Source organism: Pyxicephalus adspersus, chromosome 7, assembly GCF_032062135.1.
Source record: "Pyxicephalus adspersus chromosome 7, UCB_Pads_2.0, whole genome shotgun sequence".
NCBI lineage: Eukaryota > Metazoa > Chordata > Amphibia > Anura > Pyxicephalidae > Pyxicephalus > Pyxicephalus adspersus.
This window is the reverse complement of record NC_092864.1, coordinates 44,652,880-44,797,058: the sequence shown is the minus strand read 5'-3', so window position 1 is coordinate 44,797,058 and position 144,179 is coordinate 44,652,880. Positions and strand designations below refer to the sequence as shown.

General features: G+C 36.6%; 2 protein-coding genes and 1 long non-coding RNA gene across 6 annotated transcripts in view; 1 reads left to right on the top strand and 2 right to left on the bottom strand.

The window, feature by feature from the left end:
* The window catches only part of LOC140335556 (sodium channel protein type 2 subunit alpha-like), a 92,702-nt gene extending 88,414 nt beyond the window's left edge, over positions 1-4,288 (bottom strand). The window contains exon 1 of the mRNA XM_072418273.1: positions 4,069-4,288. The gene's annotated coding sequence lies outside the window, so the exon portion shown is untranslated. The remainder of the gene's footprint in view (positions 1-4,068) is intronic.
* Positions 4,289-34,819: 30,531 nt separating this feature from the next.
* Positions 34,820-125,976, top strand: LOC140335554 (sodium channel protein type 2 subunit alpha-like). 4 transcript variants are annotated; one of them, XM_072418269.1, is made up of 27 exons: positions 34,820-35,026; positions 52,414-52,710; positions 60,034-60,152; positions 65,655-65,744; positions 65,833-65,961; positions 69,367-69,458; positions 70,500-70,763; positions 71,484-71,547; positions 72,696-72,837; positions 74,002-74,208; positions 75,140-75,427; positions 76,204-76,548; positions 84,169-84,301; positions 86,786-87,024; positions 93,419-93,592; positions 94,415-94,774; positions 95,884-96,372; positions 101,613-101,736; positions 103,521-103,675; positions 104,233-104,406; positions 110,448-110,570; positions 116,380-116,661; positions 117,998-118,051; positions 119,113-119,250; positions 119,740-119,844; positions 120,297-120,567; positions 121,859-125,976. In XM_072418269.1, the coding sequence occupies exons 2-27, from the start codon at positions 52,444-52,446 to the stop codon at positions 123,052-123,054; spliced, it is 6,024 nt and encodes a 2,007-aa protein (XP_072274370.1). In that variant the 5' UTR covers positions 34,820-35,026; positions 52,414-52,443; the 3' UTR covers positions 123,055-125,976. The 4 variants fall into 4 exon arrangements, with proteins under 4 accessions (XP_072274370.1, XP_072274369.1, XP_072274371.1 ...); XM_072418268.1 differs by having other exon boundaries at positions 76,204-76,581; XM_072418270.1 differs by lacking the exon at positions 69,367-69,458 and adding an exon at positions 69,178-69,269.
* Positions 71,350-77,511, bottom strand: LOC140335555 (uncharacterized). Its single transcript, XR_011921724.1, has 4 exons — positions 77,454-77,511; positions 75,613-75,771; positions 73,548-73,609; positions 71,350-72,279 (listed from the first exon to the last, which is right to left on the bottom strand). It is a non-coding gene; the product is annotated as an uncharacterized lncRNA (long non-coding RNA).
* Positions 125,977-144,179: the final 18,203 nt, after the last annotated feature.

Below are 144,179 nucleotides of genomic sequence, written 5' to 3'. Positions count from 1 at the left end.
TGGTAATACTAGGTTTTATTCAGCATCTTCACATTCTAAAACAATACCCTGCTTTTTGGTTATAGCAGTAATTTAGGGTTAATAAACACTGCACTAGAAGGTCTTGGTCTTAAATTATTTGATTAGCTACAACACATCAGAACCAGCACATCCAAATGCAACTTCAAGCAAAGGCTCTTCCTCACACCTACAGACAGTAATCACTGATAAACCTTATCAGCGCATAGGTGAAAACTGCACATAACGAAATACTGCAAATCTCATATGATGAAAAGACTAACCCTGTACACACACTAGATGTCTTTTGCTGAAAATGATCTTTTGGGCACCAGTCCAGTGACAGGAAAATGAATGAGCCCTCTACACACATTGCTGTTCTGCTCTATGGAAAGGATGAGCAAGTGGCACCCTGCTATGCCGTTTTCCATAGGAATGTACAGCAGTCATCTATGCTTGGTCCTTCATTGATCCACTAGCACAAAATTATGAAAAACATCAGGGGGTCAATGTACACAAGCTTGATTTCACCTGGGGTGATCACGACTGTTTGTTTCAGGTGACAATAATTTAGAGCAGTGTTTCTTGAACTTTTTAACACATGGGGACCCTTTTAAATACCTTTCAGGACTTCAGGGAACCCCTACTATAATTACTATATCCACAGCTTACAGTACATTAGTGTGGTGGTCAGTGGGAAGAATGCCTCTTACATTGCTTGGCAATGAGAATGTAAACCCTTACAGATAGCCGAAAAGATCATTGGCGTCAGTTAAACTGACCTGGGGTCACCAACTGCTCATTGCTCAAGGAAACCCTCAGCTACCTCTGGAGGGACCCTCGGATTCTCACATTTTAACTTATGAACCCGCTTTTTAGAAGAATGGGTGAGCTTAGCCAATGACACTCCCTGGGCTTGGGTTCAGGTTGGCCTTGGCCCACAGGAAGTGGGTTGGATAACTCTGGGTGTGAGAAATGTAAAATGAAAAGACTAATAAAAATGACCAGAATACATCTAAGTGGTTAGCACCCTAACCTTGCTCTTGCTGTCATGCAAAGTTCCAGACTTCTGGAGTTATAGTTTAAAGCTCAACACCAGCCAAAACTTTTTTTATTTTAGTTTGGATAGAACAGAAAAAGGTTAAAACCTGTAAGGTTTCCACTTGCTGTCTGTGTCCCCAAACATTTCCGCTCACTTCATGTTCTATCTGGTGCTCATCACTAGCAGAGGGGATGTCTAACAAACAGCAATAAAAACCTATAAGGGTTTGGACCATTCCTTCCAAAAATATTTTTTATTGTTCTCTGTATCCCCACTGCAGAACCTCTCCTTTCACCTTTTGCTCAATGTTACGATGTTTGTCAAATGGAGATTACCTTCGGACCCATCTAAAAGGATAATTTGCAAAAGAACACTTAAGATTACCACTTTTAGAAGATCACAGCTTTTACTTATAAAAGATGGCAGTCAATATATTTATTAAGTAGAGATGGGCTTGATCGCCTCTTTATAGTTTCCCTGATAGCATTTGTCAGTGCAGAATTCCTTAAGCCACAATGGAGGTGAGTTTATGGCTGCCGATCATTACTTTTGAAAGAGGTGATCACAGCCTAGTGCTCAGTCACTGCTTTCAAGTTAATAGAATTTCTATTCACCAATTTAGGGTGAAAGTCATAAGCCAAAAAAGCCATATTAGCAGTCAAAGCTCTAATTGCCAACATGTATAATCTGCTTACCATTGAAAGAAAATATCAACATTATAAACAAGGTTATTATACACAAAATGAAAATTTGCCATGATCTGTTATCTGATCACCATTTCCTTATAAATAGGCTCCAACAGTAAAAAAAAAGTTCTAAACACTTTCTAATTCTGCACAAACTTACAATTATTATTTTTGCTGGAGTTGGGCTTTAACTGCTGTATACATTGGCCCCAGCATGCATTACCAGCCTGGAAGATAGTCATGGACATCTGCTTCTCTATCTTGCCAAATAAAAACCGAACGGATAGTCACAACGAGACGACTATCCAAAGGTTTGACGGTACAAGATGAACAGAAATTACATATTAGTCAAAGCAAAATAAGCTGTAAAACATTTGTGGTTGAACAAATAAATGTTTTGGTAAATGATCAGCTCAGACAACATTACAAAAAACGTTGATACACGGGACAGCAATATTTTCAGATTTGTCTTGCAGACATTCTATGTTAGAAAACAACCGATTGTCATTCTGGTGCCAACCACATTTGCCAACCATGCTAGCTAACACAGAGCGATGCGCTGTACAACAAAGTAACAATAAAATGAATTTTGTATTGATCTCACAATATTACAGTATCTATAATCACAATATTAAATTATGAATGTTGTTAGCAACTCTTTTCTGTGGGTTACATTTTCCAATTGGGGTTGTTGTTTCATTTAAGTGTTTGTATACACAAAACATTTATCTTTCAGTTTTGTAAAAGATGGGGAACGAGTAGACCTCTTTCTCAGGTTATCATCGGTATTGGTGTCCCCTCTGGGGGGATTTACCTTCTCTGCTTGTCCCGGTGACCAATTTCAGCAGGAAGGTATGAGGCTGATTTACAAAGTGGGCAACTCAAACCACAGTTCAGTTATCCAGTCTTGTAGAAAGCAAATTCCTGTTTGTATCATTTGCACAAAATTGGGGTTTTAGAGAGAACAAAGCTACATTTTATCACATAAAGACTCTCAACTTCTTTAGTAAATTTGCTTCAAAGTGAAGGAAATCCAAAACTATACAATTCCCACTAGAACTGGAGGGGAGGGAAAATCTTGTAACAGGGATACCTGTTGCTGGTGACAAAAGTCTTGGGGAATTCTGTTCAAGCTAGAAAGATTTCCTCCAGGGAAGGGAAACACCCTGAACGATACTAAGACAGAAAAAAGAGGAATTTTAACCCTTTCTTACTTTTTCCAATTTTTTTTAACTTGTTTGACTACAGTACAGAGAAATCTAATTGCACTTTGCACATTACCAGTGCTCTTTGCATTACTGTAATGGACCAGCCTGATTTTTCATCTATTCACCTATGTTGTACATATAACAGATATGAAAACTAGCAATGCATATCAAAGGCTGGCAATTTCAAATTAAGCGCAAACCTTGCCATGCCACACCCTCCGTTATGAAGACATTAAAAATATAGTACAGAGACTTCCCTTCTTGATTAGGTTACTTGTAATCACCCAACCTTTACCTTAGTTAAAGGATACCTCCCAATCTGCATACATTACCATCGCTTTGCATGATTTCACAGCAATTAACCTTTTCTGCTGAGATCCCTCAACAAAGAAATGTGCTGAACACAATTAGAACATTAACAGATGGCAACGCCCAACCAAACTGGGCTATATACAACCTCAATTTTACTATAGTCACAACTTTTGCATTCATTGTTCTAAAATAAAATTGAAACAGCACCGATAAACTGTAAATGTAAAAGAAAAATAAGGAAATAATGCTGTATATACAAACAATTTTCTTTAGATTAAATATTCACAGCTGATTGTTACAACTTAACTTGGATGATGAAGTGATAGTGTAAATTTCAGATTTTACTGTAGAAAACATATAACGGGTTGTGTGAAAGGCCTTTTCTATGTAAAGAAGAAAAAATATCCCTGAGGCCTATAGGATGTGTCTTTTTTCCTAGCAAAATAGCAACAGATCTAATAAACAGAAGCTTCCAATAAGAGGTCTGATCTGGATGTGTGATAAGCCTGTTGTATCTGGGAAGCAGGCAGAAAGAAAGCTTGATTATTCTCTTATAGGGTGCAGATTATAAAGTGTTAAATAATGATGTGCTGATTGTTAAAAGCACAAAAACAAAAGAGAACTAAAATGAGAAAAAAAAAAAACAACAAACAATGCATTTGGCTGACTTGCAACAGATAGCTTTTCAATACACAGAGGAGTATTGGCGAGGAAGCTGTGCAAATCAGCTAATTTAAAATGACAATTGCAATGATTTTCAGTAAGGAGCTCCAGACCATGTGTTGGAGGTGGCAGCAATAGCAGAAAGACACAGTGATCTTACCTGATGAGGGGAACTGAGATAATATAGCACAAGGTAAAGACAGCCAGGCACCCAGCTCCTGCTGCTCTTCTTATACCAGGCTGTCTGCTCACAAGCACCAGGCTTGTTATATTCTTCCCATGCTGCTTGACAAGCAGAACACACAAGTCTCCTTAATGTTCTCCATCCCTGGTACTGGTCCTTTCTCTCTGTGAGCCGAAATGCATGAAACTGCAGAATAAATATATAAAAAACACATGCAACACCTTAATATGGCAGCTCCATCTGCTGGTAAAAGTATAATAAGGACACAAGGAGCAGACTGTGCTGAGCAATGAGTGTAGAAGACTGGGCTTAAAGGAAGACTTTGCTTCAAGAAAACCCAAACCAAGAAGGATATGGAAGTCTGGTACGTGTTGCTCTTGTTCTGTTCCGGAATACACATTTTGGTAAATTTGGTTCAACAAATGGCATGACGTTATGAACACTTAAAAGCTTTCCATGGAACCTTGCCAGGTACGCTGGTGGAGAAGAATATAACCTAATCATGAGAATTCCCTAAAATCCTAGTTTCCTAATCCTAATTTCCAGTCCTCATTCTAATAGTCAATAAAGATAATAGGAACACAATCACATAGGGAGTGATAAAAACATAAAATTGTTCTTTAAAAAACTTTTTAGGCTGCTGGTGGTTTTCACATTTCTGGCTGAACACTAGAGGGCAGCAGAGGGGCTGCATTATCAGCTTGCTGCCTTTCAAAAAAAAAACGTTTCGCAATTCCTTGCATTGTGTATTATGGGGTATGTACACTTCTCAGGAGGCCACAGCACAATAGGGTGGCTACAAATGAAGACATTATGAATGGAGCATGAATTGTAGCCATAGACATCAGTTTTCTGCAAAGAAAAGAAGGTATGTAGAGGTATTGATAAAATAGCAATAGAACTGCAGAATGAAAGATTGTATCATTTATTTTAATATTTTCTTTAACTTTAGTGGCACATCAAAGGTTCATCCAGGTCAAAACACCCCACCTGTTCATTGCTTAAATCATTTCAGCTCTTGTACCTGTGTACCTATTACTGGAATCATTTTACATTTCTGCTATGGCCTTGTTTATTTGGAAATAGCCTTTTCAACATTTTGGATAAAGTAATACATTCTTTTTTAGGGGGATGAACTAGGCTTGTTTTTTTGGCAATGTTGTTTTGTAGTGAAATAAAAATATTTTTAATTTCTATGTAAACTATAAACAAAAATAATGAAAAATGTTTATTTTTATTTTCTTTGTAAACTTTAAACACAAATAATTAAAAAGGTTTCTTTTTATATTCTATGTAAACTATAAACAAAAAAAAAACTAAAAATGTTTTTGTTTTTTCATGTTTTTCATGTTTTGATCCATGTTAGTTCAGACCAGTGGTAAAAATATGCAGCTTTTACTGTTCCCAAGCACCTACTGACAATTGTAACTGGGAGCAGTAACCAGAGATATCCGCTAGACTTTTTCAGTTATCTGCAAACGCTTGTGCTGGCTTTTGCAAACATTTGCAAAGTGGTGATTTTTTTTCCCTTTTTCTTTTTAGTTTTTTTTTTTTTTTTTTTTTAATGAAACACAAAAAACATTAAAAAGTGGTTTTAATTCAAGTCTAAAGTCCAAGTTTATAGAACCACTCTTGCTGCTGGTGCTAAAAAACAATGTACATAAAGCTACAACAAGCAAAAAAAATAAAAATAAAAATAAAAATTATATATATATATATATATATATATATAATATAACCAATATTTACCTTTTTTCAAGCAGTACCAATACATTTTATAATTTGTCCCATTAAAATGATTTTCTTGTAGAAAGCATGGCAATGTCAGGTAATGTGATCTGTGCTGTGCCCATTCCATCCATTGTTTCATAGTCACCACACTGAGGACCTCCCCTCATCTGGCATTCTGGTGACAAACACAAAATGTTGGTTTTCCCATCACTTTCTAACTTTTTGACAATAAAGGAGCTAAAATGTTAGCTGGAATTCACTATAATATGGAAGTATAGTTCTGCTTTGAAAATTTGCAGGCAGGAGTTCTAGGACAGGAGATATCCCTTCTTCAATAGAACATATTTACCTGTCTGGTCTGGTTGCTGTATCCTGGCACAGCCTGGAGTTGGCAGGACTGAATGAAGACCTGCACCCAAGTACGGAAGTTACATTATCTGGGCACGATCAGGATAGCTGAGGATCAGGAACTCAGAAGAGGAGCAGAAGATGGCGGTGTCCACGATGGAACAGGTAAGTTAATTTTAAAAAATTGCAATCAGGCAGGTAAATTAATATTATTGTAGAAGAGACATCACCTGTCCCTTCTGCAATAAAGGACCTGCCTTGCTGAAATGTTCAGGATTTAGTTCCACTTAAATACATAAGAGAATGAATTCCTATGTAATTCACCTATGTATTTCATTACAGGCATTATGGTGGTATGGTTGGACTAACATTTCAGAGAATGCAGAGGCACCAAGATCCCATGAACATATCAGATGAATGCTGAGTGAATGGCATTCTCATTATGTATGGATGACAGCAGCATTTTGGTTCCTATCATAGTGCCACTGTTATCGCTTGCAGGTGCCCCAGGGACAATGAAGAGAGCAACTTGGAGGCATTGTCTGTGTTGAAGTCTTCATCCATAAACATGACGGGGACTGGCTTAATGTATTATACATTATGGCTGGTCTGGTAATTTATAAGTTGTTTTGTTCTCCAGAGATCCTGAAGTCTCTAAATAAACTTAGTCAGTTTCTCTGTAACTATTGCTGTTTATGTCTTGTAACATATGAATTACATTATATTTTGCTTCATATGGTTCTAAATTTATACTCAAGGAAGATAAACAAAACATAAAATAATGCAGCTCTGTATTCACATCAAATGTTGAAAGCTCATTCCATTATTAATAGATAGGATTACAGAAAAACAAGGCAAGGGGTTAATAAGGAACAGCAACTTATTAGATACAAATGTGAAAACTACGTCCAAAGCCAATTGGGTGAAACGCGTTGGGTGTTGAGATGATTACCTATAACTTATATTTCTTTGGACTTATAACCCTTCTCCCCCATGACTTAATGGGCAGTTTATGTTTAACTTAGAATGGAGGTTGTTTTTACTTTCTTGTCTAATATCTAATAAATTGTTGTTCTTTAATGACCCCCTTGTCTTCTTTTTCTAAAAGCTCATTAAGTGATAATCGAATGAGCTTTCTACCTGTTTTATGTTTAATCTTAGGGATTGGCAACATTAATCTCCTCTTGGATAGAAGACTATTATCCCCCCCCCCCCTTATCTAATAAGATCATCATTAAAGGGAGACTAAATCTGAAAAAGATAGATATTGATGGTGGATTTTTTCTTTTAGCATTTTTGATAGCAATGCATGTGCACTAAAAGAGGGGGGTTCTGACATGAATGAATACCTGTGCAAATGTGTGTGAGTTATTAGTTCAACTAATCAAGGAGGTGGAATGTAGGAGGAAAGGGAGGAAATCCAAGCACCTAAAAAGGGTGATTAAGGAGTTTGCTAACTTCACAGCACTAAAGTGGGAATTTTTTTTGGCACAACTTTCAAATTTCAGTTCCTCTTTAAGAGACCCACAATGTTTCTAAAAGGCAAGAGTGCCATAGTGTGCTGGATGTCAGAATGAATAAATACCTGTATACATGTGTGTAACATATTCTGACCCAACCAATTAAGGAGACTGAATACTCCTGGAAGAAGACAAGGAAGAAATGGAAGCACCTGAAGGATAGCTACCTTTGCAGCATTGGTGTAGGGCACTTTACATGGCAAGTATGCCATAATGTGCAAGTATACGCTGCATTGTGACAAAAGCTTCCAGAGGACTCAAAAAGTTTATTTGTATTTTAAATGTATTTTTTAACGGCATCCCATGTTGGCATTACCTTAATTTGGCCCTGTACAACATAAGTGTGGAGGAAGGAAGCAATACAAGGTAATAACTGATAAGAAGAGAAAGCAAAGAGAGAGAGAGAGAGAGATCAGAGAGATGAGCTTATCACTATACTGCTTCTCTTTTAATGTCCAATGCCAGGTTTGGGTGGGTCCATGACTGCCTAGATTCACAAGACATAGGTTCAATACATTTGACCATGAGACTGAGGACATCTAGTGATAGAAAAGAATTACTGCAGGAGACTGCTTTGATTGATGGGAAGCAGGATCTACAAGCAATAGTCCGAAAATCAGCTAAAGCTAACCGCTACATTTTATTTTGAACTACAGGCAAACAGGTGGTACAAGGATGTTTCTTACTTGCAAAAGATTTGTAGTTCTGATCCATCAAGTCCCATGATATACACTGTATAGTAGAAAATAAGTTTTTTTTTTTTTTGCTGCAGAAGATGTATAGATCTTGTCCCACCCTGTGAATGGACAGTGAATAATATAGCAGCTGAATGACAGACTCATATCTGTGTCACTGTGCTTCCTCTTCTTACCAACATGCTGCTTGTTAGCACATGAACACAGGTTCCCTGGCTTCCTATCTTAATCTGAGCTCTGATCTCTGTTGTACAAATACAGGTACTGCAAAATGCATTTACTAATTAATGAATGAATTCAGAGCTTAATTACTATTATATTTCTCTCTCTCTCTCTCTCTCTCTGTATATATATATATATATATATATATATATATATATATATATATATATATATTTTACTTTCCTATAAAAGTCAAGCTTTACCAAGTCTTCTTCCACCTTTCTGACATATACCATTCCCAAAATAAATAGAATAAAACTTTATTGTGGTATTTTTGCCAGAATGCTTTAATTAGGAAAAGATAAATTCCATTGCTGGAGGCTAGAGAACACTCCAAAATTAATGAGCATTCTTTGACATTTTCATCTGCAGAACAATTCTTATCTTATTTCTGGTTTTCCTGCAGGGCTTGATTAAATGCAGAATGCCACGAGGACACTTATTGTGTATTATTTATAGAGTTCTAAAATGACATTAGCCTATATTAATACAGCATCCGCGTGTTTTGTGCACCAAGGTAGACAGGTATTAATGAAAGCAGGGCACAGGGCAAAACCAAAGCGAAAAGTGTTGTAATCCATAGAAACCAGCCAGCATGTCATCATTTATGATGGGGTCAGTATATTCACTTGTCGTGCAACACTGCAGTTTTCCCGTTGCTCCTTGCACTGTTTATTTTTAAATATTTATTTATTTTTTATGGAAGTCCAATAATGTCAGGCATGTAATGTCTTCATAGACTCCGCAGTTACTTTCACACCAGCAGTTCCTTCATTGCCCTCGGAATGTTTAGACCACTATGTCTGGCTAATTACCCAAAATGTTATTATTTATTTATTTAAATAATATGGCAAAACTGCAGACATTTCTAATTTTTATAATTTCAGCAGGAGGAGTTAGAACCTCTCTTAGGTTTCCATTGCCACCTGTTTTCATGTTAGAAATGTTCTCAATTCTTGTTGTAGTCATTGGGAGCAAAGGTGCCATGGAACCATGAAATCATACAGTCCAATACGGAATAATGAAACTTAAACTTCTGTAAACCATCACCACCACAAATAATGGTGTATCTCAGTGCAGGTCTGTCATCCACCAAAGGAAGGGAATTGGGAGTAAAGCTACGTACACACTTCCAATTATTATCGTTGGAAAACGAACGACGAACGATCCTGCACAATATATATGAATGATCGTATAGCACCGATCCTGCACATAGAGATAACGACACGATCGTTCGTAGATATTGTACACACAATAGCTACGATCGTTTGAGCGATAGAGGAACTATGTGCACGACCGGAAAGTGAACGAACGTTCGTTCATTACGCATGCTCAGACCATGGACGATCAACGAACGACCGTACACACGAACGATGTTCAACGATCGTCGTCCAATCCGATCCGCCGGTCCGGTCGTTCGTTTCCAACGACTTTCCTCGTTCGTCGGCGTCGTTGGTTACTTTTTTAGGAACGATTTTTTGCCCAATTGATCGTTCGTCGTTCGATTGGAACGATAAAAATTGGAAGTGTGTACGCACCTTAAAGCAAGGCCAGACCCTATCAAGCACTTCCCCGCCCTATCTATGTCTAAGTAAAGCAAGGCCAGACCCTTAGATAGGATGGAGACACTTGAACTGTTGTTGAGTTAAAAGTAAAAGTTAAAAGTAACACACAAAGGGTAGGCGAATGATATAACTGTGCTCATGTCAATGGATCTGGTTGTAAAACCAACCCCATAAACCCCAACTAAAGATCCAATTTTTCATTCCAGGACTATATGAAGCAGAAGGTGGCTTTGCACATTTTAAAATCTAACTCCAATTTGCTACCTTTGAAGCCCTGCACCATTCTTTATGCTGGTGATGGTTTACAGTTTGGGTTTCATAATTTTGTATTACACTTCATGATTAAATAGATTAAATACGTTGCATGGTTAAATAAATGATAATTAAAAATGATAATTATTTTTAATTAAGGTCTCTTACATATAACATAAGAGCACAGAGACATATGCCTATGAATTCAGATTATCAACCTTTAAATGGGAACAAAATTGCATATTGTTACCCAGAGCTCTGTTAAAACAATGACAGACGGAACAATGAAAGCTAGAGCCAGGATTTTCCCATGTATATTTATTTCATGCTGTTACACTACGGCTTGTATTTTAATACTGAAAGGCTGAACATACTTAAACCTTCTATCCACAGATATATGTCCCAAACAGTAACAAAGACATGACTATTCCCAAGAATAATTAGGAAATGTTATGGAGATAGCATACACCTAGGGACTCAAAGCCTACGGAGGTGTGGAACCCCAATTTATTCACTTACTACTGTACATCAAGTTGTGAACTCTTCTAGCTCTCGCTTCTAGTGTTGTCCTAACTATTCTGCTGCATGCATAGGAATAAAAAAACTCAAATCCACTGTGGTCCTTAAAACCTGTTTGAATTTTAAAGCAGAACTATACTCAGTCGTGGGTGGTAAGCCACAGCCATAATCAACAAATATGTATTAAGTATACCTGCGGATTATGGCACAGACTTCCTTATGTACAGTCAGGGCCAGTCATTGCTGCACCAGAGGAAGCCACCATCTTTGCCTGAAACACCATGGTGGACTTCTGAGACTATGATTATACTTTGTAGTCATTGGATGGCCACTGATGTTTCACAGCCACACAAGAGCAGAGCCACCAACAGAGCCAAGCTCTAAACTACATGGCGCATATTTCAGCTGTTGCATATTAAACCTAATATTTAGATGTTAAGACATTGTGGTAAAAGCAATGTTCTAAACCAAAAAACATTTTTTTTAATTGCAGCTCACCTTCCCAGGCACAAGCACAAAAGACCAAGAGGCAGAGACATGTCAGGAGAGCTGTCATCCAATGATCTTTGTGGGATATCAGACATTGCAGGATGGAATATCTTCATGGCACATCAAACTTCCCCATGAATGGATCATTGTGGAATCTTTAGCCATTGCAGGATCCTGCAAGGATAAATATTAGCTTAAAGATATTATTAGTATTAAACAGGATTTATATAGCGCCAACATATTACGCAGCGTGTACAATAGATAGGGATTGCAAATGACAGACTAATACAGACAGTGATACAGGAGGAGAGGACCCTGCCCCGAAGAGCTTACAATCTAGTAGGTGAGGGAATTTCACACACAATAGGATGGGAAATATGTAGTGTGGGAAGTAGTGATGGTTTCATTTGACAGAAGAAAACGGGTAGGCAAGTTTGAAAAAATGGGTTTTGAGCGCTCTTTTAAATGAGCAGAAAGTAGGAGCAAGCCGAATAGGACGAGGAAGACCATTCCAGAGAGTTGGAGCAGCTCTAGAAAAGTCTTGTAACCGTGCGTGTGATGAGGTTATGAGTGAGGAAGTCATTAGTAGGTCATTGGAGGAGCAGAGAGAGCGGCAGGGGGAGTATTTTTTAACCATGTCAGAAATGTAAGTGGGACAATAACTCTGTAGGGATTTGAAGGCAAAGCACAGGAGCTTAAATTTGATTCTAAGGTGAAAAGGAAGCCAATGGAGAGATCTGCTAAGAGATGTGGCGGAAGAGGAGCGGAGGGAAGGATGGATGAGTCTGGCTGCAGCATTCATGATAGATTGTAGAGGAGAGAGTCGGGTTAGTGGAATACCAGCGAGAAGAATGTTACAGTAGTCCAGACGGGAGATGATAAGAGCATGTACAAGGAGTTTGGTGGTCTCAGGGGACAGGTAGGGGCGGATTTTGGAGATGTTGCGTAGGTGAAAGTGACAGGACCTGGAAATGTTCTGAATATGGGGGGTAAATGAGAGGGCTGAGTCAAAGGTGACACCAAGACAACGTGCCTGAGGGGGGGGCCGAATAACAGTGTTGTTAACAGTTAGATATATGTCAGGGGGAGATTTGGAATTTGATGGGGGGATGATGATGAGTTCAGTTTTATCCAGGTTGAGTTTCAGGAATCGGTCAGACATCCATGATGAGATGGCTGACAGACAGCATGAGACCTTATCCAGGACTGAGGGAGACAGGTCAGGGGTGGACAGATAGATTTGAGTGTCATCAGCATACAGATGGTAGTGCAAGCCAAAGGAGGATATGAGACTACGGAGAGAGGAGGTGTACAGAGAAAAGAGAACCGGTCCAAGGACTGACCCTTGGGGAACACCAACAGGGAAGAGAATGGGTGAGGAGGAGTTACCATTGAAAGAAACTTGAAAGGAGCGGCCAGACAGATAGGAAGCAAACCAAGAGAGAGCAGTGTCACAGATACCAAGATATTAAAGATATTAAAAGATTTTTTCTATGGTCTGGTCCTGTTTATTTTTAGGGATTTTTTTAACCTATTCAGGGAATGGGTAAGGGGTACTATGCACCCCTGTATGGATTACTCAGTGTGAGGGTGCAGATATCTGGGGTCACCTTATTAATGGGGGTTTCCATATTCTAAATAAACCCACAGACTCCACAAAATGGAGGTCATCTTGTGGGGATAAAGTCATCTCTTCCAACAATGTCACCATTGGGGACAGGCTGGAAACTGTTTTTTTGCCAAAAGGGGACAGGCTACCTTTTGTCCCCTTCCTTTTTAGGAAAAACAGATTCCTGAGGACTTTTTATGGATAGGAGATGGGGGCACACATGTTTGCTTCTCACTTTCTTATCCAAGATGGTCCCCAGCCTATTGAATGGTCTAGTTTTAATGTTGTGGGGGGATGGAGACACCCAGTTTTATTTAATTTAATCTTTAAAATTTAGCAAATCTGGCTATGCTGGGTGAATTTTCCTTTGTCATTGAGTTCAATGGGATTCAGTTTTGAATCAGCCTAAGCTCTGGGGTCAATTTGGGCACACTGTCAGTGAAACCAAACAGAGGAAACTTTGAGAAACAATAGTCTTTAGCTACCTGTATTAGTTACACTTTTTTGACAGATAATGTCTGGCAAGATGAACTGGTGGTTTCTGTACATGCGGAAAATGTTCTTAGCCTGAAACATAAACTGATGCAGCCACCACATCTAAGGACCGATAAGATACATAAATCTTTTTAGCTGTTTCTCTGGAATTGCCCTTTATTTTCTGCTGCTTTCTGAGTCTAAGTTACTGTTAAAGATGTGTAAAGAGTAAAGACACACAGATCCTTAAATGGTTGTTTTTCAGCAGTTCCTACCACCCACATTGCAGAGTGTGGGAAGTGATAAACTGATATGCATTACCAAATATACATTGAGCATGCCACAACTTTCTAAACTGCAGCCAGTATTTCTATTCTATGTTATTATTTTGGCAATCTTTAATAATAAAACAGATTTATTAGCATGTGTTTAATAAGATTTTAAAAGTGGGAAAAGATGAAAAACATGTAAAGCTGAACCTACAGACAAACATCAATATTTAAAGCAGAACTTCACTTACCTTTACAAAAAAGTCTTGAGCATGTACAAACCATGCCCAACGAATCCTGTCCTGGCTTACCTCTTTATTTCGGGACTCCACCGAGTCATTTTCTTTCTTCCAGGTTCTTCCTGACATCTTCCACTTTCACTGCACATGCATGAGATTGAGTGCTTAGTTTTTTACATTTGAGGAAAGCCCTTGATGCATGCCCAATCTCCGTCATGCATAGAAGGAGCAGCCTGCAGCATCCTGGAATTTGTAACAGAGGTATCGCAGGAGGCTGTGGGTTTCCCCTTCCATATTTAGCGTTGTGGCAGTAAAGATGGAAGGGGAGAGGATGTACACAAGGATATGCAGTTCTGTGCACTGAAATAAAATGACATTTTCAGCTGTTAGGAGAAGCATATTGCCCAGTAAGCCACCACAGACCAGCATGCCATGTTCACTCCCTCGGAGGGCATCACTTGCAGGAGACTGGATTCAAGCAATTAACTGTCAATCTTGCTCTGTCATTGGCTGCTGGTCCTTTAAAGCTTCTCAGCTGCAAGGCAACAGTTGCCTGGTGAAACTTTAACATAGTTACATAGTTAATCAGGTTGAAAAACATATATCAGGTAAAAAAAAAAACCTTATGGACATAGTCCATAGTTTAGCTAGTCTGATCTTATGGTGGTGTGGTCGATGCTGTTTGATTACCTGTTGCTGACTGGTTTTCTGGACCAACTATCTGGAGATAGTTGGAGCCTGGACTGGCCTTTGCTTATGACCCCAACTCTGCTTATCTTAACCCCTGGGTACATTATTTTGTGGACTGATACCTGTTAATGTTTTGCTTTTGCTGGAGTCTTCTGTACTGCACATCTGTGGAACACCGGGACTGTCTGACTTTCATTGTGTCCCCTGTCCTTCTTGATGGGTATCCTGGTCCTGTGCCACTCCCTTTGCACATTAAAGTCCTGGGGGCAACCATGTACTGGGATGGTGCAACTAGCCTCCCAAGGATAAGTGGGGGTTACTATAGGTAAAGAGTGTGGAATTAGATTAGGTTAAACAATACATCTTGGTTCCCTCCCTGCCATCATTCAAAAACAATGACAAAGCATACCATATAGAAATGTCAATATCACAATAAAGCTGCATACACACATGGAATTATTGTCATTGGAAAGGATCTTTTACGATCCTTTCCAACGACTAAGGACTGCACCATGCATGAAAGAGCGCTGTACATAAAGCACCACTCTGCTTTATAGAGAGGGGAGGGGGAGAGAGACAGAGCGGCACCCTGCTGCACACTCTCCACCTTCCCTTGAATTAGGATTGTTCGTTGTCTATCGTACATGGATCTGCCAGGACAGTGGTTCAGACAATGGATGATGGACGCTGTACACACACCAGATTCTTGTCCAATATCGGCCTTGAGCTTCTTATCGGGCGAGAACCATTGGACGTGTGTACATAGCTTAAGATTCATTGAAACTCCAAATAGGAAGTTAGTTCATAAATGATTAGCAGAAGGTGAGTAGCCCAATTAATGGAGAATCTAGTAAAGTTCTACTACTTCTTCTTCTTCTACTAAGGTGCCCATGATTAGGTAGGTAATTAATGCAGAAATGGACAGACAATGTTCCTTCTGCAATAATCTGTCTTACCTGCTTGATTACTCTGGGTTTCTGGGGGCAAGGCTGATCTGGGCATGTGCAGTGTACAAATCGCACCCAACTATCTTGGCTTCGATCTTCTTTCCAGGGCTCAAGGTTCTGTCCAACACTGTCAGCTTCTTTTTTCTAGGTTCTTCCGGACATCCTGGGAGCTTTGGAAAGGATTTATTTAAACCTGTCCAGCCCTGACCCTGGGCACCTGCTCTTTCTGCCATCAGGCCGGTGCAGCACTATCTTCACAGGAGGTCCTTGAAAATGTCCTTTTTTGAGGGGGAAGCTACGACTTACACACAAGATTTTAAATTATGAATATTTGATAAATATGCATATAATTCAGATCACACAAAATATCACTGGGTGTTCACTAGGCTGTAACTTGCATTGGAGGTGTTAATGACTGCAGAAATTTGAACCATTTGGGTAGAGAAAAAATGTTTCATAAGAAAACACAACACACAAAGACAATATCAAAATAATAGTTTAAATACAATATGCAAAAAGTATGTAGGTTATATTTAGGTTTGGATATGTGAACTGAATGTTTTGGCAAAGACATTTTTAATGTAAAATAAAAAACACAATTTAATGCTATGAGTGTGTTTTATAATATGCAGGTTGCCATTGTTCAGCAATGTGCAGAATGAATAACAAGTTTATTTACTGCCCTCATGTGGTCATATCTAGTAATAGCATGCTAATTAAAAATACCTTTTCTGGTCTATTGAACTTATATATATATATAACACACACACACACACACATATATATATATATATATTTATTTATTTAATTGGCTTTTAAAGCAGAAAAGTATTAAGCACTATGCCTATAGGTTAGAAATTTCTGAGTTTCTGAGATGTTCAGCTCAATGTACAGACTCAGTAGGATTCTGTTTTGGGAACAAGTAACACAAGTAAACATGCATGGGACTTACACCATCCTTACTCAATGAAGGTGGCCAAAGGTAGCAAACCTTGAAAAGAACCACGCAAAGTTGTTGCAGCAGTGCTAAATTTGGTTACCTTATCCCTTTGCCATTATGTGCAAATATGCTGAGTTTAATTTAATGTTTTATTTTATTTCAATACATTTCCCCTTCTATAGATATACCATTAAATATTTATTAAATGACTAAGGGTTTTTAGAATGAAAAACCATTGGGGTTTCTAATGCAAGAGTACAGAAAAACTGACTTGTGTGTTTGACTGAAAACCCGGAAAGGGCTGGTAGCAGAGCATTAGTTGACTTCACTTACTCAGTTAAGGGTGAAAATTTCACTTTGACCTACTGAGTGCTATAAACACCAGGAGATAAGGAGAAATTTAAAAAACTGAAAACAAGCATGAAGCCCCCTCCCTACCTGCTGACTAAATATGACAATACACCATATCAATATGTAATGTTTCTTATAATGCTAATGAAAATATTTATTCTATTTAGCAAGAATTTTAGTCCTAACTATAATAAAAAATATTTACAAAATTTGGGATTAGGTAAAGTCACTACTAAATTTACCACTCAGACTAGGTGGGGTGTGGTGGGGTTGTGGTGCATTGCCACTTATGCCAGGATTCACTGCCTTTCAGCAGACACTGGGCCTGGTTTTTTTAAGCTCTGCAAGGCTCTACACGATACACTTTCATCAGTGAAGCTGGGTGATCCAGAACACCTGGAATGGATCTGGTCCAGGATTGAAAACCTTTGCAAATTGCTGAAAACTTTTAGGAAATCCATTTCAGATTTGCTGGATCACCCAGCTTCACTGGTGAAAGTTTATCATCTCCAGCCTTGGGGAGTTTTAATAAATCAGGCCCTATATGGTAGTATCCCCCTATGGCAGCCCCATAGGGATTGAATAGAGACAGTACTGAGGGGTACTACTCAGCAATCCGATTCCAATAAATCCTGTAATTCTAATCTTGGTGCTTCAGGGGTGAGAAGGTGAGAGGACTGGGAAGGACCTGAGTTCAAAGTTGCCCTTTATGACTCCTTGTTTGAGATGTTGAAAACTGCAGGCTGCTGTGTGCTCAATGATGCAGAAAACACTGTGTTAACAGGAGACACATCATATGATTCTGACAGGTCATTGAAAAGGGATCACTCATTCCTGACTCATTTTTTCCTCGTTCATTATTTGGAATTAAGCTGTATGTGCTTTGGAACTCTCATGTACATTGTAAAGCAGATTGCAGTGCAATAAAGTTTGGGACAAAACACATTTTTCTTTGATAAACCCCTCTGCTTTTAGGCATAAAGTTATAAATTCCATGTTAACATTTCAGTTCACCATGGAGAAATTGCAACACACATGGAGAAATTTTTATACATAGCCACTCCTTATTCAGGGCATCATAATGTTTGGGGCAAAATAATAGTTGGATTAATATAGCAGTCATGTTGGGTACTTTGTTGCAAACCCCCTGCATGCAATGACTGCTTGAAGTTTGCATAGTCATCTGAAGTCTTCATAGACATAACCAGGTGCTGAGTATCTTATCTGGAGATGTTCTGCCAAGCCTCCACGGCAGCCACCATCAGCCCCTGCTTGTTCCAGGAGTTTGCTCTTTAGGTTTTATCTTTAGCAAATGGAAGGTATGCTCAGTTGGATTTATATCAGGTTACTAGCTTGGCCATTCAAGAATTTTCCATTTTTTAGCTTCCCATGTTGCCTTAGCACTATATTTGGGATTATTATCTTGTTGCTGGATGAAGCGCAGTCCAATGAGTTTGGAGGCATGTACTGGAACTTGAGCAGATACCTTTATTCTATACACCTTAGAATGGAGATAAGTGTGCCAGTACCCAGGGTAGCCATACATACCCAAACCATAACACCCCCACCACCATGTTTAACAGATGTGCTGCTAGGCTTTGGATCTTGGGCATTTCCAACTACAGAAAATACATTCACTGACACCCCACACTATCCTTTTGCCACCACTACAGGTTAACCAATCAATACAGGTTAATCTGGTCTCCGCCGTCCATAACACCTTTCTCCAGATTTCAGCAGGATTGGCAAGTACTTTTTTGCCAGCTGTAATATGGCTATTTTGTTTTGTGGCTAACTAGTTGTTTTCATCCTGCAGGGAAGCCTCTGTATTTCTGTTCATCAAATCTTCGGCATATATTAGTTTCTGACAAAGACACACCTGCCTCTTCAAGACTGTTTCCAATCTGCTGGAGAGGACTTTGAGTTTTTTTTTTTTTACCATACTGAGGATTCTTGTGTCATAAGCAGTGAAGATCTTCCTTGCCCTACCAGCCCCTTTGCGAATATAGAACTCACCAGTGCATTCTTTCTTCTTAATAATATTCCATACAGTTAATTTTGGAATTCCTAAAGTTTGACTGATGTCTCCAATGGTTTTATTCTTGTTTTTCAGCTTCATAATAGTTCCTTAACTTTCATTGGCACAGGTTTTCTCCTCTAGTTGATTACACCGGGGAACAATTTTGAAGAAATTTTTAGTTGACTTCAATCTTTAAGCTTTTTTTACATTAAATTGGGTATGCTGATTCTGAAAGTGCAGTTAGTTTTCTTCTATCACATTAGGTTTTTCTCTACTGATTATATTAATGCAATTACTGTAGCGTGGATTTGTATAGGCTATTAATATACACGCAAGACAATGTGGTCAGAGGTTGTGCGCTGCTCTACTTAGTGAATAAGCAAAACTTTTATTTCATTTTGCTACTTACACACGTATTTCCTTTCTTTCAGATCATGTCTGGCTCTGCTGTTTCTCATCGTAAGTGCCCAAACCACCCTGATTCATTTTGGTATGTCTGTGGCAGTTTCACCATTCCCAGTCAAAGGGCGAATATCAGCACATTTGTAGAGCAAGCCTATTTGGCATATTTCAAAGTTAAACTTGGTGATCAAGATAAGTCTTGGGCCCCTCATAAGGTGTGCAAACAGTGTGCTGAGGGTTTACGGATGTGGACAAAGGGAACACGTTATAGGATGCCATTTGGTACACCTATGGTTTGGGGAGAGCCAGGAGATTATTTCAGTGACTGTTACTTTTGTATAGTGAAAACTTCAGGATATAACAAGAAAAATAAATGTAACATAGAGTATCCTAGTCTACCATCGGCTATATGCCCAATGGCTCATTGAGATGAAATCCTAGTGCCGGTTTTTGTTACACTATCCTCTCTTGAAGGACATGATTATGGCGATAAACTAGGTGACAACAATGATGAAGAATTTGAAATTGAAGTGAGTTGAGTGATTTGGCACGTGATTTGGGACTACCAAAGAAGGCTTCAGAACTCCTAGTATCAAGACTGCGTGAGAAAAACCTACTTGGAAAAGGAACAAAAGGTATCGTACTTTCGAACCAGAGAAATTGCATTTCTGCAGTACTTTAGAACTGACAGTGGCTTTGTGTATTGCCATAACATACCTAGTTTAATGGAGGAATTCGGAATTCCAATCTAAAACTCAACTGAATGGCAACTATTCATCAATAGTCCAAAGCGGAACTTGAAGTGTGTCCTCCTTCACAATGGCAATATATTTGGGTCAGTCCCAATTGGCCATTCAGTTTCTCTTTGTGAAGAATATGCAGACATAAAGAAATTTATTGAGTTGTTCCAATATCACCAGCACAATTGGGTCATCTGCGTTGACCTTAAAATGGTATGCTTCCTCCTTGGTCAGCAACGTGGATACACCAAGAATCCCTGTTATCTGTGCATGTGGGCCAGCAGAGCTCGTGAGAGGCATTGGGTGGAAAGGAATTGGTCTCCAAGATCTGCCCTGAAACCAGGTGATCAAAACATTCTACATGAGCCACTTGTTGATAGAAAGAATATTATATTCCCGCCTCTGCACATGAAACTGGGTCTGATAAGGCAGTTCGTTAAAGCTTTGCCAACTGAAGGAGACAGTTTCAAGTACCACATTTTGGCATTTCCTAGCCTGTCATTTGAAAAAATAAATGCCGGTGTGTTTGATGGTCCACAGATTCGGCAGCTCATTAAACATGAACATTCCATCAGGACAATGTCAGAAGTTGAAAAAAATGCTTGGTTATCATTCAAAGTCATTGTCAAGGACTTTCTTGGAAACACACGAGCAAATAATTACACAGAAATTGTCAAGAAACTCTTGGAGAGCTACAAAATGCTTGGTTGCAATATGAGCATGAAAGTGCATTTTCTGCATAGCCATCCTTCTAACTTCCCGGAAAACTTTGGTGCAGTCAGTGATAAGCAAGGTGAATGATTCCACCAAGATTTTAAGGTCATGGAAGGGCGGTATCAGAGTAGATGGAATGTACATATAATGGCTAACTATTGTTGGAGCATCCAGCGGGATTATCCTAACACTGAACACTCCTGGAAAAGCTATAAGCCTAAATTTTTACCTTAACCGCTTACCCGATTCATTTTCAAATGTTTTACTGTAAAAAAAAATGTCATAGAGTAACAATAAATCCTTTGTATGAACAAAAGAAATTTAAATAAACAGAACATTCAAGTTGTTATTTCATTATTTTTTCATTGTATGTAAAATTTGTATGTTTTTTTACATAAATGGAGGGTACCCTGTATTGTATGAACTGGATGTGATAGCAAAAAACTGGGGTCATTTCTGGATTAACCACCCAAAAATTAGTGAAAAACAAGTGTAAGATCTAACTCAACAAAAAATGCGTTCCCCGGTGTTAATGACAAACACAGACTCCAAATGGTAGAAGCAAGATATCTTATCCCTGCACTAATACCATGAAACACACCTGGATGATCACAAAACATGAAAAAAAGTGATCATAAACACTTGTGAAGCCAACTGTCCTAAACATTATGGTGCCATGGAGTGTTGTAACTTCTAAATGGTATGCTTATATTTAATATTTATATTGAAGAGATGGTGGAGACCACATGGTCAATAGTCGCTTTTTAAAAAACAGTTACATATTAAGGTTGAAAAAAGACAAGTCAACCAAGTTCAACCACTAGGGAAATAAACATATTCCAGTTAAAAGATCATAAAAGACATAGATCCAGAGGAAGGCAAAAAAACCTTATAAAGCATTGTTTAATTTTCTCCAACAAGGAGAACAAATTCCTTTCTGATCCTTTGGTGCAGTTGTTTCCTGGATGTTCCCTGGATCCGCAGTCTCTGTTGTTTTACTTTAAAATTTTACACCGTTATAATCTGTGCTTCTAAAAAATGATCTAGCTTTTTCCTAATCTACAGAACTTGCTGAAACCACTTCCTGAGGGAGCCTATTCAACATTTTCTGTGAAGAATCCCTACCGTATGCAGGGATTAAACTTCTTTACCTCCAGATGCTAAGCGTGCCCTCTTGTTCTTTTTAATGACCTTAAAGTGAATAATTGGGAAGTGAGTTCTCTATATGGACCATTATTATTTCCTCTATTATTTAAACATAATGGAGGATGATCGACATTTGCATTCCCTGCTTTCAAATAACCAAGATTATTGCCTGCACTCAATTTTACTGCTCTACTTGCTTAGCTGAAAAGAGTTAATTCTTAGAATTCCAATTTATGAGATGCTAGCATCTAAATTAACAGCATAGCATTATTCTAATCCTACACATTGTAGAAATCCTTTCTGTTATACTCAAGGCAATTTTTTGCTAAAGTATGTTTATTTGAGGCATCCAATTATACCAGCGAGGTTCTGTTATCTCTAAGGTTAGGTACACACGTGCAATAGTTCTCGTCTGATAATCAGCTCAGGGCCGATATCATACAACATCTTGCGGATCCATGGTTGATGGACGATTGTAATGCAAGTGAAGGAGAGTAGCGCACAGCGGAGTGCCACTCCGTCGTTCTTCCCTCTCCATAGAACAGAACGATGCTGTATGTACAGCACTCGTTCATGCATGGTGCAGTCTTAGTCATAGGAAAGGATTGTGGAAGATCCCTTCCAATGACAATTATTGCATGTGTGTACATAGCCTTAAGTTCCCTGAGCATACATTAGTAAAAGAAGGTCCTTGGTTTTTGTGGGGTTCTGATATCCAAAGGGACATAGCAACACCAAAACATAGTTGTCACATTAAGAGTAAACGTTTTACTTGGGGACATTTTATGGGAGATATTAGTACCAAAAGCCCAAACTTAGAATGATCAGAGCCAAAATTTACTGAACCATAGAAAAGATTTCCTACAGCAAACATGTTATCAAGAAAACTAGTCAAGCTGGTGTAGACCTGTTATGGGGGGGGGGGGTCATGTAAACCAGACTATGGCGCTAACCTGTAGATAACAGAGAGGATCCTGAGCCTTCGCTATGTGGAAGAGTGAGGATACTAATAAAGTTGGCAGTGCCTCCACCCAGGACAGGGTCTCTGTTAGCAGAGGGGGCTCCCTTCCTGGGACATTAACCAGAAATAATAACAGAAATATAAAACAGCATCCGAGGAACCACTGCACCCAGCATGCAACATTAACCTTTGCCCGTAAATGAACACACAGGTTGGAGTATTTGTAAGCTTTATATCTCAAAATAGTAATAACAATATATACAATCAATAAACATCAATGAATACATATATCAAGCACATAGCAGAGTCCTGAGGAGAATTGTGCACAGATATACCCGGGTCTTATACAGTCTATAACCACAAATACCTCCAGTACTGATCAGTGTCAGGATGAGTTGCAGAGGCCTCTGGAGCTGATTGTAGCAAAGATGTCCTGATGAGATGATCCTGAAAATAGCAGCAAGGAAATCCTCCAACCGGCAATTGGGCTGTGTGTGCTGTGATCCTGTATTGCAGGGATGCAGGCAAAGTCTCTGGAGTTCAGGAACAATCTATCTGCGCTACCACTTAGACCCTAGCAATCACACTAATCTGCCAATGCAACCGGACCTCTGCTACCTATGGGCCATCGGATGCATACGAATATCGAACCTATGCTAGATGTAACTAGACAGAGGGTGCAGATCAGCAAAGATAACTGAAAGTGCAGAGACAATATATATTTGTGTATGTAGCTGATACAGTGACAGTAGGGATTTCCCAAAGTGATCTCTGATAACAGAATTGCATATACCCCATTAATACAGAGGGTAATAATATCATACTGCACTACACACAGACACCACATGTTCTCATGTCTGCCCCTTCACTTCCTGCATTTCCTAAGTGATCTCTGATGGGGTTTCTAAGGCCACTATCAGGGGCAGGTAACACTTCAACAACTTTATTTGCAATTTACAAAGTTACAACTCAGCTAGCAGATAGAAAATGGCAGTCCCCTGCACTGGCTTTAATGCTTGGTGTGGATCCAGCAAATCAAACCCTGTTAGTATATGGTCTGTAGTCATGCTTACACACATATAGTCTGGCAGATTAAAGGATTAACCTCCCACCTTCTTGGCTCCATGCAGGACAGAGTGCAGATGGAAATCTTTGCAGGACAGCTGGGATTTGTGGTACTTCCATTGCTGAGAGCTGCTGGATTTGTAGTCTTCTCTCTTTTGCTGGATGTTGCTAAAGTGCCAATGGACTTGTGTCAGTGAACTCATCTGAGGTCCAGGATTGACTGACCGCTGGTTTTGCTGGAACTGTTAGTTATCTTAGTCGTATTACTGGGAGGCACCCAGAATCCTGTTGTGTGCATTTCTGAACCTGTAGCCCTTTTTGTATGTCTTCAGCTCACACTATTCCATTCTATTTATTTCATGTGTGTATATCTAAAAAACTTTATTAAGCCCCTGGCCTGTTCCTCCTTGTGATTGGTCTCTGTGTGCTCTTCTTATTTCCCTTAGTAACCTTATTTACTCCAATCATTACAAAACTAATAAATGCTATATTTTTCATAATTTGGACCGCCATGTTTTTATTCAGGTGGACTAAATGAGGTATTTTAAAAACTCAATCATGTATTAAAGCTGAATTCCAGCCTACTGACATATTTTACATCAGGCTTTCCATATATGGGAGAGATGGAGGAACTGACAGTTGATGTGTTTGAGAAGACTTCTGCTTTACAAAAAGTTTAGTAAAGGGGTTCCAAATCACTGCCTTGAGGGTGAAGGGGAACACACTACAGCAATGCATGTGTGAACATATGAAGCCTTCAACAGGTATGCTGTGTTGTCTGTATAGTAAAAATGTTATGCAAGAATGACTCTAACCTTATCAGCACTCTATAGCAGTGATTTTCAACCACTGTGCCGCGGCACACTAGTGTGCCATGAGGGATCTTTAGGTGTACCGTGGGAAATTATCCAATTACCATTGTCGAGTGTCTGTGCTGTAGTGACTGGCAGAGTAATGTAAAGCTACGTACACACGGCAGATTTTTATCGCCCGATAATCGGCATCGGCCAATTATCGGGCGAAAATCTTCCGTGTGTACAGTCGGTGTCGTCCATCGTCCGGACGACCGACCTGCCGGATCCACGGACGATGGACGACAGCCGATCGTAATGAAAGGGAAGGGGAGAGCGCGCAGCAGGGTGCCGCTCCGTCGCTCTCCCCCCTCCCCTCTCCATAGAGCATGAACGGTGCTGTATGTACAGCATCGTTCATGCATCTTGCAGCCCCTTGTCAAAAATTGCAAGTGTGTACGCAGCTTAATACTCTTCCATGTCAGTGGGTGGCAGTAGGTAACATAGTTTTCTTGTTTATTCTTAGAGACAAAAGAATTAGCTACAGAGTGTCATTTTGTAACATTTTTGATTTGTGGTGTGCCGCAGGATTTTTTCAATGTAAAAAAATGTGCCGTGGCTCAAAAAAAGTTGAAAAACACTGCTCTATAGGGTCTATACGATTGGAGAAGCAACTGCTCTGAGTGCTCCAGCAGGGTTTAAAATCTAATCCTAATATATAGCAAGTGGTAGACTGTCCTCTTACAGCATAGAAAAAGCCTAATGGCCATGAGCAATGTTTAATATTTGTAAAATCTTTTGCTCTTATTGAGCTTTATGACGATTTGTGGAAGATCTTCTAAACATGAAAGGCTTTCCAGCTGGCATAACAGGTATGATGGGTAACAGGTAACATAACAGGTATTTCCTTTCCTGCCTTGCTGCCGCTTCTGCTTTGCCAGCATGCCATCAGCCAGACCCCAGGAATAGGTGGGATTGGTTGGATTTAATGCATCTAGGATTTAATAATTCAAACTGATAGCAAGAAAGTCAACACAGAGAACAATGTATGCTAAGAAGTGGACAAAATGATTGTTGTTGCTGTTTCTCTGAGGGTGACACTTTGGTATTTTTATCTTGTTTCCCAAAGGACCTTGTACTAGGTGATGTGCATTTGCACCCAAAGTCCCAGGTGATGGATACAAACACTGTCTGGTGGAAGTATTGGTAGCTAGAGCTCAAAGAAACTATTGTTCCTGGTGTACAGGAATACAGGGATTCATACTTGATGGGCAATGTGTGCGTGTTACCTGATTGGAAATTAGTTCTCAGGTGTGGTAACCAGGTTTGGAGTACAGGCTTTAGGACGATGGTGGAATGCACCTATCCAGTGGAAGCGACAAACAAAAAATTATGGGACTGCTATCCTATGTGACTTTTGTCAGTTTGAGACTTTGTTTGTTTGATGTCTGGAGACTTGTGTTTTGTTACTATTCTGCTGAAGAAAGGCATAGTTTTCTGTTTCCATGTTGAAGAAAGCTAATTTTAGTTTAATAAAAGGCATGATTTTGATTATATGACTGTGTAATGTATGCTTTACTGAATCCTGGTACCCCAAATATCACAATGGATGTTTTATTATGGAGCCAGATCACACCTGCCATTTTACTGCTGGAAACCTCTGCACCTACTAATAAATGCACATGCAGCACCACCAACATCTGACCTACTCTCCCCATTGTCCACACCCAACACACCGCTCATCTCTTATTTAGATATGATAAACGATTTGGTGACAGTAATAACAACCTGGTGAAGTTTGGGTACCACTAAAATATGGTTTCTCTAAATAAGCAATAAAATAATAAATAAAAAACAGTGTGTAATTACTTACTGTAAAAATGTTAAACATCATGAAATGATCTATAGGCTGAATGATCCTAGAGAATGGTGGCCAAGATATGCAGGCACACTTAGGAGGAAATTAGAAGAGTAAAATGCTTGTCCTGGGACTGGACTGTTTTAACAAGCAAGGATAATGTGTGCATTATACATCATTAGCAAGACAAGTGCTTTTAATCACCTGGGAGAGCCCAGCCCAAGTGCCATAGCTAAAGTAGGAACATTACTTATCATCTGATGTATTGTCTGCTTTTCCATCTTCTTCTCACTATAGGCATTCCTCATTGTCCAGTCCATAAAGCAGTATTCCCTAGATCTAATATTACCTCAATAGTAAGTTATCTAGTGATGACATTTAAATGATATTTTACAATGTCTTTAATACTATTAGTATAGGAATCCTTTAAAAGATAAATGCACATATGTTTAAGTTCTTCAAGCATGTTAGGGAACCCAAATCTCAAGCAACTCCTTCTAGCAGGTCCAGACAATAATGGGAGACCTAGATAGGCATATAGAATGGTAGAGAGATTGGCCAACTTTGAAACTCTTGGGTGGTGAAATTAGGAATTTCTGGGCCCCATACTAGGTAAATTTCTTGAGCCCTGCTTCCCCATGTCTAAAAGTTTTGCTGGTTCAAAAGTACCCCTTGTACCCTCTTGGCTGCAACATGGCAGCCCTGGGTGAGGAAAGTATACATTTATGCATATCCTGGGTGGCATATTTAGAGCTAAGCTAAATTCTCATGACTCTCCCATCCTTTTTCCACTGCAGGGTGCTGCCATCTTTCTTTTCCTATTCCTGCTGCAGCTGATCTTTGGCCATCTTGATTGGCCGTGTCAGGGTGGCCTAACACCCATGCATTAGTTCCACTTTCAAATGAGCTGCATTTGCTATGGTCCTGGGGGTAATTAACAGGGCGATATTACACCGCGGGCATATCAGCTAAAATTTGTACATTAGTGGATGAGTCAAAGTATACTCGCCTCATATTTTTTTCCCAAGGTTTAATTCAGACAAAGATAGTTAAAAAGCAAACCTTTTTCTGCATCACACTTAACCCACAGAACTCTGGGAATTCTTTGTCATGTATTAAATGTTTATTTTTTTTAAAAGAAAGATTGTATATATATATTTAAAGTGTATTAAACATCCACCTAAAAACTTTTAAATGGTAAATTAAATACAATCATTAAAATTGGTCTTCAAAAAATCTGCTTCTATTTTATGAATAAATCCCAAAATAACTTTTAAAGTTGTTAAATACCATTTAGGTGCGTGATTATTTACCATACAACAACCTAGCTGCTGCTTATTGTTTCTTTGCATTAAGGGCCGGACACTAAGGAGATGGAAATGTAGACAATACATCTGATAAGTAATGCACCACTGTACTTTAGCTATGGCACTTGGGCTGAGCTCTCCCAGGTGACTGAAAGCACTCGTCTTACTAATGATGTATAATGCACACATTATCCTTGCTTGTTAAAACAGTCCGATCTCAGGACAAGCTTTTTATTTTTTATTTGCATATCATATCTTCTCAGGGTTCAAGGCCCCTGGGACTGTGGAATAGAAATGTAAAGGTCGGGGTACTGCTTGGTATTTTAGTTCTGCGTCCAGGTAATGAATTTATATATAAAACTGACAAGTGTGTTTAAATATCAGAGTGTAACACGTAGTATCATTGGCATCAGTTACATTTTACTTTTTCATGTTTTATTGTAAACTGAAACCTAAATATGTTACAATGGTCATAAAGGAGATGCTTTTGTAACATTAAGTCTACTTTCAGATCTGCCTCAGGATCAAGCCATCCCGCACGACTCCCAGTGGCTAGCACCTGGCCAGTGGATCAATTACTTGCACCACAGCGCTAGTTTCTAAAGAACTTGTACGTATAGATTTGGCAGCGGGCACAGTAAGTGGTACTATACCCCTCATTATTATTATATAGAGCTGCTGTGGGCAGAGGCTCTTTGTAGCATCTCACCCTGGGGTAGCGGTTCACTGGCATAAGGAAGCGGTAACCACACTACAACCTCAATGCCAGTCTGAAAATAACCGGACCAGTACAGTATTTTTAAAACACAACCCAACCCCCTTTCATGGCCTGCTAAAAGGAGTATATTCAAGCAACTCCTCCAAGCCCAAATTGATGGGACAATAATGCACAGACATAGGTAGCCCAGCATTGGAGTTGTAGTGCTAGGGCAGTAAGCAATACCATTGGAGAGGGTAAACATCTTGATCCGATTGCCTCACATAATCAGGAAGGTTTTTTTCCCCTGTTGGAGCAAATTGTACCAGTGTTTTTTTTGCCTTCCTCTGGATAAACTATGTCTATAGAGTATTTTATCTGGGATCAGTTTATTTATCTAGTGTTTGCACTTGATTGACCTATGTCTTTTTTCAACCTAACTAACTATGTAACTATCTGTATGTGTGTAGGGAACGGGGGCAATAAGCATATTTAGGGGGTAATAAGTTGGGTGCTGTTTTTTTAATACTGAATATGTTAACACACACCTAAGAAATTCAAGTTTTTAGGGTGGAAGGACTGCATACAACCAACTGAAATACATGACATCTACCAAAATGTTTCAGTAGACTTGAAAATGTCTACATACACAGTCATTCCATATTGGTACCTCAAAAAGTGAATTTGTACAGTAAATATTGTGAACCAGTAAAACAATGCATTTAAGTGAATGCAGATCTGGAATTTAAAAATTGCCTACTTTTTGCAGATCATAAAGGTTTAAATGCAAAGGTTTTAAACAAAGAAAAAAGTGATGAATGATTTGAACATTCCTAATTACGAGTGTGCAGTGTTCCATAAAGTGTCTTGATAATAAGAGCTTAACAAGTGGAAATAACAGTTCACGCCAAAAACATCGAAATTTTCTTCTTTTGTTCTCATATTGCTCCAGATTCCATGTGAAGATTACTTTTTTTTGCAGTATTATTATTGGCATTCCCACAAATGTGATACAAAAATGTTTTACTACTTGATGAATGTATATAACAAAATTCTGAATTTTAGTACTGTAAAGTACTGTTAGCATCCTAATTAATTAATTAATTTAATTAATTTGAAATTTAATTAATTATTTGCACAGTTAAATATTTGCACACCTGTGGAACAACATTCAACAATCTGACCACTCTGTACAAGACATAAATGTTTTAGTAAAACAAGATAAAATATCCAGGGCAGTAAAACCTTGAACTAGAAACAATGACAATTATGTTTGACACAGGAGGCATTAAGGTATTTGCACAATGCCTCCCATGAGTCAGCCCACTGCTTGTATCAATGCTGGGGCCATTTGAGAGTACTGAGGATGGGTGCTGGGATGATTTCAGGAAGCTGTGTACAGCAGCTTGCTGCACCCTCCCTCCAACTGTGATCTTCCTGCAGAGTTCGCAGACAAGCACAGTAATCCAGTGATGACTTTTAAAAAATGTTTAAAATAAGGTATGTAATAAAAAAATAGAAATGTTTTAATAAAATGTTCTGATTAGAATGGAAGACGAAAAAATCATTTTAAACTTCAACAGTATTCCCACTTATTTTGCTGTCAACATTAACTCTGGTTAAACTTTGCAGGTGCAATTGACCCCTTTCCTTAGATGACCACTTAGATGACCAAAATGTTACACAGCCTCATTTTCCAAGGTGCAGCAACGAAAAGACATCTTAGGCACCCATGTAGTGGCCTCATAGAATGTAAGTGGCAGTGCTAGTGTGATAGCGGCACATTTATCCAGTAGTGAAGATTGTGAAGCTGGGAGTCACAGCAAGAAAGATGTTTGAACAGGCTTCATAGTATGAAGGTAACATGACTTGAGGACAAACAGAAAACTGCAGTCAGTTTCCCACCAACAAAATTACACCACACCAGATTTTGCTAAATGGCCCGTAGGCCTTTTATTACATTAATAAATTAACCAATTAAAAAAAAAATTACAAAAAAAAATAACAAAATAACAAATAATAAAACAATACCAAATCAAATAAACATATTAAATCAATAACCTACCCAAAATTAAAAAACATTTTAATAACATTTTCCCACACATTAACATCTGGTTACTGGTCCTCGAAGTTCCCCCTTTTTATTACATCCTTTTGGGATCTCCGCCACAGAAAAGGTAATGATGCACAGAGATGATAGGCAATTCATGGAAACAATGCTGTGCTATAGAATCTGTCATATTCTTTCCATACGAAGCTGACATTTCCTTTTTGTCTTCAGTATATAATTATTAGGTTAAAAAGTACATTTGCTTTATCCATGGTTCCGGGTTCGCTCAAAACCATCAAAAGTGGGGTCCTACGTCATTTTCTTACGGCAGCAAGGGCCACTATTCCGAGATTGTGGAAGCAATCTGCTGCTCCTTCTATAGCCAAATGGGTCTCCGAACTTGAACCTTCTCCCCTGGGCTGATTTGTTATATGCGTCTGTCTTTGTTTTTATTTTATCTGTTGTTTAAGAATATTGGTTTACACCCTATGCCATACGCTTCCGCTAGCAGATATGTAGCTGTTTTTGTACAGGTTTATTATGTGCTATATGATCCCTTTAGAACTGTTATGTTTTTTTGCCATATTTTTTGGGTATATGCAGCTCCCTGGTATTATATGTCTGTTAATTCGAAGCCTACAATGTTATGTTTGTTATGATGTATGTGTTGTATACCTGATTCTTTTTATTATGTTTACCGGTATTTTTTTTTTCTCTGAAAACTTAATAAAACTGATTGAAACAAAAAGTACATTTGCCATAATTTGTCATTAAAGGAAAAAATTTTACTTTTATGATAAGTTAAAATATTTGGTCTAAAAAATTAGGTTTAAGAAGTTTTTCCAACAAAGTTTATTTGCCCCATATTGAGACATTTTTCAGATTGGATTCAACTAGATGGAAGTTGTGTGAATCAAGTGTAAAATATATTCTTAAAGTGCATCTCTAAGTAAGTTTTTGGGAGATACAGCAGGGAAATATCAAAATTCCTACAAGCTTATTTATATATTTTGCATTATGAAGTTAAAGGAAATCAACCAATGTGAGATTATTTATTCACTAAAACTGATGTCCTTGGAACAGGTGTCCCCATTTGAATATTACCCCCTATACATTTCCCCTGACTTACTTGCAGACAATATTTACCAGTACAAATTAAAAGGTAAAACTCCACAATAGGAATACAGGCAACAAAAAATAAATTGACAAGGGCTCTAACCTCTCCCCCACACTGTCTAAAGCAAAAAAAGAAAGGTTTCCCCTAGGGATGAATAGATTTTTTTTTATTTCCTCATTAAAAGTGTCCATAATTATAAAATGTAACATCTGAAAAAATGTAATTGCATTATTACCAAATTTACCTCCTTAGCTTTTAACATTAACTTCCTTGTGTTTAAATCAGCTCCCGTGCATCCACCCATGCATTTGGCAAGCACTACTGAAAAAGCTGGAACCCTGCAGTGCGCACCACCATTATTTTACCTTATGATCTGGTATGAGGATGTATTTTACATCATTTTTACAGAGAGCCAGCCCTTGTTCGAAAAAACAAAAATAAAGCTCCAACATGAAGACAACAAGGGACATCTGAAAAGGGATTTTATCCAACTTGATTATAGTTTAGTTTGTCCCCCTTTTCAAAAAAAAGGAAAAAACTGGAGTAGTTTTGATTCAACCAAACATGGAATGAAAGTTGATCTGAACAAACATTTTTGGCCAGCATTATGTGACAGTAAGTGTCTAGGTGACATATGTGACAGTTAATTAAGGGGTTTAAGTGACGTAGGTGACAGTTGATATAGGGAAAAGGTAGCTGTATATTGATAAGGCAATACTTAAATATCTGTCTCTGCCTTTAAGACATTTAGAAGTGAAGTACTGCAATGTCTTATAGCTGATATTTATTTTTCAGGATCACATTCTTGCACTTTCCTGATATCAAAGCAACTCATTCATTATAAAAATTCAGAATCATAAATTTGCTTCTTTCTTACACAATGAGCCTCATTTATTAAAGCTATCTATTAAAGCTATCTAAGGATAGAGATGACACACTTTCATCAGTGAAGCTGGGTGATCCAGAAAACCTGGCAAAGATTATTAAAATAATTTACTATTTGTTAACAAATGTTTTCAATCCTGGACTCTTTATTTTCCTATGTCCATGTCTTTAACTGTTCTTTACACCTCCTTTTGAAACTCTCTTCTACATCATAGTGTCATGCTTATAGCCTTAAAAACTTTCCCTTGTACCCAGAAAATGCACCTCATTATACAATCATATAATTTGTTATAATCCCGCTCCAGACACATATTCACATCTGCTCTCCTTTACAAATCTACATCCATTGCTCCAGCTATGCCACCTTACTTAGAATTAACACCTTTCTTACCTCAACCTTTTAGTCCTCAACCTCAGGAAGCCTTGAATTAATTTTCAGGTCTCAGGGAACCCATTTTATTGGGGATTAGTTGGGAAGCAAGTGGAAAGGTTGCCCTCTCTTCCAGTGGTGGCTAAAATTCCACCTTTCTAATTAACTAAAAGCATCATTAGAGTCAAGCAGCTGTCTCTACCAAGTGGCGTTGGCCCCAAAACTAAGCAGGTGTCATGATATTGGAGGTCAATCAGCCACAGTTTGAGGAACCCCAAGCAACGTCTAAATTAGTGTTTCCCAACCAGGGTTCCATGAAACCCCAGAGTTCATCTAGAGGTTGCTAGGGGTTCCTTGATCAATGAGCAATTTGTGGTTCTCAGTCTTTTTGGCTCTATATAGGGATGACATGTTTTACACTAGCCAGAAATGTAAGATGAACTCTTCCCACTGGTCACCACTCTAATATGTTGTGAGCTATAGATATAGTAATTGTAGCAGGGATTCCCTGAAGAACTAAAAGTTTTTTTTTTAAAGTTTCCCATGTTAAAGCTACGTACACACTTCCAATGGATCTCGCCCGATAATCAGCTAAGGGCCGATATCAGACGAGAATCTGGTGTGTGTACATCGCCCGTCATCCATTGTCCAAACGACTGTTCTGGCAGTTCCACGGACAATGAACAATCCTCATGCAAGGGAAGGGGGCGAGCGCGCAGCAGGGTACCGTTACATTGTTCTCCCCCTCCCCTCTCCATAGAGCAGAACAATGCTGTATGTACAGAACTCGTTCATGCATCGTGCAGTGCTTAGTCGTTGGAAAGGATTGTGAAAGATCCTTTCCAATGACAATAATTGCACGTGTGTATGCGGCTTAAGAAGGTGGGCAAGGCTGTTCTAGAGGAATCATCACCATTGAACTCTGGTTTGGAGTGATTGGTCCACATAGTACCATTCTACTGAAAATGATGGTGCCTTATAAATAATCAAATGTTAATTATGATTATACCATTTTTAATTGAGTTAGTTGCTGCTATTCTTTTGATTTTTTTTAGGAAAGACAAAATGTAAAGATAAGGTAAGATAAAGAATAAAATTGGGGACATTTTCTAGTTCTTGTCATCTAAACCTTGCATGGTGGTTTCTTATGTATTTCTGCAGCCTCCAAGTAGTTGCCTAATGCTAACAAATGCCTTCCTACCCTGATCCAAATTGTCTGTACCTACTCCCAGCAGAGTACATCCCTGACATCATCCATTCAAACACCAAATGCCCACACCCTCTCCTGTGCCATCCACACTAGTCATCCTGGCACAAGTGTTTGTTTATAAACAGTATAGCAGTGTGTCAGTTACAGTTTAATACTTACTCCCTGCAATGATTTATCATGCATCAGCAATGCATGTATGCAGAATTAGTAGCAGTCCCTTTAAATCTGTACATAGGGGCAGATCTCCAAATAGCATCCTTCTGTTCTCTGTGCAACCCCCTATTTCCAACATCAAATGTTCTGTTACAAATGATTGCATATACCGTCCCTTTCTTTAAAGTATTTAGCATCACGATCTTGTCAGTCATGCGGCAAAGCCTTTGCAGGAAAAAAATGACAATGTAGCTGTATTGTGCTAACTGCATGGTGCACTTAGACGATCGTCCAGCAGATGGAGCTAGTGTCCACGTTTGCTTGTGTCTGCCTCTGTAAGCCTTTTCCTGGGATATATTAGCCACTGTAGAGTGATGCTCAGAGCAGGAAGCAAGGGGAAGAAATGAAGAGGGGTTGTGAAGGAGCTTCACGGTCTTTTTCAGTCATAATGGATTAAGGACAAATGCTTTGTCAGCTTTTGTGGCTTAGGGATCTCAGCATCTTGTAGCAGGAGCTCCATTTCATTCTGAATATTCTTGGTGCAGGTTCCCTCTGCTGACATGGTTTGCATACTTTCTCCTATATCAGGTAAGCCTGCAGCATTCTCTAGCCTCCCTAGTAAGCCTGGCTGATTTATTAATAAGCATTGCACATTGCAGCATTCTCCGCATTGGGTGCAGCACATAGCACTTGCTGTAGATGTGACAAGGCAGAATATGCAACATTGCATGAATAGCTATTTCTTTTCTCTGTCTGATCACTAGCTGACACTAAAAAAAAATATTGCCTGGCATTGCTGAATTTTCACTCTATCCTGACTTACTGGCCTAAGGTGGCATATTTCATTGGAGGTTGCTGTGAAGGCATCTGAATGAAGAATGAAAGGGAAACTGATTCACTTTAATCTGGAGCCTTTTAGGAAGTTTTTGCATATGTGGAGGTCATATGTTTTTTGCGCACATAGTAAATGCAATGTTTGCAGGAGAAGCCCCAGGATAGGGCTGGGGATACAATGCAGAGATCAACACATCTGTATGTGCTATGGTCAGTGGAGCTCACCTTGTAGGAATTTCAAGATTCCTAATACTTCATCTGGTTCTGCTGGAATTTAGCAAAGACATCCAGCACCTTGCAATGCCAAAGGCAGGTAGACTCCAAAGAGGCAACCGCTCCGCCGTAATAGCTCTTATCATATCAATATGGATTTTTAATTTAAGTGGACATTTTGCTGTATTAAGCATCAAGAACTTGATGAAGTTGTCATCTCTTTTAAATGTGTGATAATATCCAAAGCAAAAGGGGTTAATTATAAGTCAGTAAGGCCTTTGATAAAAATAGCAATCATATACAGCTTATGATTGTTTTTTTTATTTTAGTGGTTTGTCTTTACCTTATTTATGTTATTATAAATGAATAAAAATAAATTTGGGGCAAAGTTTACAAATTAAGGAAAGACAATAAACAAAAAAGCAGGTTGCTGTAAAATGCAGGTTGATTCACAGCTTGTGACTTTATATACAATATTTTTATGTATGTATATACATATAATATATTAACATATATATATATATATATATATATATATATATATATATATATATATATATGTGCATATATGAATACATTTATATATATAAATATTATTGTTATCAAACGATACATAAAAAGCAATAATATTAGATTTATTCAAGAACTGTGAAATGGATTTGGCGATGATGTGTGTAGGGATTGCAGGTAAAGTGATAAGCCTCTGTGCCCAGTTGGAACACCTTAGCCCTGGAAAATTGATGGGGGCTGATCAGGATGCGGTCCATTCCCATTCCTTGTCAATGCTTGGCGTGTCATCATGTTTTCATACCATTAGATGGCACTGTGTGGTCTCACAAACTCGCAGAATGCTGCATATTGGAGCTAATGTGACACCATTGATCTCCTTTGCGCATTTTCCAAAATGTATGGGCTAGCGTACAGTCTAAATACAGACATCACATCCCACCAGGTTTACGTTCCTTGCATAAATGTGCAGCGGAGCTTTATACAACCTCCGAGTGGGCCTACAATGGAAAGATCCATCAATATAATAAAATATGTCTACTGGAGAATATAGGCAGTTACTTTTTTCTTTGATTTTACAAAGCTTTTTGTACCATTAAAATTATCTTTGGCTTTTATTCCAGCATGCATTGTACTATGTTTATTTTAGGATTAGGCGATCAGAGCGTTCCTTCCTCAAATCACTGATGTGCTGCTCCATATATTGGGTCTAGCTGTAGACTAAGGGCCTGCTGTTTTGTTTTGCAACATCAAAGGACACATTAGTTTGCGTGTGCCTTTATATGGGATCTTTTCATTATCTTGAAGAACAAAGGGAAGATTTGTGTTGGCAGTGGTAAAGGATTTTTTTTTCTTTTTGCTGCAGTTGTCTACATTATCCAATTCACCTTACTCATCATAACATGGTCACTTCCTTTGAAATGGTCATTAATTATACAGTAGTTCCTGTCAGCATCCTTTAGCATGATATGAAGTCTCAACTAGAGCTGTGTTGTGTGGCTTTTATGGAGCGGGCATATGGAAGACCATTTGTATAATGACCTTGTCGTACTGACGTTGGTTATAAACTGCTGACTTTCACTAATATTTGGTGCAATTACTTTAGAAATCCAGAAAAGAGTTTAATTGGTTTTTTAGAGATTTTACCAGAATTGTTGAATTTTGAATGGTATTACATGATCTAGCATATTTGGTTTATAATCTTGTTACATAATCTTGTATTTGGTTTAAAGACAAGAGGTGGAAAGCAGAAACCATCTTGAAAAAAAAGAAACGTCTGTGTTGTTGAGAAAAGAACAGCTTATGAACAAAGTGTTAAAGATATCTAATTACTGTAAAATTTGCAGTTATTTGTAGTACTTTGTAGTTACTTGATAATATATATGGTAATATTCATTGGTAATACCAAGAATGGAAGTTTTGCAGCCATAAGGTTGTAGGCCAGTTAGAGCAATACATAATCGTTAACGTTTCACAAAGGCAAAGATCAATACCATCTATAATATGTAGGTATGAGTAAGGTGTCATACTCATTAGGATTATTATTATTTGTTATTAGACTGTATTTATAAAGGGACAACCTATTTTGTACTGCTGTACATTAAATAGGAGTTGCAAATTACAGACAAATACAAAACAATGACACAGTAGGAGGAGAGGACCCTGTCCAAAAGAGCTTAAAGTCTAAGAGACCATACAATAATAAGTAGATGTTTAGGTTTGATAAAGGCTTAATGCATCTTAGAGGAATGATTACATTACTTTTTTTATGGATTTTATATGCACTGTCCTGCCCTGCATCATTTACCAACCCCCTACTCCATGATCAGCTTACCTCGAGATCAATGTAGTGAAATAGCACACTTGACCAAAAAAGAAAAAAAGTATTGTCTGGATGGCCATTAATGTTTACTAGTATATTAAATCAGAAGAGGCTAAAAACTAAAATATATATATATAGAGTATTAATCATGTTAATGCCATGCTAATGAAAAGCCACCCTCTGCATATACAAATCACATTAGTATTCACAACTGCTCTCAATGAGGAAACATAATAGTGTATTTGCCATTCCCATAGGACTCTACGCTAGATTTCCCTGCTTTATTTAGATATGCCAGATTAAAGCTGAGCAGCCACCCAAAAGTTGTCTTTGGTCTATAGATGTTTTCAGATATAAGACACCTTGGGATCTGCTAGTGTAATTATTCTGGTGGTGATTGGAGGGACTCATTTCAGCTTTCTTTATGTTTCCAAATTGCTGATTACTGCCTGGATCTGCTTGGATGCACATTTTTACTCTACCTAATCAGTACTATAGAAGTTGGCAGCTGCTGTAATATAAAAAGGCTTGCATATATGAGATATGAGATTTGCCATTTGTCCACTTACTCATTTTTTTTTTTGCATTCAAAGAATGTTTGAGATATTGGTAAATATAATTGTCAGAAGATAATTCAAGGGACAGCTCTGCCTTTGTTTTAACTTTACCTAAATTCCTTTGTCTACCTTTCTTTAAGCTGCACTGCATTAGTTACCCCTCCCTAGCTGCTTTCCTATTAGCATTCCAGTGCTTTGTTTGCGTCTCTTCCAACAAAATCTTTTCAGATTGCAAATCGTGTCCCCATAGGTTTGAATGGACCATGTACAAGACTGGCCTATCTAGGAGCAAGGTTATCAGAGATACCCTTACTAGGCCATGATCCTGAGAGTCTTTGGCACAGAAACTGACTTTGTTGTGTTGTTCTTTCTTTGCATATATGGAAATATAATTTATTATTTACAGAAACTTTTTTAAGCTTGGTGGGAAGAAGCTGTGGGTGGGTGGGTGGTGGCCCCTGTATTGTAACTCAACTTTTAGGTAACCAGCCAAAAACAACCGGGTGGATACTGAAAAGATCCAGGTGGTGTGTCTGCCTAAAAGGGAGAACACTGATCTACCATCTGCTGATTGTTTAGAAGAAACTTTGTTTTCTGGTCATGAGTGCTTTAGATTCCAAAGATGTTTCTTTGTATGATATGTAACATAAGTATATAATAATATAAGGAGATGTGATAGAGTTCACATTTTATCCTAGTGCTTAGTGGAAAAAAATCCATGCCCAAGAATGCAGCTTGTACTTCAAAAAAAAGGAAATGTGTAATGTTATCAGACCAAGCCAGTAACACAGCTGCCGCACAGCAGGCACCAATACTGTCTCTCCAATATGCTATTGGACCCGCCAAAAAATCCAAATTTTGGCTATGGGTGCACATGTAGAATATTCCTCTGCCTCTCACAGTATAGTTGGCAGTTTGTGCAATTACCTGGGCTGAGCATTGTCAGCTAAGGTCTAGGGCAAATCGAAACTCTCAAAAAACAATCAGAAACCCTTCAGGGGTATATTGGGAATGTGGGGAGACTTTGATGGTAGTACACACCATAGGTGACCTGCTGTTACCAGTTGTGTTACATGGTCTGAGTAGGTTACAGGCATTTTTAGTTAATCACATCATTACCTAGGTAAACAAGAAATATCATGTCAAGAATGTATTTCTGTTTAGCCCAAAATAAATCCAGTGACCTAAAATGCCCCAATATTAGGAAGATTTGTTTGCAATTTTGAACATTACTTTTATTGATATGTGTGAATGTCACACTGCAGCAGGGAATAGAAATGTGTTATGGTATTTTGATGACTAGCTGGAGGTTTGGGAGATATCCTCCCATTTTAAGCAATTACCTAAAATACAATAAACACAACACAGAAGAATATAACTTAATGAAGTTAAAACTATAACCTACAGCCAAAAGTTTGTGATCACCCTTCCAAATGATTGATATCTCAGTTCAAGTTCACAAAGCCAGGGGGGCACAAAACCCTAAACTCAACCCTACTAAACACCACTGGTATTAATACTGGCATGCCTAACCTTAAGAACATTTGGTTGTTGATAAGGTACAATTTCCTTGGAGGTTATTTTATCTAAAAGAGCACCAACTTGATGTTAATGCTCATGGTTTTGGAAAGGGATGTCACGGTAAGGTGTACATGCACATATTGGCCACACATTGTATTTTACATACATGGAAGAAATGTGTAGAAGTCCTATAATGCAAGTTTGATTTCCCATCCCACCTATTACACTAATACAAAGCGATATTTGCAGATTTGTCCTTACTAGATCTATCCAACATAACCGCAAACTTTATTACTAACCCTAATTCCAATCTTAACCTTGAACTAACCTTAACCTGCACTTAACTCCGCTCCTGCACAGAGTTCACAATGGCAAAACAAACAACAGCCTATAGCTGGGCCAATCCATAATGTGGACTGTGTCTTTGTGGTCCTGGGGAATATCTTTGTGCAAAATGGAATGTATCAGATACTTCTAGGGGTCAATTTACTAACAGAGTAGAGACTGTTAATGGACTGTTGGCAATGTGAATGTTCACTTGGATTAGTGAATTGTGTGCGTAAATTTTTTTTTTTCAAGACTGCTGGAGAAGATAGATTATCATGGAAGGTCCATCTCGTCCAGGATTGAAAACATTTGCCAAGTAATAGCAAATGATTTTTAGGAATACCATTCAAGATTTGCTGGATCACCAAGATTCTCCGACGATATTCTCTATTCTACAGTCTTGGAGAGCTTTAATAAATCAGCCCTATTGCGTACATGACTACATATTCTGTTTGCATAAACATCCGATCGTCTTAATGACTAGGCTAAGTGAACATTCACTATGTAAAGCAAGCATACACTTAATGATCAATCTCTAATGCTTTAGGGAATCAATTCCTTATTATGTGATTTAATTCGAGATTTCTAAACAAATGTAGTCTTTAGAGAGCAACAATATAGAGAAAAAAGTAGATATTTCTTGAACGCGTGTTCTCTTATAATAAAGAAAGGTCATTCTTAAATTGATACCCACATTAGATTTTTAAATAAGACAATTAGCCTAAAATAGCGACATAAATAATTGTTGCAGCTTACTCTCGGAATGTCATTTCCATTTGTGAGATGAAAGTGGTTTTATTTTCATAACGGTGGTAACAATGAGACAAGCTGTCTCCAAAGCAGCATTGAGTCACAGCAAGTTGCGTCATGGGATAGACGAGATTCGAGTGAATGTCAGCGGAAAAAAGAGAAGCCAAATTCACATGATTCTCTCTAGACCCATTGTGAACTCTACACTGCTGAGAGGACAAGGGCAAACCAGATGGATATCAGTTTACAAAGAAGACATGGTGATGTCAAGGTCCACTTACTGTCATTCCTTGTGTACAGAAAATGTGTTTAATGGTAAAGATAAGAAGTGATGGTATGATGGCTACATGAAGATGATACATTTCAACAAATAAACAGAAACATCTATAATAGCTCAGAGCTTGAGTACAGAATACCCAATGAATGCATCAAGAAGTATAAGCAGACAGATTTGCAAGACCCATGCATTCTTCATTACTTAAATCTAAACCTAAATTTAATTTGGTATCAGCTTTTTACTATCCTTATACAGCAAAACTCAAAGTAGGGTAAGAGCAAGTAGCACAGCGAGCCAAGAAAAGAGCAGATAAATTAATTATTCACCCATTTTTAGAAATCATCTTTTTCTCCTTTACTGTTCATTTATAGCCTGTGGGAAGGAAAAGACCTGTAAATGTTACTTAAAGGCAATAGAGAAAAAACAGGTCTTCATCTACTGTCAGACAGAGCTGACAAAACAGCAGAGTAAATCCGCCCCCAAATGACTGCTTGAACCTAAGGATTGATAACTTAGGTGCTAAGCATTGATTAAAGGGAGTTAGAAGAGAGGGTCTCATGCCACCCCATATCTAAACACGCTGGGTGTTTTGTACAATATAGCAGAATGCTTTCATTTAGTGTTGACAGATCTGGTATACCTATCACCAATCTGCTCACACTTGCAATCTTCTCCATCACGTTTTAGGTTTTGGCTGTTCTTGACCATTGGATGGTCACTGATGAAATAACTGAGAATATGGAGTGGATTTGTATTGTCTAGGGCCCGGAATCAATTCTTAGCATCTTACAAATGCTGGAAATGAGTGCACATGTACCACAGGCAATACAGGTAGTGTTTCCTGGGTAAAAGAAATACATTTCAGGTCTTCAGGGAACCCCCTACTGTAATTACTATATCCACAGCTCACAGTATATTAGTGTAATGGTCAGTAATATAAATGCCTCTTACATTGCTGGCCTTTGGGAAGAATGTCACCTTTATAAATAGCCAAAGCAATCATTGTTTTCTGTTAAACTGGCCTAAGAGTCACAAACTACTTATTTCTGAAGGAACCCCTAGCAAACTCTGGTGAAACCCTGGTTGAGAAACACTGGACTAATGAATTATGTTGGTAAAGAGGTGCAAAGTCTATCCCACTTCTTTTCATTTTTAAAGAGTTTAGTTCTGAGATAAATATCTGAAAAGCACAACAGTACCAAGAGTTTGACTGTTCACAGTTTCTGCCGTATTTGTTCTATAATGACACAGAAAAAGACATAAAGTCACAACCTCAGTCAGGAGGATATGATCATTTATATCTGAGTGCTTACCTATGAAGTTATATTTTGCCTATACTGGATCCTGAATCTGCACTATTGGTTTTCTGCAGCCGATGCTTTACATTTTGTGTTTTCATTCTTAGTTAGTATTTAATGTACATCACAGTATATGTTGGCACTATGTAAATACTGTTTATTAATATTAGTAGTAATAATATCTCTTTATTATTGAATGTATGTCAACTAGCTTGGCAGTCCAGACATAAAACATATGGCTTGTATTGGAAGAATACTTAATTTACCTTTGAAACATATCTGTGGAGGAGTGTGGTTATTGAGGCAGTAAAAAGTCAAATTAGAAAAATGTGATACATTTTTTGATTACTTTTCATTTGCACTGCTCATAGTTTTTTCTACTGCTCTTGGAAACATTCTATATAATTGTACGTCTCTTTTTTGTACAGCACAATGGCCACTAATTGCACTCAGTAATCAATAAAAATAAATATACAAAGCTGACCTGCTGAGTGTTAGTAATTTTATCCTGACATTTATTTTCTGTAGCTGACTGTCCCATTAACAAAAAAGGTAAAAGCTCAACCTTACAATATGCAGGCCACTTTGCTTCTTTACTCCAGTAATGCCCTGACTCTAGACCCATTGCATTTTGCCTCTGACATATTTGAACAGCAGAATGCAGTGAATAAAATCCAAGGAGGATGCAATGTAATTTAAGAAGCTTTGTGAAAAGGATTTAAAATTTAACACATTAAAGAAAACTCACATAAAAGTGTATCTTTTGACTTGCATCTGTGCCATGATTATGCACAATAAATTAATAAAAATTAAGTACTCTGAACAATCAGTATAAACATGTTAAGTCCAAATTACCCTTGTAGCCTTGTAGGTGTATCAAAAAAAATTCATCTTCAAAATTTGACACAATGGCCTTCTTCTCCACCTCTCTATTTAGTTTTCATGAAAGCAGAAGCTTGGCAGCTTTCTAATGTAAACAAACAGCAGGTGCTGTAGACTGTTGGAAACCTCCACAAATTATACCTCAAAATCTTTTGATTTTTAAGGATTCATTTTTTACTACATTTTTATTGAGAATACAGAATAGGATTGCACAATTTGGAGTAAACCATATTTTTGAAATATTATTATTATAATTATGAATAATAATATTAATAATAATAAACTGTATTTATATAATGCCAACATATTATGAAGCTCCGTAATGTAAAAAAGGGTTACAAATGACAGACAGATACAAAAAATGTGACAGGAGGAGGAGAGGACCCTGCCCAAAATAGCTTACAATCTAGGAGGTGGGGAAGTAACACACAATAGGAGAGGGGGTTTGAATGGGTTTAAGGGGTCTTTCAAATGAGCAGAAAATAGGAACAAGCCAAATAGGATGTAGAAGAGCATTGCAGAGAGTTGAGGTGGCCCTAGAAACATCTTGAAGTCATGCATGTGATGAGGTTATGAGTGAGGAGGACATTAGTTACTTATATAACAATAGTAACAAAAAACAAGAAAAAAAGTGGTGGACATAATTTATCTAGAAAATAAAAATGCAAAATATAACAGATCACACACTGCAAAGTAGTCCTGCTCTTTGGGGGGGAATGGTCCCTGAATTTTTTAACAAAGAAAAATTAAAACAGTCACTTGTGTGGTAGAAAACAAAAATAAACCTAAATCAGATCATAAGAATGTGAGAAGCGAAATGGGGGAGGGGAGTGTAAAGGGAGTAAAAAGTCCTTGGAGTGTATATACCACACAGTAAAAAGTGAGGGGAGAGAAGGAATGGACACAGTAGCGTAATATTGGAGGCTCTATCCTGCAGAATTTTTCCTCCAAAGTCCCAAGGTCTTGAGGAACTATTTTGTGCACAATACAAGCAGCTAGAGAGGCCAGTAAGGGTTGTTGTAAAAGTTGTTTATGTTAAAAAAATGTAAATACTCTAAAGTTATAGACCACATGTGACCACATTTAAAAGAGCATTGAATTGCCTATACTTATCCCTTTATTTATTTCAACTCTCCACTGTGTGCTAGGACATAAAGTTTGACAAAATCCCCAAAAAGTGTGGAAAAAACACCTTTAAGACAGCTATCAATAAAATGATTGGCAAAATAAAGATTTCCTTTAATTGCTGATAAAAACTAATATTTGGGATTTTCAAATTTGTTAGCATTGGTAACACACTACAAATACAAAGACTCTCCTTAATGGGGTCCTGGACAGAAATAAAAATATGACAAAAGCTCTAACCATTCTCAAATTTTTCTAAAAGCAAAAACCAATTGCCTGCATTTGTTGTTTAATAAATGACACTACAACTTTCTACACTGCTTTTTAACATATACAGTAACAACAGAGCAGAACGCTATGTTATACAACAGCAGATGGCATCAAAGAATACCACAGAATAAAATAATAGCAGGTTTGCTTCTATCACAGCAGACAGTCCAAATGTAGTGCTAAACTGTAGTAATATTGAAATGCAATTGTTCTACAACCTGCTAAATAATTAAGTAACTCAAGTCATTATTTAGCAAGGATGCCAAGTGCCATTCTTTAATTAATGTGTGTTAATTCTTATTCATTATTGAAATAAAACCAAATACAGGTTCAACATTAGAAAAATGTAGCCAAAATGCCCAAAAATTGTCCCAACATGGAAAAATGGCTGACATAGGTAAATCGTAAACATCTGATAAAGAATCACTCTGGTTCCCAAAATGTGGTTGGTGGCGTCTATCAGGATGCAGTCTTGCAGCCTTGAAACTAATTTTTCACACCCCACACCAGCATGGATCTGCCTAAGATTGGAAGGGTTCACTACTCTTGATGAAAGACCTCTGTTGGGTGGAATAAAATATAACTTTTGAAAAAAAATGCCAGGCAAATATTGCATATTTAGCCACCCTTGTATGGCTAACTTGTGATAACCCTATCTCCTTATGATACAAGCATTTATATATATTAATCCTTTATCCTCAGTGTAGGATGTAGAATGTGGCTATAAAATAGCAGCAGTGTCTGTGGGTCTTTGACTAATAAAACCTCACTGAGTAGAACCCAGTCAAGGTTGCACAACTCACCATTTTAACCCTCCATTGTTTTGCTGTACCTAAAGTTCATTAAATGGATACCAAAGTCCGGCTGTAATGTAATTAGGATGGTTTATAGTATGTGTACATTAAAACTTTGAGTAGATACAGGTTAAAACTTTTCTTAATGACTTTTTTTCTGTCTGTGTTACGTTAGTTTCACCCCAATTTACTGTTCTGGAGATACAATAGATGGGAGAAAGAAAAAATCTTTGTAAAGTGGGAATGTTTTCCCTCCTTGGTAGTTACCAAATAACCTCAATCCAAAAATAAAGTTTTTGGTCACCAGAATGAATCCCACAAGTGAAGATACAAAAAGCAAATAAAACCTAATCGGTTTTCAAATCCTTCCCTACTTTACCCAAAACTAAGAATACAGCTTTGGCAGTGGACACACTTTTAATACATAATTTGTAACCTTATACACTCTGATTCGTGACTGTTATCTTTTGCTGTAATAAAAAAACAAATATACAATTTTTTAAGTTAAAATGCCTTAAGTATTCAAAACAAAATTACATTACATTAACAAAACCTCAGCTTATGCTACAACTCCTCCACAACTCCACTGCACCATACACATACCATATGTAGTGTTTCTGCCAAATACAAGTAATTTTGGATTTAAATATTTTTATCGCATCTGAAACAATGATAGGAACAGACAGAACAGTCTGAATCTGGCTTATCTGAGCTGTCGGAGGGGCTGGGTCGCTATATGTAACCATTACTATTCTCTATTATCATGCATAACACAATTTAAAATCATTTCTCATTATTGGAGCTCAAGTAATAAAACTATATTGGGCTATATTATGTTTCATAACTGGCAGCAAATGAAAAATGCTTTTGATATGTCAAGGTCATTTTTCCATTGTAACAAAACATTAGTAGTGAAAGATAACGTTCCAAGGCTTTTTTTCACATAATGTTGTCGTAAGTTCAGGTCTGTCATCAGTTTTCAAAGGTCTGTGCAGAAAGATGCCGACCCATGCATGTTAGCCTGATCTCTTTTAATTTTTAAACATTATCCTGAAACCCAAACTTGAATCCAACTTTTTAGTACACAGAACTTGGTTTATGAGAACCTGTATTATTTATATCAACAGGATATATGTGTTTATGTTTGTGTGTGTGCATCTCTGGTTGATGATTTGTATTCATGCTATGGATGTCAACCCGATCCCTTTCAGTTTTTTAATAAATTTTCTGTTTCTGTAACCCAAACTATGAACCAATTTTTCGGTGCAGGAAACTTGCTATATGGAAATCTGTAACAATATTATTCATATATAAAAAAATTTGGTTTGGTGTTAGTTTTTTTTTCAGTTGTTTTTGCAGATTGTCATGAACTTCGTACTTTGTCATGCATTTACACATTGGGCACAATTTATTGAAGTTCTCCAAGACTGGACAAGATAGACCTGGGTGATCCAGCAAACTTGGAATTGATCTGGTCCAACATTTGCCAAAAATGGCAAATGATTTTATTAAATCCATTTCAGGTTTGTTTCATCACTTGGGTTTTCCCAATGAAGTCTTATTTTATCCAGTCTTGGAGAGCTTTAATTAATCAGGCCCATTGGCATGGATTGTCATACATTTACAGTTTGAATGTGTCTGACTTCAAGAAATGTAGAGCCCAGTTAATCTTTATGGAAAACATTTAGCTAGCTTGATTGGTTAGTTATATATGAAAAAAGTTTAAAACTATTACAAAATAATTTTGCTATATCTGCTAAAGATAAATGTACAGAATGTCTGTTAGATGCACCTACCCCATCTAAGCCAATGCTCTGACTGCAAAATGATTATTTCTCAATTGTTAAAAGGTCAGTCTACTGATTATTGTAAAAAAAAGGCCTATTGGCTTATACTTGGATATAGCTCTGTCTCCATCCTCAACCAGTGGGCAGTCCATTAACCATGATACTACTAAATAAAATATTGATCTACAGCTGGCATAGTCCCTGTTCCTGATTCAACCTTGTTGTTGGTCTTTTCACTGGTAGTAATATACTGTAGCTTTAGAACCCCAATGGTTTCCTCCTGACTATTGTTCATGTTACTGCCAACTATCAGCCAGTACAAAGACACAGAAAGGTCATCTTGTCATTGCTGCAACAAAAGGACATTTAAAGGACAAAGCTATTTTACTAAAATACAAAGGATAGTGCTCAAAATCTGGACTATATTGGGAATTAATTAACCATGTGAACAGGTATTTGTGTTATTTTGTAAACCAAACTTACTGCAGAAATACATTTTTTTGCAATTTGGTCACCATGGCTTTTCTTGTTTTCTGGAACTGTTGCCCTAAAATACAGAATGATAAGAGTGTCCATTCGCTACAACATTTTACTAAGCAATTCTATTGCTTTGAAAGACTAATACTAGGTACAACTACCATCTTGTTTCCAGTCATCTGGCACACCCTGCTTTTAAATATTCTGTTTGGACAAGCTTTGCTGCCATCACCATATACTTCATTTCTAGTAAATACCCTTAGTGGTAGCTGTACTTATACCTCTGAACTTTCTAGTATGCAAAATTGGGGTACTGTCAGTATATGACCTGTAAATTTTGGAGCCCTATATCAAATTGTCAATAGTCCTATCTCACTAACTCAGAGAATAGTATTTAGAGTAATGAGTGGGCTGTGCGATTTAAGGAGAACTGTCCTGGGAGTTCTACACGTGGGAAGACTGCCACGCAGAAGCTACAATGGATTGCTTTAGAAAGTGATATAGAAAGAAAGACTGTAAAATGAAAAACTATCCTCAAGAGACTGACTTTGAATGAGAACCCAGCTGTCCTGTTAATGATTCCTAGATGGGTATCTGCCCCAGAGAGAGAGAGGAAGGCAATGCCATAAAACATACACAGTGATTAGGAGACTTCTGAAATTTTTTCAGGGGATTAAATTACTGCAGTCAATCACAACTTTAGGGTAAAGATTGCTTAATTCTTCAGTTCTGCCGGTCAGTAATTTCCACTATTCCACTTTTTAAAAGTACCACCAGCCATTTTCCCCACACGTAGCCCAACCCCTGGATTTACAGTGGCTTCTGTTCAGGGACATTGCCTTGCTTTTGTGTAGAAGCATAAACAGGCAGTAAATGCACGGTTAGCAGCATAAACTCCTTGTCTTGATTCCGTTTTTTTTTGTTTGTAGCCATGAGCTGAACTGAAGCTAGCCTTCATAGAGATGCTTTGATATAAGCAGCTAGCAAAGATTTTATTTCCCCAGTTACATTCATTAAACTGTTACAAAGATGCACTGCATGCTGTACCTGTGCCCTCTGTTCTATAACAAGATATAAAGTCTCCTGCTGCTATTCAGTTAAAGAAGAAAGCAGCCACCATTCTATGTGCGCTCGTTTTAGAATCTTCAGATCATTCTTCAGAATATGTTCTAGAATATATTGTATCTTCTGTGCCCATTGTGCCATTAGGAAGTTGAATTTTCAGATAAAAGTTGGAGAATTATAAACTCATTGAGTGTCTTAAGGCATTCGGTTTCTAAGGAAATGTAAAATCACTTTTCTGAGTTCAAACCATTTACCAGCAATATTTCTGTTAAACATTTACTCCACAGGTTTAAAAAAGGACTCTGGTGGAAACATTTCTAAAGCATTCCTAATGTTGCACTCTTACTACCATGTGGTGTGACCATTTTTTTTTTACTTATTAGATTTTTATATGTTCAGTGTACATCATGTACACTTTAGCATGTAGGTGTGGTAGGAGCGGTAAGGTAAAATTATTAATTATGATATATTTGCCAGCTCAGATTCCCAAATGGGTTCTGGGAGAAAAGGGGTCAAAGGCTGCTACTATCTCATATATGCTATTGTCTGGGCACTTTTAGCTTGGCTGCTTGTGCCATCAGCTAGCACCTTTCTATCTTACTATTGTTGGTGGAATTTTTAATGTAAGTGGCTTAGTCTGTTTTTATCTTACCAGGAAGGACTTCCTATACTATTCTGCACTACATTGCATCATTTACTGCTTTGAAGTATGCAGCTTGACTCAGATTCCTATTGACTTTAACAAGACTTCAGGTTCTGACTTTTAGAGGCTGGTGAAGGGTCACAATTTTTTAACTGAATTTTAATTGAACTTTTTAAGAGTTCACTCATCTCTACTGAGCACATGGATAAGATATGAATTAACAGAAATTAAGATTCCCCAAAAGCTATGTCAAAGCTAGATGTTCCTAAAACATTCTAGCTTGGCTTAACCGGATCCCTTCTTGCCTCCAAGACCCCTTGTTGGTCTGAGAAAAAATTGATGGATTTCAGATCAACTTCAACTGCAGAAAAAGTAAGCATTTGCATACAGATTTAGTTTTAGCAAGCTACAGGGCCACCTTTTTTTCATCATACACTCAGAAACAAGAGTTTCCTAAAGCTGTAGGTACACTATATAGTCAAAAGTTTGGACATTGATCAAGATGGCCATCAAAATGGAGTTGGACACTTTACCAGCTAGAACAACCACCATTCATCTGGAAAGGATATTTTACAAAATTGTTCAGTGTCTGTGGAAGTATTTGCCTATTTTTCCAAACGAGTAGCAGTCCTAGTGCCCAGGAGCGCAGCACTTTCTGCAACATCATATAACAGACAGAATAAAACAGGAAGCACAAAGAATTCAGTTAAGTACTAACTGGGGATTTAAGCATTTTACTAATGCCTACTTGTTTTTGCTGTTCTGTCCATCAGAAAAACGATGTTTCACTCCAGTTTTCAAGCTGAAATAGACTGTGATTCATAGGTTCAACTATTCATTGCAGAGAGCGGAAGGCAATCCAAAAGTGAACTCCCCCATGCTGTTCCAAGCTGATTTAAACAGCTGCAGGGCATTATTACCATTCAGTACTGGGACTACATTTTAAAAAAGAAAAATAAACAGAGACAGGTCATTTTCTGTATCGGAGCTTCTGACTTTGTCCGAACTTTTTAAGAATAACACAATTTACAGAAGAAATACATAAATGAGAAATGTTTTACCTACCAAAATAATTTGTAATTTTGTTCATCCAGTCTCAAGATTAGCCACACATTGTGTTCTTACCTGGTCTTTTGACAAAAATAAACAAAAGGAACCTATTTCTGTAGGGTTCAGGCTTTTATTGCAGCATTCACACTAAATAACTATTCGCATTTCTTGGCTTCATAGTGGGTAGGTAGCTTGAACATTATGAATGTCAGGAAATATAGTCATTCCTTATTTCCCAATGAATGGTAGCAATTGTAAGTTGCAAAACAAACTGCATTAAGTGATATGATATCTTATACTATCCCTAAGTAATCAATATTTTTACGCTGGAGTGATCTCTAAAGACTTAGAGGCTCAAATCTTCTTAGACAGAAGAAAAATCACCAAAGGCAAATAAATCAGCCTAATACAAGCTTCAGAGAAATTAAAAAATAAATTTTAATAGTAAAAAACCAATTGAAATGTTTTGCTACAATAGTGCAAATGACTAAAAAGAAGCTTAATTTTCTGTATCTTTGTTGTAGTAACAAACACAGACTCGTAGATCAGCCACTGGACGTAAACCCCATTACCCATATGGTTGGTTCTTTACTTAATGTTTATTTACACCACTAAATGTTTACTTACTCCTGGATAGTGTTAGTCAGGTTTCAACTGTTATCTGGGACTTCATTAACAACAATTACCCTCACTTCCTGTCCAGGGACAACTTTTTGTTAGAGAGGAAGTTAAGGGAACTCAGCAAGGGGATTTTTTTACCGTGGAAGGCTACAACCTCTCCCAGGTGCTGTCCTTGTTCCATTATTGGATTTTTTTTTCTTGCTGTCAGTGTGGTGAATCCATTGTCAGCAGGACAAGTGAGGTTCTTTCCCACTGAGGGTTGGGTGAGAGTTGCAGACACCTCTGAGTTACATCTGGGGTTGAGATGCCACATGTAGTGTCTCACCCATGGTCATCTATAAAGTGACAAACTTAGTACTGCCTGCTACTGCCCACTGTAAAATGTTGAAACTCTCTTCTTTTATTAGGAAATAACGTAGATTGGTCACTGAAAGCACTCATGGAGCCCTATTGTATTTTCCTTAGACAAACAGACCTGCGTGTTAAAGCAAAATTTATCCTAAGAACAAAAATAAAATTGCAGATCACCAGCTCTAAGATACACTACCTGTCTTATGGTGGCTACACTCCCTGCACTGTATCTGTGGAATAGGCATGTAGCCACCTTTGGACAGCGGAACATGTGGAAAGGGGAGTGATTTAAAAAATAGTTGATTTAGATGGACCTTCACTTATGTGAATAACAAATTCATACCTAACTCTAGATAGCACTTTTAGGCAGGTATAGCAACTATTTTTGTTTCTCCTTTTAGGATAAAGGTTTTATTAAAAACCTGAAAAGCTGAAAACTATAAGCACCCCTGTCAGTGTTAACTGGTTTGTCTCAACCTTCGAACTGTTACTTTAGTGAACAGTTTGGCTTGGTAAAGATGTTAAGAGAAAATGTTACTGGCAAAATTTCCAGGTAATACAACTATGTTACAGGACACGTCAAATTTAGTTGTGCTGTGGTAATGGTACTTGCAGACTGCATCATATACATTATGGTAATTTAGTTTTTTTTGCCTACAGTTAAATTCAAATAAAACCTTTATATATCACTAATTTACTTATTTGCATTGAAACAAAATGTTAATTATAAAAATATTATTATTAATAATAAGGCTTTAAATATTGATATTTCTCTTTTTTTTGTAATTCCTTCATGTGTGAAAGGCTGATTGGGATATAGTGCAGGATGAGAAGATGGAACAGCCACTTTTACCCCCACCAGGACCTGACAGCCTTCGCCTCTTCACCAGAGAATCACTTGTTGCTATCGAGAAGCGTATCGCAGAAGAAAAAGCCAAGAAACCAGCAAAGGACCGCAGAGATGATGATGACGAAAATGGACCCAAGCCGAACTCGGACTTGGAAGCAGGCAAAGGCTTGCCTTTTATATATGGAGACATACCACCCGAAATGGTCTCGGAACCGATGGAGGACCTCGACCCCTATTACAGAAACAAAAAGGTATGTGATTTGGTGGTCATTACAGCTTCCATGTTAACATCAAATGTCACTGTAAAAGGTTTTCAACCTCCCTTAAGAATGTTGATATAATCTTCCCAGGGTGGAACCCTTTTTTATAGTAAATTATTTTTTGTACTTTATTACTTTTTTAGATTGAAGTACTACAGATCTTAAGAGCTGTTTTCTAAGTTGTTATTTGATTTAGTGTGCTTGGTGTAAAAAAGAAGAGGTGCAGGATTTATGTAAAGATAGACTTTCCAATGCAGCTTTGGTAACTGTTTTACCTGCCAAAAGACTGAAAATTGTCATTGTAGCTTCCTGTGTCAAATTGTATTTCAAACTACTGAGAAGACAACCTCCCTGCTCCTCCAGTTTGGTGGGACCTTTTGCCCTCTTTCTCCTCAACTGTCCCTTTTTATAGGTGGATATATATACACCTATGTCATTGTATTATTTAGCCATTAAAAGTGTTACTTTTCAATAAGCCTTTCATCCAGCATCTGAATGATTCAATATGTTATTTTGTAAAGCTAATATAAAGGTATATTTTGTGGAAAAAAAGCACTTTAACCAGATTTGTGTATGCATTTTTTATGGCCCACAATATGGGGATATGGCAGGGTGTGTCATTTGCCTATATACTGCCTAACTATCTTTTTCCCCAAAATAGTTGGGATGTATGTGAATCAGAATTGTCACATTTACTATTGATATACCATCTACTAACCATGTCATTTTCCTGGTTATGCAGAGGTATGTGACTCAATGAACTAAGCAAAATTACAAATTACATGTAACAGTTCACATCATGTCAACAGCATATTTAGCTGATTGCCCAAAGTTCCTAATTGAAGCAAATATGAGTTCAGAAAACAAAGAATAAAAAGAGGAATGTACAGCTGAACTGCTCAGTCTAGACCAGGCATAGGCAAACTACGGCCTGCGGGCGGTATATGGCTCAATAGAGTTGTTTCTTTGGCCCTATGGGTGGTCCATGGCTCTGGAACACGTCCCCCATTTGTATCCTGGCTCGTGGAGGTGGGCAGGCTGTGTCACTGCATATAACCCGCCCACTCTCCTATTGCAGGCTCAGATCTGAAATCGAAGAGTGGGCGTGGTTATTTCATCATGACGTCACGTTCAGTGCCGTCATGAGGGCATAACCCCCCCCCCCACTCTCCCATCGGCCTGGCCACTCTGTCAAACTTTATATCAGATTGTGGCCCCTGATTGAAAAGTTTGCCCACCGCTGGTCTAGACACACTCGAAGCACAACCACTGGCAGTGGCAGGTCTGAAGAGCAGGGTATATGTAGTCCCATTTCAGCAGGGTACAGTTCTGCATCATGAAATGCAACTGCAAGCTTGATCAGGAAGTTTTATACCAATTACGAAAGGAAACTGCAGGCCACAAAGGTTGAAAAAAGAAATGGATATTTCCTTTATTCTAATAGAATGTGCATGTTTTTCTTTTGTTCTAAAGGTTTGGTTTGGTTATGCTTGTAGTCTATTTCCTAATTAAAATATATATGCCATATATAAATGGTATTGCTGTAATGGATTTTACATCCCATCTAATGCACAGATGGGGACTGATGTACTGTGGAGATGCCATGGCTGTGTATTCCCCATCGATAGAGGGTTAGGAATGTGTCAGTTTTTTTTGACAGCCATCCATCTTCAGGCCATGCAACTAGGGCACAAGACGAGCTTAAATTCCAACCTCTCTCAAGCTCCAACCCATTGTTTGCATGAGAGTATAAGGGCTCTTGAGGCAGGACACTATGATGTTTTACATAGAGCAGCACAGAGCCTAACATAAAGGTTTGTAATGAAAAAGGAAAGGCTTTATTTAAAACTGTTGTTACCATACTGATGAGGAAGAAAGAAGGAACCAAGAGAAGCCAAAATAAAAGCAAAGATACCTTCAATTATATTGCTGTCTCCGTTATAATTGGGGACGTTCAATCTCTGTACTTGTTCAGGTGACCATTGTTTCTGAGACAGAAAGTGTAAGCAAATCGAAAAATTTACTGGTTTCGCTAACACCAGAGGAGAAGGAAAAACAGGATGATTGGAGATTGGACACTGGGGAAGCTGGCCACACATATCTTTCATAAAATTCTTCAATACCCTTTAAAATCCAGCTATTGGATAGGCTCCTCGAAAGAAAAATTATAGAGCTTGCATGGCAGGCTTACTGTGCTTTAAACAAAAAAGAGAGATGCATTTAGATTGCATCCACATTGATATCACCTTCTTAGTGGGTTGGCTATACCCCCTACTTTACCCTTTTTTTCTTTCTTTGCACTGACTTTCTTATATTAGATAGTCTGACAGCAAACAGTGTCTGGTGTTCTCTCCCTTTAGGAAAAACTCATAAGGCCAATGTCATGGGAACATCCTAGATGATGTGAAAGTATAGGCTAAAAAACAACTTGATGCTAAACCATTGATATTTCACTTATTATAACTATAACTGTTTGTATTATATCATTTATTATACCCTAAATTTAAAAATTAGTACGGTGATGTGTAGAAAGTAGATCTAGCAGAGAGTAAGCAGATATATATCTGTAGTTATATAATATTGCACTTTGTCACAGTGAGAAGCACAGTTTACATAGTAATTTAGCTGTAGAGAAATTATTATTTGTAAGATGTTCTACTGTAAAATAATAATGGTAGTTTTCAGTATAGCACAATTACAGGTATTAGAAAATACATAATCATTTTCAGAGTTCGGTATTGAAGTTTTCACGTGTTAAGTTTGATTTTCTATTCTGTGTGTTTCAGGGTTCTTTAGGTGTATGTACAGGCAACTTTATATATAGGTTTGAAAAAAGTTGGTAAGAGTTAGAATTGGTAGAGTTTTTTTTTGCTGTGTCCTGGTGGGGGATTCATCCCTGTCAATGGTATAATAAAGTGGGAACAAATTCAAGTATTTTAAGTTATCACTAGAGAAATTGATGATTCTAAAGGATCTCCTGAGAGATTTTCTGCTGCGTCTTCTGGACAGTAAGTGAAGGGAAATCTCCCCAGCAGGATACAGGTAACAAACAATCACCTGATAGGTGTTTAACTCTTCTTTGCTTTCTTATTTAAAACTAAAAAAAAACTTTTTGGCTTTACATACACAATAAAGTAAACCTGTCTCCTGCACAAAAAAAAATTCCACTTCTCCTGTTCCACAATGCAGTGTTTGGTCAACTGGAGGACAGAACATTGGACTTTCTTTCAAGATATTCTAAGATACTGGGCAAAATCCCTACTTATGCTATGTTGGGTGGGTTATAGTTGGATAAAAGCTTGCTGTAAAATGTAAATTAAATTTTAGGACAGATTCAGACAGTTGTGTGCAACAATTCCTGTGTTAAAGGGCTAGTGGTGGCCCAGATAGTGGTGTGGAGGATATTTTCTTGGCACGCTGCACTTTGGGCTTCTTAGTACCAATTAAGCATAATTTAAATGCCACAATCTATCTTAGTATTGTTGCTGACCATATCCATCCCTTTATGATTGAAATGTACCAATCTTCTAATTCCATTCCCATTTCTAGCAGAGTAATGGTTCCTAAAGCCCTACTGCAGTTTTGCCCAACATGGTGCACTTGCTTTATGTGTTTAGATGGTTCCACAACTCATTGCAACTTTTTAAGACAAAAATTTGGACTAAAAATGTATATGTAAAAATGTAAAATTCACCCAAAATTAATTTCAGTTCAAATACTTTTAAACATGTGATTGGTTTCACAAGAGCCAAATATCCTAACCTCAATAAGTAAATGCAGGAAATTAACTGGGGGTGGGTTGGAGTTTTCATCCTTTAATGAAAAAGGTCAATGGGGCCTATAGGTCACATAACATGCCATTTTCCCACTAATTACAGCATATAAACAAAAATGATTTGCCTGTGGAAGTTTATGAAAAGAAATGAAACTAAGGGACCCTCAATTGGTTGTATATGTATTATTCTAAGTAATAAAGTCAATGATTTATTTAGATTTGTTACTTCAGGTGCTCCAGTTTCTTAACACAATAAAACATAGGATTGAAGACCCTAAGACTAGGATTAATAAAAGTAAAAGCCATCATTACTGATCCTAATTCGGGAGCCTGTCTGGGTCTGTATGATTGTGGTAGGAAAGTTACACTATAAGCTTCATAGCCTGAATGTTGTGAGTGCCTCTGAGTTTCTTGTAAAACACTGCAGACAATGTGAGTGCTATATATGGTAGTCAAGGAATTAATCACTCGATCTTCAAAGATCTCTGTATTCCATGAGAAATAAATTAGCACTTAATTATTCTTAAACAATACACTTGATCAACCGCAGCACAGAAAGCAATTAACCAACTCAGAACAAATATTAGCATCTGCCATTGTAATAAAGTGAATGGGAAGCAAAGGTTTTTAAAGTGGTTACTGGCAATGCATTGCAACCCAAAATTGACAAACTCCATCACCGACCTCCTCTTTGCTACAGCCTAGCACTGCCTTTTCTTCCAACATTAGACATAAGTTAGAGGTGTTATACATTTGCTGACTTTAAAGTTTGGCAATATGAAGCAGGAATACTGGCAACCCCCATGGAGAGTATACAGCAAATTAAACCTAGACCCCATGTTTCACCTCTGCTGGCATCAATAACCTCCAAACACCCTTTTATCATATGTCGGAAGAGGAAAAACTTCTGCCATGTCCTCAGTTATGCAGTCCATCAAGAATATACAAATGAATGGTTGAACCCACAAGTGTTTATATTTCATCAATAGTTTAGCTTATTCAGAGATTAGATAAAAGACATAATTAGTGGATTCAGGAGCATGTCGAAAGAGATTCTTTTTTGCAGGATATTTTGCAGTGTTTTTCTCCTTGTCACGTGGAAAAGGGATAAAGGACCTGGATAAGGCCGAAGGTAATTCTACAACAGATTTGTGGCTCTTTATTTGGTATTAAAATCTGGTGTACCCTAAAAAGTTTGGGTGGGGCAAACACTCAATGCCTCGACCAGGACAGCTTATGGAATAGACCCTGGAGCACCTGGTTTATCAAAATAAAAGGATAGATTGGAAGTGAAGCTTTGTGAAGCCAGCATGAGTTTTGCTAAGAGCAATAGCTAAGCAGAGTGAAGAAAACTCTTACTGTTATGCTTGGAATTTAATACTGATGGATAAATATTCTGAAATGCAACACAGTCCTACCTCAATCCCATCCCATTTTGAGCTAACTTTCCCATAGTGCCTATTTAATAGTAGAGTGGATGTGAGTTTGACCTCACAGTTTTTACTACACATACTTACTTACATACTTTTTATGGGTGATTCATAAAATTCTGGGTATTGTTACCGTTTTTTCATGATGTTGCAGAAGGTTTTGTGCGTATGTAGGTATCATAGGCCTTGGAGTTTGGCATAAACTCCCTTTCTAGCAAGATTTCCAGGTACCTTATGGCAATAATAAAAGGTTTAACTAATAAATAAGGGGATATATTACAAATATAAATGTAATGGTTTGAATTTTGAAGGATAGAGAAAGGAGAGAGAAATATGATTTCATATGAATAGACAGGCCTTTCAATGATGAAAAGAGGAATATGGTTCCATAAAAATAGAAAGGCCTTCAAAAGAGGAACAGAGGATTATGGTTTTGTAAAGATAGTTGGGCCTTTTGCAAGGAGGGACCAAAAAATAGGATTCCAGAAAGAGAGAAAGTCTTTCCAAGAGGGCCTGAGGATTATGATTCCAAAAGTCCTTCCAAGAACGGGCAGAGGAATATGGTTCCATAAGAATAGACAGTCTTTCCAAGGATGGATAAAAGAGTATGGCTCCATACAAATAGACAGGCCTTCAAAGAAGGGACAGAGGGGTATGGTTCTATAAAGATAGATGGGCATTTTCCAAGGAGGGAAATAGGATTCCATAAAGAGAGAAAGTCTTTCCAAGAAGGGGCCTAAGAATATGGCTCTATAAAGATAAATGGGCCTTCAAAGGAGGGACAGATTAATATGGTTCCATAAAGGGAAACAAGTCTTCCAAGGACAGACAAAGGAATATAGTTTCATAAAGAGTGATAGGCCTTCCAAGGAGGGACAAAAGAGTATAGTTCTGTCAAGAGAAACAGTACTTCCAAGAAGGGACAAAGAAATATGGTTCCATGAACAGAGAAAGCCCTTCATAGAAGGGTCAGATAGAAGCTATGTAAACATGTCAAACAAATTATTTCACCTAGTCATTACCATCTCTGTACTATGTAATCCTTGTTATTTGTTACATACTCCATATGGTTACTGCAGAGAAAAGGTTCCTCAGATCAGATCTAAATAAAATACTGCATCTTTGGCACAGCATGAAATGTTTTTAAAAAGCAAGGTTTCATTTGGCAATTGCTTCCAGAAAATTGCTTTGTCATCTTCTATTTATGGAGACATTACCGCAAATGTCTCTTGTAGCTACAGTGCGTATGACAGAGGACGCACTCCAAAACTCTAAATGTATACTTGGTTTGTGTTTAAGTGCTAAAATAGCTTCTGAAAATCACTATACCCTTCTGTTACTGAACAAGAGTTCATAAGAACACAATGGCGATAAAAGTGTCATCCAGCCAACAGTCTGCTGTATGCCAAAAAAGTTTTAGCTCAATGTAATTGATGTAGATCTTTTATTTATCGTTATTCTGAAAAAAAAAAAACATTTTTGTAAAAGTTCCAAAAGGATTTTAAAAATACATGCTATGTATTCAATAATTTATTATGAAATATGTGCAGCACAATGCAAGCAGTGTAAGTACGTGATCAAATATCATTCTCCCACCATCCTTGTTCAGCAGAACTCAATCTAGAAAAAGGAAAAATAAAACCAATCAGTTGTGTTGCAGTGCAAGGAACAACTTTAGCTCATCAATTTGCTGCCTCTGCCTTTACTTTCCAATTGCAGAATGAGGTTGAGGAACCTGTAGTTAAAAGTAACCCTTCAACATAGAAAGATAAGGCCCTATCCTCTGCTATGTAGGCCTTTGAGGATTGGTTGGAAAGGAATAAAAATACTTTGGCAGGAAAAACAGCTCCTATAAATATTTGTAATCCTTGTCTTTAGTTGTTTAATTGGAGTTTAGCTTTAAATCTGTTATTTCATGTAATGAGTAAAATTTAAAAAAATGATTACTGATCATTTACTAAATGTGACTGCATTGTATGTGTTCTTTTTTTCTTTTTTATAAGTATTTTATTATTAGTATTTTATAATGTTTTTTTTTTTTTTTTTGTAGAATTGTGATGCTTCGCATTTTGCACTGTTACTAATCAATCCTGTCTTTTCTCCTTCCAGACCTTTATAGTATTGAATAGAGGGAAGGCAATCTTCCGCTTCAGTGCCACGTCTGCCTTGTATATTTTAACTCCCTTCAACCCCATTAGAAAAATATCAATAAAGATTTTGGTACATTCATATCCTTTTCTGGTAAAAATCCAACAATGGAATATATGGTTTTGGGGCAGAAATGTTGTCTCCAGAGGCCATGAAATGTATAAGGGTCCAGTGAATTATGTATACGTGTATTTGCAATTTTAGCTATTGGTTTATTGCCCCTTTTAATATTTTATTTGTCAGTAGGGAATCTCCAACCCAGTGTAATGGAGCTGTGTGGCTAACACATAAGATTCCCTCCAGTGTGAATAAGAATTGACATTATGTTCAGAGATTTGTAGAATAGCTAAGCCCATTTTATTACATCCTTCTAGACTTGGAAATGGTGTTAGTTTACTAAAGGAACGGAAGATGTTCACTTGTCAAAGTGTATGTATGTTCACTATGCCAAATGAATGTTAGGCTATGTGCACAACAAGGATTTTTGTCACTGGAAACAATTTTTCATGATTGTTTCCATTGACAAATGATGACAGATGACAAGTAATAAATTTGTGCATGCAGCCTTAGTAAATATGGTTCATTCTGCATACTTATTAATGTAAACATTTATAGCAGATAATTGGTTCCTAAAAAGTGAACACATCCGCAAGCTGAATGGCTTTTACTTCTCACTGTACTAGGTAAATGTTCACCATGCAAAACAAAAAAGGGAACCTATGTTGACTTTAGCTACCTATATATTTTTAAGAAAAGTTTTTCAAAATTTCCTTTAACATATTTAAAGCATAGTGTACAAACATTTTCCAAAATTAATGTTAATTTGGCTAAGTGAACAATAGTCTATACTCCTTTAGTACATTAACCCCAATGCTACCATAAAAATCATTTTAGAGAGATTGGATGGGAAAAAATGTATTTATTTAATTCCCATGGTTATGTTTGACTGATTAAAACAAAAATTTATGGGCATCAGGATGCCAAGGAATAGAGTGCAATGTCATCACAATGAATTGTTTGCCATTGCTTTACATTGCAATTTAAAAAAGAAAAATGTTAATTCAGATATGTATTACATCTGTTGATCCATGATGATGTCTATATGGTATCTGTGACTGCAATAAATTGCCAATGTTGAACAGCATTGGGTACCCCCATTGTGTTGTTTAATAAATGAAGTGGAATGAAACCACCAGAGAAAATGACAAAGATAAAAGTCAGGAGGCTTTTGCTATAATGTACAAGTATATTTAGCAAATTTGCACATTATTGTAAGTTATATGGCAAAGCACTCTTCCTCCAGTGCTGCCAAGTCAGTGTTCCCCAGTTTTACCATTGCTTATTTATTTTCCTGGTCTTTTTCTGGATTTGAAGTCTTTAGCCACTTGACTAGCCAGGCCTGTATTATGTCCCACTTCCATACTTGCACACACATAGCTAATGATGAGCAAGACATCATCTTTGACAGAAGAGACAAAAGGAGTCTCTTTTGTATTTAAAAAAAAAAACTTGCTATCAGCATTTTTTATATTTCAGTTTAATTTTAGATCTGTGGACAGAAAGAGAACATCACCATTATTCAACCTGTATAGGTCAATGAGTGTTCGGACTTCTTTACACACTCTACATAAACCCACATTGTGAAGATTCTGTGTTACACTGATGCCAGTAATAGAACCTATGAATACATAGGAGTGCTGAGTGCACTTTCTACCATAAATTAGATCCACCATATAGATATGATTAGATTTTACATGGCGCCTGTATGACAAAAGAATGCACTATATGGAATTATTTTATCTCCATCTATTTCAGGAGGGTCTTTTAGGAAGTAGTGCAAGTGTAATGTTATTTATTTATGGTTTATGCATTACAGAGGGGAAAACAAATTATTGCAACAGCATAATGTGATATTAATTTAAAAGGCATTTTCCTTTCATTTAAATCATGTAAAATGATCTATTTATCGTTTTTCTATTTATCAATCTTTTCAGTAATTCATCCATCTCTGCATCTGTCTGTCATCTGTCTTTCTTTCTTTTCTCTGTCCCTCTACCTATTCATCCATCGCTCTTTCATACATAGAACTGGTTGATCCATTGCACCTGCCTCCACTTCAAACATGCCAGGCTTTTGATTCTGTATTAGTTTGTAATTCTGCCGTCCAGATGGCCATAATGAAGGTGTAATTCGTAAATTTGAGTCACTCCATTCATCCATCAGCTTTAAGGTGCCTGAAGCCATTAATTTTACTTTATTTTATTTTTTGTTTAAGTAGAGTGGTGAAAAGTAAGATTAACTTCCTAGGTTTCTCTTGCCGTTTTTCTTTCTATATGGAAAATTCTCCCGCTATGTCTTGGTGGCTTTCTTATTGATGACTTTCCTTTAATTTTGGGAGAAAACCTCCCCAATGCGACACATTCTTTAAAAAAATATTTAGAGTTTTTGACTATTCCATAACATCTATCCATACCCACAAAAAAAGTTTTTTTTTTTCCGACTTTTTTGGTAAAATGATTATCATTTTGTCCAATATTCTCTTAAAAAGCAAAATCAGTGGGGATTTATAAATGAATTTCAAAGATTTAGTACATTATCTAAAGATAGCTGATAATAAATATTTTGGGTGATGATTCTTACTTAAAAACTTCATCATAATGACCCCTTAAGACTTCATATAATGTGGATGCTTCATTTAAAATAAAGGTGATATTATGTGTGTGATAATTGTGATTAAAGATTTATGCATTATAAATTATTAATACATTTTAATCGTTGCTGTAACCAATAATAAAGGTCAGTATTGCAGAGAAAGACATTATATTTTTCTCACTTTTGAGAGAACCATTTTTGTAATTAGTTTGGCAACTAACAAGCAAAATTCATATAAAAAGCCATGACTTTACATGCTTTTTATATGAAATTAAGTCTACAAGTTTAATTGTGCTATTTTTACTATAACATATTATGTTACAATTTGATATCACCTGGAACTACACAGCATAATAAGTGAAATTTACATTGAATTACAGCAGACTTGGGTAAAACCTGGCAATTGTGATATGGATGGTTGTGGCCAACATTGATAAATCTGCCTCTAAAATTCCAATAGTGAAGTCCTATTTAGAAGGGTGATCCTGATGCCAGGGGTATGTTGGCAGTGCTAGGATCACTAAGCAACTTTCTGATAGTCTCTGTGTGTTTAGTTCTTCACTAGCGAGGCCAGCATCATCTTTTACCTGTCCCTAGCGAGTGTGATTCTTGAGTTTTCTGGGCCAGCTATGAGGCAGTTCCATCCACATCCATGAAACTCTCACACACAGGTAACCCATAAGACATGGTCCCAACAATTTAATGAATTTTTCCTTTAATGTTCTTTCTGTTGGCAATGGTATAGAACTAACCTGCCCTGCAATCTTGTAACTCCCTAGTCTGCACTCTGTAAATAAGTGTTTATATTTGCATAAAATATTTTTCCCAAGGTCAACACATAATTCAGCATGCAAATGTATCTCCTTCCTGTGTTTGGTACATAGTATATTTATACAAAAATGATCCAATGCAGCCATCAAAATGTAAATCATGTGCAAGTCAAGCGACTAACATCCTTTGTTTTATTATGTTTCCAGAAAAACAACACTTTTTTATTTTGTGTTAGTTTTTTTATGTTAAAGTAACAAAGCAATGTCAGATCTGAAAAGGAAGAAAGCCTATCAAGGTCAATCTGTTTTCATGTTTACTGGCCTAATCTTGCTGATACAGCACAAGGCAAGGCAGAACTTTAGTATGACAGCTACTAATTCATTCCTTACATGGGAATGAAATTCTTGCTTAACCCCAGCAATGACAGTCATATTAGCTTTCTGACATTCCCGGCAGATTTACCATAAATCATTATCTTGCTGAAAAACTTTAGCCAGACAGTAAGTAAGGAGCATACAAGGTTGTCGTCCTGTGTGTCCCCACATACCCCAGTTTTCTGCAGAAAGCCTAGAGTGGCAGGACCTACTGACACTACTTTTACAAAATAATGAGTGGGATTGCAAAGGCATTCAGTGCACACAGAGTGAATTTGTAACATTTGTAGCCATTTTTGGAATGTTTGAAAATAAAACATTTTGTGTATAGAGTTCATCTTTACAAGTTCCATCACGTTTTTATTATTTAGTAACCTAAGTAAACATTTATTGTATTGAGTGAAAAATTGCTAGTGCTTTAGTAAATGAAGCAGATGGAAGAATTTTGATTTCTGATTATACTGATATCGTTGGAGGAGGTACACTACATCTTTAGCCTTGATTATTTCATTTTGACATATGTTTCTTGTCAATGGCACCTTGTAAATATATGTAGGGTTTTATAGCATGATATTTTCTTTGTAATCATATTTTTGCTTTCAACATCAATGTCATGGCATAGATTTCACTTGATGAGATTAGTGTTCGGTTCTAATTAGCTGTTTAGTTTAGGGGGTTACATACAGGTTAGATGGGGGAATCATTGAAGAAATAGCTGTTAGGGATATATTAGTGTTGTCTGTGTCCCTAATGGGGTGGATTTTCATCTAAAAGGTAATTTCTTTACCTTTAGTGGTCTAGTGGTCGTCTGAGATCAACAACAACAACAGTTTAGTTGGGAAACCGTTCCCTCATTTCTGATGAATTTCTTTTCCAACAAGCTAGCTGTAGGCTTCCATATTTAGTAAAAAGATAGAGGAACAGGGAATGTCAGGAGGAAAATAGTTGGTTTAGAAGCTGCTCATGGAAGCTGCCTTTTTCTCACTCATGGGTATTAGATCAGGGGGAAAGAGTTTGCTTGCAGTAAAGCTAAATATGTCCTCAATTGCTCCAAATAGTCAGAGATTGAGCTGCTTTTATTCACTTCAATATTGTTTATTTTTTGTGAATGATTCTGTGTTTGTAGACATGGATTTTCAATTAGTTAGAAATTCTAACCAAGCAGTAAATGAAGTTTGCAATGAGCTACCATCAGTCTCTGTAACTGCAGAGACTTTGGAGCAATTCATCCTCAAAGTTCACAACAGAACAATTGAAGTTATTCAGGTCATTCTTTCAGTGGCTCATCATCCTGTCCACTCTCAAAACTTCTGATTTGTGTCTACTTCAGAGCTCCAAAAGCTTAAAGGCTTCTGTGGAAAGGGGATGCCGAGCTGCTGAGATGAAGGTTTTTATCTCATTTATTGCTAATAGATAACAGTGGAATTGTCACAGCCTGGCTATTATACAGATTCCCTTTAGTGTATACACACAAAGAAGGTCCTAGCAATCTTGTTTTGGGGGATTTACTAAAATCAACATATAAATGTCAGAATTGGGTGTTCTGTGCAATCCTATTGATATTTTTTGATTGATTAACTCTTTATACCAGTATACAATTGTGTGGACCCTTCTTACTTGCACTTTGTTTCTACAGCTGGGCAAAGGTTCTGTCCTGAAGTACACACAGGAGCGATTGTTAGCAAAATTCCCTTGGCAGGAGCAGTTTGTCTTTTGCATATATCTGTACGTTTTTTGTTGTTTTTTTTTTACCTCTGAACTGTATGTTCCTTAACACCATTTTACGTTATTCAGCATGCTCATTATGTGCACTATTTTGACCAACTGTGTGTTCATGACCATGAGTAATCCCCCAGAATGGACCAAGAATGTAGAGTAAGTAATACATCGACCTACACCAAATCCTTACCACAACTGTACCATTATAACCCAGTGTGAAACATTCTTCATATTGTGACTTCAGATACACTTTCACTGGGATTTATACCTTTGAATCTCTAATAAAAATTCTGGCAAGAGGATTTTGCTTAGAAGATTTTACTTTTCTGCGGGATCCATGGAACTGGCTCGACTTCAGTGTCATTGTCATGGCGTAAGTATTCATTTTTTTATACTTATTTCAAGTTTATTCTCTTCAGAAATAATTTTAAAGGAAAAGAGTTCAGTTTGTTAGATCAGATAGGTAGTTTAGGTGAATGTATAATGCTGTTGTTGAGGAAAGTGAGAATGAAAGATGCCACACTTAGGAATTTACTAATAGCAGTGGATATCACTATCTGCTCTCTGTTACATTGCCCTGCACTGTAGGAGAGTGTAACAAGAACAGGGGAGAGAGCTCTGTGATTGGAGAAGAACCCGCTCATGTGGGTTTGATGGGTCACACAACTCGTCTCTCCTCCAGTTTTTTTTTTTTTAATTTTTATTAACTTAGGCCATTAATTTTCAATGTGCTGTGCCAATCAGTCCTGAAGTCCTCTACATTTTTCACTACTGGTAATTAACACTTAGTGATTTTGCTTTTAGTGCATTTTGTCACAGTTACTTTTTTATGTATCTGACATTACATGGCAGTTCGATAACGTTAGTTTACAGAACAGTTAAGTTTTGGAGGCACCCAAGCCCAGTTCCCCCTATTTGACATCTGTCACTTTGATCACTTGTCATTTGGACAAAGTGGGGAGAGAAATCTCTACATTTGGACCCCAGACAGTGTTATAAATCTGAGGAGTCCTTACCATTCCCACACATACACCTGTATACTCATCAGGGACAGCTGCTTGCTAATATGAATCTAACAGTATCCATAATACAATATATTGATGTTGGAAACTCAGCTAAAGTTAAATCTTTGGTCAAACTATGGACTTTCTATATAGTTAAACAAGCCCACCCTGACCTCTGTAGCTGCATTTACTGTCATTAAAAGACTTGTGCGACCAGACAACATAGATAAGATGAACTGGGATGTTGGTGTCTCTTTCAGCTATCTTAGGAATGAATTGCTCCATAGTGCCTTCAGCTACAGAAGTCAGTGAAAGCTTTATTAAAGCTTACCATCCATCTTTGTAGCATTGTATAACTGCAAATTGAGTAGTGCACTTTAGAAGATAACAAGAGCTAAAACCAAAAGATGGCTTAATTTCAACAAACTTATTTTTTTTAAACATCCACGTGATAGGGCTTGAGATTTTGTATATTACATTGTATGTCTGCTGTGTATATACCAGCTTATTGTGTTATAAGCCAGTATAGTCCTCCAGTATGATCTCTGAAGTATAGGTTAGCTGTATGCAGCAAAATAAGTTTCCATACAGCCACACACATTTTACAAATAATTTCATTCCTGAGTCTCCTGACTAGGATCTCAAGCTTTGTCAGATATTAATCTCAATATTATTCATGTTTTTCACACATCAGCTTACTCCTTTGACTGGTACTGGCATTTTACTTGGACTGTCGCTTTGATTTATAAATAAAATTTAACAACAACAAGGGAACAAAGACTTAATAAATAGTTCAAAGTGACATAAAAGACATACATAAATAGGTCTCTAGTTTTCTATGCATTCAACTAAGGAGATGTGTAAGGTACCATGAGAAGTGTGTGCTAATATTCATTCAATATTACTGAACATTGATATGCAAACTTGTTTCCATGACAAGTGTTTTACTGGAGTGGTTACTAGGAATAAAAAAAATTTGGACATTTCAGCAAGCTGAAAAATCTGACTTTTGGGAAGCAAAAGTTTTCTTTATCCCTAATTGTCAACGAGCCCTAAAGAGAGACCGATGTTGTTCTTTGCTTTAAAATGGCTATATGAAATGATAACTCATAGCAAAGATCATTTAATAAATTTGCACACCTAGTTATAATTAAATTAGGTGCATAATGACCTAAAGTTGGACCCCAAGCATAAGTAACATTATTCCCCTCATCTCTAACATGTATTCATTTAAATTTCTTCTTGGAAGGGGTTAGGTGTGAGTGAGGGTTGGAGATTATCAATACAGGAGATGAAGCCAAAGGCATGTCCTTTACAGGGGCAGGAATTAATGTTAGGGGGTTGTTGTGGGTTGTGGTTTGAAGTTTTGGGGTACTTGAGGGTGCTTAGGGCCCAGATTGTTAATCTACATCACTGTTCAGAGAATGAGTACACACACAACACTTTTCATCACCTTCTATTCATATGTTGCCCTACTACTTACCTAACCTTATCAAAGCAGAATTATTGTAATTCATTACATTCATTTTTTCTTATACTGTAGCAATTCCAAAGAATGCAGTACATTTTCCTAAGCTGAAACAACTTAATTTTAAATAATATTCTGCTATCTTTTATCTTGTATGTTACTTCAACTACAATAGATAACTCCATGGTAACATACAACTGCAAAACAGACTCTACAGAGATATATAGTGTTCATACCAAACAATTAGGTATTTACAAAAACAAAATTTCAGCAAATCATTTTGTATTTTAGTTAATTTATTTTTAGATTATATTTTAGAGTATAGTGACATTTATGCATGAATTATGTATTATGTTTGTTCTATATATGAAGAACAGGATTCTTTATTAATGTATATTTTTAATGTTTGAAAACAATATGTACATATGACATGTTAAAGTGCATAGTAAGCTCTTAACTCAAAGGTACAAATAGAAAGAGGAATTAGATATATACCTAATAATTAATAATCACTGAAAACCTTTAGAAAAACCTTTTAGGAATCAATTATTCAAACTCAATACCAAATAAGTTACCATACTAGGCATTTGATGGTCTACATTGTAGTCAAAGAGTTGCCCCATTTAAATACTCCTGCTTAAACCTGGACTAGTTGTCAGTTCTGGTGTTTGCCAGATGGCCAGATACATACAAATGTGGATGCGATCTAGTGGTTTGCATCCTGTGGACTGCTTATTCTGAGCCAGTTTCACTTGTAGTCAGTTGGCAGAAATCCTTTAGGCTCATATGTGTTATGCAAGTGGTCTGACATCCTATATGAAGTTGGGCACCTTGGAAATACAGAAAGTTTATTGCCCCCTGAACCTAATGGCTAATGACTTAACACTTGTGGCCATTGTAGTTTATATGCTAGGGTTTTTGTCACATCAGAATTATTACCCAATCAGTCTTTAAAAACTGTAGCTTGACTTTGGCCAAGTCCCTACAGTTTAAATATTCTCTCTCCATAAACTTATTATTCAATAATGATTCATGGTTTTTAATTAAGCACCAAAGAAAAGGTCTTAAATGGAAGACCTTTGTAGATATCCTGAATAACTCTGATTTAATTCTACAGGTATGTAACAGAATTTGTAAACCTAGGCAATGTTTCAGCTCTTCGAACTTTCAGAGTATTAAGAGCTTTGAAAACTATTTCTGTAATTCCAGGTAAGAAGTAATTGGTGTGAGGTGTTAGGCCCCTTTGTACATCCAACTGTTTCTTTGTGTCTGTCATTGTGTTTGTGTGTGAACTCCCCTATTACAGATATGTCACAGAGTTTGTGGACCTGGGCAATGTCTCAGCATTGAGAACATTCAGAGTTCTCCGAGCATTGAAAACAATATCAGTCATTCCAGGTGAGAGACAGGTTAAACACGTAGGCTGATTTCACTTTTTTTCCGCTCATCTTTGATCTCACTTTGAGCCCAAAGCCTCGTTGCTTGCCATTGCAATGCAAGAAAGCACAACTGACAAGTTCAAAAGCACAAATCACTTGGCAAAAGCCTGATTTCCAAAGGATTTTGTGCTTTTAACCATACTGAAGCTTTTCATTTTTTTTTATTTTTTTTATTTTTTTTTTTTAAATCAGCCTTGGAGTTTAACGAAATTTTTGCATGGGACATCGCAATAAATACCCAGCCTGCGTGATGTTTGTTTTGTGTTTTTTTCTGTTTCCCATCCAACTAACCCTTTATGTGAATGTCTTTATGATTGTCTAATTCATGAAATGTACTCTACATTCCAGACAATGCTATGTGTTATGATTACATGCTCAATAAGTAAAAAAAAAAACATCATTGCTGTTTCTTTCTCATTTGGGAAAAAAGAAAAACAAACAAAAAATAAAACAAGAAATACAAATAAAAAGAAATAAAGAAAAGTTAAAAATAATGAAGTAGAATTTTGCAAAAAAGTACATTCTTGAAAACATGGGCATTGCATGGGAAATATTATTTTAGAAAAACAGCGATAACTATTGGCTTCTAAAACTTGAGCACAGTTTTATAATATACGATAATAACAATCTTTATCAATTATATGTTTGCAAAACTGTGAAGTATGTTATAAAATTGTCAGAAGATGTACCATCTAGGCTGCAGAAATGAATGCATATGTTAGATATCACCCGTAGCATGAAGGTATCTTGTTTTCTTACAAAACAAGCATTATTCTTTATTTCTTATGACAATCTTCAGCATCCATCATCACCCACTTTTCTTCAAGTAACTGTCATTATTACATTCATCTTCACCCTTGCTAAGTACTTGTCATAGCTCACAATTCCACGAACATCAAACTTTGTTTAGGCTGATGCATGGAATCTCAATACTTTTCTAGGGCACATGTTTCCTTCTGTGGTTTATTGGCCTGCAATAACCATTTGCCTGTTTTTCTAGGCCTGAAGACCATTGTGGGTGCCCTGATTCAGTCAGTAAAGAAGCTTTCGGATGTGATGATTCTCACAGTGTTTTGTCTAAGTGTGTTTGCACTAATAGGACTGCAGCTTTTCATGGGACACCTACGGAATAAATGTGTACGGTGGCCCCCAGAATATGAACCAAATATCACCTCCTACTTTAATGCCTCCTATGGCATGAATGGCTCCTATATCAACATCACTTTAAACCCATTTGACAAAGATGAATACATCCTAAATGATAGTAAGTATGCATGTTACAGTAATAGAAAACATTCTGTATTTACATATAGCTTTTGTTGGTTTTATTATATAAATATTGATAATATTATTATTATCAAGGCATAAAGATATTGGCTAAAATATGCAGTACGATGTTCTCTTACCCCCGCAAGTATGGGTATTACTGTTGACTAATCCAATTTGTTGGCATCCAAGACCCCCAAGACTGCTTTTGGGTGCTGCTACCTTGGATGTTTTAATAGCAAACCTGGAAGACTCAGAGTTTTCCCTCAAGTGACACTGTATAGCAGTATTTCTCAAGATTCAAAAATTTCTATTTCTTGTTGTTACTATTGTCTTTGGGACTGAATGAACTGGAAAATCCAAAATACTAAGTGGTGTACCTGGAACAAGAATAAAGGATTAATCTTTGTGTGTACAAAAAGTGGATTTACTTTACAAAAAGTAAATAGTAGAATTATTCCTAGTGGGACATAGGGAGCAGGAATGGATATTGGTATCTATGATATTCAAATACTTATATTAAGGTTTATATAAGACTGAGTAGGGTTTTAATAGAGCAGAGATAAGTAAAATTCTAAGCTCTGATGACTTTAATTAACTGGGACAAGAAGCTGCTAAACAACATTCCAGCATTGGTCTGTAAAGCTATATACTTAGGGGATATGTGACATTTATAATATTACATTTTTGATTAAAACTTTACTTTTCTATCTAACAGGAAACTTCTATTTTCTGCCTGGACAGAGGGATGCCCTTCTTTGTGGCAACAGCTCAGATGCAGGGTAAGAAGATAATGTACACACTTTGGTGGCATTTTTTAGCAGAACTGTCCTAAAATGTATCTCATCATCAATGAAACTACTGCTTCAATGAATGGCTGTAGTCTGACTATCCTATGCAATGACCTCAGCAGAATGCTTTGAACCAATGGTACTACTGTCAGATTAGGTATCTAGAGCCATTTATATTGCAAGATAGTAACATTTACATTTTTGCCAGTTTTAGAGAATTAAAAAAAAAAAAAACTTTAAAAACGTTCACTGCTTCATAAGCTCCTTATGTTGTTCTGCTGTTGTAGACATCCTAGGTGCCAGAGACATGGAGCCCGCTTGTTCTTAACACTGAGAGGAAAGGTCATGATGTCAACATTAACAATTTATTTATTCCATAGACAAAGTTTTCAAGGCAGTGTGCTCAAACATTACATATGGACCAAATAATTTGACATATTACACCCAACATGACCTTATCATAAAGCTTTACTATTAATCCCTGGGTTTAAAGTTATGTTTGGGAAACAGAAAAAAGTCAACAATACTTACCTTATGCCCTAGATTCCTGTAAGTTTACCTAGGTAAAGACACAAGTCCTTTTCTTTAGATACTGGGACAGCTGATTGTCCCATATCTCATGAGAAGTCATTCTATAAGTGATGTCTTATAAGATTTGAGCTCCTTGGTTTTCTCAGGATACCCGAAAAATGGTCCAGTGGCATCTCCTCTGCCTACAAAAAGCTTCAGAAAGTGAAAGAATGAGGAATATTTAACAATTTTAATCATACAGAACTTGGCAATTTAAATGTGTTTCCTATTGCACCAGTCTGCGTTTGTGTTTTCTCACCCATATCATGTTCCCCATAGATAACTTTAGCATCTGTTGTGACTGTTAACTTCCAATGAACTAATACAAATTAGGCATGCAGCATTTTAGTGCTATTAGCACTACTTTATTGTGGCAGTGTGGACTACCCCAGATATATAATAATATTAATAATAATAATGTATAATAAGCACTTGGTATTACTTTGACTGAATCCAGTGTATACATAGCCAGACTGGGACATCAGGTATATCATCCTGGGGACTTGTCTGTGCATAACCTAAAGTATGATTTGATGCATTATTCATATATCTATGAATTCATTTTTTAGCCAATGTCCCAAAGGATTTGTTTGTTTGAAAACTGGAAGGAATCCTAACTATGGCTACACAAGCTTTGATACCTTCAGCTGGGCCTTCCTGTCCCTGTTTCGACTGATGACTCAGGATTACTGGGAAAACCTTTATCAGTTGGTAAGCAACAAAGAACTTTAGCAACTTTTTTTGGCCAGTGGGCCATGTCAGTTGGGCCTGTCTGTGCATGGGGTGGGATTATTTTGGTCATTGGTGGTACATAAAGAAAACATGGTATGAGAAGAAAAAAGGTGAGGCCATTGTTGATCATCCTATAAAAATGCTAGTTACCTGTCCATCCATATATTCAATACTATGTATATCACATTCCTGAAACAGGGATGAAGAAGATGAAGTCAAAGAACTTTATGTCATAAGATATTAAGACAGCTAGCATTTGTAGAAAGATATCGCCAATTAAGAGTGGGAAATTTTCTCCTCAGAGGTTTCTATTACTTATTACCTGTTTAGTACATATACTGTCCTCTATATTAAGCTATAGGATGGGGACCAGAATGTCTGTGAAGATTCTCAATCATCTAGTATGTTTCCAGTAGTAGTCACATTTAACTAAACTTGTTCTTTATTGTGTGAAGACATTTCACAACCCTTCCGGACTGCTTCTTTAGTTCCGAAGTTTGCAGCTTGGATAGGCTATGAAATGTCTTCAACATACCAAATATAAGTCCAGCTGGACTACTACTAGATATACTAGATTGTTAGTATTAGTATTATGTAGTCCACAATTTCTCAAAGAGCAAACATATAAAACAGGAATGTGGTCAGTAAATCCTCATTGTTATTAGTTATCATTAAAGTCTGTTACCAACCTTTGGCACCAAGATACCAAACATCTCTGGTTGTGTAAGGTGGGAAGCGAACTAAAATGTATCTGTAAAGAGAGTAATAATCAAACAAGCTGTATTTCTAACATAGTGAAGTATTAAAAAGTCAGTTCAGGGCAAAGCAGCAGGTATGCTTTAAATCCCCAGGATATGCCTATCATTCCTTTGCCACTCTATTCAGCATCTACAATAGATGGAAATACTCAGTACTTTTGAGTATGGAGTATGTGATCTATTCAAAGTGTAATTACACTGGACTTACTTTTCGGTACAAATGACTGGACAGAGTAAGAAAAGAAGGGCATAAGGGAGGTAAGTATATGCATCTTCAGAAGTCTGCATTTAAAGTAAACCTGTGCTTTTGGGGTCATGGGAAAAACATTGATCAACTAAAACTCCATTGAGTTTGTTCTGGACTTAAGATTTTTTCCTTCTCTAGACCCTGCGAGCTGCTGGCAAGACCTACATGATATTCTTTGTGCTGGTGATCTTCTTGGGCTCTTTCTATCTCATTAATCTGATCCTGGCTGTTGTGGCCATGGCTTATGAGGAACAGAACCAGGCAACATTAGAAGAAGCTGTGCAGAAAGAAGCTGAATTCCAGCAAATGATGGAGCAGTTAAGAAAGCATCAAGAGGACATTCAGGTAAAATTCTACAACATTATTTTAAAACAGAACTCTCACATAAGAAAATATTGTCAAAATTCAAGTGATATGTTAATTCTTACTTGAATCTTGGTGTGCTTTATTTATTTGGTTCTTACAGTTCTGTAGAGTTATCTAGTGGGGCTTCTTTATTAATGACCAGCCTGTTGTGCCTTGTTTTGTGTAGGGTACCTGGTCTTCCATTCCCCTGTAGTTTTCAACCTGTAGTGGGTTGACATACAGAATCTTACCCACAGCTCAGTTGAGGCTATGCCACCTACTTTATTTCCCCACTACATTTAGGACATTTTTTGTGTTCATAGATAAGGTTTATTGTCTATAGTCTAGACACCGGTGCACATTAAAGGCTACCTACCGTTAAACCTGCACTCAACTGAACCACCCCCTGGATGGCAACTTAAGCGGCAAGCTTTTTCACTAGCAGACTTTGCCCTTTCCAGCAACATGTTAGTTTGGTATCATTCTCTCATAGCTGGACAGGAGAAAATTTTTGTGACACCTGGGACTGTTGGAGAGAACTGAAAGTTTGCCTAGAACTGCAAAACTGAAATAATATTAATTGCCTTTAAGCAATTTTGAGTAGAGCACTTTTTGACTTTGCAAGCTTTGCTTGGTTGAATGAGGAAAGTGTGGATCCTGTGTTGGGTTTTATTGGTGTTTTCCTGTTTCCCTTACTATTATGTCACTGGGGCAGCATATTCTGATTGGATTTGTATTGAATGTTGATTGGCATTTAGAAATTAGTTCTTAAAAATTAAAACTTTTAATATTAAATAAGGCCTAATATCTGCTATTCAGTAACACTTTTTCATTATGACATGACATTTTATTTAAGGATATTTATGCAATTATTATATTGAGTAATGTCTTTTTCAATGACTGTTCTGAAATAATCTCAATCTTTCCACAGGCAGCAGCAGCGGCAGCACAGGAGGCAGCAATTGGGTCCAGAGAGTTTAGTGGCGGGACAGGTTATGGAGGCCTGTCAGAAAGTTCATCTTTAACATCCATGCTAAGCTCCAAAAGTGCCAAGGAAAGAAGAAACAGGAGAAAGAAACGGAAACAAAAAGAGCAGGGTGAAGAGAAGTGTGATGATGAGAAATTCCGCAAGTCAACATCAGAGAACAGTTTAAAAAAGTTCCGTTTTCCCTTAGATGGGATGCGGTTGCCCTATGACAAGAAATCCTCTCCCCATCAGGTACTTCTTATCAACAAATATTTCTAATATCCTAAAGGTACAAAATAAATTCAGCCAGTAAATATGAAAAAATATGACACTTTTTTGCATTGCATTTCTTGCAGAAAAAAACAAGTCATATGCTGTCTTTTTTTGTATATCAGTTTAAAACAGAACTATCCGTAAAAAAAAAAAAATACACTTACCTTTAAGGTGGAAAGCCGTCAATACCTCAGCGAACCTAATCCAGTCAGAATTCCTGTGCGGACTGTACACTGGGCGCTGCCATCTTCTTTCTCATCTTGTGGATTCTTCTGTCACTCGTTTTCGCACTGCACAGGAGCAGGATTGGATGACACACCTTCCTGAAAATGTAAAAAAAAACATGCCAATCTCACTGCGCGTGTGTGAAATCAGTACTTTTTTTACATTAGAAGAAAGCCCCTTCTGTGCATGCCCAAGTTCGGGCATGTGCAGAAGCAGCAGTCTGCTGCTTTCAGGGATATGTGACGTTAAATTAAAAAAAAATGTATTTAAAAATACACATATTTTCATTATATCAAAGGGTTAGCCTCCATTCTTTACAAAGTAATAAATGTGGTAATAGGTTCACTTTAAACTCATGGGTTTCGGTGCACTTTGTTTACATGAAAGAACAGCATTTGTCAACACTTCTGTCTATGTGAGCCCTAACAGTTGTTCCTATATTTCTCTGCTGACAAATAAACCTTCTTCCTCTCATCACCTTGCCTAATTATAACCTACACTTAAATTATTATTTGCTTTTCATTTAACAGTCCCTGCTTGATGTCCAGGAGGTCCTATTTTCACCAAGGCGGAATAGTAAAACCAGCCTATTCAGTTTTCGAGGCCGTGGGAAGGATGTGGGATCAGAGAATGACTTTGCGGATGATGAACACAGCACTTTTGAGGACAATGAGAGCAGGAGGGGCTCCTTATTTGTACCTCGCAGACATGGAGAGAGGCGCAACAGCAATATCAGCCAGGCCAGCAAGGTCTCGAGAACCCTGCCAGTGTTGCCAGTGAATGGAAAGATGCACAGCACCGTAGATTGCAACGGAGTGGTCTCTCTGCTGGGTGGGCCGTCACCAACATCGCCTGCTGGATTACTTCTGCCAGAGGTGATAATAGATAAACCAGCTTCTGATGACAATGTAAGGAAGTTTCAAATAGTTAAGGCATGGTAGCCTCTATTGAGTGATTCCCTCAGGAACACTCTCTATTTGGTTGGTCAAGCTTTGAATGTTACTGCTTTTTTTGCAATATACTAACAGCACAGTAACTATAACTTAGCCTATAAACTCCACTAATCCTGTTTTCAACTAACAAGGTATGGTATTGCAGAGTTTATAGCTCAATATATTTTCTATGTAACATAGTTAGGGATGAATTCAATTTTGTGATTCATTTTCATTAGCTTTCAGTAAAAATTGTTTGATTTTAGAAAAATGTTCTATTTTGGTAAAATGCATTGTGTTAATGGTAAAGGTAACATTAAGGAGATTTATTATGGTTTTTAAGCGTGCAGAAGGCTTTAAGTTGCTCTTGAGGAATACAAAAACATGTTTTCTATCCTAGACTTGTTCTTGTGCCAAAAATCGAAAAAAATGTGGAAAAAGCAAAAATAACATCAATGACAATCAATCATATCAAAGTAACAACATCAATTTTGATAAATACACTCACAAAAACACATCTAAAAAACTCATTAAGACCCTGTTAACTCATTAAGACCCCGTTTTACCAGAATGAGTTACTGTGCATTTAGGTGCACTGTAATAATGTAGCCCATTTGGTCTTAATAGAATGATTGTGTTGAGCTATCAACACAATCATACATTTAAAAAAAAAAAACATTTTTATGCATACCATATATACCCAAATATAAGCCACTCTCAAAATGTGCTGAAAAAGTCACCCTCGGCTTATACTCCAGTCAGGTGCATAGGTCCCTCCAGAAAAGCAACCCTCTGCCAGCCGATTCCCGCTCCTGCCCCCACAAACCCCCGTTGACAAGGTCTCCTACCTTGTCCCTGCACGTCCGCGGTGTCCTTCAACTGATCCGGCAGCCGCGTCAAGCAGTTTCCGTCCCCTTATGACAATGTCATCAGGCTGCAGCGGAAATACGCTGGCCGCCAAAGCCAGAAAGATTGCGAGGTACGCCGGAGTTAAGGTGGCTACACGCTGGCGTAACTCCCGGGCCAAATTCAAAAGTGTTAATGGTAGTAAATACCGTTACAGTGCAATCTGATTGTCATACAACATTGTATGACATTAGATTACTACTGTTTGCCCCTACAGCTATCCCTACAGCCCTGTCTGCCCTGCCTGCACTACACTGACACTACTACAGTGGCTGAATGCAGTACTGCTTTGTACCGCTTTCAGACACTTTTTCTGGACAGAATCAAATCACCAGGGAGGTTAAAGAGAATTTAGTAGTTAGGTACGGTAAGTAGTGTACCTACCTAACCACTAAATTCTGACTATGGTATTTGTTTACCCTATTATGGCTGTTGTTGAGCTGGAACTGTAAAGTTCTCTGCTAGTAGCTGCAGCATTTACCAACATGGGCTTATACTCAAGTCAGTCAAATTTCCCTGTTTTCCAAGGGTAAAAATAGGTACCTCGGCTTATACTCGGATCGACCTATACTCGCGTATATACGGTATGTGCTGTGGTGTGCTGCAGTGCAAGTTCATTGCTGCTACTGTAATAGTGCACTACGCAAATAGCAGCACATCACTGCTGCAATGGAACATTTAGAATGGTCCCTGAAGGAAACATACAAACTGACTTTAATACACACCTGAACCCTCTAAATAAAGAAAAAAAATAGTATTCTCTGGTGAGAATCAGTTATTGCTATTGAAACACATGGACCGGGATGTGCAAAAATGAGGGGTTAAGCAAAGTCTTGATGTCTGTGAAATTGGTGACTTTGTGGTGAAATCAGTTTAGCTGAACTCACTCCACTTTCCCTTATAGACTTACTCAATATTGTGAATTCTGTAATGTTTTCATTTTTACAACAACTCAAGTTGACAAGTATGTGCCATAAGTTCAGAAAAGTGCTGCTAGCGGCAGGTGCCCCAGTCAACATCCTAAGTAAAATGACAGGACATACTTAGCAGGCCATTTATTGCAGACACTCATTATGTGCCCATGGGGCTTTCCATTCTGAACCATACACTGATAGCCTACAGATGTAGAGTCAACATATGGAATTAATTTTTATTGCCAAATCATACTTCGAGCAATTTGCTGGGGCCTATCTTGCTTTTTCTAAGGTGATAAATGCTGGACAATTTTAGCTGTTTCGAAAAATTGTATAGGACACTAGAATTTGATTTTTGATATTTACTGAGAACAGAACCGCTAAATCTATTTATAACTTTCTTTTTTTAAGTAAATCCATTTAAAAAGCAAAAAAAAAAAAAAAAGAAAACGATTTTGCTTTGTTGGTTGCATCAGTTTATTGCCTGTTCACATCTGTGGTATAGCTTGGATGGATTGGCTATGGATTGGGGAAGGATGGATGGACAGTTAAAACCGTCCATGGGTCCATGGAAACTTTAATGCATGATCATGACAGTGAAGCCAAGCAACGTTCGGTAGAAACATACAGCATAACTGCTGACAGTTGATCTTACTACCTATCTACGGAGGGTAGGGGTGGGTAATTTAGTTTAGAGAAAAGGGGTATATAGTATAAGTGCACTTTGTTTTAATGTGCACATATTCTTTTTTATTTACCTGTTTTGCTGCCCAAGCTGCTAAACACCTCTGGGTTAAAAGATGAAGCTTATTTTAAGATCCTGGAGACACTTGGAGCATTAGCAGTGGATGGCATCCTCTGCTCCACCAACACCTACAGGACACAAGGGGCAGGAAATAGAACGCAGGCACCTTATAAAGCCAAAAATGTGCGGGTGGCTATTTTTTTACAGAATAGACTGGTTTGCAAGTTTTACAAATGGAAATACTTGTAATATCCTACATATTCCACATGATTTGGTATTTAACATGAATTCTAGCTTCTAGTTTATTAGTAAATGAACCTTATTGTTTTTAAAAAAGAATACAACAATCGGATGTAAACAGCTATTATTATTCTGTATGTGGGAATGTAATACATTTATAAAAAAGGGAAAAATAATTGTGGTATATTAATAATATAATAACAAGTGGTGAGTTTGGTTATACATTTTTATTTCAGTTGATAGTTTCAGACGTACGTCCTACATACAGTATATTTAACATTTGTACCAAAACTGATAGATCAAGGCTAATTTGTAAACTGTGGAAGGAAAATAACAGCTTTTTTTGCTAGTATCAGCCAATTTGATTATAGTTGCAGGTTGAGCAATGTAAAACATTTACTTTATGTTGTGTACAACCTAAGCCCTTGCCTTTCTTTCTGTCTTTTCCTGGATGAGCTTAACTCAAGTTTATTTAGTTAAAAGTATCTATAGGCTTTAACCCTTCCCAACAAATTAGATTTCAATTTACTGTAATAAAATAAGTAAACATGACATCTAATTGATTGATACAGTTTGAAATGTTGTGAAATTACTTTGACTTTTATATGAATGATTTCCAAAAATGGAGTTAGATCATAACCTAAGTCACATCAAAATAATAAAGATATATAAACCTAAGCACTAAACAAATGTGTGCAAAATGCTGATATTATATTATTTAATATAACTGTATAGTTATATTAGTTACTTAAAGTAATAAGTCAATGGCCCTAATTTATTAAAGCTCACCAAGGCTGGAAAGGATACACTTTCATCAGTGAAGCTGGCTGATCCAATAATTCTGATCCAGGATTCAAAACATTTGCTAGCAAAAAGCTAATGACTTAGAAGAGATCTATTCCAGGTTTTCTGGATCACTCAGCTTCACTGATGAAAGTTTATTCTCTCCAGCTTTAACAAATCAGACCAAATGTTGTTGGGATTTTCTTGGGGGTGGTTTGGGGCACCCCATTTATCAGGGCATATTATTAGCTCAACCAGTTTGTGGGGTCAGGAATTGTCTAGATTTCTGCTAACCATTGGGCAAGTCTTATGACTTATGAATCCATAAGGGCTTTACAGGTATAAAAGGTGGTTTATAAAGCCATTAAAACTTACAAAGCTTAAAGTTTACAGATTTTGTTTGCTTTTAAAGAAGAAGATTTCCCCAGGATTTATGGGACCTTCCTACAAGAGATCATTCAAGGGCATTCATAAACTTCTTTACTGTAACTGTATGTGTTACTGTGTTTTGCATAGAATCATCTTCATTTATTACTTATGTTCATTTATGATATATAACTGAGAAAATAGAAAAAAATCCTGAAGCCTGACATTACAGGTTTTTAGAAGATTTATGAATTCAAAAGATGTCAAACTTTTACAGCGCAAACAATAGTATATACTATTGTTTTATGCATCTCACTGATGCAAACTGATAATCATTTCAACCAGCACCTCTCGTTTCTGTTGTTTTTGGAGATTGTTTTCATAGCTTCCTCCTTTAATTCATTGGCTCTCTTGAACAATCAGCCATGTACATTCAGCAAAGGTAGCTTGCTTCCATGTGCATCAGTTGAAATGCTTCTGAGATCATTAAGAATTCATTGACAGGTTCATGTGGCCGGCAGTTGACCTCTTTCTGACTTCCATTTGTGACCTTCTTATAAAGTATTTCAACTTGTGCTGAGCTGCCTTAGCATCCCCATTACCTTGTTTGGGGGGAGAAAAGCAGTTTCCCAGCAACAAAACTCAATTTACAGCTCTTAGACGGTTACGGGTCACCTCTGGCAAGTGACACCACTTCACATGATACGTGGACACTGAGTGGTTCCTGATCTTCACCAGAGCACCAGAGCAGTGATGGGTCAGGGATCCTAGTGTCAGGGATCCTAGGGTCAGTGATCCTAGTGGCCACCAGACTACTTTGATGCACGGAGGTCACCAGGACACGATCCCTCAGCTCTCCCCACAAAGAGTGACAAGGATCAGATGGTTTCAGTCAATGGCTAATCAGACAGGAACACAGCAAGGCAAGGTGGACTAGTTAAAATGAGTTCAAGGCAGGCGGCAACCAAGGCAAAATGTATACAAGGTTGAGGTCAGGGCAGGCAGGCAAAGTTAAGATTGAGGTGAAACCAAGGTCAAAATCCAGAAAAATAGAACTAGGAGCTTACTGATGAACTAGAGAGGCTTAAATAGGACTAGCATCCAAAAGTAAGACAGGATCGTTTCCTGGAAGCAATCTGCTTATAGGCTGCAGGACATACTCACTAAAAACGTCCATCTGCACACAGGGTGCTTTGGGATGCAGAGATTGTCAGAATGAGTATAGATAAAGGGATGCTGGGGATGCTGCAAGGCTGCTAATTAGAGAAACTGCTGTAACATAGATATGGCTAGACATATATTTTAGGAAACCATAGGGCTCTGTTATAAAACAGGAAGGAAATCAGACATTCCCTCAAACATTCCCTTGTGGGAATCAATTACTGACAACATATGGACCTGGAAGATTGCCACAAGAAAAATATCTGATTTCCCATTTTACAAATAGAGGCCATACTATTGTGATAAATAATTTGAAATATATCAATTTTTGTGGGTTTTTTAGTGATATGACCAGCTAGAGAAATGCTTTAATGGGACGAAGAGTAATATAAAAATTATATAGAAATTATAAAAGTAATCCATCTTACCCAAATAGATCCCTTTTATAGATGTGGTTTGTTGCAGCCTTTTCACTATATGTGTTCTTTGTAATAAATGTTTTATTATTTTTCAAATAATAAGAAAACACCTGTACCAAGCTTTAAAGAAACCTATTAGCGTAAATGTATGAAATTGTTCACTGGTGACCTAGGTGCATGCTCGAGGCTGATATCCTTACAGTTGTTTCATTATTTAGGGCCATATTGATCTACTAGCAAAATACTGACTTACGGATGATTTCTTGGTTTTATTTTACCACCATATGCCAGAGTTCCACCTATAAGTCTACAGTGAACATTCATATGTTTGTATCCTGTTTTCTTTTCAACACATATCAGAAATGCTTTGAGACTCAACTGCATATGAGGTTTATAATCATCATGCTCATGACTTAATTGATTGAACTGAAATTGGAATTCCAGTCAACAAGGAACTAAATGTCATTGTAGTTGAGCTGGTAATACCTTGCATTTCTATTAATTTTTCCTCTATCTGTAAAAACCTGTTAAAAAAATACAAAAACTGCTTTATTTTATTTTTTTACACAGGTTTTTACATTTATAACATCATATTATACTTTATCTTAAAAATATTTTGCTTGAAATAAACATATGACCAGGCTATGGAATCAATTAATTTATATATATATATATATATATATATATATATATATATATATATATATATATACATATTCTTAACAAGAAGTAAATGGGCTACAAAACAACAGGCACTATGGAGGAACTTTATCAAAAATTTAACATTGAAACAGCTCAGCTCAACCTGCTCCTCTCTGCACCTCAATCAGTACTTTTGCTGTGAATTTTGAAGGTAAATTTTTCCATAGTGTCTTCATCTACATAGGCCATTGGGTGCCTATTCTAAAGCTCATTTATTGCTTGTTAAGCATATGTAAAAAATACTTGAATGTCCATACCCTGGCCACAGGTTCATTTCAAAGTTCAATTTCACCTATCATATTACCTCGATATGGTAGGTGAAAAAAATCAGCTTTACAACTCAAACCCGCTTTTATGAATTTACAGGCTCTTAAAGTACTAATTGTGCTCATTTGGGAATGTTCTCATGTTGTTGGATGCATTGTAGACACAGCTGTGAAAAGAAGTTTGGGAAGATCATTTTACTGTTGTATTGATTGATGCAGCTGTGTCTATATAATCCCTACAATGACTATAAAAGAAATAAATAATTTCAATCATGGGTCAAAATTATTACTTTAAAAACCTGTAACACATACAACAACAAAATAGGAAAAAAAAACATTATATTGCTGCATTGCCTTGTAATAGGTAAATTATAAATTTTAAGTCAGACCTTAGATTTAGAGCACTGGAATACAAAAATTGAATTTGTACAATTTTGGGACATGCACCCCCTGCTGTTTCAAAATGGGGACCCCTACTCTTCTTGCAATCATTTTCATAAATCAAAATAATAAATTGGGGAAGTAAAAAACCCCTAACCCACCGTAAAGTAATAAAGCACATCAGTGGCTGTTCTGGCTTGCTTACACCTACCCAGAACCAATGTGTTTCTACTGAGTGGACCAGTATTATATGAATGCCTGGTTAATGTAAGCTTTCAGTGCTATGATTGATTAAAGTGCACAAGCGATCTACACAGAGGAAGCCATTTTGTGGATTGAATCAATACTTAGACTGTAGTCAGTCATTTCCTGCATTTCAATGTGTAGTTCAATCCATTAAATGACGTAATAAGCAAGTACAGCCTGCAAATTTCTTGCACATGGCAGTGGCATGCCATCTTTTATTTTGTTACTGGCTGCCCTTTGCTGCGTTATAGGGAGAAAGGAACTGCTATTGCATGTAGTAGGCCAAGCAGTTGCTGAATATAAACACCAAACATAAATACATTTTTATCCAAAACTGACAATAGCTACATGCATGTTGCATGATCCTGCCAGAAATATTTTAGGAATTGTCTGATTCTTCATGCATTCTATTAACTTGTATTTTTTGCTTCTAGGGTACCAACACAGAAAATGAGTTGCGGAAGAGAAGATTAAGTTCTTATCATGTTTCAATGGATTTTTTGGAAGATCCTATTCTAAGACAAAGGGCTTTGAGTATAGCCAGCAATCTTACCAACACAATGGAGGGTAGGTTTACAGTGTATTTACATGGGGGCAATTGCATCAATGTGCTAGTTTCATTCACTGTCCTTTCATAGGCTGGTCTTAGACCAGGCTGTATACCGCAGTGTAATTGGCAGAATAGTTCTGGACTGGATGTGATGTCTCTTAGGGGTGGCCATGCAGATCTATGAATTTTTTCACAGACAACACATTTCATATACAGTATGTATTACAAAACTAGAAATGTGATCCTGGAAGAATGTGTGTTGTATGTGTTCTTCACAGGGTAAGGGCAAGCAATATTTGTGTTGGGTGGGGGGATGTGTCCAGTATGGGTAACCTACAATATTTCCCACATATGCCTCTGCTTTCATTACATCTGCAGTGTCAGATGGGAGAATATATTGAGGTTTGGTAAAATTTGTCATGGAATTTCCCATACCAGGACTCATTCTTATTAGTAAGGTTTTGGCTGTGACTGCAATGTGCAGAATATTCTAAGCTTTATTAGTTGTCCAGAGTTTTTTAAAAAATATAAATAAAAACTGACTTTCATAATAATTCCCAAGAAAATGTAAAAGTGGCTTTAAAATCTAAGCCCTTTCTAAACCAACATATTATTTTTTTATGACCACAGAACAGCTGGACCATCCAGCACCTCTCTCTATATGTCAGGGATTTCAGCTATGGGATCTCTTATGGATGTGTCTAGATTTCCTGTTGGCATTTAAAATAAAGTAAGAATAGTCTATTTCATTGCTGTATTGTCTATAAAAATAAAATAATTTAAAAATTAGAAAGTAACAACTATGAACCCCTTCCTAAAGGAAAATATTGGAGCCACAACTGGAGGTACAAGGATATTGCCACGGGGGTCATAGAGAGAGCAATTAGCTGATAGATACTACCCAAAGCTATGCAGACAGAATAAGGCAAAACGGTAACTTTTGTACCCCTGTCCACCTTTCCTAGTTGATATAGTCACCCTTTGCGTTCTCTTTAGTGGGATTGCCTATCCCATCTGACACCAACTGCCTACAAGTGAATCCTCCTTTGTGAAGAGATGGACAGGTGGAAGACTTTGACCAACTGCACATTCAGCCTGGTTTACTAGAAGAGCATAAAACTGATATATATGCCCCTTGCTCCAACCTTGGTTGCCTTGTGGTTAATCCGGCTCTGCAAAACATTAAGATTAGGTCTTGGTAACCTGTAATTTTCATTAAATCTAAACCAAATCTACTGTGAAACTTTTGAGATCTTGCACACTTGCTCTCCAGTGTGTTCTCTTCGAGTAACACAAGATCTCATTGTTTTGTCCACACCCTCTGACACCTTATTGTGTGTTCTTATTCTACCATTAGGCAGCCATTGAATTTAAAAACTCCTGCATATGTTCACTGGAGTTAAACATTTGATATCAGACGGCTAAAACAGTTGTTTGGAAGAAAAGACGTTAAGTCTATCCTGGAAAAAAAACTGCCTGCTATCGTCTTTTTAAAAAAAAATGCAACTCTTCATCCTAATTCTGCATGTCGGGAATAACTGCTGATTGAGGCAGTCTGTCATGTACATGGATTTACACCTTCCAGACACAGAGGAGCTAGATTCTGAGTCCGGTAGGCATGTCAGAGCTGGACCCACATAACGCTGTCCTATAGAAGGTGTCAATACATCATTTATGTATTTTGATGTTAATAGTATCTAGTGACTCTTAAATCTTTCCTGTCTCCCCATTAAAATGTAATTATTTCGGCAGGTTTTACCATTGAATTGATCACAGAAAGTGTCAATCACTGTCCAGTTTTAAAATGATGTATGCAATCATTTGATGCAGAGATTTTGCATGCGCTATCAGGATGTTTGGGGACTGCTATAGCTATGAATATGTGCCATTGTCACAATGTTGCAGTCAACTAAAAAACAAGCACTGGGTTCTTAAAAAAAGGAAAAAGCATACAAACAAAATATGGGGCATGTATTCCTGGCCACTTTGCCCTGCCTATAAGGACAAAAAAAGTGTAATATTTGAGATACCAGTGTTAAAATGTATTTTATATAAAGTTTACTGACCTTAGAAACGACGTTTTTAAAGTTGTTTTAGCCACAACAATATAGTTAACAATAAGCATTCAGACCACGAGATAATCTCAACACTTTGCTGCATCTTTGTTTGTTCTCCAGTCACTGGTTGTTATGTATGGCAGTTAAGGGTACTTCTGGTATGAGATATCAATCTAGGGACAGTGCATAGAGTTTCCTAGGTTCTCAGGGAACTAAATGGGAATTTAAAGCATAACATAGTACTTTTATAAATAATGTAAAACATCTCTGAAAGAAAATGTAATTAACACGCTTCCCTCTTCTCCTTCTATTCCAAAGCTGCATGTGCACTTTAAAAAAACAAGTTATTGGAGATGGGAAGCAGAAATATTTGTATTGCTACTTTTAAAGAGTTGATTAGATGTAACACTATAATTCTAATGTAAAAACAAAATGTTTCCACAGAATTAGAAGAATCCAGGCAAAAATGCCCACCTTGCTGGAACAAATTTGCCAACACCTACCTAATATGGGATTGCTCTGATACTTGGCTGAAAATAAAACATATTGTCAATTTGGTAGTAATGGACCCCTTCGTTGACCTTGCAATTACCATCTGCATTGTTTTAAACACCTTGTTTATGGCCATGGAGCATTATCCCATAACCGAACATTTTGCTAATGTGCTATATGTTGGAAATCTGGTAAGTTGTCATTCTTAATACATGTTGTGGTTTTGTGCATTTTTATAAACTTTTTCTTGAGTAAAACTGATTGTGTGAAGGAGAAACAATAAATTCTGTCCTCAAACACTTTATATACACGCTGCTATGTCGAGTGATAGTTACAGTACTTGTGGTGGGTCATCCTTTGCTTTTACTGTAGCTGAACTGCAAAGCTAAATGGAAACCAGCTGCAGTAAGTTCTGAGTTTTGCATGATCTCAGAGGACTGCAGTGTGCATAGGCTAAATTCCTCCCTTGTAACACTTTAGGGAACACTTGGACTGATTTATTACAGTCCTCAAAGACTGTAGAAGATAGACTATCACCCATGATATCAGGGTGATCCAGCACACCTGGAATGGAGCTAGTCCAGGATTGAAAACATTTCCAACTAATAGGAAATGATTTTAAGAAATCCAATCCATATTTGCTGGATCACCCACATTCACCCATCATAGACTATCTTCTTCAGTCTTGAGCTACGTACATACGTCCAATGGTTCTCGCTCGATAATCGGCTCAGGGCGGATATCTGACGAGAATCTGGCGTGCGTACAGCGCACGTCATCTATCATCCTGGCGGATCTGCGGACGATGAACGACAAAGAATCCTAATGGAAGTGAAGGGAGAGAGCCCGCAGCGGGCGCCGCTCCGTCGTTTTCCCCCTACCCTCTTCATAGAGCAGAACGGTACTGTATGTACAGCTTTCATTCATGCATCCTGCAGTGCTTAGACTTTGGAAAGGATAGTGAAAGATCATTTCCAATGACAAAAATTGCATGTGTGTATGCAGCTTTAGAGAGCTTTATTAAATCAGACCCACTGGCTCCTCCCTGTGCTTCGCAAAGTGACATTTGATGACATAGGTCACCCTCCTAACTAATATACTGACCTTACTTTCATTCTTTCAGTTCTGTGCTCCCCTACAGCTCTCACTGAAATCAGCTATGTTAGTAACATAGGAGGCCAGTCATTTGGTCTTGGGAATTGCCATTACAGAGAAATAAATTGCTTTGCCCTGCAATTGCAAGGTGGCAGCATCTTCTTAAAGTAGCTTGTACTACCATTGCTGATTTCTCCTTCCAAAACTGTTCATATGTCTTTTTCTTGCTACCATGCAGTTAAGGGGAAAACATAGGTTGAAGATATTGGCATATTTCAACAGTAAACATATGCTTCAGTTAGACAGCAAAAACATTACTCCCTTGCACTAAAACACCAGCTGATGGGACCAAGACAAAGTATTTCTTAAAGCAGAAGTGAACAAAAAAACTCACTCACCTTTGCAGATCGGACAATCACTCCAGAGGCTTCTTGGATCGGGTCTCATATTGTCCCCGTATCCTTCGTCCACCATATTCTTTGCCATTCTTCCTATCTTCTTCCTATGTCACCTGATCTTGCACTGCGCAAACGCTAGATCTGGTGATGTAGATGGGAGAAAAAGAGTGCCAATCTCACTGTGCATGCCTGAGATTGGCATTTTTTTCCCATTTAATAAAAAAATGTCTCTGCTCTGCTCTTCCAGCGATCAGGACAGAAAGGGGATGGACTTTACCATTTTTTTTGTAATAAAAAAGGGTTTCTAACCCCTCCTCCCACAAAGAGTAAGGTAATGTAGAAAAATTTAGATTAGTTCCCCTTTTAGCAGCTGTAGTTTCAGAATATTGAATTGCACTATTTAGTTTTGTTTTTGTCAGCCAAAGTTCTTATCTTCTATGCTATACCTTCTCTTGCCCTATTGAGATCATGTTAAGCATTTTTAGTATGTGGTGTATCTAACTATAGATGTGCTATGTCTTGAATAGGTAAAAATATGAATAAAATGCTAGCTTTTTTTGTCAAAAGGGCAATTGCATTGTGCGATATAATCCTCTGATGAAGAAGAAAACCAATATTCATTGGTGTGTTACAAGCTGCAAGTTCTGCAGTCATAGTAGGCTCAGTGTTCTGTGAAGTCAGCAAATGTTCTGACTATGCAGAATGCATCCTGCTGAGCTGGCACAATAGAAGTGGTGCAAGCTTGTGTTTATTGAATGCTTTCACTTGCAGCTCTTCTAACAAAGGTCTCATTTGCATTGAAATGGAGAGTCAAGTGAAGATCACAGCATTGAGCATTAATGTGACAATTCTAGGCAGGGCAGGCCAGCCTTGGTCAATAAGGGTGCATATTTATATATATATGATTCCCAGCCTGTAAAAAGTAGAGAATAATCTACAGAAGGTAATCCATACTAACAAACTAATATTTTTTATGATTTATTGATTTGAATATATTGGTTTAGACAGCAATGAATGTGGCAGCACTAATGAAAATGACCCATCTTTAGGTCTTGCACAAACTAGCCAATACAATTACCAATCCAAAAAAATCCAAATCTGATTGCCAGGGAATTTTAAAGGAACAGCAGGCTGACTGTAAGCAACCTTTTTGTCTGGTCCTGAATTGGACTTGGACCAATTGGATTTGTTGATGAATATAAATTAACACATACAGCGTGTTTACAAACAATTGTGAGTTACCGATTAAGATTTGAGAGTTACCATCTGTTGGAGTATCCTTAGCATGGTCTTGTGTTTCATGCCACCTCCACTTGCAACATTTGAAAGGGAAATGTATTGCACTTGGTGTGCCATGTCCCAAGACTTAAGCTGCGTACACACGGCAAATTTTTCTCGCCCGATAATCGGTATCGGCCAATTGTCGGGCGAAAATCTGCCGTGTGTACAGTCGGTCGTCGTCCATCGTCCGACGACCGTCCTGGCGGATCCATGGACGATGGACGACGGCGGATCCTAATGAAAGGGAAGGGGAGCGCGCGCAGCAGGGTGCCGCTCCGTCGCTCTCCCCCTCCCCTCTCCATAGAGTATGAACGGTGCTGTATGTACAGCATCGTTCATGCATCGTGCAGTCTTTTCTCGTTGGAAAGGATCGTGAAAGATCCTTTCCAACGAGAAAAATTGCAAGTGTGTACGCAGCTTTACAATCAGACTGGTTTAGTGCAAAACTGATAAAGGATCTGCTTTTGTTATACAGCTGTGGTTTCATGACAGGGGTCACCTTTACTATGTAATGTGCAAAACAAAGACTGCTTATGCAGCAGATATCACAGCTGCCTGGTGGAAATATTGCTGTGTTCTGAGGGACTGGCATTGTTAAATGACATGGGGACAATAAATATGCTTTCCATGTGCTCTGCAGTGTCACAATGCACCACACTATTTTTGCATCAATATTTTTGAACAAGGCTTTGCTTATGATTAGATGCCAATGGACCTAACTGTTCAATTATGGATGGATGCTAATGGGCTGAACTCTTTATTTATGGTTGGATGCTGATGGGTGGAATTAATTGCTGAGTTCCTATGCGTATCATTGGTGGTTCTGAGATTTTACTGGTGGGGTATTTTACCATCTGCTGAATGACTTGTGCACAGACTAACTCTTTAAACTGGTGAAAGCAATTTAAAGCCATTGCAAATGATTGCAGCCAGGTTATAGTTTTCATCTCCTAAAGTGCATTAGGAAATGAAACATGGATTCTAATAAGAGCAATCTCAGATGTTCAGAATCAACAAAAGCCTTTAGGGATGGCTGCATATTGCATATGTCCTCTTAAAGCTGGCCACACATGCTGCCATCTGTTCAATCAGCTACACTTATTTTGAATACTACACAAATGTTAATATTTAACAATCAAAATGTAAAAAATAAACTGATTGAAAGAAACTAACAATTTTACAATGTGCACAGCTTTAATAAAAATAGTTTCAACTTTGATTAATTGTTCAAAGTTCCCTATGTGCAGTTTATGAATTGTTAAATCATACATAGGTTATGTTAAGACGAACATAAGAAAGAAAGATGAATCATCCATGTAATTTTAATAGTGTTTATGTCAAGCATCTACACAGCTTGGTTATCAATTTTTAGTGTTCCTAATGCCCAGTAATAGGTGTTCTTTTTGTGCTGCTTTCTTTCTATATCAGTAAAATAAAAAAAGAACAGTTTCTGGATGTCAAATAACCAATGTATCAAAGCATTTCTGATCCTTTCCCATTGACTTCAGTTAAAACCTTTCTGTCCATATATTATCTCACGTAAAACCGTTTGCACAAACTACTAATCTAAACATGCTGGAGGACAGAAGCAAGTGAGGGTGCTACAGAGGGTCTAAAATTTGGTAAACAGTCTCGGTGAAATATTACTGCCAATTGCTTAGGTATACAGAATATTTACTATGTTGCTATGTATTCAAGGAAGCAATATTTTAATGTTTTAAAGATCCACAGCAACCCCAACCCAAAATTAAAAACAGATTTTAATATAATTGGCTTGTATTGTGTTTATTGCATTCAAATTTTGTTCCTAAAAGTGTGCTTTTACTCTTTATATTGGTCTTGTTTATTGATTTCAGTAACTCTTCATTTAAAAACAAAATCCTACTTTTCAATTAGACCAGAGTTGTTCTTTAAGCCTCTTGGGTCTCATGGCTAATACTATAAACACTGAAAGAAGGTCTTTAAGTCGTTTTGAATCTGACCCAGATAAATGTCATAACTTCTCCGGATTAGCCATAATCCACTACAAAGTTTTCAATTCCTCTGCCAGCACAGATTTTGCACTTGTGTTGTTATCCCTTTCTACCAAGGCATGGGAAATTATTAGACTGTAATGCATGTTGTGTGCCACCTAATTAGCAGCCACACGTTGGCTGAGGTCGTCATCACCATGGTTTTTTCTCCTTTTCACGTATTTTTGGTGGGGGTGGGAGGATAAAAAATGTACCAGATTGTCACTCAGCACGGTACCTCTGGAAAGACCCAAATCACTGGTGCTTAATGGGAACTGAGCCGCTACCAACAGCTATTCATGTTTCTTTATTCCCTTTAAAACACATGCTTTTGTGAACCTTGTAGTGCATTGTGTAATCATTTACACATCATAACACAGTAAAATAGGTAGATAGATTTAATTTTTGACATCAATGCTGTTAAATGAATCCTCATATGTTAAATGTCACCATTTGCTTTTAATAGCAAAATATTTTTAAGAAATCTATTCCAGGTTTGTTGAATCACACAGGTTGCCATATGATAGTCAATCTTCGCCAGTCTATGAGATCTTTAATAAATCAGACACAGTGTGTTCTTTGGTTCCAGTACCTTCTTCTTTTTGAGTCCACTAAGCTTGAGACGGAGGATGCATAGCATGCCAACTGAATATAATTTAGATGAATTTGCTGACATAAACAGTGCAATAGCTCAGTGCATTTTATCTATTTTAGTCTAATTCAAAGGATATTGGTTTTCAGTGGGAGTTTCTGAAACAACTACAAACAAATTGCCTTTATCTATTTTTCCTAAGGGTACACATATCAGATAATCACCTGAGACTAATGGTTGTGCAAAAATCTGATATATGTACAACAGTTCACAGGAAGATCTTCACCCCTATGAAGGAGTGCATGGCAGGGTGCTGCTTTCCCATCCTCCCTCCTTCCCTCCCCTTAGAACAGAACAATCCAGTTTGTACAGCTCTTGTTTATTTATCTGTCACAGAACTATCACAAAAGATCATTTCCAACGTCAATCTATTCTTTTGTGAGCGCTGCTGCTTTTTGCTTCTTTTCTTCCTTTTTTGATCTATGGCCATCTTGATTGCTGGAAAGTGTGACTTAGGGCGCACGGGAGTTCATTCAGTCCCAAAAGCCACAGAAAAAGCTAGAATGTGCCACATATCCTGGTATTCTAAGCTGAAATGTGCATGCGCTGCTCAACAAATTTTGACAGAAGAGAACGATGATCAGGCAGTTAGGAATGTTTATTGCAGAAGGGATATTACCTGCCCCTTTCTGCAACAAAACCATGCCTGATCCCATATTTTTGAAGTGGATGTTTAGTTTAACTTTAAGACCTAAAAACTTTAGGTCTCAGTTTTATTATGGGATGCTTAAAAATACAAAGACAAAATCCAAAATTTGAGCTGCTGACCTGTTATTATCTAGTTACAGGATAGGGATGGAAAGGTGACCAAGCGAGGTCACCAACCTTCCTCTGTTGTCTGGGACATAGCACTCTTCGTACAGAAGTACAAAATCACATAAACATTCGAGAGGTAAAGCAGTATGTAAATATATATAAATAAATAAATATATATATATATATATATATATATATATATTGCTGTACCTAGCATTCAGCTTTACATGTGGAAGTCTACAGGTACTAAAAAAATACACAGTCTCTCTGACTATAAACTTGGTAGTTGCACAACTTCTTTTTCTAAAGCATTTTGAGAACAGATTTAATGAATCATTCTAAACTGCAAACTCAATTTGATAAGTTGTTCTGTATCATTGTCTTCCCATAGGTATTTACTGGCATTTTTACTGCAGAGATGGTCTTCAAACTCATTGCACTGGACCCCTACTACTACTTCCAAGTAGGATGGAATATATTTGACAGTATTATTGTCTCTTTGAGCTTAATGGAACTTGGTCTGTCCAATGTGGAAGGATTGTCAGTACTGAGGTCCTTTAGATTAGTGAGTATAAAAATTACCACCTAAACATCTTAATAAAGTATTGTGGGTAAATGTGAACATTGCAAAAAATTTTAGTAATAAAATATTTTTGATAAACTGCATAGTTTAATCTTGTATCAGTAGTACATATTTAGTCATTTTTGGAATTATGCATGCATATAGGAGCTTTGATATTTGTTAATTACACAAACAAGCTCAGGCTACTTTAAATGTTGAAATTTCACTAATACAGTCTAAAAGAACCAACTACTGATGAACATTAAAAATGTGACATCTGAAGAACAGTTAAAACAACAAATAAGTTACTTACCTAACACCTTTAATAATAGTATATTACCACATTATTACTTATCCCTAAGCCCTGCCTAAGGGGGGCGGACATAGCCCTAAACATGTTGGATTTTTGTGTCTTCCATCTGATTTTACAGGCTTTATTATGGTGGCTCTTTATTTCAGTATGGATGGATGTTTAGTTATGATTACATCAATTATTTTCTGTTTTTGTTTTGCTGGCTGAATCTGATTTGGTATGAGCCTTTTGCAGTCCTATACAGCAGAGCTCATTAGGAAGAAATGGGGGAGCAGAAAAGTAGTTATGCTGCATATTGATAGTAAGAGAAAGCAGAGTGATAGAGATGAGTTAATCTATAAAGATGTTCACATTTCATTCTCCACTTACAAGATTAGGGTTGGAGTAGAGTTGACACCTGCAAGTCTTATCAAATGAATCAAAGAAAAACAGGGTTGGGGGTTTAAAGAGGGACATCTGGAAGCTACATACTAATACTAATAATTGCTTATCTTGAAAATTTTCTTTTTCAGCTCAGAGTCTTCAAATTGGCAAAATCATGGCCTACCCTCAACATGCTGATCAAGATCATTGGTAACTCTGTGGGAGCTCTGGGAAACTTGACTTTGGTGTTGGCCATCATTGTGTTTATTTTTGCTGTGGTCGGCATGCAGCTGTTTGGTAAAAGCTACAAGGAATGTGTCTGTAAAATTGCACCTGACACATGTACCCTGCCACGCTGGCATATGAATGACTTCTTCCATTCCTTTCTGATTGTCTTCCGAGTTCTGTGCGGAGAGTGGATTGAGACTATGTGGGACTGTATGGAGGTGGCCGGTCAATCTATGTGTTTAACAGTGTTTATGATGGTGATGGTCATTGGAAATTTAGTGGTAAGTATCATGTATGTAAAAAAATTGATTTCCACATACCCATATATTTTTTTTTTGTGGCACTTAGATGTTAAAACGTATTTATTGATTTTTTTTAGATGTTTAGACAGGGCCAGGGTCAAACAGACCAAGACATTTTTTAGCAGTTTTACACAGGGGTAATAGCTATATAAATATCTTTAAAAATGATAAATTTGTATACAATTGGGGAAAATGTGCACCCGTAATAACTGAGCAGTTGCTCTCAATGAATTTTCCCTGCCATTTGAAGTACACTCCTTCATATTTAAGGTGGATACAAGAATAAGCACTAATATATATTATGATTTTTTTTGGGGGGGAGTGATGATTTTATAGTATGTATGCTCATGCAGGTACAACTTTTGATACATATTGAGGGGTTTCCTTAAAAGAATGCTATGCTTTTTCAGTTAAAAGGACCGGTAATACCAAATTTTAGTTATAAGTCACTATTATGCTCCTGATCACAAATCTGTGTGGCCAATTAGACCTAAACAACAAACAAACAACTGAAACACAATTTTATTGTACAGATATGTATTGTCCTAGAAAAAAAATAATGTACCGAAAATATGTTAAGTCCTCAGGCACACCTATGTAGGTTTCTACCAATCGCATATACATCAAGGCCAGATGACATTAGTTCCTTTTCTTACTGTGTAAACTTGTATTCCACTTGCCCAGACATTGATTAGAATTACTGATGACAGTTGGATCATGTATAAAAATGTGCCCAGCTTGGCCTAAAAGGAATATTTACAAATCTTTAAATTTTATCCCACCTAAAAGTGATATCATAGCTATAGGCAGAGGCTGGTGGGCTGCATCATCCTCTGGTTCCTTAAATATTTCAACAGTGAGATCTGTTTATGTCAACCTGGGAGTTTTGGGTCTTCCCACTCATCTTAGCCTGCTTCAAAACCTCCTGTTATATTTTATGTAAACCCCTTATATTGAATTTACCAGATATGCAGGCACAGAAGTTTAAGTGCAGATATCTAAAAAAGGGTAAAAAAAAATACATGTTTTGTTTACAAATATGTTCTAGTAGACCCATATAACATCTTGTCTTTTGATTGCATTCTCAGGTGTTAAACCTGTTCTTAGCTTTGCTGCTGAGCTCATTTAGCTCAGACAATCTTGCTGCAACAGATGAAGATAATGAAATGAATAATCTGCAAATTGCCGTGGCCAGGATGCACATCGGGATTGCGTACGTGAAAAAAGCAGTAAGGGAGTTCATCCAGAATGCATTTGTGAAGAAGAAAAAAGAGTCAGAGGAAAATAAGCCTTTAGAAGACATGCAGAACCAGAAAGATAGTTGTATATCCAACCACACGGCAGTAGAAATAGGCAAAGACTTTGAATACCTGAAGGATGGGAATGGCACAACGGCAACAAGTGGTATTGGTAGCAGCGTGGAAAAATACAATATGGACATGGAAAGTGATTATATGTCATTCATACACAATCCAAGTCTCACAGTGACTGTACCAATAGCTGTAGGGGAATCGGACTTTGAAAACTTGAACACAGAGGAATTTAGCAGCGAGTCTGACCTTGAAGAGAGCAAAGAGGTAAGTTATGTTTATGACCTTAAAATGTTGATTTTGGTAGGTACATAGCAGTTACAGGGTTTTTTTAATCATGACTAAGTATTCCAGAGAAGTTTGCAAGTCACAGCAGAACCGAATAGTCCAATGACTTAAAAAAGTTTTGTCTTTCTCATGAGACATGATAGGATTAAATGGGGTTGTAAGCAATGTTGCAGATTTGGTTTGTACTTCATGGACTGCCCCAAAAAGACAACAGAAACTTATGTACATCGTCACTTTTTAAGTGAGATACAGGTGCACATGTAGAATGTCCCTGTTTTGCTGTAGAAGCATGTGGATATTCACTGGGTCCAAGGACCTCCTGGACATTCACTCTGTACAAGGCTTCTGGCTCAGCTGATGAGTGTATAAACAAGATGTTGTGTTACCTTGTTAGTAAAGAATAGGTTAACTGTTAAAATATTATTACCCTGTATGGTGTTTGATTATTTCAGAACTTCTTACCAAGCTGCAGCAATTCTCTAGTCTAGTAAAATATCATGAATATAGTATATATGGATATAGTAGGATATCATTGGGAACAATACAATAAAGTGTGTGAATATTTAATTGTATGCATTCTTAAGAAGACAACAAAGATTATAGATGCAAAGTAGATTTTGTTTTTGTTTTTTGTTAGCGAAGGCTTCCAAATTCAATAATAGGCAATGATAAACTGATGGTCATTTTCACATCCTTAATCTCTTTATCTCTAGGTATGAGTAATGTTATTTTTATCTGTGTATTTTAATTTTGTACTAACTGGTGTGCTCATAGAGAGGTACATGGGAACTTACTAGGCTTTTTATTTTTGTTAGGTGGGGGGTCAAGGGCGTTAAGCAACTTTTATGTGCTCAGTTTTCTATATTTGATCTGTATCAGTTTGTCATGTGCAAGAAATATAGAAGTGCTAATATATTTGTGAAATACACAGACAGTACAAGAGGGTGCAAGTGTATGTTCACTGTTTGAACTTTATCTGTACTTTTACCAAAGATTTGGCCAAGCTTCATTTTTTTAATGATCCCATGATATAATATAATGTTATTCTGATTAATGATATATTCGGTGGCTAGAGATAAAAAGTATTGTACATATTATTCTTACTGAAGGGTATAGATAACTTCCTAGTAAGTTTTATATTTTCTCGTTGTCAAAAAGGCTCACTTCATTCAGCAGCTTTCTGAAATGAAAAAACTTCTGAAAACATTGAGAGGTCATGAAAACAACAGTGTTAACTGTAGGTTAAAAATGATCAAATAATACATTGGGTGACTTCAGAAAAACATAACCCAAAGTAGCCTATCAAATACATTTTATTCTCCCAGTGCAAAAATGATTTCAGTATTTTTGTAGCTATGAGCAGCATAAGCGCACTACACCAGCATTTGTGGATCTCATCATGTAATGGTCTGTCAGCAATCCGTTCTTTTCAGGATCTATCTGATTTAGACATGCAGTAGGGGTGGGTGGTCACTTGCTATAACTCAGTATAAATGTATGTATTTGTCACAAGCACTGTTCCTGCAAAAGCTACATCTACATTACAGCCTTGATCAATACCCAGCGTCCCTAGACTGAAGGCTGGAGTGGCTAAATGCAAAACCATACATAGTGTTGTTAGTGAATATATCTTCCCAACTCTAATCTTTCCAGTGAATGTAAGAGGACTCCCAAGTCATTACCTCATCAATTAGGACCCCTAATTGTTTTTCCGAAAAAGTAAGAAGAAAGACAATCATCTAGCAAAGAAAACACACATTTTACTTATGTCTTATATAAAATAAACAAATGATCAAAGTAAAAAAAGTATGTGAATTCTGAAACTATCCATATTGTCAATAACCTCAACCACCATCCCAGTGTAGCTGCTGATCAGACATTGGCAGGTAATCTGTACGACTGTAAACAAAACCGTGTCATGAATGGACATCTTCAGATTCAGAAGACTTTTAATAGGAATGACAAGACAACAACCTGACTGGTTTCTTTTTCTTAAGACACCCTGTTGTTAAGTTGCCCCATGTCATGTCATGTTGAATGAGCCAACGTATTTTGCACTTTAGATCGTTCGCAGATTTCCCGAAATTTGCTGTCCAATTGCATGATTTAGTTTTAAAATCATTAGTGCTTCAGTGATAGGTAGCTGTGCACATGCTGATTCAGCAAAGCAGACCCACGCCATACTTCACCATGCTTCACAGATGGAAGTTTTGGTGTTGTTTTATGGTATTTTGTTTTTTTTTTTTATACTTCAGGTATACTTCAATGTCCAATCTTTGTATACTTGCACACAGTTTTTTGGGAACTTGGTAGTGGAGGTGAGCAGAATTTTAGGAATCATGGAAAGCATGGGGGCAATCAGCATTAGGATAGTTGGTGGTGCAGTTACTCCTTAGCATCAGGAACAGATGCCTAAAACAGATCACTAATCCGGGATTGCTACATTTTAATGAACATCGATCGTATCAAACTGGTGGCAGACAGTGTAGTTCTTTTTGGAGTGACAATTCCACCTACTGCACTAAAAAAATCTTTTTGATGTGACACTCGATGGTAGACATGATAGCACCTGGATGGCATATTTCGAAAATTCTGGTTTAACATTCAGTTACTTGACACAGTAATTCATCAGGTCAAGAGTTAAGTTATCTGGCACAATGGAATACTTTTGATAGGATGATACCATCTGTCCTATCTGATCTTCTAACTCTCAGCCATCTCATGTTGCCTCTCCATGTTGCTCTGCTGGAAAAATTGGCTATCATGTTTAGAAGACTGAAATTGGCCCTACCTGTGGTGCTGCTGCTGGTTCTGCCAGCTGGCTGCTACAGTGGGGAATGGAAGGATACCTGCTTATGAACACAATGCATCAGTATCTGTCAGTACTTTTAAACCCTGAAGAACCATTAATTCTAATGAATGTCTAATCCAGTCATTTATAACCATGGTTCGATAGAACCCAAGAAATCCTCCAGAGGCTGCTAAAGATTCCTTGAGTTGTGTACCATCTGATGGCGATGGCATAATTATTTGACTGTCTCTGAAGGTAACATTCTGACCATCCCCAGAAAGGGGCATTGTTTTCCAAAATCATCATGCATCCTAATGATTCCTGATAAATCTTAGATGGGGTTCCTTTAGACTATAGGTCAGCAAACGTTTTTGGTCATTAGGCCATTTCAGGGGAAGGCAGGAGCACACTGGACCAGACTCTCTCTCAAGTCCCCCACCAGGAGCACACCCAATGGATATGGAGGAGAGGGAATGTTCCCTATTTACCCCGGCGACGGAAATGGTAATGTGGCCTGCGGTAAATAGAGAAGGGAGCCACCACACGGAGGCTCAAAAGCTGCATGCAGCCCTGGAGCTCCGGCCGCTCCAGCAGTTTGTTCCGGCTCCGACGCAGGTTGCCGGTTGGCATTCGACCAGATCGGCCAGGGGGCATTGAGCCAAGACAAACTACTGGCTAGGCTGTATCTGGTTTAAAGGCCGGAGTTTGGGAACCCCTGCTTTAGACCAAAACATTATTTCAAAGGTTCTTTAGGTAAGAAGGATGGTCTGATCTATTAAAAATTATTCTTATCACGTGGCCACCATTACTGGTTTTGCAGATATCATAGGATCATACATATTCTGCAAATATAACCTTCTTCAATTGTCAATATACATTTATTTTGTACTAACTTAGATGGTTTTGACCTAAAGTTATTTTGTGATGTCTGTGTCAGAGCTTGGTTAGATTTACGTAGATTAGTTTTTACCCTCATGTCTGAGTCTGTGTAAAATCCCCTGAGCGTCATTAGCACATTTTCTGAACATTTTAATGCAGCTCTATTACAAGCTAATTATGGGTCAAAGGATAGCAACCATTGCTTCAGCAATAATTCAGTTTTGTTTTTATGTCTGTCTATGTTTGTAAAAATTAAACAATTAATCTTAGAATGCTGTTTACTAGAACTGGTTTTCTCTGAAATATAAACAGCTAAGTCTGTGTGTGCTTTTGCAAAAAGAATCCTTTGTAAAGATTAGTCATATTTTAAGCAGAAAGCTTATTTCCAGAAGTGACTTGCATTAACACACACATTTCTTGCATTGCCATTAAATATTGTGGCTCCCCAAACGAACCTTACCACCGTGGTACAGCACAACACAAATGAACAATGAAACACCTAGATTTTAACTGCCCCATATCCATTTACTTTAAGGAGCACCTGTTATACCTCCGAGGCGATGATGGGTACTATCAGTTCAAAGAGATTTGTATTTTGCTTAGAGAGTTAGGTGACTTTGGAATTGAATCATGTTTGTGATTGCATTTTACCAATTGTCATAAACATGATACATAGATTGAACAGGTTGTAATTAAAACCAGCCCCAGAAGCAGTGTTTTTCAGCCTTTCTAAAATGGTGGAACCCTGGAAATAACTTCAAGTTTTAGGAAACCCTTGCAATATATACTTTAATCACAGCTCACAGTATATTAAGATGGTCAATAGGAAGAATATAAACCTTACAGATTGTCATAAATTTCATTAAACTTCCCTGTGAGGCACAAACAGTTCATGGTTCAAGGAACCCCTGGGAAAACAGCCCTAAAGACTCTAATATATTAAAATACAGTAGTAACTTGGTAGGAGTCCTTAATCCGTTCCAGATCCTTGGACTTATACCAAACAATTTTTTCCCATAAGAAATAAAGGGAAAATGATTAATCCGTTCCCATGAAAAAAAATCCTATTGTTATTGGCATATTATACGTTGATGGGGCTGTTTGAAATAATTTAAACACTGCCTATTACTAAAATAAATAAATACAAAAGCAATTAGATGAAATAAATGAACATTTAACCTCACTTTACCTTGCTGAGAAGAGTCAAGTGCCTACTAGGATGGTGCTGAGAAGGGAGGAGGAGGAGATGTTATGTAATTCACAGAGAGTTATAGTGCCGGTTGTTCACTAAATGGTAGCATTTGGCGTACTGACACTCGTGGGAAGTCATGTCTTTGTTTCGAGAGAGGTAAATTCGAGAGGGTAGCGCGTTCTAGCACAAAGGTTGTATACCAAGCAAACTTTTTTGTGTCCAAATAGGACTTATACTAAGTTGTACTTATTCCAAAGCGGACTTATACCAAGGTACCACTGTATATTGATTACTAAGTATTAAAGCCTATCTTGCCTGTCAGCAGTGGCTCACCTTGATGAACCATTTCTGTTGCAGAAACTGACCCTATCCAGCTCATCAGAAGGCAGCACTGTGGACATAAGACCAGCTGGGGAAGGAGAACCTGCAGCGTTAGTGGAGCCGGAAGAAGTTATGGAGCCAGAGGCTTGCTTTACAGAAGGTACTTCTACCAGGCTGTGATACATTGTCCCCCACACACTCAGTTTTCATGTTTTCCATATATACAGTCACAGCAGAGAAATATTTATCTCTAAATTAGCCATTTAAAGGTTCAATAGATGTATTTTAGCACTGTAATAATTACCCTCTGTGAGTTAAATATATTTCTCCCTGTGGTACTCCCTACACAATTACATAAGAATTCATTAAACACAAAGAGGTTACACATGAAAGAAAAAATGTGAACTGAATCAAACTGAAATCATGCAGTAAAATCTTAGTTTAGGTATGCCAGCTTCAGATTTATTTTTATTAAGAGATCCATACTATCATTCAAAAGTTTGCCCATGGAAATGCCATTTAAAAAAAAAAGGGCATTACATTATAATATTGTAAAATTATGTTTGTTAATTATACTCTTTTGTAGTTGTAGATGTGTCATAATACGTGTCAGAGGTAATATTAGTGTTTTGCGGCGCCTACACGTAACAATGTTTGAATTCAAATTTGTGCCTCTTAGATTCCAGGCCCAGGCTCCACACAGGACCTAACTTTTTGCCACGTCGAGCTCTGCACCATTATTTTCTGTCTAATATCTGAGCAGGACTGCCTATTAATGAGAAATCATACATGAGTATCCATGGGTAGCACCTTATCTTAGGGAATAGGGTTTAGAAGTCTGGTCACAAGAACCAAACCTGTCACCATCAGTATAAAAGATATCATACAAGTTTTTCCACAAACTCATCATTACATCCTTATTACCAAAGAACATATTAAAGAGTCAATCAAAAACCATCAAATAAAATGACACTGTGGTAATCCACACATAATTGTCCATTTGGACTGTAAATTATTTACATTATTTTACTTCCTTATAAACTGGCCTCAGTTTTTTCAGTGCAGGGCTAACATTGTTTAATTGGCTATGCATACAGTATATAATAATACAGCCTTTTATAACGTTTTTTACCCATGGGGGATTCCTAAAAAATTTCCCAAATTTTAGGGCACCCCCTTGACCCCATAGATTCATCAGGGGTCACTGGAAACTGCACATGCTCCAAGTGGTGTTACACCCGGAACTAGACAGAAAGAAAAATAGTAAGGGACATCTTAAGAAACCCCCGAAGGAACCTTTGGGTTCCATAAAACCCTGGTTGAGAATGGTTGGTATAGTAGATAAACTGCAGTGGAGTTACTAAACCCTTTTAAAAACCTTTCTGTTTGGCTGATGCAATTGTTGTAATCCTTTAACCCAGAACAAGTGATCAGAAAGGTTCAGAAATCTGGCTTAATTTTCTACTTAGTTTTGTCGGTGGCCCAAGCAATATAGGAACCAGAGAAAGGCAAAAAAAAGTATTCTAAGCACAGGTTTTCCTTATGTAAATGAGGCCTCACCCTGATAATCTGTATGGTTCCCCTTGCTTTTACATATACATGGCCTTGTAGAGCCATGCTACTTTAATTTATAGGTTTACAAATATGTCTTCTAATGAGACACCTATCCATGTGCCATTAAAAACTGTCAGCTATGCACATTCTAAGAAACCAGCCTCCTGCAAGCCAAATAGGAAAGAAAGACAGAAGAATTTAGTATTTTTTGGTCATCAGGTGGGTAGAGATGAAGTCTAAATGACCAGACAGGATCCCCTGTGACATTCGAATATTTTGTAGAGAGCCAAGTCATATAAACAGTAAAGGCAAAAAAATATAAATCCATTGCAAGAATCAAAGTTAATTAGGTTGCATTTATTGAAGTGTAAATTGTGATTGTCTTAACAGGGTGTATCAGGAAATTCCCATGTTGTGATGTCAGTATTTTGGAAGGCAGAGGAAAGCAATGGTGGAACCTAAGAAAAACATGTTTTAGGATAGTGGAGCACAACTGGTTTGAGACCTTCATAATCTTCATGATTCTTCTTAGCAGTGGAGCCCTGGTAAGTGCTGTTCAGTTGTAAACATATGTAATCTATCACACTTGTACAAACTGGATCTGCAGAGCCTTCTGCAAAGCACCAAAACATTGTTAACTTTTTTATTTAACCTTAATTTCAGAATATTAAAGGTAATCATTGATATCTTTAGAGCTTTTTTTAAAGAGACATGCTAGATAATTGTATACCTTGGATGAATATCTAGCACTTGAAAAATACTCCCCTGACGACATTTAGCAATACGCCATGGTGGATCACTAAACAAAAAAAAATGGAGTCGACTGCTGTCATTTTCTGTGGAAGTTGGTGCTTCCCACTCTTCCTCACCCTTTCCTTCTCCAAAGAACTGAACAGTGCTGTGCACTAATTTGTCCTACTGTCACTGGAAACAATCTCAAAATTGTTTCTAAAGACTAGACTTAAGGTACACATAACTTTTTACTTTTACGATGTGTTTAATCATTGCTTTAATGCGCTGTTATGTTAAGCATTGTTTTCCTTTTTTTCAGTAGCATATTGAATATTAATATGTCACAAGCCTGAACTTTCTTTTATTGTAGGCATTTGAAGATATTTACATAGAACAAAGAAAAACAATTAAAACCATGCTGGAATACGCTGATAAAGTCTTCACGTACATCTTTATCCTTGAAATGCTTCTGAAATGGGTGGCCTATGGATTTGCAAAATACTTTACCAACGCCTGGTGCTGGCTGGATTTCCTAATTGTTGATGTAGGTATTTAGACACGTCTTTCTTTTCCTAAGTGCCTTTCAGTGAATTATTCTCAATGTATGTCTTCAAGTAATATTAAATATGTAAACAAAATTGCACAAATGCTTACAAATATGTTTATGTTGAATATACAAAGTCAATTAAACCCTGCCTTTAAACTTTAAAGTACTAGTTAAACCTCCTGGGAAAAATGTCACATTTACTTATCCACCCTTACCACCTGTGTGTTATCAATACAAACACATATCTAAGTTTTCTTTATGTTCTTGTATGGGTTTTGTACTTATAGTGGTTTGAAGTGCATGGGCATGGACATTAGAAGCATTTGTAGGCTCTTCAGTTTAACAGGTGGAATGTAATATCCCATAACCCTAAACCCATACAATGGGCCTGATTTATCAAAGCTCTCCAAGGCTGGAGAGGATACACTTTCTTCAGTGATGCTGGGTGATCCAGCAAACCTGGAATGGATTTCTTCAAAGTATTTTACTATTTGTTAGAAAATGTTTTGAATCCTGGACCAGATCGATTCCAAGTTTTTTGGTTCACCCAGCTTCACTGAAGAAAGTGTATCCTCTCCAGCCCTGGAGAACTTTGGGCCTGATTTAGTAAAGATCTCCAAGGCTGGAGAGGATACACTTTCACCAGTGAAGCTGGGTGATCGAGCAAATCTAGAATGCATTTCTTCAAAGTCATTTGCTATTTGCTAACAATTTTTTAAAATCATGGATCAGATCCATTACAGGTTTGCTGGATCACCCAGCTTCACTTACGAAAGTGTATCCTCTCCAGCCTTGGAGAGCTTTTATAAATCAGGCCCATTGTCTAGTTATATTCTCTACATGGCACTAAAGCCAACATTGAAAAAGGCAACGTCTCAAAGGAATTATGTTAATTTGTATAAATTAAAAGTATCATGTTTGGAACTTTACAGATTTAAAAACACCATTGTGTAGCTGTGTTTGGATGTAGCTATGCACCGGTCCTTAGAGTCAGGACCTCTGAATTCTTTTAGTATCTTGTTGACAGACTGAGGTCCTATGATTGCTCACCATTTGCCTATTTCTCAAAGTGACATAGGGATTCTACTGTATTGCAGGGATGCTGGGAAATGCTTGGGCATTGACTGTTCTTCCTGTTTTAGGTGTCATATGGACACATCCAATTGATCCTCCCACTAATGTGTGAGCTCATTCATAAAACAGATATTCTGTTCACAACTTGGCTTTTATACACTGTTTATATTTACGTAATTACCTGAATTATTTTAGAATTTGCCTTATTCAATTTTAGGTAAAAATGAACTTTAATGGGTAATAAGTGAACTTTTAATGGAATTTAAAAACTTTTAGGGAAATTCAATTTTTCCTGCAACTGCAAAGACCATTTTGATAGAATGTTCCAATTTTACTTGTCATAATATACCTTTAACTGCTGGAATGCACATATGTTTATTCTACTGAGCCCAATCTACCTTTTGAATTGGATTTATATCAAGGGTGTTAGGTGGCAATATTGTGTTTTGTAAACTGTACAACATGAAAGATTCATGGAGCTTTTAACTGGTATGGTCTGTTAGACACTAAAAAATACATGATTTTATTATTGAATTAAAGAATAATTGTACTTTCAGTACCATAATGGTGGTTACCCCACTTCCCAGGCCTAAAGTAACCCACTCTCCCCTCTCCACATACCCCATAGATGTCAGAAAGCAGATGATATGTCCACCCACTTCATAGAATTCAATGGGGCATTACTGTGCAGGCACCACTGGATGTATACACAGAGAAGAAGCTGCAGCTGCGTGCAGCTTGGTGAATATGTGTAGGGAGTAGGGGAGGTTCATTTAGGCCAGGAGGTGGGGTGATCAGAATAACTGCACTTTAAAAATATAAATTTGCTTTTAAAGGTTTATATGATGTAATTGTTTTTTGGACAATGGATGCATTTCCATATATAACCTATATATTTTGGAGGTTGTAAAACCATTTTAAAGTGAAATAAATTATCCAATGCACCACAGAAAGTAATCTGTAAGACTAGGAATATAAAAATTGCCAGTTTTGGAGGCAAACCCTTGGGTTGCATTGCTTAGTACATTTGCAAACCTTGAAGAAGTAAGATAGTAGGTCAGATGTTACAAGGTGTACTGACCACATACTGGCCCAAGTTCAGCAACTCCCTAGGTAGTAAAGCCAAGATCAGGACAACTACCCTGGTAAACCTTTAGAACCAAGTGTACGTAAAATTTACTTAAAAATAGTCCCAACTAGGATTGTTTAAAGAAACAGGATTTTTGCTTGCTTGGGCAAATAAGGTGATAACTGCTTTATTTATTTACTATTTAAAAGGATTTTTTTCATTTACAAAGTGAACATCATATTAACAAAACATTCAATATAAATGTGTCCACAATTACTAAAACAGTGGGCGATGTTTGCTTAATAAAGTTGACTTGTACTCAGACTACTGGAAATTGTTTTTTTTTTACATATTCTAAATGAGCAATAAAAGAACTTTACACCAAACCAAACAAATCTGATCTTTACAGCTGTTTTAATGAAAACAATACAGAACAAAAATATTTCACTGCTGCTCACTTTCAAATGGTACTTTAGGAACCAGTGCAGCAGTGTTTGCTGTAAATGGCTGACCAGGGGCCAAGCCACCAGCAGCCATGCACACACTACGGGTCTGAACTATGGCTTAGAGCTCACAACAAAACCCCTCAATTTCTACAAGCATAAAGGCACTCGTTGATTGTTGTTTATCATCATGGGTTGGCGAGGTTGTGCCACTAATTTTTCCCACAATTCTTTTAGATACAGAAATGCATTGGGACTTGATTTAAAGTGTTTTTACTGCTTGTCCAGCATATGTAGAACAAGATATGGTTCACTATATTGATAATACATACCAGATGCAAATTGACCCAGTCTAATCTATCTTCATATAAATATGTTAATATCATTAGTATCTTTTATGCTTTCTTTATATATGTATTTCTTGCCGCTGGCCAACAAGGATTACTGGTCACATAGACTTTTTACTGAGAACAATGTAATCAAAATAAGAGTGTTTTAGTTTGGTGTATGAGTTTAAAGAATGATGATACTTGTATTTTTGCAAATTTTATGAAATTATAATAATTGTCTGCATTACTGTGATGTTCCTAAATGGCCACTGCAATTGTTAAATACTGAAACATTGCATATTTATTGTCATTTTCATGATATTTAAATGCTGAAATAAATCAGGCATTCCCCACATGTGCAACAACCACAGTACATGGTAAGTACAAAAACTAATAATAACACATACTTTTTCATCAAGGCCAAAGAGCACAAATGAAGAAGCCTTGGAGGTAATCAGAAACATTAAGGTTGAGTGCCAAATGCAAAGGAAACAGTGGTGCTAAAATGTTTCAGTAGCGGGTATGTTAATCAGCTGCATTATTGCCCTTTGACATTCTGTGTGTCAAGCATTGGTCGAAGTTACTGCTTTTGTAAAATTATTAAAGTTATCATTTTTGAATTTAAAAAAAACAAAACAAACTCCTACAGCTGAATCAAAGAAAAAAAAAAAAAGCTCAAACCATAAATGGGTTTGTAGAGGCTGATGCATACAATTGATTCGATCACTGCTTGCAGTATGATTCTAATGAAAGGAGTTAGAGTGGTGTGATTATTTTTGAGCGTGGTTTCATTGTTGTGTATGTCATCTATTTAATTCATTATTATTTTTGTTATGCCCTGTGTTCCATTTGTGAAGAAAAAATCTTTCATTAGAAATCAATTAGTGTATTTACTTGAAAACACAGTCATTTGATATTTTTATCTTTCGTCCCTTCTCAATGAAGTATAATAATATTAGTCATAGAAACCAATATTTCAAAGGAAGCTAAAGTGGCTTGGGGGCCTTAAATGTTTACTATCTGATATTTATATCAAATTTTTATTTTATTAACAAATATTTAATACAAGGTGCACCCCTGACATCGGCCAATATATGTTTTTGAATGGTATAGAGTTTTTTGTTTATTTATTTAGTCTGTTTCTTCTTAATTGACATTTGGTACTGGGAGCGATAAGTCACTATTTCAATTTATTCAGCTGTGTATGCGTAGAGTTATATAGCCTGATAAATGTAGCAAAGAAAGCTTTATCTGTTGGATTGAAATAATAACTATATCTGGATATTTTACAGTTGTATTTCATATTTCCCAGAGTAAATATTTTTGCATTTTGTTGATATATTTACTTTATTTTACATTGTTTAAAAATGTGATTACTTATAAGTCCAGTAATTATGAATAATGGTTATGAATTATTGGTATTATTTTATATTTCTCACTTGCAGCTTGAGTAACCCATGCACTTGAGTTACTTTCCATTACTTTTGCTAAGTGGTTTACTACTTGACTGCAAATAGCTTTGGTAATTTAATCAACTGCTATTCCTTTCTGGTTAATACATTTATAGAGATGATGGAAGGGGCACATACCATTTACAGTTTAGGTTAGTAGCTAATGCTGGATTCTTTTATTAGAAAGCTTAGTGTGCTCTGCAAATTAAATGTCATGGAAGCACTCTGAATTAAATGTTTATTCGTAAAGTAAAGATTTGTATTAGTAAGAACTAATTTATAGACTCGTAAATATTCAATTAAACATAAAAAAACTGAAAGCATAGGGGCCTAATTGTGAAGCATGAAATCTGCTGAAATTTACTGCTTTATAAACAGCCTTTTAATTGTGATCATATTCTTTCAATTTTGTAAAAACAAGCAAAAAATGCTTCTAATCTGTTACATCCAAAAGAAACTTTAATTTTACTAAAGGTATTTAAATATTTTTTTTGCAAGTGATATTTTTTTTTAACCTAAAATACATTTTAAAATTAGCAATCAGCAAAATCTACAGTATACTAATACATATTTTTCCATTCAAAATAAACAATTTATTAAATTGTGACTCTTTTTTGATTGGTTGTTAATATTGCCACAAATATTTCAAATACAATTATTTTAAATCATTAATTTAGATTTGAAAGCTTTTACATTTTTTAGTCTAATTTAAATATTTTTTATACAGTAGTGGCTTAATGTGAGCTTGCTTTTTGAAGTTAATGCCACATTAAAAATAATAAAACATTTATTATTTTTCACTACATTTTGATGTTAAATGTACAATCATAGTTGTCATTTTTAGTGGATCATGTTCTACATAATACCCTTTAGCACAGCCATTCTCAACCAGGGTTCTGTGGAATCCTAGAAGTTTCTAGGGGTTTCTTGAGCTGTGGCTGATTGACTTGCCATCTGGTTTCAGCATAACTCTGGGTTTAATGGTCCAGTGATTTTTCTTGCTGGCTGTGTGCATGGCATTAATAATGCTGCCGTTGGGGGGGCATTCTTTCCACAGCCCCCTAATAAATTAATTTTAGCAGGGGTTCCCTAAGCTCTAAAAATTATTTTAAGGGTTCCTTTGAGTGAAAAGGTTGAGAAAGGCTGCTTGCTCTAGCATACAAAATATTTGATATTTGTTTGCAAAAATACACTAACACACAATCACCTCTCCCTGATTTATAAGGCCAAACCTTAAAAAATAAGGCTCTGATTAATGATGCCATTAATTCTGAACAGATTTCTATCATATCTCTTTTGGCGGTGGCCCTTGGGTATGATCAACTAGCCGCTATTAAATCTCTAAGGACCTTAAGAGCACTGAGACCTCTACGTGCATTGTCAAGATTTGAAGGCATCAGGGTAAGATCTATATACACACAAAGGGAAATAGTGCATAATTTTCATAGATGCCTTCTTGCATTCCAATTTGGCCTTTTAACATAAAAAGGGTAAGAAGACTAACTTTTTTACTGTTTTCCCAACAGGTTCATCATTTTCTAATATCTTTTAAAATTTTTCTTAGGTCACCTGGATTCTTTAAGTATCTTTAATAATATCTAAATTTCTTTAATGTCTGAGTAGAAAAAATGGGAAGATCAATTAAGGTTATTACTTTTGTGTTTTTGTGTAGGTGTCATTGGTTAGCTTAGTAGCTAACGCCTTGGGCTACTCAGAATTAGGGGCCATAAAGTCCCTTAGGACACTGAGGGCATTGAGACCTCTGAGGGCCCTGTCACGGTTTGAAGGGATGAGGGTAAGACCACCTGAAAGACCTTAAGATAATGCATGCATAGAAATGAATCGTGCATGTGAGAAAAAAAAGCATAAGATATGATAAATCCATGCAGAGATGCTGCAAGAACCTCATACTTACTGTTTAGCACTAACAGATATGAGGTAGGATGCTTAAACACATTGCAAAAACCATATGCTATCACAACATGCCAGCTTTTTTCTTCATAATTGAGTCTATTCAACAGAAATAAACTAAGTTGACCTAGGGGTATAATAAAAGGTCTAGTGATGTCATACTTACAATAAATTTAGGTTAGCTTAAATACAACATGCTATGTTTCAAGAGCTAGCTGTACTCTGTAATAATTTATGCAGTTGCAAAGCCATAGACTGCTAAGTCCATACAAAGTGAATACACCTTAAATGCAATTGTACTAAATACAAATGCTAAAGACAAGTATCAATGACAATTACCTTTTGGCAAATGGATGCCATGACACATTGTTAAGTTATATTCATGATATATACTGTATATACATATATTTATACATATATACACATTAAATAAGTGATAGGTGGCAATAGTGCAGATTTTTATTTATTTGTTCTACTAACAAACTGGATACTTCAGTGAAAAAAAGGTGATTTTATTTTTTCTGTTTAATAGACCCCTTGATTTTTTTGTTAAATAAGGCTACCAGACAATAAATGTATTATTCATCGGATGCATGGATGCACTGTCAATGTTCACATATTTGGCAATAAAAACTGAAATATAAGCAATATTTGACCACTATCTGCTGCCATATCATATGTGGTGAATCACTGCCTTAAAAATAACAACATCTGCTTTTAATTAACCTGCCCATTAAATGTACTGAATTGTTTGTAAGTTTATGGGAAAATCTGCAGACTGACACACAAGGGTGCGTTAAGATTGTATTGAAAATTATAGTAGGATGCCACCTATTTTTATTTTTTTTTTAATTCATATGCATTTCCTATTTAATGTATGTGGTGAATGCTTTTAATTTAAAAAAAAATGACTAATAAATCACACAAGTGGAAATTATTATGTTAATGTTTTTTTTGTGTGTCACAAAATGCTGAAAGCTAGGAGCCAGAAGACACAAAATAAGAGACAGTGACAAGGAATTCAGACTATAATAGGTCCAATGAAATGGTCTACATAAAGTCAACAGGCCAGTGTTCACTTTGAATATCCAGTCATGTTTAGAAGAATTTTCTTTGAACATGATTGGATAACTATTAATTCAACTTCATAAAGCTAGGTAAAATGCACTCCATTAGAAAATAAAACTTCATGGGGGGACCTAAAAAAAAAGCTATGTGTTACACTGCGTGTAAGTTATGGGACTGTGGTCATATTAGGGAGGAAAAAATGGATTTTTTACGATAACAAGAGGCTAAGTAAATAAAATAAGAAAAAACAGCTATTTCAAAAATTACATTTTAGACAATAAAAATTAGGCATTTATACAGCAAACCTAACGAGTAAACCTAAAAGTGTTACATGCATACCTGTTACTTTTTTACAGCAGAACTTTTAACACCTAATGATGTATAGATGGTATGATAATTCAAACATAACTTTTCTTGTGTGTCAGTCATTAACTAATACACTCAATTTTAAAAAGGCTCTTTGACTTATAAAGAAGACTTAACAGAGAACTTATTCTATCACTAATTCTCAGAAAAAAATGTTACAGAAATTGTTTAGTTTAAATAAACTTTATTATATGCACCACTAATAGACAAACTAAATTAAAATTTAATGGAAAAGGTTTTAATTCTCATTTCTATTTTTTGTCATTGTTGGTGAAATTGTATGTGCAGCAAGAGTCTCCATTGATTTAATCAAAATTGCAATATTTCAATGCATGCATTCAATGGTTAAAAAAAACACGTAAGCATGGTACACTGCTTGATTTTATGAAGAAATTAGACAACTCAACTTTAAACTAAAATATTAAAGTTGAACTGTCGGATATGCATGCTCACTTGATTGTTCTTAAATTATATTGCATTTCAAACTTCAGGTCCAATGAAAACATTTTTTAATGAGAAACTGTTTACACAATTTGATTCTTAGATAAACCTTGATTATACAAATTAAAAAATATGCATGTGAAAATATGATATTATACAAATTATTGAAAACTTGCATGATTTTATGCAATAATAAACCACTTAATTTATAAAAAAGATAACAAATATTCTTAGCTAGAAAAACTGATTTTCAGTAGCAGTTTTTTATACATATATTTTTTTAAAACTAATTATTTTGTGGTAATATATTTCTCAGGTAACCACAATATGAAATCAAAAGTTCTGATGTATAAACTTGTTTTACAAATATTTTGTTTTAGCTTTTGTTTTTTCTGTATGATGTGCAATTAAATGTTTAAAAGCTGAATAATAGTGTGCTGGAAAAAAGATATAGGTTTCATCCCCAATCATCACCAATCTGTATATTCTGTGAAGTGGCAATTCATTTCTATAGTGCTGTAGAAATTTAGGTTATGAATATACTTTAAAAATGACTACACTTAATATACCAAAAATATTACATAATATAAACAGAAATAAGAACATTGTAATACGGCGGTAGTTTTTAAATGAAAACTTAGAAATGGCTAAGACCAGTATTTATTAGTGTTAAAACCTATATGAACTGATAAAAATTGCATCTTGATTGCTTGATATGCTTCAATGCATATTTTTTTTTATTTCTATGTTTTATTGTGATAAAAGTTTGTTTTCCGGATATATCTTTGTTTAGTTGGTTAAAAATATTACAACATTTTAAAAGAAGCAAATATTCTTGTAAAACAAATTGACCGAATCATTATTTACACAAGTGCAAACTTAGGATTTAAAAGAAATAGGTGATATGCCTTATTGATTTTCAGTTTATAAACTATTTTTAGCACCTTAAAGTTGCAAATAATAACAAAAAAAATAAAATAAAATTTCAAAGTAAAATAAAATGCAAAAATAAAATTTGAACGAAACGTAATATTTTCCAAAACAAATTTATTATTTTTAGGTAGGTTAAAATATTAATTAGGTAGGTAAATAATATTTAATTGATTAAATATTATTAGGTTGGTTAAAAAATACTATTTAAAACATAATTAACAAACAATATTAGATTTGTTTCTTTAATTTTTTTAAAATATTGTAATGTGAAACAAAAATGATTAAGTACTATGGTAATCTTGGTTGTCATATGCTTAGAAGTAACATAAATTTAAATATTATTACTAATTTTCTAATATACATTTAGAGGCGTTCTATGAATTGGTAAACAATTTTACATATGGATTGAAGATTTACATTAAAAAATTTCAAACATTGTGAAATAGTTATTCTCAGTAAGTATAATTTTTAATGTCAATTTTTTTCGGGGGTAGAGCTCATCTGTTTCTGACCATGCTCACCGAATTGGACTATCAATGCAATTTTGTCCATAATCATCTTCTTAGACAGGCATAATCAATTACTTATTTGGGGTTTAGTTTATTAGTAGTTTAAACATGAACTGAGGAGGGTTTCTCTTAATATGAAAAGTCATACTGACTTGTGGATTAAAATAAACCAAGTTTACTATAATAAAGACTGCTAGGGTATGCATAAAGAAAATTTTACTTAACTAGTACATAATGACCCAATAACAATATAGTTATAATGTAATTTTTAGTTTTGAAAATGTGCCACTTCCCAGAGTTTAGAGACATATGTGACCATTTATGTATTTGTTTATTGTATTTACCATATTAAATAAAAAGAAAAACCTCAAATATACTGCTGTTTAAAAAAAAAATACATTTTAGGCTTTGTTATATTTTATGTAACTTAAGACTGGTGGTTTTAAAAGCAGGATCCAAGCTTGGAATTCTATTGATTCCCTCTCTGTACAAAAAAAAAATCAAACAGTAAGTATCTGACATCACCCAGACAGGCATTTTGAAATTTAATAAAACTAATATTACCCCTAAAACGCAATTTACCTATCTAATAAACTAATTGCATTTGTTATAAATAGAAAAAAAAAAAATATATATATATATAATATAATATTTTTCTTCTATTTGACAATAAAGCGTTTCATCCGATAAACATTTAATGTTGTCTCATTAAAACTACATATATGTATATATGTATGAGTATGAGACCACATTCCTATATTTTTCATGGAAGGCACCATAAATTTAAAAGTATTGTTTTATTTTATTGACTCTGTAAATTCAGTTCAGATATTATGGCTTATGACTGAAGTTTGAAATTGAATGCAGCAAATATTTTGTCTAAATGGTAACAGTTCAAATCGCTAAGAATGTTTCCATATCAAGAATGAAATGATATCTTAGTGAATACATCATCACTGCGTGCCTGGCTTTGAGCACAATAGTAGCTACTAGTGCAGCAGTTTGTGAATGATTCATGTTAAGCAATTGCTTGCATCAGGAGTTTTTCATTTCCAGAATTATTCTCATCGGCATGATTACCTAACATGTTTCATCTTTTAAACCATCATCTGTTTTGTGTTTTATCTATTAAATTTCGTGTTTTAATAAATGTTTTCCTATTGTGAAATTTACCTAATGCATTGATACAGGGTCATTTATCACTATCATTGTTTTGTACTTGTACAAACCTTTGTTGGCACCTGAATCCACCCATATTGTCAGTACTAAATAATTATCTTGAATTGAAATATTGGTGCCTTACAAGTTCTTACAGATGGGCACTATAGATAGATACGCACATTGAAACATGCTTGAATGGGATCATAATTCTGTAAAGTATTTTTTTTTAACGTGTAATGGTTCCATATATATGAGGAAATAAAAGAAAATCAGTGGCATAAATTGTTCAAATTAGCACAATTTACAACTTAAGCCACTGGGTTGCACACACAGACTTATCAAATTCCATGCTACTCTAAGGTCTTTTTTTACATTTCCTGTTGCAGACTATGCAGTATTCTGCTTTCAAGCACTCTCCGAACTGCCGGTACACACCCAGAAATGGCAAATCCTACCACAGGTTAATGCGTTTGCATGTGTTGACCTTGTGTTTGCAGTTGCAATACAGTTCTTACTTCAGAGGAGGAAATGCAATCACATGGCCAGATGCATTGTGGTATTTTCAGGAACTGCACTGCAACCTACTGTAACTGCAATGCAACCAAAGCTGTTTAAAAAAATCGTTGCCAACTCCTCCCATTCGATTGAAAGGAAGCAATTAGGTGTGCCATTGAGTCTGCACTAGAACTGTTGCAGTTAAGCAGTTAGGACTGACATGGGACTCATTTTTTCCACCAAGAAGAAAAGTTGGGTGCATTAACCTCAAACAGTTTTTAATTAATTGGCTTGCAGAGTTTTTAATATTAATGTATTACATTTCTGTCAATGCATTATTCAATCTAATACATAATTTTACAAAATGACCACTGTATCAGAAGTGTTTTATTTCACAATTCATTTGCATGTTTATTTAACACGTTTATTTACAATATAAATGTAATCACCTTGTCATTTTATTTTAACATGCTGGAATTTTATAAATTAGTCACTGTGTATTTATTTTTTTGTTTTGCATTCTGATTTTTTTACATGTTTTTATAAATGATTGTGAAACTCATTTTAAGTGTTTATTTGGACATATTTCTTTCCTTAGATGTTTAGTTTTGTTTATTTCTCCTTTTATTTAGTTTTATTGTTAATCTCATTATCACTTTTTTAAAAGACAATTTAAGCTGTTAGTAACATGTATTTCCTTCCTCTCAATTTTTATACTAGGTGGTTGTAAATGCCCTTATAGGCGCTATACCTTCCATCATGAACGTGCTGCTGGTTTGTCTAATATTTTGGCTAATTTTTAGCATTATGGGGGTGAACATGTTCGCTGGAAAATACGGCTACTGTATAAATGTTACAACAGAAGAATACTTTGATGTTGGTATAGTCAATAATAAATCTGACTGTGAAGCCCTGATAGCCAGTAATCTAAGCGCAAGATGGAAAAACGTCAAAGTGAACTTTGATAATGTTGGCTTTGGTTATCTTGCTTTGCTTCAAGTGGTAAGAAATGATTGTTTTTTTTTAAGCTTTCACTGTCTATTGCATTTTAAATCACCCCACAAAAATTATAAACTGTAGTATTTGTAAATCACTGGTAAATTGCTCTTGATGTACTTACATCAGTTTGTTGTTGTAATGTTTGTTGAGCAATATACAAGCACAACAGGTTCATAATTAATCTTTACTTAATGCAGAATTGCAGTATTCCCCATCTTCAGTATTGTTTATTATAGAAAATATGCTTACTTTTTAATAGCAATCTTCTCTCTAGTCTGATGGCCTCAGCACCACTTCCTACTTTTCCACCAGTGGTGGCGGGTTGGTGGGTATTCTTCCAGAGCTGAATGGTACCCATGTAATGGCCTGTGTGCACCACTCAGTCCTGGAGTACCATAAGCTCATAAGTACCATAAGAAAGGACAGGGCTAGGATGTAGAGTGGAAGCAGGGGACAGGGCCTAAAATTGATATATGAAATAAGGTTAAACTTTAACTGCAACAAAGATGGGCTTTGCTTACTAACAAGAGTGGCAACCATGGGGGCAACAATATTTATAGCAAAGAAAAATCAAATTTTCACATTTTTCATAGCAAATAGTACTCATAGATCAAAGTACAAAAAATGTTGTCTAAAAAAATAAATGACAGTGGTAAAGTAATAGAATATACGAGTTGAACAAAAAAGGGAAAATTACAGAGAAAGGAGATATAATTATTAAGGTGCCTCTGGGTCCCTAGTTTTAAAGCAAAGCTGTGAAAAAAATAAATGAATGTATTTAAACAGTTGACAACATATGAATCTACAATGAATATATCAACATAATTTGCTTCTGCAGTGCCAGATAGCACTCCCTGTAGTATCTCTATGATGAAAATTGGGAATATCCCTTCTCTATCTACAAAGTGATGCACAGTACCTAAGCACCCTATCAGTAGCTCTGGCAATATTACATGGCAGGGTGTGCCTATGGGCATGCAAATATTAATGTCTAAGTTCGCATTTAAACAGTTTTAAGAAGACTTAAGTTACTTTAGCTTGGATTATTTCACACTTTTTTTGTTTCTTATACAGTCTGTACCCATTGGAAAATTTCAATTATACTCTTGTTCTGATAGCAATTATGGATTGATACCTTCTTTTGTTTCTGGTAACATTGGTGATTATAACAATTAGAAAGAGCAAATATGAAGACATACACAGCAAATTTCATTTAGTTATACTTTAGAGTAACATTTGAATATAGGATCACAGGAGTATATATACCAAATATTTTTAGTTGTTTAAAATATAATGGACACTATTATTAATATTAATTACCATTACTTTCAATTTATAGGCAACATTTAAAGGCTGGATGGAAATCATGTATGCTGCTGTTGATTCCAGAAAGGTCAGTTTTGCCTACTGTTTTGGAAACTAACTGGAGTGTTCTATTGTTTGGTGAATTATCATTGACTCCCCAAACCCTATATTTCCAAGGGGAGCATAGGCTGTATGAGACTCTACTTCCTAACTGCTTCATGCAAAAATCTCATTCATAGAAAAGAGTAAAGAGAATTGACGATTCTCCACAGAAAAGCATTTACAGGTAGTCCCCGAGTTGAGGACATTCGACAAATGTACGACTCCTAGATACAAACGGGGCTTCCCTGCTGGTTTGTGTGCAGGACTGAGGCTTGATGGGGGGAAGGGGGCAGTTTGCATGGCTTGCAGAAGAAGTCTGAGCTGTTCTGCAAGCTCTTGTAACTCTTTAATGACCAAGAATAACTTTCTGTTTCTTTTTTCATATTAAAGCACAGCTTGCTCCAGAAGTTAATGAATGTCTAGGCTCCATATTATTTTGCTTAGTTTGTGATTAACTGATGGTGAGGAATTTATACAATTACTGACACCATGCTGCCTATTATTATGTTGAGATAAACATCTGTCCTAATTGCATTTATTAAAAAAAAGTACCTGTTCCGACTTACATACAAATTCAACTTAAGAACAAACCTACAGTCCCTATCTCGTATGTAAACCAGGAACTAACTGTAATTAGTATCAAAGTAAAAAAAAAGGAGGATGTATTTGGGGAACCACAATGTAATATGGGTTGAATGCAAAGCCAAAAGAAAGATCCACCATGAAAATAAAACATTAAAGAAGCACACAGAACACTTAGGTTTCAAGATCTGCTTTAGTGGAAATCTTTGGGTTTTTGTTAACTTGTAAAGTGGTCCAAAGTTTTGGGGATAAGAGTTTCTGGGGATGCTTACCTAATGAGGGCAATATTAAAATTCCAATGCTCACATATGGCTTTACATCTCTACCAGAACCTTTACCAGTATTATAGGAAATCCAGTCTACTTCCCAGCATTCTTTAGTGTTTGCTTGGTTTTCTGGTTATCTTTTTATACAATGTATGTATGTAACTTTTATTTTGCTGAATAAGTTTGTAATCACTTTCAGATGGAAGAGCAACCGAAATATGAAGACAACTTGTACATGTACCTTTATTTCGTCATTTTCATCATATTTGGATCCTTTTTCACACTTAATCTTTTCATTGGTGTCATCATTGATAACTTTAATCAACAGAAAAAGAAGATAAGTATTAAATTGTTACTTACAATTAAAACATATTTATATTGTTTCACTTATTAAATTGCTGCTTAGGTCCCTGTAGGGTAAGATATCTATTTTATGTTATTTTCAATGCACAATATTCCAAATTCCAAATATTCCCCCATAATCTTTGTAAGTTTATGAGTCATCAAACAGAAAAACTGGAAAATTGGATTTATTGCTTGGGTGGGCCTTCTGGTAACACTAGTCAGTTATCCTGAAGTTAAACCCCCACCTCCTTCATTACATGAAAATGCTTACAGACACAGTGGACACACACACAGTGGGATGACAACCCCACCTATACAATGTAAGGCAGTGGTGAGTGTTGTCATCTTGAGAAAGGTTCTAGGGGTCGTAGTTAAGGGGATCAGGTTTATTATTAAAGCTAGAGATAAAAGAAACTATTTGGCAATAGGGTGTATAAAAATAGTTTTTTTGTCATAACCACTTTTGTGTTCTTTCCTATAATTTGGAGGTCAGGATATCTTCATGACAGAAGAACAGAAGAAATATTACAATGCCATGAAAAAACTTGGATCCAAAAAGCCGCAAAAGCCTGTTCCTAGGCCACAGGTGGGACATTTTCTTTAATTTGCTGAAATGCTTTTAAGAATGCAACTTGTAAGAAAAGAAGATAAAATGTACAACTGTCAGATGTATTTAAGTCTACTAGTCTAGAACAGTGGTAGTCAACTTACAAGAAAGAGGGGTCCTCATCTGCAGCTCCATATAGCTGCACATAATTTATAGTACATGCAATGCTTAAAAACTACAGGGGACCATCAACATGCTACATGTTTGTGGTATACAGAAGTGGTTCGGTATATACAAACAACTACTAAAAATCACTGCCATCATCAGTACATTTCACTAAGATCTTCTGTGGTATGATGGACCCACAGCAAGTACCAAAGGACAATAAGTGGACTTATAGGTGGATACTAGGGATCTTCAATATTTATTCTAAAGTAAAATAAAAATAAATAACACAAATTTACCATAACATCTTCTTTTGTGTATTTCAGAATAAATTCCAAGGTGCTGTCTTTGATTTTGTGTCCATGCAACCCTTTGACATCAGCATTATGGTCCTGATTTGCTTGAACATGGTTACAATGATGATAGAGACGGATGACCAGACCAAAGATATGGAAAATATCTTGTACTGGGTTAACGCAGTCTTCATTGTGCTCTTTACCGGAGAATGTGTCCTGAAGCTTATTTCTTTACGACATTATTACTTCACAATGGGATGGAATATATTTGATTTTGTAGTTGTCATTCTCTCTATAGTAGGTAGGTAAATCAGTAACTACAAGGAAGAACATGTATTCAAGCAGTAAAACGAATGACAGGTTGGTTCACCTGGGATTTGTGAAGAAGTGGAAAGCTGCACACTCTGTAGTTGGTAACTGGAAGGAGTTGTTGATGTAATTGAAGGTGGCCTTCTCGTATTTGTTGGGGTGATACCCTGGATGTCATAGATGGCATACCTGGTGATGATGTAGGGAAACAGGGAGATGGGGACAAAGAATTGAACAAAGCATAATCCATACCAAAGTATATGATTCTCTAGCCTAGGAAATCTTGAATATTTTAAACTCCAAAGGCCTTTTTAGAATGTAAGGTTTAAATGTATTGTAGTATAAATATAGCTTGGTATGTCAGTGAGGATGACACAGTATGCCTCAAATGCCTAAGTTGGGCACAATTTTTTTAGTAGACAAAAACACTAATACACTTTATCCCTTTCTGTAATCATAATTAGCAATAAACATATTAATAAATATCATTTAAATAGTGGTAATACTAGGAGAGTCAGTCCATTCATATGACACCAGCCAGATGCAATATAAAAAATGAACTCCAACACTTTACGAGTTCCAGTAGGCTCCCAGAATATTTTGTAGACTTAAAACCCTTTTAAGATAAAATTCTGCTTTTGCTTTTTTATCATTATTTTTTATTTGCATTGCTGCATCTCCTGCAGCATTTTTATCCACTATCTACAAGCACTTGCTTTAACACCAGCAGCACACAAACAATGTCTAGGCAATGTGAGTTAAAAAAACATAAGAGTTGATTGAGATTAGAATTCTAAACTAATAATTTGTAGTTGTGTTCACTTTAAATGACCAATCAAGTGCAGAATAAATAAATTAACTGGAATTTGCATTTTGCATGATTGGACAATTGAAAAAAAACTTACCTATCAAGGATTTCTCAAGGCCTTTATTATTTCTGCCTCATAGTCTCTTGAAGAAGTTTGTATGACACCGTGACAATGCAGGAGCACAATTAGGAGACATTTGTTACCCCAGAATTGGAAATTCTTAAATAGGGACAACATAACAGGATCACCAGATTTAACTTTGATGAAAGCTGGTGATGTATAAAGATTGAAAACAACTTTTGAAATTACATTAACATATTAAAGTATATGAAATGTTGTGTTTAGATGGGTTAAGATTTAAATGAATTTCGCCTCTTTCTAATGGAGCTATCTAACTCTTGCAACATTCGTCATATGTTTGATTCATATATTGTATATAAGCTCATATTTGTTTTTTTCTCCTTTTGTCTATAGGTATGTTCCTAGCTGATCTGATTGAAAAATATTTTGTATCACCAACCCTGTTCAGAGTGATAAGACTGGCCAGAATAGGACGTATCCTGCGTTTAATCAAAGGAGCAAAAGGCATTCGTACTTTGCTGTTTGCTTTGATGATGTCACTTCCTGCTTTGTTTAACATAGGATTACTACTTTTCCTTGTGATGTTCATTTATGCTATCTTTGGAATGTCCAACTTTGCCTACGTCAAGAAAGAGAGTGGTATTGACGACATGTTTAATTTTGAAACTTTTGGCAACAGTATGATTTGTTTATTCATGATTACAACATCAGCTGGGTGGGACGGGTTGTTAGCACCCATACTCAACAGTAAAGCACCAGATTGTGATCCACTTAGAGAACATCCTGGAAGTTCTGTGAAAGGGGATTGTGGTAACCCATCTGTTGGGATTTTCTTCTTTGTAAGTTATATTATCATATCCTTTTTAGTGGTGGTAAACATGTACATTGCTGTAATTTTGGAGAATTTTGGCGTTGCAACAGAGGAAAGTGCAGAACCCTTGGGAGAGGATGACTTTGAAATGTTCTATGAAGTTTGGGAAAAGTTTGATTCAGATGCAACACAGTTCATTCAGTATAATAAATTGACTGACTTTGCCGATGCTCTAGATCCACCTCTTCGTATACCAAAACCAAATAATGTACAGCTTATTGCAATGGATCTTCCTATGGTAAGTGGGGACAGAATTCACTGTCTTGACATTTTGTTTGCTTTTACAAAGCGAGTTTTGGGTGAAGGAGATGAAATGGATAATCTACGTCAACCAATGGAGGAGCGATTCATGGCCTCCAACCCATCAAAAGTCTCTTATGAACCAATCACTTCTACGTTACGTAGAAAGCAGGAAGAACTGTCTGCTGTTGTGATCCAGCGAGCCTTCCGCAGTTATCTTTTGAGGAAAACCATAAATCGTGCTTCCTTTATGTACAATATTGCTAAAAGCAAAGATGCAGACAGTCTAATAACACGGAAGGACGCGCTTAGTGACCGACTCAATGGGAACTCTACTACAGACAAAGTAGACATTACACCGTCAACAACATCTCCTCCGTCCTATGACAGTGTTACAAAACCAGACAAAGAGAAACACGAAAAAGACAAAACAGAGAAAGAAGACAGGGCAAAAGATATCAGGGAGCGTAAGAAGTAACTTTTTGTGGCAAAACGTTTACAGCCTGTGAACATTACTTATGTCAGCAGGACTTCTTTCAGAGAATTATGCCAAACTGACAGTTCTTAAAATTATGTACTTATGGTCAGTGCCTACAGTACGACAGTGACCCCCTGTCATGAATGGACTACAAAGACACTCAATGCCCTTGACTGGAGGTTACTGTTTTAACCTCTTCACACATATAGAGGCTTGCAATGCATCGCTTAAGGATGTTTTGCTGGCCACCTAGGAAGTAAAGGGGTTGATTTCCCAGCTGACACTGCTGAAGAGGATAGTCAAAATGGCTACTCAGACTGTGCGGAATGGGGACCATTTTGTGGGATACAAACCTATTGTTTTTTTTTTGTGTGTTGAACACTTTAGTAAAGTACTTGTATCCACTGTTTGCATTTCAACTGCCATACTTGCCATATGTTTACAAGTTCTATGTTTATGGATTCATCCTTTTTTTGAATTCATAGGTTCTCTACAATTATATGCGACTATTTTTGTAAATGGGTTTTATGTTGGGTATCACCTGATAATAACGACTTCAAAGGTATGGGAACCAGGTGTTCTTCAATATCTTTCTCTATAACATATATGAAGAAAAGAGATTGCATGAACGCATGCCAGGCTCATAGGTCATGCATGGGAAAAAAAATTAAAAAATAAAAACATAGAGCTTAAGAAGATGATCATTATGCGGCACTAATTTTGGGGTGCTTAACTGTTTATGCAGTGTCACATAACTGAAAGATGAAAGGTACTTGTTTTGCCCCATTTTAGCCCTATATGAAGGGGAAGATGGAATCGTTCTTATGCAACAGTTTGGTGCCTGAAGGCATAAATTACATTTACAACTTGGTTTGAGATTTTTTTTTTGACTGCACAGGTTAAAGAAAATCCATTTTTTAGGCTTTATCCTGCATTATTGTTTTGGCCATCTTCAGCTTGTCAGCAAGGTTGACTTTGTACAAGCCAATGGAATTGCCTGTGTTACAGTATGTAAATAGCTCCTTTACTACGTGGTGGATGTTTGAGCAAAGAAATAATGATTTGGGCACACTATTTATTGCATCAAATATGTACCACATTATGTGTAGTTTGCAAGCTTCTGGAAAATATTAGAAAAAAAAAATATTCTGTACCAATATAAATAGTTTGGACGCTATCACAGGTGCATGTTCATATTGCCTGGGCTGCTTATGATGTTTTATTTCCCCACCGTCCAGCAGTATATTATGGAAAGCCATACGCCGTCGGTTAAGTAAGATAAATCGTCAGTGAGGTCTGATTTCTTTGTTGTTAACCTCTTTGCTGCTGCTCTGCAGTTGGAATTGGTTAAGCAATAGTTTGCAGCTTTTCTTTTATGTTCCATCTTATTTTTGGTTTTCCTCTTCTTTTATTTTTTTGCATTCTTTTAGTTTTGCTTTTGTTACAAAACGTTTTTGTATTGATCTAGATACAAAATTGGAAATGTTGCAAACTGCATTCAAGGACACAGAGTTTTTAACAAGATGATTCTATAAATACTGTAAATATTCATTTAGCTTTATTTTTCAGCATTTTGTACATAAGAGAAGAGAAGAAAAAAAAATTAACTAAACTTCAGGGGTTAATGTTGTGGTCACTTTTCGTACTCGCCCACGCTTAGCACTATTAAATTGGAGACTATTGCAAATAAAAAAAAATGAAGAGTTGTAAATTGCTATTTTATTAGAATTTTAGTGGTTTTCTTTTGGTGCACATGCTAAATGTGGAAGCAAATGTGTGAAATTGGGGACCACAGCTTGCACAAGAAAAATATGTTTATATTGAAGATGAATTTTAGAAAACACCGGGTTACATATGCAGAAACTGTGAGATATGCCTGCATCAGGAGTTTAGCCTTCATAGTACCAGGATACTCTGCATACTTGAGCAACAAGTTCTTTCTTAAAGTGATAGCTGAAAAGGTTAAATATAGTTCTATTTTGCTTTGGTTTGCATACAGTTTAGACAACCTGCTGCTTTCCAACAGCTGTGATAGGGCACCTGGCTCTGTATTGGGCCAAATGTGGGCCAAATCACTACATGATTGGCTCATACAAGTTTGTGGGGCCTTAGACCTAAATGAAATGTGGGGCCTAAGTGCTGACCAATAAGCAGCCCCAGAATCAAGGTTTTTGCTTACTGGCCTTACCATTTGGTCAACACTGACGTGCCAGTCACCAGAAAGTTGCCCTCTACTCACAAAAGCCTGAAACAAATCAGAGGCACTTTCTGGATTAACCAGAGCTGAACCAATAACCATCGGAATGCAACCTGTTAATTCTTTGGATACAACACCATAACTGAAGCAAATAAAGTTTCAGTTACATGAAGGGCTTCTAGTGATGTTATTGACCGCATTCCTTTGTTTACTGCTTCGGCTCAAAATGGCTACCTCCATTGTGCCTCTAATTTCCTTTGTGCTGGAAAAAAGGGGTTCTGGCACTTTTGTTCAGCTAACAGGTGCTCTACAAGCTGCAATCTCTAAAATGTTTGCCAGTTATAATTCCTGACAAACACCTTCTAGGAAATGCAGTTTATTCATAGTTGGCAAGCCGCAGATTAGACTTAAATATAGTTTCCTTTTTTTCCTAACAAAATTACTCATTCTACTATTGTTAATTCATGCTGCACTGGAATGTTTAGCCAATGTGTGGGATCCACATGCTTCATTTCTCTAAAAGAACATGACTTTGCTTACGACACCATGTTACCTCCAGTTCTGTTTTGGACACACAATGACATTCAATGTTGACTCCTTTGCTTTCCAGGAATAATGACTTGTAGTGTACTGTGAACTGCATGCAGGAAAATGCTATTACCTAAAGTTACAGCTAACTACATTACAAACAAGCCAAAAGAATAAAGATTACATTTTGTATTGTATATTTGTCTGCTGGGTCTGTGTTTTTATTTTTCAGTCTGTGGATTTATCATACAAATGCAATTTAAAGTTAACATGTAACCTGTAGATATAAGATAATACCCAACCTGTTTAGCTTTAGTAAGATTGAGCAATGGCCTTGGGCACCTTTTAAATATTGCATACAGTCCTTAGATGATTGATTTATGATGATTACTTTAAAGAAGGGATGATTAGTGGGCTGATTTGGATTCATCTGGCCAATTGCTATCCTTTCAGCTAAACAAATAATATTGGGGTGCATTTACATATGTGCTTAGTCAATAATAGTGTCTATGTTTATGTTCTATCTTTCAGGAACAATAAACAGGATACATCTGTGGATACAAAGTAAATTATAAAGATGCAGAAAATGTTTAAAGGACTTGATAGTTAAAAAAAATATAAGACCACACCATCTACCTTTTGCTGGTCTGTATATTTAATTAATATAAGGCAGATAAAATAATAACTCCAATCGACTATTAGCGTTCTTTAACATAATGAGATGACATACAGGAAACAGCTTGTTAAAAATGGCCTTCATATTCAGAAGTGGTTAGGCAGCATGATGCCCTAAAGTGAACTGTTCGCAAATAGATTATATAAACTGTCAATGTTGACCTGGCTCTAAAAAATACAACTTGTCTGGATTGTGTTCTCATCCTTGGCTTTTATTACCCTATAAATTATTGACCCAGAATGAGTATGTAGCTAAGGTGTTCAGATAATTGCTGCACAGTTATCTGAATGCTTAGTTCAATTGCGTCAGTGAATCCACTGATTATTATTATTACATAGTATTTATATAGCTCCAAAATATTACGCAGAGCATTACAAACTCCATAGTTATATCACTAGCTGTCTCTCAAGGGGGCTCACAATCTAATGTTCCTACCATCGTCATATGTCATTATCACAGTCTAAGGTCAATTTGGGGGGAAGCCAATTATTCTAACTGCATGTTTTTGAAATGTGGGGGAAACCGAAGTACCCAAAGGAAAACCATACAGAAACAGAAAGGAGAGAACATGCAAATTCCATTAAGATAGTGTCCTGGCCAGGATTCGAACCTGTGACCTAGTGCTGCAAAGACCAGAGTGCTAATCGCTGAGCAAGCATGCACTGATCAGCTTTACCTTCAGGCGATTAGAATTTCTGGTCCTGGTAACATGGATTTTTTACAATAACACATGCATTTCTATGTGAAATTGCATGTATTACCAAAATGCATGACAACACACAAGATATACATTAGAATGTCGAATGCCATTCATTGTAAATAGAATCCCAAATGCAATTTGCCAATTTCCTGCAACAGGGGGTAAAGCACTGCTGTGTGTTACACTTTTATCAGCTCAGCATGCACATCCTACCTCTGATGTGGCCTGTTGGGCAACCCATTGTGTTGAACCTAAAGCACGCCAACATAAATGGCAACATGCTGCATTTTTAGAAACACAGCGCATTGCCAAAGTGGGAAAAGGACCTAACTCCATTTTTAAAAAATCTATGGTCTTTATATGAATAAGTTTGAAATGCATGATTTTGTAATGCTGAATTAAAGAATTTATGGTTGGCCACTTTGGCATCCTTTACTGATGTAGTGCTAGAGGATCTTGTCCTAGAACTGCCTAAACCAAAGACTTTCTGCAGTGATTATGTGGCAGAGCCATTCCCTACAAAGAACATCAGCCTCATATTGTGGGCTCAGACAGTGTATGACCTGTATCAGAAAATCTGTGCCTAACACAATGAGAAAGTTTATTGATTTGTACAGGAAAAAATTGAAATCTTTATGAATTGTATTGCATTTACTGAATAACTGTGTATACTTCTTTGTGTACACCACTTTGCAGCTACTCTCAATCAATTATATATGAACTCCAGTAATGGCTAGAGGGTGGGTTCCCGGAGAACAGTGCACTGATCATGAATATGTTTAAGCAGCCTCCTTTAGTCCCAATTTGAAGCCCATGTGACAATGCAGGGGCAGAACTAAAATATAAAAGCTTCACATTTATCAATATTGAGAAAGAATTTTAAAATTACAATAACATGTACAATTGAGGTTTACCATTACCATGTAAATAGATTTTAGTAAGTGGGTTACGTATACTTTAAGACAAGATTACGGTTGTTCAAATGTCACAATATTATATATGTTGATATTTGTAAAATACTTTTCAAATACACAAGCATGTTTCAAATAATTTTTCATTTATATTTTTAAATTGTCCCTATGTGACTGCAGATTGGTGAAAATGGTCCATACACCAACAGCAGGTTTTAGCTGGCTCTTACTGGCCTAAGGCACATGCATTATTAATTCAGATCATGATCTTTTTCATTTAGGTTTTTACAGTGTATATGTTCACTTTCGGATCCAAGTATACTGATACCGGTTGACCAAGCTAATGTTGGGTGAATAGAGGATCATGTGTGATACTCAAGAAGACTTCACTGGGAGCTGCCATTCTCCCCATTCTCCCATCCTTCACTACATTTTTATTTATATGCAACCAGGACGTAGCATGACTGCTATGGAACTAGAATGTGCCACAGAGTTAGGGAAAGTCCTACTCAACTCCAGTAAGGATCAATGTGACCCTGTAAGACACTTCCAAGATGAAGGTTGGCTTCACTGTCTATTGAGCTATTGACCTGAACCACGAATGGACCTTTCAAACTGATTTCAAGTCATTACCTGAATAGGTAGGGAAGAATCATAGTGACTGCTATTGAACTTACCAAGGTAAAATCCTTTTATCAATTAGGAGTATAAGACAACAATTTTTTCAAAGAAAAAAAGGGTAAATTTACAGTATATAATTATCTATCTTTAGAGGAAGATAGCTACACTTGTCAGCTATTCCCAATGCCGCAAAGCTAAGTAAGAGACCTCTTGCCCCTTAATATTTAATAAATTCAGGGACTGACACGCACTAAGAAACAAGATGCTGCTGTCATACATTAACTTCTTCTCAGCACTGAAATAACATTAAATTTAGGCTCCAAAAAATATATATTTTTTAACAACTGCAAACCAAAATAAAACATCAAGCATATTGTAGAATCCGGAATCATTGTATGTTATCCCTGCTCCACCCTGTTTAAGACAAAGGGAGAATATTGCTAATTCAGAGATATTTACTTGAGTGCATTATTGCTCTTGCTCTGACCTGAATGTTGTTCCCTGAGGATGAGTGTTAAGGCAAGCGTCTAGTCATTAATGTAATCCATTTAGCTACTCTGAACTATTAAAAAAGCAGTAAATGATTTATTACATAAGAAAAATGGAGTAACTGACAGCAATGTTTCAGCTAAAATCTATAATGTGCATCTTATATTTCTAAGTGTTGATGTGATGTATGTTTTATGATACTTTTATTTACCCCAATATGAAAATCTTTAACAAACTGGTTCAGCTACAGGGGTCGGCCGAGATATATTTTGAATATATGCCACAGGGTCTTAACAGTAAAATACTAGTTACCTGGCTGTTTCTGTCTTTGTGGTGCAAGGACCTGGAGATGCCATGCAGCTACTGGAGTCAAAATGTTATTTGTATACTTGCTCAAGGTCAGTGGATAGTGGAAGGTAGCCAAGAAACTAGAAGTTTTAGAATGTGAGGTCAGCTATGGCGGTCCCTGTATTTCACTTACAACAGATTTTCTAGTATCTGCACATTAGGGGGTTCTGTTGTGAATTTGAAATCACAGGCTTGGGCGGGGATGTCGTTTTTCATTGCACAATATTGCTAAAGAGCGTATATTTATTGCAATGACATTCCCCAAATATTATACATTTTAAATATGCCCCTAAGTGTTACCAGGCTAAAGCAGGTACAATATACAATATGTATTAAGTTCTACAACTTATCTGTGCTTTGCTTATCTATTGCACTGCAGTGTAGAACAATGCAAAATTCATGTTGGTGTGAATCTAAAAAATAGAGCAGGGCCGATTACCTGCACTTTGACTTGTTAAAAATAAAAGAGCTGCAATACTGCATTGTGTTTCAATACAAAAACTCATCATGTATTGTAGCGCATATGCGTGTTACAATTATGCACCATGGCATAGACAGACACTCAGTGCAATTCTTTGCAGTCTGACAGTTATCTGCAAAAGTGTTAAAAAAAACCTCATAAACTGCAGAAAATGGAAGCTGTGTACAGAAGTACAGTTACAGAAAACTGTTTTTTTTATTGTTTACCAGTGACTGTAGAACGAACAATTGCTGTGCACACACAGTTCTTTTGAAACAGGGAAGGGCAAGCAGGAGGCACCACCCCGCTGCATCCTCCCCAATAGTATATACCAGCTATTGTCACTGCTCCCTTGGTTAGTGATCTGCCATGGCAGAATGCTAAATGATGTCAGGGAATGTCTGCACACTTGCTAGATTTTTTCTTGAAATGATCACTAACATTCATCATTAAATGCAATGTTTCTTGAGAGGGAGAACTCATATAAATAACTTTCAGGTCTTTAGGGAACCCCACTATAAGTACTATATCCACAACACACAGTACATTAATGTGTTGGCTATAGGAAAAATGCCTCTTACATGGCCATTGGGAAAAAAGATTGTTAGCGGTCACTTAAACTGACCCAATGATCTCTAGATCAGGGAAACAACCTTTCATTCAAGTGTGCATAATTACAATTGCCTGACCCCCATTTATAAATAGTTAGATGTGTAAATTCTTTAAAATACTTTTTATTTTAATTTATAAAGCATTTTCTGTTCAAAAAACTTTTTTATTTTTCACTTTGTGTGGGTGTGTACCCATTCCAGCAGCAGCTGAATATCCTGTTTTACTATAGTGAGTATGATGTGGCAATCATCTTGCGTGTGTGCCTAGTCAAGATTTGTTTATTGAACAATCAATAGAATAATAAAGGTAAAATGTAATACAGTTACATGTGATGTCATTAACCCATGTAGAAAACTGACTTACTTGAAAATTGTAAATGCAGCAAGTGGGATTTACTAGAAAACAATCTGCACTAAAACAAATAAATGTGAATTTGTCTGGGGAAAACATTTCATCATTTGAGACATTTTCTAAGGAAACTGCTAACTAATGCCGCAACACATATTAAGGAATGCTGACATTTGCTGAGTTATCAGCATTTACAGAGCATTACAAGCGGTTTAGGATAACACCAGAAGAAAATGGATGGAGTGTGTCATTTCCCTACCCACTGCCTCACTGTATAATGTATATTACTAAATAATGAAGCATTAGGACGGCCATACATGTCTGAAAAAGTAATACAATAGGTATGAGTATAGCTTGTAACAACTTGAAATGGTAGAGATTCCCAAAACTAGGGTTTCACCTTGAGTACCTCTTTCACTTGGTGTGGAACCACATGCTGAAGATTTAGGGCTGAAACGCTGATTTAATAAAATAAACTGAAACAGAATTGTATTACTGAACCTGGAAATACAGTGGAATTGACATGATATTGACATGCATCATATGATGTGAGTAATCTCCACTGTGCGTTGATTCCATGTTTTACCAATACAAAATCAACAGTAAAAGCTCATTAGTTGTTGCCAGCTTGTGTATTGTGGATTTCTCCAGATGTTTTGTTTCTAGCTATCTATATGTAAAACCAAGCTACTGACATGTTTTGAATTGGTGATGAGGAGAGAAGAGAGTATGGGGACATATTGAATAATCCAGTAAGAGTCTATAATTGTGATTATGAACCCCTGATCAAGATGTAGAGATGCTTCATCTTATACAAGGACTTCCAACCATAGAAAATTTTTATGTGTGTGCTTCATTTGTTTGCTTCCCCCTTTTTACATGCAAATGTTGTGTTAACCCAGAGGGGAAGGTAGAGTGAATATTGTGGGGATGTGATGGAGGAAGGGCAGATGTCTTACACCAATTGCTCTTAGTGAAATATCTCCCTGTCCATGCCTGTCTTTAGGCCTCGTACAGACGTCCAATGGACATTGGAGAATTGTCGATGGAAATGATCTTTCATGATTGTTTCCAGAGACAGATTAATGTACAAGCGCTGTATACATAGTGCCAGTCTCTTCAGTGGAGAGAGGAAAGGGGAGGAAGAGCGAGCGGTACCCCATTTAGACAGCTAATGTTTTATGCAAATGGAAAAGGGTTAGAATATGTTAAGTTTTAATTAGTGTCCTTGTCCTGATAAGGGCGATTTGTCTGAATTTCTGTTAGGATATCACAGGGTGTCACTGGGTAGGAAAATGACAAAAAATATCTGTAATAGGAGTACAGATAACACTCAAAGTCGGAAACAAGTTGTAATCCTTTCAAATTAAAAAAAAAGTGTGTACAGATGTGTCATGCTGGAAAGATTGTGTCAAGTACAAATCTGGTTTAGTAAAAGCCTAGTCATCATAAGACAATCCGGTGCAGGATGAAAAAAACACTATGGAGTGTCAATCTGAGGTTCAGTGTTCCAAACTTTTAAAATCTGAATCACCACTATTGTATCAATGTGGGAACAGATTCCAGGATTTTAAAGTAAGGGAATGTGTGTACCGTAGTTACCTGAGCACATTTACTAATATTATAGCCATGTACCACTATGGTAGTGATTGCAGGAAAAGTAATGTTTACTGTGCTTAAAATAAATACCACTGATATTTACTATTACTCTACTATCAGAGTAGTGATTTCCTTCAGTCCCTTTAAATTAGACTCCGTGCAAACTGTACTAGGACACAGTATTGGAGAATTCTGCCTCACTTCATTGTTTTTTTTTTAAAGATAAATATAACTTTGGATAAATAATTCCAATTCTCAATTCTCTTGCTGTAATGACTTCCAGAGATCCACTTAATATATTTCAAGGTTGTCACAAAAATGCACCAAATACAAACCATCTGCAGTGGCTTCAGAAAGTATTTAGACCCCCCCTAACTTTTTCAATTCACACTCCACTACTAAATGACAAAATTAAAACAGAAAACAGTTTTGTAACTTAAATAAAAAAAATGAAATATTACATTTACATAAGTATTCAGATCTTTTGTAACAACACATGAAATTTAGCCTAGGTGCCACCCATTAAATGCTGTTGAGATGTTTCTGCGCTTTTATTGGAGTTTATCTGTAGTAAATTAGGTTATTTGGACATCATTTGGAAAGACATATACCTCTCTACAAAAGGCCTCATAGCTGACAAAAATCAAGACATGAGCTCAAAGGAACTGCCTGCATCCTCAAGGACTGTATTGTTTCAAAGCACAGATCTGGGGAAAGCTACACTGAAAGTTCCCAAGAGCACAGTGGCCTCCATAAATCTCAAATCAAAGATGTTTGATACAACCAAGACTTTCCCAACAGCTGGTCATCTGGCCAAATGAGAAATCGAAGGGGAAGGGTCTTAATGAGAGAGAACCCAATGGTCACTCTGACTGAGCTCCAGAGATCCTATGTGGAGATGGGAATAAGTTCCAGAAGGAAAACCGCAACCCTCCACCAATCTGAGCTTTATGGAGGAGTGGCTAGACAGAAGGAACACATGAAAGCCCACTTGGGAGTTTGCAAAAACACCTGAAGAACTCTTAGACTGTGAGGAAAAAGATTATTTGGTCTAATGAAATAAAGACTGAAGTGTGTGCCTCATATATAAACGTCATGTCTGGAGGAAAGTAGGCACCAATCATCACCAACATAACACACTTGCTAAATATGGCACGCTTACCGTTTGCACTGCCTTAGAGTGATGAAAGGTCCAGGATCCTGTCATCGCTGCCATGTTCACCACCCATTCTTCCAGGGTCCACCATGAGACTTTTTGGTCATTGGGCGGCCATTGATGCTGTAACTCCAGCACGTGCATAGGTGTTACATATTCCCCAATGTCAGATCTGTAGAAGGTAGGCTATACTGAATGTTGGTGATCCAGCAAACCTGAAATGGATCTGGTTCAGAACTGAAAACATTTGCTAACTAATAGCAAAATATTTTTAGAAAATCCATTCCAAATTTGATGAATCACTCAAATAGTCTATTTTCTCAAGTCTTGGAGAGCTTTAATAAATCAGGCCTGTAGAAAACAACAAGCCATCAGGAGCAGGAAAAGGGTTTTTCAGATAAAAAATACTTTGCATGTCTCTTCTGCCAAAAACCTCTACATCCTGGTGACTTTTTGTTTTTAGTGCTTACCATTACATTAATTTTACAATTTATGATATTTTAGTAATTGGAATTAGAGATTTAAAAGGAAAGAGATGAATATTCTGGGTTGTTCTGTAGAAACTGAATAGTAATTATGTAGCTGCAAAGAGGAGACATTTTAATGATTTATTTTCTTTTTTGATAATTAAAGAAAATCTTTGTTGGCTTCAGGCTGAGTTGGAGAAGCAGTTGTCATATTATCAAAATACTAAATTTCTTAGCTCACTATTATGTATAGTATATTGATTTTAATGATACAGGAGCAGTCCTTTAAATACCAGTGATTTTTAGTTACACAGGGTAGTGCTGGGAGAAATATCCTGACGCAGTTATTCTGCAGAAAACGAATACGTAATGACTGCCGTGTCAAGTCTCTGTACTTCCAATAGTTTCAGTGGGGGATGGTGTTATATATGAGAAGATCAGATTTGCTAAAAAAAAAGCCTTTTATTGTGTTATTCTCAATCACCTAGGACTGGATCCATACTGACAAAGCACAGCGTGAATAGATTGACAATATGGTCCAAGGATGACAAAATCCACCTTAGAATTAAAGATTCCTCTGCAGCTGCCCAGTCATGGAGAGCTGCGGCATATTACATCCTCTCTGAAGGGGTGGAAATCTTGCAGAGAAACCACATGCTCTCTTCAATGCAGTCTGATGGAAGCTGTAAAAAGCACATCATTTATGATTCATAAAGCACTCCAGCACACAGTTCACTGTATATTCTGCAGGAGACAGCTTTGTGCTTGTATATTCTGAGAAACACTTATTTAAAGAAGACTTGTCATTTAGATTCAAATCTTAACCGAATGGCATTTAGTTTGCTACAGTACTGTGTATCACAATCACTTATCGTTTTTTAATTTTAGATAAAATACTTTTTCAAACTTCTGTATGGTGTTTTTTGTATTTCATATCTCTATCTACACGGAAATACGTTTTTTATGCTACTGCACAGAAATAGCTTATCAAATAGAAGCAATACCCTCTATGAGTTTTAAAACATTATTTTATTACTGAAGTTTAACATTCAAAATGTTTTTTTTAACAAAAAAGGTGAAAATGTATATATTTAAAATCTTGTTTAACAATCATGTGGAGTACCCAGCAAATGCCATATATTACAATTGGATGGTGACCATTTAGCAGGTAATCAACTTTAAAGAAAAGTGGTTCCTGTCCAAAAATATGCGAAGAGATGCATTTAACAGTAAAAAAATTGCTTCCTCAGACTTAGTTTGTTGCATTTGAGTGCTACTGACCTCGTGCGGTTTCTTTCAATCCTCCCTATTGTGCCTGTTTTGAAAGGACTGTCCCTATTTAAGTGCTAAGTCTCTTTGTCCCTCCTCAGTTGTCCCTATTTTATGAGGTTTATATTTACACCTTTTAATAACCAGTATTATTCACCAATAAAAAGTGTTATTAAACTTTATACAATCTCTAAAGTATTTCAAGTTGTAAAAAAGCACTTGTTGGTTTAACTAATAATTTTTTGGTGTATTCATTCTTTTCATGTGTAACAGCAAGGTCACTTGAAGGTGACAGCATGGCAATGCAGAAGAAAAATTAGTAAACAGGGGCAGAGGGTTGTCACCCTATATCAGGTAGTTCCTAAACAATGACCTTTATCGAAGGATCAACAGCTAAAGTTTTTTTTAAAGCTGCAGATGTAAAGACTGAAAATGATCAATAAAATAACATTGAAATATTTAGGCGTATATTTGATTTTTGTAATTGGGTTTACTTTACCAGTGATATAGGAATATTTACTATTAAAAGGAGTCATTTTATTAGAATGTATTTGTCACTTTGTATGTTGTGTTTAGCACTTTGTCATATCCTGCCCTTTGCCTTTCCCCAATGTCTACGGTGTGAGGTCATCTTACAGACATCTCTCACAATAAGAGTTTCCTCCTTGCACAGCTACTAATAAAAACATTACATGGCCAGCTGAGCTGCTTCCTTGCCAATTGATTAGGTAGATATAGTAAAGATAGCCTCCCCTTTACAAGCAGCTTAAGAAATTGTAGTTAAAGGTTTTTTTATGTTTTTGGAATAAAACCAGGTAAGAATATTGCATGCTAAAATCAATTCAAGATACAAAATTACTAAGAAGGATTAACTGAAACTGTGGGTCCCTTGGATATTGATTGCTTTGGGGCACAGGGTAATATAGTTGCACCCCTTTCCATCTTTTACTTTTTTTGTTATTTATAATAAACCATGACTGATAAATTGTCATCTGTAGCCTAATTTTCAAATAGTACTAGTAGTATCATGTTTTAATAAAGAATAAGTTTTGTACAAATTATCAAATAGAAAAGAAAAAAATTGGTTAATAATATAAGTCTGATGATTGAATGCTATTTTAAAACCAAACCTATCCCTGATTACCAATGTCATATGTGAGCTATAGATGCTTTAGAATATCCCAGGGAAGGAGCCGAGAACTGAAAGCCCAGCTCTCTTTTATTGGTCATTTAAACCTGCACATGAGACAACAAATTGCTTTACAGCTGCCCCCCCCCCCCAGCTGCGCCCATTTAGCAAACTTATTATGCCATATCCCAATGCCTTGTGGCCTTTTTTATATTAAAAAATGTCCAGAAATAAATGTATTAAATATTGATATTACACATAGAATATGTTGATCCCCCCTTGTTTAATTTTGTTTAGATCTTATGTATGGAAACCTGAACAATGTGCATCCCTTATTTGACCCACTTAGACATTGTAAATATATATATATTTGTTATAACTGCAAAAAAAAAAAAATTCTTGTTGATCCTTCCAGAAATCCTACCAGTTGAAAACCTGTGTTGAATTTTTAAGCTCTATTCCCAGTACACTCTGAGGACTACAGTGCTTTTCCTTTTTATGTATGGAGAAAAGAACAGGTGGTGTCCTGTCCTTGGGCAACAATGTTGCCCCACCATAGATACTATGGGCCTGATTATTAAAGTTCTCCAAGGCTGGAGAGGATACACTTTCATCAGTGAACCTGAGTGATCAAAAAAACCTGGAATGGATCTGATCCAGGATTTAAAACATTTGCTAACAAATATAAATGACCTTACTTTCACTTATCACAAGATAGAAATCTACACAAAGGAAATATGTAGGTGCCACTGTTGACCTTTCTGTAGCAGAAAAAGCTATGACAGAGGAAAAAGCATTGGGGGCCCGTAGTGGTCGTGGTTTACAGAAGCTGTCACTTCTCTTTGAATAGAAAAAGACAGTGTCTTCTTAAAAGAAAACACACATACAGCAAGCCTGGACATTGTCTTCTCTTGTTACACGTTCATATTTCATAAACATGTTGTATCTTTGTTGGCTGGCACAAGCCAAGAAACTGGAGAAGCCAAGCATACCCGGTGACCTTAGAGAGCCTTTATTGAGGTAAAATTCTATTGATGCATAGCATGGAATTCCTTCAGAATTGTTTTAAAGTTGTCATGATGCTGTTGATTGAAAACCTACAAGAGTGTTTTATTACGTGCCCATTAGGATTAAAACAAAGTTTTGGGGCTGTTGGATCATTTCATTACTTCTGATCTCCATTAATCAGTAATGATCTTCTTCAAAGGTTTGTGAATGAGTACACAAGAAGGAATATTGTTGTCCCTGTTGATGGTACATTCAGATCTTGCATTGTGACAATGTGAAATTTATTATTAACACACATTACATGCATCGGCACGTTGAGTGCCATTCGTTCCCAGTGACAATCCAACACATCAAGGAAGTGCACATGATCTTCACAACACACTACTGTCAAAATAATACATATCAACATTTTGAATGTTTTGGTGAATTGGCAGTCCATTCGTTTGAGTGGACTGCCTTCATGGAATATATGTTAACATGCACAAAACATGTATTAATGCTAACAAATGCCAAGGTATAACAGGACCATAAGATTCAAAAGCTCAAGCATTTAAAGCTAAAATGAAAAATATGTTGCCATGTGATCCATGACTTAATAAAAATATCAGAGAAGTGTAATGTCGATCATTTTCTATACATCATGTCAAAAAACAATCATCCAACCAACATATATATCTTTGTTTGCATGTTGAGTTACACATTAGCTATTGATATATGTCAGATTCCTGAGGTGAGATCTGTGCCTATCCACTGAAGCCAATAAGAGACTTTTTCTAATTTACAAAGTAGAAATTATGGATGGCCAGGAATACAGGGGTTTGCAAAATGGTCTGTTGGCATCCAGTTTACAACTATTACAAGAGATTTCTGCTGTTCAGACTGGTGAGCCGCCTGATGGCCACCCCATTTGTCACATACCTGATTGGGTACACTGCTGCTAATCCTTAATAGAGATGGTCGTTCCAACCTTTTACTGGCCTGTCCCCCTTGCCCCACCCCCACCCTAAGGCTTAGGAACTAATTTCTTGGGTAATGATTCATAGCCTTTCCTTAGGATTACAAGTTAAGGGCACCAAGTGTCTTTTTTAAGGACCCCAACTCTAGCTACCTTTAAGTTGTGTTCTGTAAAAACTCCTTGTATACTTGCCATGTGAATGTTGACATCTATAATAACAATTGCTCAAAAACTTTAAACTTGTTTGACCTGTTTAGCAAATGACCCTAAATATTAGTGATAATATGCAAATTCTAAATCAAGTTGTCAATAAGAAATAATATCATTGTGGTTTGAGCCAAGCAAATTATTACCTGAATGTTTGTTGTTTGTTACAAGTTACCATACTCTACATTCCCACCTGTTTATGTACTGGGGGTATTAGTGTAAAATAACATTTATATAGGATTGCACGGTCCTCTTTCTAAAAAAGTAGATTCGACCAGATTGCAAATGAACAAATGTAAAATATCCATTCTATCTGTATTTATTAGATATTACCAAAAGCAATGCATAAACCTAGCAAATGTCCATCTGCTGAAGCACTTAGCTACTGTATGTATTGATAACTGTAAATGATGGTTGTTTAATAGTGTTGGGAAATATCATGTATTATCTGTCCTGTTATTGGCGCGTCTTCAAATTGAGTTTACGTAAGAATGGCTGAATCGTTCAGGCCTAGGAACTTGTAAGTCTCTTGGGAACATAAAGATTCTTTGACTATAAATAGGCCCCACTTTGTCCTAATCAGATTTACTTAGAGGATTTTTTTCAAAAAACTATGAGATATTCCTTTTGTAGTTGATGTGTAGTATAGACATACATGGGGACCGGTAAGTGCTACTATTCAGTTCCTGTTACTCGAATTGGATCTTTACTGGCAGCAGAAAGTCACAATTGTATATAATGTTTCTCACACATAGATCCTATGGAATGCAGCCAAATGGTAAGCTGTCAAATTGTTGCTAAATCTGTGTTCTTAGTACAGGTTTGGTATTTTCATATTTCTATTTTTTACCATAATTACCTTTTTTTTTTAATAATTATCACAAAATTGTCAAATATCCCTTTTTATTTATGATAGCTAATTTCGGACTGCATGCCTTTTAATACTTGGGGAAGGTACGGGGAGGGGGGTGTTGAAAGGGGTTTCTCCTGAAAATGGGGGTCCAGCTCCCAATGCTGACCAGCAACAGGTTCTTTGAGTTGCCCTGCTTCTAAGAGAAAGTGTCCTCATGGGGGGGGTTAAACAGGTGATCATCCTGTGAGCTTGGGAATTGGTTTTAGAGGTCCTATGAGCAAGTCAAGGAAATTTCCACTACTAGAAAAGTTTTAAGTGCCCAGGAAATCGTGAGGAAAGTTTTCCACATGACATCACCACCAATACTTTTTATTATTTAAAAAAATGTCTCCCCAGAAGGTGAGTCCTTGACTGCCTGGGGGATATCCAATTCATGTAAAGTAAGCAGGTAAATATAGTCATTCAAAAAAAATAATTAGCCTGGATAGTGACAGCTTTGGATTGGGTAGCCTCAGTGTTCATGGATTTGGGGTGTAACCTAGTTTGCTCTGGCAATGTGTCCAAGTGACCAAATTGTATCAGGATATAATAAAGCCATAGACAATAAAACCTAGATCATTTGAAATAAACAGCTGTTAAAATCATCCACCAGCAGGTCATCATTCATTCATTAGGGAAACTAGAAAAAAATCAGTATATTAAAATAAAACAGATCATAATAAACTCAATTAATATTTAGAGAGAAACAGCCGTAATTGGAAAGGTTTTAATGAACATACTTTAGCTTTAAACACTTTTATTCCTTAATCCTTTTTGCTCAGCCGCTTTTATAGAGATAAAACAGATGACTTTTTATTCAATTCATTATATAGCAGGTTTGTGGTAATATCTAATGTAATAAGAATCACAATGATAAAGATCTTAAACCTTGCACTTTTCATGCTTGTAATGTTGTATTATTTAAAACCTCTTTAATTTCCCTACCGTCATCTTTTTCCAGCCTGCACACCTTACATACGCTTTATAAATACTTAAAAAGGTAAAAATAATGAACAGTAACATATAATGATTGCGATTAGTTTAGCATAAACTTCCAAGGTGATCCCGAGTTTCCGGTTATAGATAAACTGATATACGGAAAAGAGTAAACTAATAAGCCAACTATGCCTAATACAAATTTTGATTTCTTAAAATCCCCCAAGTATTGAAAAAAAAAATTCAATCCAGAGTGGTTCCAACAATATCTTCAAAAAGATTTCCAGGTTGAATGTTATACAGTGTCAACCTCAAAGATTGAACAGTTACTTTGAGTGCAGGGCTTTCAGGAAGTTATGTACAGACCTTTCCTTCAGCCATGATCTTCTCACATTGCACAGAGAAAAAGCTGATGTCCAATATAGGATATGTAATGAAAATAGAAAAAAATGTAATCAGCCAATGTTGAACGGAGGAACAAGGTAATGTATATTAGCAGATTCAACAGCTGTAAGAAGAGTCTTCACTTTCCTCAGCCCACTTCATAAAGCATCAGACAACCTTTAGTTATGCACAATGAAGATCATTGCACAGGCCCACTGGGCCCAAATAAACCAGAACAGGTACCATACTAATAGTACAATAATGCCTGTAATGCCTGTATATGGTAATGAAAATATACATTTATACTGCATAAAGTAATCTCCCAGGAGGTTAGTAATTTCTGCAAACTTATGTTCACATTTACTGGCTTAAGTATAAGGTTCCATCTTTATAACAACAAAATATTGAGTGTCTCTTTCCTGGATTTAGATGGATTTAAATGTCGGAAAATGTTACATGCAAGCACATGCCATAAATATTAGCAATCTGCAGGATAAATAGAACTGGGTGATTGCCTCTAGCATTGACACATAGTCCACAAAAAAAACCCAACAGGTATTGTAACCCTAAACCACTTTATTCAAAGCCTTAAAAAAAGTTTTGACTTTGCATACCCTTTTTTTATTTATTATGTAAATCTCCCAAATGGGCAAGAACAGAGCTGGAACATACAGTATGATAGGAAGATCTCAGTGTTGAGATATCCAAGATCAAAATGATGTCCATTTTTGAATGGACTCACACTTTAAAGCCCAATTAAACCTAGAATAAAACAAAGTACATATAAATTATAAACATTACCTTTGGAACTGAACTTTACCAATTCAAAAACCCTTTGTGTAGCTGTGCACCTATCCACACTGTCAGGACCTCTCATACTTTTAAGTGTTCTATTAAAAGGTTTCTACAATTGCTCACCACCTACTTCCTGTGACTACAAGACCTACCCCTTACACAGACATATAGATGCTGGAAAATGTAGTCTGACATTTATTGTTCTTCCTACTTTGGCACTTCATGGTCACAGCTAATTGACCCTACTCATCTACTGGCTGAATACAGAGATGTGAGGAAATAGCTATAATGCAGTGTGTTTGCACATTTTGACTCATAAAACAGATATTCTGTCTGCTCTTTTTCTTCTGTATGCAGCTTTTATTGGCTCATCAACCTGATTAGAACTTGCTTTGTTCATATCTGGTTTAGTTGGGCATTATGCCAGCTCGATATGGCATTATGTTTAGCTCGATATGCTCTCAATGCTCCATAGGTCAAGGTGCTCTCAACAACTGTGAATATGCATGCATTACCTGATACCCAAATGCAAAGGTGGCTTTAAAGTAGAAATCTTAAGGCGGTACAATTGTTCAGAGACAAATGGGTTAATGATATCTGATGTCTTTGTCCCGTGTAGGCTCAGCATTAATTTTAATGTTTGTTGTCCCCTAGGCCAACATGCGCCTAACTTTATTCTAGCTTTGGTCTCCCAGGTCAATTATTGCCAGCCTTCCTCCACCCTGTTCTAAGGCAAAAAATGCATAACCGCTTTAGTCCTAATTGAAGTGCTGTTTTACAAGCAAGTATGGAGGTTGAGAGTCCGTTAACACAGCTGTCTGTACAAAAAGCATCATCCAAAGTACTGTAGTATGCACAATCAAGATGACCTATTTTATGGCAACAGCTAACTCATGTCTCATTTATCAGACATGAATTATTTTATACAGTCTGATAGGATACAGACACAATGAGGTACATCTACACAGAGCACTGAACTGCCGCAATGTGTAAAAGCTTCTAAAATTTAGGGTTAAAAAAAAAAAAAAAGAATAAATGTCTGCCTTGTAACCTCAACAACCTTATAACACACTTTATCATTTTATCTATACCACTATGTAAAAAACTACTTGATATATACATACTCACATCCAGTCTGGATTATACATAAGGTGCCATTGTTCTGTGGCTAACCAAGTTGGGAAAGCTGAATCAGGATGATAGAAATAAAACAAAGGACAAACAAGTATGCAATGGGAGTTCCCACATCTTCCCACACTTCCATCTTGAGAGGTTCTTTACGTACACTTAAAACACAAGTCTAAAAAGTGTTCACAGGTGGCTTATTTCGTAAATAAGAGCACATCTTGTCTGGCATGGATGCTTTTGCCTTCCTGTTATTAATTTTTTCTTTTTATGAACTTTGAACCACCATATGTAGCCAAGTATCCAGTCATGGCATGACTCTGTGCTGTATGCATATACAGAAGATAGAACATATCATCTGGCCTCAGGCAATTAAGAGTCTTAGGATGTGAAAAACACCCAGAAGATTAGGAGAAGATGGAAGTGCCAGAGCAATAGAACTATCATTGCATTGCTTAATGGTCCCCCTCCTAGGTAAGTTGTCATAATGTGCCGATATCCTGTGTAAACGTACATTACGGCCAAAATCTCCTGTGGGACCCAAGGTTTTATATGTGTAGGGAAATATCTGCAAAGCTGGCAAACTTACCACAATATTCGAAGTTGTATTTTGTAACTTCTATCAAAACATAACAACAATATAAATAGCTGTCCTTGACTATTATTCCTTTAAAACAGACAGAAAAGGTCTGTTGGATAATGTGGTTTGAAGATGACCACAGATGTTGGGTATTTATATAAAGGTAAGGTAAAGGTTCAGACCCCATGAAGTTCTAATTGGCAGGATTGTAATCACAAACTTAAATGTTGACGACCCAAAAAAATGAGTCAGCAAACCCAGGCAACTAGTATTTTTGGAAGATCATTGATGGCATGACCTCTCTATATTTCTTCAGTACACACTTTCTTTGATCAATAAGATCTGAGATGTGACAGGACCCATCTAATCTGAGCGTTTGAATCAAACATCTAAACATATCAGATGTGAGGCATTTTATTTTTAATTCTATGAGTAGAATGCCAGTGAATAAAATGTTCCAAAAAATAAAAGAAAAAGTATTTTGTGCTGGTTGCAAAGGAGTTAACCCAGGCAATTCAAAATCACGTGGGACTAAAGTCAAATGTGTTTTGAATACCAGCAATAAATAATGGAACAGAGCCTGTCTTGCAGCGATCATGTTGCATAAAAAAAGACCTGACTTAGCTTTTTTCCTTGAATCTGTTGTGCTAAGAGGTTGTGAGCAGGGACCAGCTCTCCCTGAAGTGCATGCAGTCTCCATGTCTTCACTATCGATACATTATGCCAAATCACC

Coding starts and splice junctions, on each gene's coding strand:
- LOC140335554 (XM_072418268.1), top strand. CDS start 52,444: ATGGAACAGCCACTTTTACCCCCACCAGGACCTGACAGCCTTCGCCTC. Junction 93,593..94,414: donor TACTGAGGTCCTTTAGATTA/GTGAGTATAAAA, acceptor TTTCTTTTTCAG/CTCAGAGTCTTCAAATTGGC. Junction 96,373..101,612: donor ACCTTGAAGAGAGCAAAGAG/GTAAGTTATGTT, acceptor TTTCTGTTGCAG/AAACTGACCCTATCCAGCTC.